Source organism: Vombatus ursinus, unplaced genomic scaffold (assembly GCF_900497805.2).
Source record: "Vombatus ursinus unplaced genomic scaffold, bare-nosed wombat genome assembly UNPS02009205.1, whole genome shotgun sequence".
Taxonomy (NCBI): Eukaryota; Metazoa; Chordata; class Mammalia; order Diprotodontia; family Vombatidae; genus Vombatus; species Vombatus ursinus.
The window spans coordinates 41977553-42079782 of record NW_020948983.1 but is presented as its reverse complement, the minus strand read 5'-3'; the positions used below and the strand labels follow the sequence as shown (position 1 = coordinate 42079782).

Below are 102230 nucleotides of genomic sequence, written 5' to 3'. Positions count from 1 at the left end.
CCCCCCCCGCCGCCCCTCACTCTGTGGCCCCTGGGAATTCTGGAGAAAACTGGCAGTGGTTAGAGCCAGAAGTACACGCTTCATACACAGTCAGCCGTAAGCCAAACTCCCCTCATCCCACCCCACCTCCTCATTCATATCTCTCCACCTCCCTGCCACCCCCAGGACACCAACCGGAAGGGATCTCCAGTGATGCAGCCTGCCCCCTCTTTACAGGTTTGCAAGGAAAGAAATTTAAACAAAACAACACAAATAAGAAGAAAAAGCAGTAAATGGATTCAAGCATATTAAGCTTTGTTGACATTTTCTCTGTTATTAAGACTTCTTAAAGGGTCTTACAGTTCTCTGTTAGACCGTGGATCATTTGCATACACATCGTCTTTAATGTCACTTTTATAACTTTTTTACGGTTCAGATACTCATCTATATGTCTGTACAGAAAAAAAAGCTGCTATTTTTTTTGTTCTTTATCTTTGTGGATTTAATCTATGAAAACCTTCAGGTCTACCCTTCTTCCCTTTTCCCCTTCCAACAAAGTTCTTATGCTTTGAACTATATAGTGTGCAACTTTCTTCTTCCTCTCCCAGTAATTGATACTTGTATAACATGATTTGCCATGAACTGTTTGATGCCTTTTTATAAATACATTTCCCTACCCTCCCTTCCCCTACCCTCCCCTTACCCCCATTAGCTGGTTGGTTTTTTTTTTGTTTTTTGTTTTTTAACACATTAGCTGTGTGGGCACAGGGCTCAAGAAGAAATTGGGAATTGGGGGTAAAGGAAGATGCGTGCCCCTGATCCTCATCAGTGTGGCCGAGGGGGTGTTTTTACTATACTCTCCCTCCCCTCCACCCACCTCCTTAACCCACACCCACAGAGCACTCGAGTCTGTTACAGTGCAAGGCATGATACAAACTCAGGTCAGAAAAAAAAAAATTAAGGTTAAATATTTAGTACATTCTTGTTCAGTGTTCATGTTCATCATTGTTGAAGAGTCTCACCGTCTCTCCTTTGCCTTTCTTTTCATTGTGACACACATATCTCTCTCTTTCTCTCTTCTCCCCCTCCCCCTTCCTCTCCCCACCTCTCTATATATACATATATATATATAAATAATATCTATTTTTTTAATTGTTGGGTACAACAGCGGTTTAACTGCAGACACTAGGCGTTTGGGTCACTATTTTTTAAGAAAAAAAGAATATTTTAACCCTTCCATCCCATGAACAACAGCTGCTTCATCCAAATCTTTCTCAGTAGATATATCACCATGTCACAAGTGGCCCTAAGAGCACTGATCTGATCAGACTTAACCATCTTTCTAATTGGAAAACTAACAAGGAACACTTTTTGAATTATACCTTGTCCTACCTCTCCTCCCCCTTTCACCACCCCTCCCCCACTGGCAATTACTTAGATAATTGCATCCGAGTGAGACTAGGCAAAAGGTGAGCTAGGTGGTTGACATCCCCAGTTTGGTGAAGAAGCTGAGCCTGTTCTGGCCTGCCGGTCTGGACATAGACCTGCCATCGGGATCAGATCCCAGGTAGTTTGTTTCATCCCGCGGAAGCCTTGGTAGCTGGGGCAAGGCATGAAAACTCAAGGCGCTATTTAAGTTCAGTACCTAAGTTCTCTTTTGACACTGCTCCCCTGAGGGATGGCAGCACTAGAGTTGTTCTGGGATGGAAATGTTTAAATTTTGGAATAAGAACAAAGAATTAAAATAGAATGATTGCTAGTTGTGACTGGAGATTTAAAAACAAAACAAAAAAAAAAAACAAATGTTTGTAGTGCTTTTTGCTTGTATAGTTTGAGTCCCACTTTCTTCTTTAGCCTCTGTCCCATAGTTATTTTCCCTTAAAAAAAAAGAAAAAAGGAAAAAAAGAAGAAAAAAGTTAATTAAGAAGGTATTCTATGTAGGATTTTTTAATTTATTTTTTTGTGATATCAGTTTAAATCACTGTAGAGATGCCCCATAATGAATTTAAATACTGAGATAAGGGTTTTTGTGTATGACGGGGACAGTTTTTGATTTTTTTCAAACATTTATCTACCTCACTCTTATTTTTTATATGTGTATATATATAAAAAAGAATACATCTCACATTTCTCAGCACCTGACAATATGCCGTTGATACTGGTAACCTCATTCACACTACAGACCACATACACTAGGTTATAGAGAGGAGTGGCCAGTACTTTATTCCAAGGGGTCAAAGCACCATTCTCACTCATTTATCTCCTAACATTTCCAAACAGCTTGCCTTTTTCTATTGTTTTTCCTTCTTGTTTTGTTTCTTTCTTTTTCTTTTTTTAAACTGTGGGATAGGAAGAAGACAGAGAGCCAGGAGAGGCCTCTGTGACTTAGCATAGTTGTGTTAGAGAACCTAGGGGTGTATTGGTTCTCTTGCTGCTGTCATAAACCAGGCAACCATTGCAGCCTCGGAAAGTGGCTACTTGTCCATCCATGTCTGATGATAACTGTCTCTGACTGCTCTATACGAATTGAATGATGAATAACTTATTCATTGCCAGAGCCAGTTGTTTACAAGGTTTCCAGGATTGGGGGTGGGACTGAGTGAAGCAAATAGCCTTTCTGTTAAAATTCCATAGACTGGCATAAGTTGTTTTTTGTTACCTCCTCTCAGATGCCACTTGCACCACTGGACTGTACCACGAATCACAAGTCCAGGAAAACTTTGGTAGGGAAGTGCAACTGTTGTTGAGTTGTATAGTGCTCTAAAGTTACCAATTAGGAAACTATAATTCTTAAATTTTGCCATTGCTTCTGACCAAGAGTTGCAGAGCTCTCAAGTATGGATGATCCAAAATAGAATATCCTGCATAGCAATTTTTCTCTTCTCTTTCTCCCTATTTCTTTCTTGGTCTCTCCTTCTTTCATAGAAAGAAAAGAAAAGGCAACACTATACCAAACTCTCTGTATTCTAAGTGACTATCGATCAATTTTAGTTTCCCTTTCAGAGTTTTTAACTGATTACTGTCTACTTGTCCTAATCTAATCCTGCCATTCATATGACCTGAGTCACCTGATTCTGGCAGCTGCCCTCATAGAGGGCACTGATGGCAGTATCTGAGAAACATACGGTTGACTCTTACAAGGTAGGGATGACTTCTTGAAAAATTCAGCTTTACCATTAAGCTCAGGAGCCTTCTCTGTCCTTAGGGAGAGCATTATTTTTCTTAGAGATCCTCCGAGCTCCCAAGATCATAAATATTTTGTCAGGTTTTTTTCCTTTCATAGGTGACCCCTTGGTGTAGTGACCTCTCCTCTTTTTTGCACATACTGGTTTCCACAACTGGAGATCTGCAGATCATTCAGCTGGCTATGAGGGTTTTGTTAAAACTGTCCAAGTTGTGTGTGCGTGTGTGTTTTATATTTTTTTTAACGTAGGTGGTTTAAAAAAAAAGTAGGAAAAAACACTAACAATGTAGCACCCATCATGAAAAACATTTCAGAAGCACTTAAATGAAGAGAACATAAGCATATGTGATGGTGCAGTCATATTTCCTGGACCAAGCCACCTTCACTATACCAAGGCATTTTATAGTCAGAGGTCTAGTCTGATTTCATGTTGATTTCCACCTCTCTTTGATTTTTCTTCTTTGTGTACTCCAAATAGCTTTACAAATCTTGAGTTGTGGCATTTTCCATGCGCTCTCCTCTTGACAGTAAATCACACTGCTTTAGTAATGTGAACCACTGAGAATCGACGTTGGCTTTTGTATCGGCATTATATAATTGTTATGTGCAGCCTATTCCTGAGACACCACCAGCTTGTCTGCTCTGAGAATTTCTCTGTCATCTGTTAGAACCAAATTGTAGCACTTCTCATTTGTATCATATGAGAAGATGATACCGAACTATGTATGACGCAAGATTGCCGCCATGGAGGGAACAAGGCAACTTTCATGTTTAGCACTAGGCCATTCTTCTAGCCTCTCTCTCATCATATTTGTAAGTGTTTCAGTGGTCAAGGAAGTGGTTTAGTTTTAGATAAACAAACACATAAAAAGAAGGTGGCTATTGTGGAACTACCAAAGCATGCCATACTTGGTATCAAATTTTGAGGTATTTTTGTTTGGGAAGATAGAAATATCAACCAAGTGTGATGCTAAATTTGAGGCCAGTTCACGTTCCACCAAAGCCTCTTTCTCACTGTGACAGCTCCGTTCCGTAAGCAGGTTGTGAGTAATTCATGCCTCTTGTCATGGTTTGTTCTCACTGAAACTCAAATTGGTGGGAAAGTCCAGGGTGCTGTGGTCAACTGGTCCCCAGATGTTGCTGTAAGATTCTCTGAGAGCAGTTTTGAATTGTTGAGGATAAGTCTAGTTCAAACTAATGACACTCCTCCATGAAATGCCCTACCCATTCCAGTAGCAAGTATACTAGTCATGTATTTAGGGTTTGGGTTTTGTTTTTTTGTTTTTTTTTTTTAATTAATGTTACTCTTTTGTTTGTCAACTGTCTATGATTTCCTGGGCTAAGCAACGATGGGAAAGTACCAGAGATCCACTCCTTAAGAACCAGTGATAAAGGTCAAACTTTATAACTCTACTCTGAAGTAGTTGGTGGTACAAATAAGATTTCAAAGAGAAGATATTGTTTAGATTAAACATTTATTGCCAGAGATGCTGAAGATACAGACCTGAGACAGGCCAGAAGGCTTTCATTTTGGCACTCAACTAAGAGGACTGGTTATTCTTTGTAAAAACACACAAATGACCCTTGCTGGTTCAGTAATGAGTCAGTCCATAGGAAGCCAAATCTATTAAACTAATATAATCGTAAGAAAAGACTATGGAATTGAGGACATAAGGGTACAGAGCTTAGAAGTTTGGGGGATTTTCTGAGCTTGATGGTTTCTAGAGGTCTCAGACCAAATCAAAGCTTAGAAATCTTACTTGATCACTTGGTTCCTATGAATAAACCATCTAATGTCCTGCTTTGGAAACTGTTACCAAGGAATTTGTTTCAGATTGGTCAATGATATGAATTTCTGATGCAGGTGTCATTTCTGGGGTATGTCTTTAGTTTTTACCTAATGGCATTACTTATTTGTGTGTGTGTTTCAGCATCTTTTTGGTAAACATTATGTTAATCAGTAATTCATTAGCATTTTCAATAGGGCTCTTAAGTCCAGTAGATTACGGGTAGTCAGTTGACGAAGATCTGGTTTACAAGAAATAATTAAATGTTTCATTGCATTTTTGTAAGTACATAGAATAATTTTATAAAATGTTTGTAGTTTATAAATGCCTAAAATAATTTAAAGGCACTTTTTTCTCTGTGTGTGCAAATGTGTGCATGTGATCAATTTTTTTGAGGGTACCAGTTTACTAGTTAGCTTTACAGTATGCCAAAAAGGATCTTTACCTTCCCCAAACCGTGGTCACCCCTTTGCCCCATCCCCACCCCTTAAGCTTTGTGCCCTGGTTTATAACAAAGGAATGGTGATATTGATGGAATTAGTAGTTCTGTATCTTCAGTATCTTGGTCTTCCAGAACCCTCCAGTTGGGGGTGGGGATCATCTCTAGCTGGTCATTGCGCTTTATAGTGTAGCTAACTCAGCAATTGAAAGAACCTCATTGGTTATGGAAACAGAACAAGTGTTGTGGCAAACTAAGCACCCAAGTCACATTATTTAATACCTGGTTTTGTTGTTTCGTGGTATGAAATGCCAGAGAAATTGAAGGATTTGACAACACAGCAGACAGCTTAACAGTTTTTATAGTGATCATAGCATACAGATTTATTCCTTTAAAATATGACAATTCTGTATGCAAAATATGCCATTTGGTTAGCTGCCTTGTATCCTGACTAAAGCTTTGTTTAAAGTTAACAAGGAAGAGTCCCTATTTATTTTTATTTAAGTCAGAACACCGAAGATACATTTTTCTGCTCCAAAAGAATATTTCCTGCCTCTGCTTCCCCCAGCTTCTGACACAGGATAGACTGTGTCTACACAACTCCACAACTATTCACGTCTTTGAAAATAGCTGGATGTTTTGCACTATGGCAACAAAAGGTCGAATCGGTTGGTTTTTTGTTCTTTTTTACTTTTCGTCCAGATGTTTGGTGTTGTGTAGACACAGCCATGGAGAAAACAGATGCCTTGAGAAAACACCTTTCTGTTTTCTAAGCCAGTGAGGTTTGAGGTGAAAGGATTGGCCAGAGTTTGTCTACCTCTGGGATGAAAACAAAACCAGAAAGCTCTATGGAACTGATGCATTGCAAATACTACATTTTCCAAGTTTTCTTGTTTAAAAAAAGTTTTTAAAAAAAAATAAAAAAAAGTAATAACATGGCCAATTTGTTACATAAAATGACTTTCTGTGTATAAATTATTCCTAAAGAAATTCCTGTGTTTATATAAAATGAATCAGTAGATGATGAAAAAATTTCAAAATGTTTTTGTATATTCTGTTGTAAGAATTTATTCCTGTTATTGCGATATACTCTGGATTCTTTACATTATGAAAAAAAAAAAGAAACTTTGTCTATTTTGAATGGCTGAAGCTAAGGCAACTTTAGTTTCTCTTACTCAGCTTTTTTCTAGTAGTTACAGTACTACATGATTTTAAGTTAAATAAAAGAATTCTGTATGCATTTACTGTTTCTGATTTTGTGGGAGGCTCATTGCATTTGGTAAAATGGAGGGAAAGCATTATGGCATGTATATTCCCACATGTCACTTGGAAATATTATGCATTAAGCTTTTGGCTGATTTCTGATGGCTAAATATTTACTACATATAAATTTCTAGAGGACAAGGAAAGCTATCTTACTCAACACCATTAAATAACCTTGAAGAAAACTGATCTACACAGAGAACAGCAGCTCCACCAATCTGACAAAACTGTGATTTGTAGAAAACTGAGGCACCCATTGCTGGTGTGGGCCCTAAGGTAAGTCATCCTGCCCTACTGTGGTTTGTGCTCAGGATTCCCAGGGTTGTACTCTGGGCCCAGCTGTTCTGACCAGATTGTGGTGGCAAGCATATAGTAGCTCAGAAAAAAAGGACAAAAATAATCTTATGCCATTATATATCATAAGCAGGCACATTCTTTGCAGATGGAAATGTCTCTGCCACTAAACATCATTAATTCAGTTTTCTGGGGAATGAGTCAAGGTTGACAGACAAAAAACATAGCCACTGAAAGATGTCAGGCGAATCTCACATTCTAGTCACAATTTTAAGCCTTTAGTGGAAGGGATAAATAGTAAATATAGATAGATACATAAGATGAATCAAGAGTAGTATGAATTTAAAGACACACAAAAATTCTGGCATAAAGATAAATGATTGTGCAAAAAAGATGATAGGATCAAGTCTGGTCTTGGGTATAATAGGGCTAGTTTTTTGATTTGGCCTAGCATGTAAATTCTGTTGGCCATGCTATTTTCTTGGATGATTATGTACTATGAGCTTTGTGTTCCATCAAGTTCCTTCCAGGCTGCAGTGGCCTCCTAATTTCTGGCCTCTTAAGCATTAAAACACACACACACACACACACACACACACACACACACACACACACACACCCCCAAAAAAAACTGAATCCTCTAAAAACTGAGGGACTGGGTCCTTTGAAATGTCAGGGTCCTTTGAAATGTCAGGCACCTAAACCAGTCTCAAAAAATTACAGAGCATTTTTAAAGCATCAAGTTGGTTACGACTATTTCTATATGTGACTGGCCAAAAAAAAAAAAAAAAGATTCACTTGTTTCATTAATGGGGAAGCTCATCTTCTAGAATTTGAATTGAAAGGGACCTCAGAAACCACGTGATCTAAACCATACCTGAATGGGGATCCTCTAGACAACGAACCTGACTAGTGGTCACCCCACCATTGTTTGAAGATTCCCAGTAAGAGAGGAGCCCTCTACTTCCCCAAAGTCATTTGTACTACTTCATTTTTTTACTTCTGAATTTAATAAACAACAAATAAATGACCACTTCCATATACATAGTAGAACAGAAAGAGGATTGTCCTTGAAGTCTCTTAGAATGTTCAACTTGCTTTTCTTTTTAGTAAATAATAAATTCAACACGTAACTTACAAAGCTGGCCCACTTGTTTGCAATGTCATCTGGCCTTCCTTTTGTTCTCTCCTGTGCATTTTTAAAAAAATGTGTCAATGACCTTCCCCCCCCGCTTTTTTTTTTAATAACCCTATCTTATCTCCTCTCACCCTAGGTAGATAGACAGACAGATAGACAGACAAATGGATAGATAGATAAACACGTAACAAATATACATGGTCAATGAAAACAAATTCATTCTGCTTATGGATAGCTTTTATCTTGGGAAGTTGTTTTTTTTTTTTTTTCCAGTAACTTCAAGCCTAAATTTGCCTCTGCAACATCTACCCATTACCCCCAATTCTGTTCTCCGAAGCCAAGCAGTATAAATTTAATCTCTTTTTCCACATAGTGGCCCTTCATATACTTAGAAGATTACTATCAAACCCCTTCCCCTCCACCCTCAATTTTCTTCCCCAAGCTAAATATCCCCAGTCTATTCACCCTTTGTTGCTACGACAAAATAGATTAAAGGAGATGGGCTTTTTTAAAAAAAGTGATTAGCTGCATTTCTGCCAAAGGATTTATAGAATTCAAAGCAGAAATCATTTCCTTCTCTATCATGCATCTTCTATCGCACCCTTTTCATTCTTTCCCTCCTTGTTCATAATAATTTTCAGCTCCTCCAAAATAGTTTTTTTAAAGCCTTCCCTCTGCCTCATCTTCCTGATTTTACTATCAATCCAATCCCTTTTAAGTACCAGATTTCTTGGGTTATTTACTCTCAGTGCCTCTACCTTACTTTTTGACCATCCATTTACTCCTTATAAGGTAACTTTCCAGCACCATCATTCTTAGATCAACCCAATCCAATCATCAAATCCAACTGACTCTTTCCAGTCTTCCAGCCCCTTGACCCCTGTAGTAATTGACACTGATGGCCACCTCACCAATCCTTAATACTTTTCTCTTCTCAGTCTTCAAGACAGGAAGTTCTTGCCTGGTTTGCCTCATATGCCTCTGACAGCTCATCCCCTTCCTTTGCTGGTCTTTCCTCCTGGCCAGTTAAAGTGAGTATTCAAGCGATCGTAGATGTGAGTTAGAAAGGACCTTAAAGATTAGTTAGTACAAACTTTTCTCTTACCAATGACCAGAAAGAAGGTTACTAATAGGTAGGAATCTGGATCTTAACTCCCAAACCAGGTCTGGTTCTACTACACCACAATGCCTCTCTTTACATAGGATCCTAGATTTATAGCTGAAAAAAGACCTTTAGTCACCTACTCTGGCTCTTTCAGTTTACACATGAGGAAGCTGAGGCTTAAAGGTTAAATAACTTGCCCAAGGTTACATGGATGAGGCAGAGACAAGAGATTAGAAAGCAAGTCCTCCTACTCCAAACCCAGTTCTTTTGCCACTGTGCAATTTTTTATCCTGCCTCTTTATGCCCTTCTCCATTGCCATTTTATTCATTCCCATAGTTTGAATGATTAAACATTTTCAGCAAAGCACTTAGTAAATTTTTGCCTTATGCAAGAGACTATACTAGGTGCTACGTACATATTTACAGATTAAAAAAAAGACCTAGTTTCTGCCCTCACGGAGTATACATTCCAATGGTGGTTGGGGGGCAGGCACAGTAGAGCGAGAGATGCAAAATGTTCACAAGTAAGTATGACACAAAATAGAAAGAGATAGGAACACAGAAGAGATCCAGACAAAGTGCTCTAGGAAAATTTGAGGAAAGTAAAGATCACTTCAGCTGGGATGACTAGTGAAAACTTCTTGGAGTTAGCTGGGTAGTACTTGCCCTATGTGCTGAAAGAACGGAAGAAGGGAATACATTCTACAAACAGTCCACTAGCTGTGGATTCTGGTTTGGTTGGGCTGGGATGTAGTACATGAAATAAGGAAAGTTGAGAGCCAGAGTCTGAAGAACATTACATTCCAAGCTAAGAAGCCTGTATTTTATATTCTATCAGCAACTGGAACTACTGAAAGCTTTTGAGTAGGGAAGTGACTGGGTCATACCTGTGCATTGGAAGAACTAGTCTGGCTGTCATGTAAGGGATAAATTGTCGAGGAGAGAAATGAGAGGAAGGGAGATTGGTTTTGGAGGCCATTACAATAAACTGGTGATAGAAAGGGTAGAGAAAAGGTGGGAGAGATTATAGATACCGAATCAACAGAAGCTGGGAAGTGATTTAGGCCTCCATTTCCTCACCTGTCAAATGTGGGAGTTGAGCCAGATGCTCTAAGAAGCCCTCCAGCTCAAACATTCAGCTTTTGAACACTGTGGGTATAGGATATGGGAAAGAGTCAATGATGACTGGGGTTTTGATCATGGAAAATAGGGAAGTTGAGAGTTTGCAATGCTCTCAGAAAGGAGAAAGAGGATGAGGACTGAGAATAGGCCTTTGAATTTAGCAACTGAAAAGTCATTGCTGACTTTTGAGAGACAAGTTTCAGTAGAGCAGCCATAGATTGACAAGCAAGTGGGTGGTGAACAGGTGCAGGCTATTCTTTCTAGAAACTTAGTGGTGAAGGAGACCAGAGAAATCCTGTTTCCGAACTGGCTACTGGACATTTCTATCTTGATGTCCTGGCATTACTTCACAGTCAATATGTCTTAAAACAATACTCATCATCTGAAAAAATTCCTTTGGATTTTCCCATTTCTGAAAAATAAAATCTCCTAGTCTTATGCTCAAAACCTCATTTTTACATTTGGCTCATCCATCTCCATCGCCTCCCACATTCCAATTGGTCGCCAAGCCCTGTCAACTCTAATGCAGAAATATTGCTCTAATCTATTGTTTTCTTTTTATTTCCACTCCCACCACCCTGGTTCAGATCCTTACCACTAACCTGAATTGCTACATTAACCTGCCGCCTGGTCTCCAACTACCAGTTCTTCCTCCTCATACAGGCTGCTGCCAATGTCCCGAAGCACAGAACTGGTTGTGCTACTACCCTGCTCGAAACCCTTAAACTATTTCTCATTGCCTGCTGAATACAATCCAAACTTTCTGGCTCATCATTCAGGATCATAGCATTAAGTAGAGCTAGGTTTTGTCCCTTAGTGAGCACTGACAGCACCTGTATTTTCCCAGCAGGGAGAAAGAGCTGAGTTTGGCAATTAAAGTGACAATAAGAAGCTTACAATAGGAAGAGCAAGATGGCTCTCTTGCCCAAGTGAGCTCTTCCTGGCCTGGCCCCACCCTGGGTTGTCCTATTGACAGCAGCCTCACTGTCACTGGGCATTGGACGATTCTTTGAGCCACCATCACTAAGGCATCCTCTACCACGGGGCTTTTTTGTGGTGCTTACCCTAGGCTCCAGAATTCTTTGTTATGGTTCTGTTTGATGTCTTTAACAATCTGTAGACTCCTTGTCTTCCTAGCCTTGTCCCTCATTACTCCTCTCCATCAACTAAATTAGAATACTTAATGTCTCCTGTTATCTAGCTGGTGTCTTCCCTTTTGCATACCTCTGCTTGTGCCCCCATTTCTACCTTCTGAAATACTAACCATCTTCCAAGTCCTAATTCAATAGCATTCCCTTCATAAAGCCTTTGCTGATACTCCAAGTCACAAAACTTTCCTTTCTCTTTTGCACTTACACTCTGTTCTGCAGGAGTTATATCTTTGTTGAGTCATATACTATTATATATTTGAACATGTCATATTCCCACAGGATCCCCTCCCCACCCCCCCACGCCCCCACACACACACTGGACCTTGGGCTCTCTGAGATCAGACACCTTGTCTTATTTTAGCTTTGTTGTTGTTCAGTCATGTATGATTTTTCGTAACCCCATTTGGGGTTTTCTTGGGAAAGATACTGGAATGGTTTGCCATTTCCTTTTCCAGTTTGTTTTACAGATGAGGGAACTGAGGCAAACAGGGCTAAGTGACTTGCCCAGGATCACACAGCTAGTTAGTATCTGAGGCCAGATTTGAACTCAGGTCTTCCTGACTCTAGGTCCGGCACTCTATCCACTGTGCCACCTAGCTGCCCCATTTTATCTTTATGTTTCCTAACAACTAATAAGAGAGTGGCTGTTGAGGCTATGTAGTGCAATAGGTAGAGTGCCGAGCCTAGAGTCAGGAAGACCTGAGTTCAAATCCAGTATCAGACACTTATTAGCTATATGACTCTGGGCAAGTCACTAATTTCAACATGCTTGTTTCTGCAATTGTAAAATAGTAGTGATGATAGCACTTACCTCCCACAGTTGTTGTGAGGGTCAAATGAGGTAATGTTAGTATAGTGCTTGGTACAATGCCTGGCACATAATAAGTGCTTAATAAATGCAGTTTCCTTCCTTTCCTTCCTTCCTGTTGAATGAATGGAAGAGATTGTGGGGACCACTTAGTGCAAAGATGAAGAAAAAACTGAGCCCCAAGAGAAGTGATATGCTCAAAGAAATATAGTTAAGTAATGGCAGAATTGAGACAAGAACCTAGGTCCTGTGACTAGGGGACCTAATCCTGTACTCTTTTCAAGAGATTCCTGATGATCCAGAAATCAAGTGAGTTCTCTCCTGGGGCTACAGTGGGAAGTGCAACATAACAGAAGAAAATGGAAATTACAACCATGTCTTTCCTTAATGACAAATACAACCATGTTCATCAAACCCATCACAATGGGTGTTACCATGAGTAGGCAAGAGCACATTCTTTAACCACTGCTTGGCTTTGCAGACTGTGCATTGCAGTCATCTGTGGTCAGGATGGTGTACTCTGTCATCTCTCAGAAAAGAAATTACTTGGATCTCACTTTATTATAAAAGAAATTGCACTTGAAGCTAGTTAATCCCTTGTAAAATTTTTGTCTTCTACTGTGTTCATCTTTTTCTTACAGGAACATAACCTCTTGTGTTTTCGTTGGGTTGATACATAATCTTTTCTTCTCTGTAAACACCATTTTACAAGTAATTTTTTAAAAAATCCCTCAAAAGTGCAGTCAAACTCTTAGCAGTATTTCAGCATTCAATTTTTTTCCCCTGAAGACTTCTTTCCTCCTCTGGTTTCCCTTGGCATATAACACAGTGATTATCTGAGTTTTCTGCAAGTCATGCTTTATTCTCTGGCCTTTCCAAACTGTTTTAACATCTCTTGGATAATGATTTGCAATGCTCTTCCTAGAAGGTCGGCTGTTAGCAAATTGGATAATGGAGGGACGTGAATGAAAGCAGCACAGCCATTTCCATAATGCAGAGACAAATAGTAGGTATAATCGCAGACATATCTGTAACCACACAGAAATGTCATGGTAAGAATAAAACTAATCTCAATTGTCATGAGCATCAGCTAGGGAAGAGGTTGTTTATCTGGAAATCAAGCTGTAAATGAAAAGAGTTTGTGGGAACCTCCCTTAAAAATTGTTTTCAGGAAACACAAATTTTGGTCCAAGGTTGGGGTGGGAGGAGAGGGGAACCCACCCACAATGGGGTGAACTAAAGGATCTTGTGTAACAGTCTCTAAAATGGGCTTCTAGTGACAGCGGTGAAGGGAACAGGTAGGAGTTGACTCCTAGGGGTACCAAGAGAGGTATATTTATCTGATACCAAGAGAATAGAGCCTTACTGACCTCGTTGTGTTCTGCCATTTTCTAGGTTCAGTAGATCCATAGAACAACTTGAATGGCAGAGTATTAGAGCAGATGGAACCTGAGAGATCATTTCATGGAAGAGGACCCCAAGACCCAAGAGGTGAAGTGACTTGTCCAATTAAAATGGCAAATGAGTTCATACTCATGGTTAATAGTACCTTACATTAACATGTGTTCTGTTTGTTCATTTAGTTTTTCCACTTATTTCATTTAATTCTTATAACAATCCTGTAAGGTAGCCAGGGCATGGGATGCTTTCTCCATTTTATACATGAAAGATCTGAAGTTCACAGATGTTCTAGATGAAGGGTGGGGAACCTTTGGCCTTGAGCCCACATATGGTCCTCTAGATCTTCAAGTGCGGCCCTTTGACTGAATCTCAACCTCACAGAATAGTGTCTGACTAGACACCCCTGTTCTAGATGGAAAAGTTATCAGGAAACAATGGAGCCTAGAAATTTCATCCCGATACCCAGTATCTTCAAAAGTTGTTTTTGTTAAATAATAAAAATGAGAATGCACTGATATGAGAATTTATATTAAGTCATGGATGATTGGGTGCTTACTGGACTCTGGCTCTCCTGCTTCTTTCTGCCCCTAGCTGACATCATTGTTTTTCCCTAGCTGCTTTGGGCTCTCATGGCCACTGGGACTAGAGGAGAGACAGGGAGAGAGGAAGGAAGTGTGTACTGGAGTGAAGAGGGACAGGGAAAGGAAGGGAAGGGAGTGTGTGCTTGTGTGTGTGTGGGAGGGAAAGGGAGAGGGAAGGTCTGCAGAGGGAGAGATGGCAAGCTGGTTTTTCCTCCAAAGGCCAATACAAACCATACCCTGCTATACAGAGATACTAATTCTCCCTTGTTCTAGCTTCTTCCTTGCCCTGTACTCCCAAGTCCATAGCAGCTCCATAGGAGCTTGGGGGCTAGAAGCGATATTCTAAGTATCCCATGGAGGTCAGGGTAGCTTTTCCTTAAACGATATTGAAATCATCATCAAGTCTTAATTGGCTGTAGTGGCTCTAGCTGTTGACTTAGTTTTCTGGTGGCCAAGGAACAGCTCCTCCCTCAAGGTTCGAGGTAGGTCCTCCATGGACAACACAGAAACTGGGAAGCTTTACCTAAATGAATTAGTGTTGTATCCTTGCTCCCTTTCCTTTCCCTACTATGCCTCAAGAAACTTTTTTTTTAAATTTTCAGATGTTTTCCTAGTGTCTCATTTGGTTTCAGTTTGGGTTGGGCTTGATCTCTTGCAGAGCCCTTGACCTACCCTAGTCTACTCTGCTTTGGTATTAGATGAGGAGGCTCAGTTCCCCTTCCCTAATCTCCTACCAGCCCCTATCCCCAAAATCAGCTTCCTCAGGAAGGGAAAGTGGGCAAACTCCTTTGGGTTTTTTTGTCCTCATAGACCTTCTAAAGCTCCCTAGTGTAGGTATAGCAAATGAAGAAATCTGTCGCACTGAGGGGAGAATCCCAGGCTTGTGAGGGTAGGTTTTAGATGGGCCGCAGTGTAGCTCTAAATCCTGCTTGTCTTCCTCTCAATTCTTTGGGTGTGCACGTGAGAAAACAACTAAACAGAAAGGACAAAAAATTTGCCATTTGAAACAAGTGAATGTAGGTTAAATAGTAAATTTCTTTTCCAGTTCCTAGATTCAAAACAAACTCATCTCATGAACTTAAGCGGCTTTGCCCATGGTGTCAGCCACATAGAAGACGGTGGTGGTGACAGGAGGTCCCAGGTTTTCTGACAGTTCAGTGAGCATCCCAATGTACCTGCTCATACTTGTCTAAAGATCTGACAACATTTTTCTGGGTCTTAGTTTTCTTATCAGCCTGAGGGAAAAGTTATTGATTCCTTGTTGCTTTACTACCAGGAAGCTAAGTCAACAGCTGGAGCCATTAGTTTCCTGAGCCAATTAAGTCTTGATGATGGTTTCAATACCTTTTAAGGAAAAACTTATCTAGCCTACGTGGCCTTAGAATATTGCTCCTAATAATGAGGGAGTGGCACAATTTGGTCTATAAGGTCCCTTTCTCCTCTAACAGTATAGGATTTATTGATATAATGTTTTACCCACCTTCTTGATGACAAGTTAAAGATAATAAACAAAATGAAAGTCTTTAGGGCTCATAACATGCCAACAAAATGTTCACCAATCCTTCCTTGCTTAATCATGTCAGAAGTACAATGAAAAAACTGGTAATACATTAGTATAATAGGAAAAGCACTGGTTTTGGAATCAGGAAGACCTAGGTTCAAATCCTTTTTCTAATACTCACCAGCAGTGTGACCCTGGGCAAGTCACTTTAGCCTTTCCTAAAAGGAATCTAATGATAACTCCTACCTCATAGAATTGTTGTAAGGCTCAAATAACCCATGTGCCCTCTGGGTTCAAGTCAGGGCCTTTTCTAAAGCACAGCACACAGGGGTTCATTGCCCACCTCCTTCTTTAGTAAGACCTTCCCCAAGACCATCTCTATTCCATTTCCTGCCCCCAGGGGCTTCTCTAGGGAAAATAAGACACCTTCACCTCTTGACCAAACTCCTATATCTCTTCCTACTCCTTCCTGACTGCTCTGAGATAGGGCAAAGCATCACCATCTACAACCAGGTCGAACTTCTAGGGAAGATCTTTGCAGTCTAGATCTCCTGCCTCCCTCAATGGACCTCTCTTCAATCATTAATACTCTTCCTGGACTTTCTCCTTATTGGTTAACATCCTCTCATCCCTTTATTTTCACCCCATCTCTGTGATTCTGAACCCACAGCTGTAGATGTACTCACCACTCCCTAAGGTCTATCTGTAACAAACTGGTCCTTCCTCCCTCATTCCTCTCCATCTACTTAGTATGTATCTTGTATCTACCTAGTGGTTTACATGTTGTCACCCCCACTATAACATAAACTCTTAGTAGGCAATGACACTGGCTTTTGCCATTTTCTGTACGCCCAGTGATTTTCCATAGTGATTGGCACATAGTGAGGATTTACTTAATAAATGCTTATTGACTGACTGTTGAGTAATTCAAAAAAGAGAGACAATGTTTGTAGTATATTTTACAAAGCTTAAAGCTCCTTGTAAAAGTTTTTTGGTTTTGGGGGGGTTTTTGGACCAAATTTGTGAACAGAAGCTTTTTTTTTTTTCCAGCAAAAACAAAAACTAAAAAAACTTCTATGGTCTTAGATCATTGCCTGAAGCACTTTGAGATTAAATGATTTGTCCAGGGTCACACAGCCAGTATGAGAGTCAAAGGCAGGATTTGAACTGAGGTCTTTGATTCCAAGTCTGATCTCTATTCCCAATGTCTGACATATAAATGTTAACTATTATTTTTATTATTACTGCCCTCAGTACTGTAGAGTCTCTCTTCCATTTTTATGATCACTTTAACTGATTTGAAATATTATTGCACTAACCAATACTAACTAGCAACATTGAGCATAGAGCTCTGAAAGTGGGAGAATGTGGTTGTTCAGTTCATTTTTAAATTTTTAGATGGGATAGAGTTCTCTAAGACTATACATTGCAGAGAAGGTGCTGGATCCGTATTGGAGGAAGAAGCTTCTTTAACAGAGATTTTCCTACGTCCAAAAAAGTATACCTGTCCAGCTCCTATCCTATTCTTCTCTATAGAATGGAAAAAATAAATCCTTGACAGATGAGTAAAGGAGAAATTCAGAGTTTTCTTCACTGATCCCCTATCTGATCAGGGAATGATCTACAAAGGATTTACCTTCCTGCATCTCTGGAAAAGAGAACCTGGATTCCATTGACAGAGATGTTTTTGCAAACTGCTTTCATGCTGATAGTAGATTCAATCACATCTGGGCCATCTGACAGGCAAACACCACCTTCCGGTGAAAAGCCACAAATATCTGCATCTTTATAACCTCGGTTTCTTCCACACTGTTCTAGGATGATTGCTTTGGAAGATGAAGCAACTCCAACATGGACAGTGAACTGCTTAGGCAGGAGGAGTGGGAAGAAAAGAGAGTCAATGATAAGAAATTAAAGGTCGGATGTATTTACAAAATATTGCAGGACTTCCACACTTGTAGGTGTGAGATCCAAGATCAAAGGTACAGAACACCTCAGCCACACATACTGACAGGAAGCTTTAGTTTTATTTTAAAATCCATAGGTTGTATGATGGTGTATTGTACTTCCCTCATCGCCATGCTCACTACAAACATAAAACACAATGACCTCATTCTGTTGTTGTTTTTTTAACTAAATAAGTAATTGCTCAAATTCTGGGCTTTAATTTTAAAAGCCATTCATATTTCAAGATTTTCTTAAATGGTAGCATTTGAGAATAAATCCCTTGGTAGACTACCACAGGAAAAGCTTAGCATTTCTGTGGAGTCTTAAGTCTTTTTTTTTTTAATGAAGTTTTATTTATAGAAGTTAGTGAAAACCCAATAAAATCTTGTTGAGAATTTATGAGTTGATTATTTCTCCTCCTTGAAAAATAGTTGTCATGTCTTTAAAAGTATCTGTATATGTGTTTTTTTCCCTTAATGTTTTAGGGTTTTTTTTAAAAAAAACAATAATTTCTTGCTCCTCATTTCGCTTTTTTTCATACTAACTTTCCAAATAATTACATCTAGAGGTTACGAAACTCAGTGAGCACAAATGAAGGAGGGACAACTCCCTAACCCACACATACATACTAATTTCAGCCCCAGTTGATGACAGCCTTCTCATCTCTTGCCCCAATCTTGTAGATCACCATCTTGATATTTGATGAATTGTATTCTAAGAGAACCTAACTGTTCACAAGCAGAACTATGACAGTGTGAAGTAAGGCAAGTGATGCACTTGCCTTGGGTGTTCAGTTATTAGGAGAATAGAAAAATATATAAAGAAGGCCATGCTATTAGCATGGGGGAACAATCATTTTATCTTCTTGCTTTAGATGCAAATTTGGCTTATAATGGTGATATTCACAAGAATAAAAATATTGTTTTGCCTCATGTTTTAAGTCACATTTTTTTTCCTTTTTGAAGGGAAGGTGATGACTTATTCCTATGATTTCATCTACGAGGGGAAATACATTCACTGATGCAGACTAGCAAATTATCTGTAATTTTGTATACTGAGTTGCTGAGGGAATTGAGGGGGTAAAAAAAAGTTATCCGTGATCACACAGCTAGTATGTGTCAGAGGCTGTAACTCAGCCAGTCCTGACCCCAAAGCCAGCTCGATAGCTTTCCTTATATGAGTATTCCTCTTGAACATATTAGATTGTCATCTGGACTCAAACAGGATGCCATTTTTCTTGGGTGCTAGACGGGACATACTTTGATTATCCCATCCTTTTTCTTCTTTTTCCCCTTCTTGCTCTGATATAAAAATATTCCTGAATAAATTTTTCACGTAAGTATTTCAGCTTATACTTAAAAGTTATACACTAGAGGATCATTATAATACTACCATTTGGCGAGTTCATGGTGTCACACTGTAATATAGTAGGTTGGGCTGCCTTAGATCTTTCTGAACTTTACATATGGTGATCAGCCTAAGATAGCCCCTACTCCTGCCCCACACATACCAAATTCCACAATATAGCTAACAGTGTTCTAAAAATTAAATTCCATAAGCATTTATGGAGCACTTACTATGTGCCAAGTATTATGCTAGCTGCTAGGGATAGAAAAACAGAGACGAAACAGTCCATGTCCTTAAGGAGCTTCTATTTTCTTCAAATGGTTCCATTCTACATCAAGGTTTCAACATACTGCCACCTCATTTTACGTTAGGGTGGAAAATTAGCTGTGACATAGAAAAAACAATGATTTACTTGGGGTTGAAGGGTTTCCCAAATTTTGGAGACTTGCTCCTTTGTTTTCTTGTAAGCCACGTGCAGTTGCAGAATCTGAACCACCACATCTTTGCCCAGACCCAAATTGGAGAGTTCCTGTAAGAAAGAAACAAATTAGGAGGCTGCTGAGATGATATGGGGTTTTGCAAATGACCATTTAAAGGGTTAACCCTTGTTTAAAAAATGTAAAAGTATGGACCCGTTCTCTTTCCTCATTCTTCTGAGCACTTCTCTGAAGATTTCGATGCTGTTGACCACCCCTCTCCTTTTGGATATCCTGTTCCTTTCTCTGTTACGCTGCTTTTTTTCTGGCTCTCTTCTTACTTGGCTTACCTTCCTTCTCAGTTTTCTTTGCTAGACTGTCACCATCTCTAGCCCCCGACGTACAGGCATTCATCTTCCAGTTTTGTCCTGAGTTCCCTTCTCTTCTCTTTCTCTTCTCTCTTGGTGACTTCATCAACTCCATGAGTTCACTCATCCTTAGGCAGATGAGTCCCAAATCTATATATCTAATTCTGATTTCTCTCCTGAGTTTCAGGCTCACATTGCCACTTCCATGTCCCAGAGGTATTTCAACATCACTATACTCAAAACAAAGCTTTCCTCAAGTTCCACCCCTTCCTTACACGTCCTCTTTTCCTGTTGAGGATTCCACTAAACCCCTACTCACTCAAGTTTGCAACTTCAGTAGTCGGTGACTTTTCCCTATTGTTCCCCACCCCCAATCTAATCAATTGCCAAGTCTTGTCGATTCAACCTTCATACCAGCACTTACATCCATCCTCTTCTCTCCACTCACAAGGACACTATCTTCATTCAAAAACTTTTGTTATTGTTTTTCAGTCATCTTTGACTCTTCATGACCCCATTTGGGGGATTTTTTGGCAAAGATACTGTAGTTCTTTGCCATTTCCTTCTCTGGCTCATTTTCCAGATGAGGAAACTGAGGCAAACAGGGTTAAGACTCTTGCCCAAGGTCACACAGCTAGTAAGAGTTGGATGCCAGATTTGAACACAGGAAGATGAGTCTTCCCTGACTCCAGGTCCAGCACTTTGTCTACTTTACCATGGAGCAGCAGCAAGAAAAACAACAACTTGACCTGGCCCTTAAAGCCCCCTACAGCCATGCCCCAGCCTACCTTTGTTGTCTAATTTCCCATTCTTTTCTTCCACATACTTTATGTTCTTGCTTAACGGCTTTGTTCCCTGAAATCAACCCTCCATTTCTTGCCCCTGTGAAGTGCCTCCTCTAGGAGATAGGCAATAGCCCTCTAATGAATCTCTGAAGGAAGCCAGAGATTCTCAGTGCTTAACAAATGATGGCTGAACACAACTGTATTGTTGTTGATTCCTGAATTAACTAGATACCATCTCTCAGAAGGACAATCCTCTCCCTATACCTAAGGACATTACTGCTTTTTAAACTGTTGCCACTGTGCTGTTTTTTTTTTTTCAGGTGACCATGCCTGGAATTTGAAGACCTCTATAACTATAGGGATTTGTTCATCTGAGTGCCTTGGCCAACTGGGAACATTTTATTCCTAGTGAGTACATTGATAATTTGCCTCTGTGTCATGGAACATAAGTCACAGGAATAGGAATCCAAGGGCTGAGATCCTTGTTCTCAGTGAAAAAGGAAGGGATTGCATCTAGGGTCCCTGATGGGTCATTTTATCATGATCTCAATCTAGGGCTGGAAGGGTCTTTAGAGATTATCTACTCCAATATTCTTATTGTCCATGTGAGGAAACTGGGTCCCAGAGACAGACACTTGCCTGAGGTCACAGAGAGCAACAGTATTAGTCGGTGCCCTCACCCTGGGCCCCTGAAGGGACTGTGCTTGTAAGAGGGGGCAGCTATTTCTCCTGTCCAAACCTGAGTTTCAACTTTTTCTGGAAATGGTGCTGGACCTTTGATAAGGGCTCTTTGCATCTCCTTTGGAATTCTGCTGAGCAATTTGGGAAAGAGATGATAAGGTCAAACTTTGTTTCCTTCAAGGAGGAATTGACACTATTTCAGTCCAAGGATGAGAAGTGGTAAACAAGGCGAAGGGAAGAAATGAGATATGGAAATACATTAAATAAATGCCATGGGAATGTGGAGTCCCAATGCATAGGAGGAAAATATAACCTACCGTGTCTTTTCTTCAATTTATGGTCTGCCTTGACCCCCAGAGCTTTCTCTCCCAACTTTTCTAGAGGCATGGATGGAAGGGGTCATCAAACTCAAACTCTAAAATGACAATCAACAGTATTTCTACAACCTGGAGTTTTAAATGAAGGATTTTTTTTTCCTTCCCTTTCCCATTTTGAACCATAAATCTTTTTTTTTTCTTTCAATGATTCTTCCCCCAGCCTCCTGAGGGTGTATTTTACTGCATGACATGGAAGAAAAAGTTCCAGGTTTCCATTATGTGGCAATAACTATTTGGGTTGGAATGATAGAGGGGGAAATTATTCTTCTGGTCCAATGTGGACTTAACTTTTTAAATGACCAGGTTCAGTTGGATAGAAGGTCCAAACTGACCTGGGCCCAGTGGATGGAAGGTCTAGGTCGTCTTGACATTCTATTATTGTATTGTTTGGATGGCCAGACTGGCAAATACTTGAAAAAAATATGGAGACAGGAAGAGGGGGAGCCTGACAAGAAGAGAGAGGCAGGGAGTATAGGGGGATTTGTGAGTATTAATATTTTAAATGTCTCCAATGTGTGACAGAATATACATAAGGTCTCTTTCAATACCAGTGCTTTGAGGTACAATGTATATCATCCTTTCAGGGATATTACCAAGGGCAAGTTGATCTATCCCTTGTGATATTTCTCATCAGGTAAGGACAATTTTAATTCTCTCCTGGGATGATGGGGTTGATACTTATGCTGAATTTTCCCTGTAATTTTTCTGCTTTATTATGGTATGTGCCTTTCACGTCACCAATTTAATTGTCCTAGAGAGGTCACATAGTTATGGGTAGAAAACTTACCTTGAAGCCAGGAAGACCTGGATTCAAATCATACCTATAAAACACACTGGCTGTGTGAAACTGGGTAAGTCATTTGACTTCTCAGTGCCCTAGGCAGCTCTCCAGTAATTTTAAATTTCAGAGAAGGTGCTGACCTGAACTGGGAAGGAGGTTTCCTTGCCTGGGGGCTTCCTACACCAATAAAACTGCAGGTCTTGTTTCTATCACTATTTATTCAAGACCTGAGGTGGCCCAAACTTGAAAGACAAAACTTTTTTCAAAGTTTTAACATTCCAGGGGTAGATTTCGCCATAGTGCCTCAAAAGATATCCCTAAAAGTCAGAGTTCTGCATTTTTTCTTTCCCCAACAGTTCCAGAATCTGAGGGAGAGGAGCCTGAAATCATATGGAAAGATTTGTTCCTAGCACCTGCCATGTCGAGATGGGCATAGTTTCCATGACCTGTTGCATTCCAGGTAGTTTCTGGCCATTTTCACATGGCTACTTTAAAGGGATGGGTCCCAGCACCAAACAGTACTTAACTGGGAAATCTGCCTTTGAACGAATGATGCTTCCTGAATAACGGTTCCAATTTTCTTGTCAGCGGAAACATTGATTAGCTGTGCTCAATAAGCTATCTGACACAAGCAAGAAAACAATGCCCATGGGAAGTAAACAAACCCAGAGAACAGGGCCAGTCTTTCTCCCCCGGAGCACAGGCCGGCTGTGATTGATCATTGCATCATCTTCACTTAAGAATGCAATTCTGTTTCTTGCTTTGACAAATAAATAAAGAACAGCTCTGGCTGGTTCACAATTAGCATTTTATTTCCCACCACAGCATCCCCCCCCCGCCTCCACTCCATCCCCACCACCACCACCACCCGCTGCTGCTGCTGCCACCGCCACCACCATCACATACTCTATATAAGAATCCTCCATTTAAAACTCCAGGTTGTAGAAATGCTGCTGATTGTCATTTTAGAGTTTGAGTTTGATAACCCCTTCCATCCATGCTTCTAGAAAAGTTTGGAGAGAAAGATCTGGGGGGTCAAGGCAGACCATAAATTGAAGAAAAGACATGGTAGGTTATTTCCCCCCTATACATTAGGACTCCACATTCCTGTGGCATTTACTTAATGTATTTCCATGTCTCATTTCTTCCCTTTGCCTTGTTTACCACTCACTTCTCATTCTTCCCCCTATCCCCACCCACTGAAATTTTCATCATAAAATGGCAGTAGGAGAGCTCTGGAGCATCTCTCTACTAGACAGACACTTGAATCAACAAAGCAACAGCATCATCAATAATTATGATACTACCGTAATGGCAGCAGAAACCCTAGGAGGGGTTTTCTGCTGCTTTGATTCCATTTGGTTTATTTGTCTATCTATCCATTTCTATGATACCTAACCTCCCCCAACCCCCAACATATCACCAACTTTTCCTCCCTATAGATTGTGTAAGGTCCTATCGAGTCCTGAGGTCAGTCAATATTTGTCAACAAACATTTATTAAGTCTTTGCAATGAGCCAGACTAAACACTGGGGTTACAAAGAAAGGCAAAACCAGCCCCAATCCTCAAGAGACTACATTCTAATGGAGAAGACACTATATAAACAACACATACATACAAAATAAATAAAGTTGATGGAAGGTAATCAGCGGGGAAAGGCATTAGCAGTTAGAGGGCCTGGGAAAGGCTTCCTACAGAAGGTGGGATTGGAGATGATACTTGAAGGAAGCCAGGAAAATTAAGAGATGGGATGAGGAAGGAGAGCACTGCAGGTACTGGGAGACTGCCAGTGCAAAAGCACAGGGTCAAGAGTTAGAGTTGTGTACGAGAAAAAACAAGTAGTCCAGTGTATCTGGATTGTTGAGTATGTAGAAAGGAGTGAAGGTAAAAAGGGGGCAGGGTATGAAAAGTTTTTCAAAAAATTTTAAGTGAAAAAAATATATATATATATATTACATGTTATAGTTTTTAACATTTAGTATTTTTAAATTTTGAGTTTCAAATTCTCTCTTTCCCTCCCTCTTTTCCCACCTTGGTGAGATGGCAAGCAATTGATATAGATTATACATGTGCAGTCATTCAAAACATATTTCCATATTATTAGCCTTGTTGCTAAAGAAAATACAGGCCAAAAAAGAAAAGAAAAGAAAACAAACAAAAAAATAAGAAAATTAAATAATTTTTTAAAAGTATGCTTTGATCTGCATTCAGATTCCATCATTTCTTTTTCTGGCGGTGGATAGCATTTTTCATCATAAGTCCTTGGAAACAGTTTTGGATTATTGTATTGCTGAGAATAGCTAAGTCATTCACATTGTATTGTTGATCATTGTACAGTATTGCTGTTACTATTTATAATGTTCTCCCGGTTCTGCTCACTTCACTTTGCATTAGTTCATATAAGTCGAGTCTTAAATGATAAACAGAGAGAAATTATATCCTAGAGGTTACAGGGAGTCATCAAAGTTTACTGAGGTGGAGAGTGATGTGATCAGACTCGCTCTTTAAGAAAACCACTTTAACAGATGAGGTAAATGGACTGAAGTGGGAAGAGACTTAAGGCATGGAAATCAATAGAAGACTACTGCAATAGCCCAAGCAAGAAGTGGAAAAAAAGACCTGTACAGGGGGATGGGAGAAGGGTAGAGAGAGAAAGTCCGTATGAGGGATGTTGTGAAGATAGCAATGATAAGATTTGGTGACAGATTGGATATGTTAGGTGAGTGAGAATGAGGAATCAAGGATGACAGTGAGGTTGCTGTCCTGTGACACTGGGGAGCTGGTGGTGTTATCAACAGTAGTAGAGACTTTGGGGAGAAAGAGGGCTTGTGAGGAACACATAAATGAGTTCTGTATTGGACATCTTAAGTTTGAGGTGCCTATAGGACAGCTAGTTCAAGATGTGCAATAGGCAACTGGAGATGAAGGATAGGACCTCTGGAAAGAAAGTAGGGCTAGATATATAGATCTCAGAATCACCTGCATAGAGATGGTAATTGAACCCACGGGAGCTGATGAGACATGGCATAGAGTAAAAAGAAAGGGGATCTCAGAACAGAATGTTGGGAGATATCCACAGCTATTGGGCTAGTGCCAGAACCATAACTAAAGTCAGAGTGGGAAATTTAATGGTCCCCCAAGAGTGTCTCATCTTGAGGGTGTTTCCTTCTTTGCTTGTCCCCTTTCTACAGGGTCATACTCCAGGTAAACCTAATCCTTCACAATTTGCTTCAATTGTAGAATATGCTGGTTATGGCTGTGAGTTGAAAGTTTAGAAGATTTTTTTTAGAGAGGGGAAAAAGAATAAGCAGGATAGTAGTACAGGGTTTTCTTTATGGAGTGGGAAAATGAATAAGTAACTTCACTCGTTCTGAAAAAAAAATACGATGACAAGGAGAGATTTATGTAGGCATCTAGGTGCCTAATCTGTCATTTTTCATTTATTCTGAAATCTTCATTAATCTTCAAGATTCTCATCCTATTTACTAAAAAATGGCAACAGAATCTATCAATGAAATTAATTGAAATCTGATTCTTCTAGAATTTTTCTGGTCTCTTAAGAATTTCTTCAGGGGCAGTGAGGTGGAGCAGTGGATAGAGCACCGGCTCTGGAGTCAGGAATACTTGAGTTCAAATCCAGCCTCAGACACTCAACACTTACTAGCTGTTTGACCCTGGGCAAGTCACCTAACCCCATTGCCTAGCCAAAAAAAAGAAAAAAGAAAAAGAAAGAAATGAAGAATTTCTTCACATTCTTGAAAAGTTCTGGTTAGACTGACACAATATAGTGAGTATTCTTCTGTATCCAGATATATTTCTTAGGAAAAGACAGGAAGAAAGAGGTGCTTCAATGGTGATTGAAAGTTGGTTACACTAAGAATATCCTTTATTTTCAAGGTGTACATTTGGAACCTTAGATTCCAGTAAAGAGAGACAGACTGTTGCTTTGCATCCCTCAACCCCCTTCAGTTTGGAGATACATTAGGGAACTAGATAGCTTTGAAAGACTAGCCTACAGAAAAGAGAAAAAAAAAAAAACATAAGACAGGAGGTTGTGAGGTGGATAGAATACAGTACTGGATTCTGACTAGTTCTATTCACTCCCATCCCAGACAGCAGCAAATAGCCAACAATTTGTTTTAACACTTGTTTCCAAATGCAAGGACAAAGGGCTTTCCATTTGGAGTAGCTTATGCCATCAGTATTATTGCTATTTTAAGAAAAAAAAGGGTTTTTTTGTGTGTATACACATGCTTATGTATGCTTGTGTACTGGGAGAAGATACAAAAGAAGGGAAAAAAATCTTTTCTAGATGTTCTCTTCTAACAATGGAGAAGAGAAATTGCAAGGAGAGAAACATACTGGTTAATACAGTATACCCACATTACTGTATTGATTTCCATTTGAGAGGAAAGAAGATCTGGGTTCAATGTTTGATGCTTCTTAGCTGTGGGACTATGGACAGGTTACTTAAATCTAATGAGCCTCAGTTTTCCATCAGTAGGAATAATAATAATCATACTTGTCCTATCTAACTCACAGGGTAGAAGTGAGGAAAATGTTTATAAATGCTTAAACCACTACAAAGATATAAACTCTTGTTATTATGTATTGCCTTTAACTAGTCTCTAATTGTTTCATTACACATTTTGTCTTCTAATTAGATCATATGATAGTATATTACAGCATCTATAAATACAAACCAGTACAGTGCTGGGTACATAACTCAACAGATGCCTGCCATTCAGATAGTGATGACATTAGTTCTATGTGGGTGGTCATCCTTTGACACTTTTCCTAACTATATCTTCTACCCCTGAGAATGAAATCCTGCCAATCTCAGAGGAGCTCTGCTTAGAATATGCCAACCTCAAATTTTACAGCATTCACTCTTGGCATTAGACCCATGGAAAATGTTCATGCTGTAGGTTCTGACTGTATTACTGCTTGATTCTTTAAGGAGTGAGGTAAATGAAAGCAGTGGATGATTGGGTGGCACAGTGACTAGAGCACCAGGCCTGGAGTCAGGAGGACTCATCTTCTTGAGTTCAAATATGGCCTCAATCACTTACTAGCTATGTGACCCTGGGCAAGTCACTTTACCCTGGTTGCCTCAGTTTCCTCATCTGTAAAATGACCTGGAGAAGGAAATGGCAAACCACTCCAGGATCTTTGTGAAGAAAACCCCAAATGGGGTCATGAAGAGTTGGACACAACTGAAAATGACTGAACAACAAAAACGAAAGAGGATTAACCTTTTAATCCTAACCCCAGGATTAACATGGATACTCAGTTAATACTCTTGGCTCTATTACTGACTAGCTGTATGTATACTGGGCAAATCACTGCATCTCTCCAGTTCTCAGTTTCTTCACTTGTAAAATGAGTGCATAGGCATCTTGAGCAAGAAACTGATGATCATTTGCCATCATTGCTGCCCACTGAAGACATGGGATGCAGAAGAAAAAAATAGAATTGGGATGTGAACAGCTGGCTAGGAGATGGTGTTTGGGAATGCTTTTAAATATAGGAATGACAGACTTCTGATCAGAGATGATCTTACAAGGGATAGCAAAAATAATTTATCTGGTATCTTTCACAGTTAAGGCTTTAAATTGAAAAGGAAAGGGGAGAGACAGAAGAAATCTATATCAGCCAAGGAATAGGGGTGTGGAACCTGTGGCTTTGAGGCTTTTGTGGCTTTCTAGGTCCTCGGGTGTGGCCTTTTGACTGAGTCCAAGTTTTACAGAACAAATCCTTTTATTAAGGGGATTTGTTCTGTGAAGTTTGGATTCAGTCAAAGGGCCACACTTGAGGACCTAGAGGGCCACATGTGGCCTTGAGGCTGAGAGTTCCCCACCCCTGTACAGTTACAGTGTAGTTCAAATCCTGGCCACTAAATGGCAGTGAAGACAGCATCGGGCGTGGAGGCAGGAAGACCTGGGTTCAGATTCAGCCTCAGACCTTACTAGCTTTGTGGCCCTGGTCAAGTCACTTAACTCTGTTTGCCACAGTTTTCTCATTTGTAAAATGAACTGGAGAAGGAAATAGCAAAATCACTCCAGTCTCTTTGCCAAGAAACCCCCAATGGGGTCACAAAGAGTCAGACACGACTGAAATGACTGAACAACAAAAAAATATGTAAAATGCTTTGCAAGCCATAAAGTACAATGTAAATGTTAACTATTATCTTTTTTTACACAAGCAGGAATGTTACTTGTATTTTGTTTTTTCCAATTATGTGTAAAGAGAGTTTTCAACATTCATTTTTGTAAAATTTTGAGTTCCAAATTTTTCTCCCTCCCTCCCCTGCCCCTCCCCAAGACAGCAAGCAATCTGATATAGGTTATACACATACAATCATGTTGAATATATTTCCACAGTAATCATGTTGTGAAAGAAGAATCAGAACAAAAGGGAAAAACACGAGAAAGAAAAAACAAAAAAAGTAAAAATGGTGTGCTTCTATCTGCATTCATACTCCATAGCTCTTTTTTTGGATGCGTATAGCATTTTCCATCGTGAGTCTTTGGAAATTGTCTTGGATCATTGTATTGCTAAGAACAGCTAAGTTTATCATTGTTAATCTTCGCACAATGTTCTCCTGGTCTGCTCACTTCACTTAGTATCAGTCCATGTGAGTCTGTCCATATTTTTCTGAAGTCCGCATGCTCACCATTTCATATAGAACAATAATATTCCATTACATTCATATATCCCAACTTGTTCAGCTATTCCCCAGTAGATGGGCATCTCCTCAGTTTCCAATTCTTTGCCACCACAAAAAGAGCTACTATAAATATTTTTGTACATGTGGGTCATTTCCCCTTTTTTATGATTTCTTTAGCATACAGACCTAGTAGTGGTATTGCTGCATCAAAGGGGATGCACAGTTTTATAGCCCTTTGGGCATATTAACTATTATTATTAATAAGACTAGCAGAAGTTCGTAGGAACCAATATCCATGAAAACAACCAGAAATAAAACCTATAACTTTGAATGCCTATACACAAATGCATAAAATATAAAAACTAAGCAAGATAAACTAGAGATCCTAATATAAGGAACCAATTTTGAATTCATGTAGATATCAATTTAAAGTATTGGAATGAAACCTTTGATTACAATATAGTTCTCCAACGAGTTTTATTCAAAAGAAAAAGTATAGGTAGGGAGTGGTGTAACTAGTAACATATATATGGATATATATTTATTAAGAGTCTATTAGGGATGTATCTCTCTCCATATATATGTATACACACACACACACACACACATATAATAATCATGTAAGGAAATCCAGGAGAGTTAGAGAGAGGAAGCATGGTGTACATATTTGGTAGAAGGACAATGAAGGCTGAAATGGAAGTGATAATATTATCAGAGATTACAGGCCAGGAAAAGGAAATAGATAGGGAGTTTGGGAAAGAGATCACAAGTCTAGTACAAGGCTAAGCTAGGGTAGCAGTGGATATTTAAAATATCCAAGCAGCTACTAAATCTCTCTGTCTCTTTGTCTCTTCCTCTCTGTGTCTCTGTCTCTCTGTCTTCTTCCCCCCACCCCTGTCTTGCCCTGCTGTGTCTCCCCCTTCAAAATTTGCCTCTATTATAATATCCTCCTTCAAAAGGTCAACAAACCAACAGAGGAAAAGCTACATCTGACTTTCACTAACATAGAGAAGCTGGTTATTGGGTTCACAAGGATTGGAATCTCAGGAGAAAGAGTAGTCTGTAGCCTGGAGTTTGTGATAGAAAAGGAAATTCAGGGAGAAAAGATTTTAGAGGGTACAGAGAAATACTAAGTAGGAGCCCATGGCCGATGTTTCTGAAGATGTGGTGTAAATTGAAACAAAGGCAGATAACGGTAATTATAAAACAGTACTCTAAGTATAGGCAGGATGGATAAATCTTTTATTTTTTTTTAAGGCAATCGGGGTTAAGTGACTTGCCCAAGGTCACACAGCTAGTGAGTACCATGTGTCTGAGGCTGGATTTGAACTCAGGTCCTCCTGATTCCAGGGGCAATGCTCTATCCTATGCTCTAGCTGCCCCCGGGATGGATAAATCTTAAAGTGAGCCAGGATTGGCAAGGATAGCTAAGAACAGCAAGGGGTGTTGTTGTTGTTGTTGGGTTTTTTTTTTGTTTGTTTGTTTTAAGCTACATTGGGGAAAAAGAAGAGGGTTCGATAAGGGGTAAGACTGCTGCTCAGGGTGAATGGGCAATAACTGATAACAAAGAGGAAGCAATGATATTCTCTTCTTTATTTACTTGTTTTTTTTTTCTATCAAGAAGAATGATTTTTCAGACTGGAAAAGGATATAGCAAAATGGCTAATAGAGAATTCATACAAAAGATAAATAAGGAGATTGTAATAAAACTTAAAGCTGCCTTCAGTAAGTGAAAACAATCTGGCCCAGATGAACTACATACTCAACTTCTGAAAGAACTGGTGGATGTAATTGCTAAGTGACTCTCAATGAGGTCAAAAAGTTTGTTGAGAATGGGAGGGATACCACAGGATGGCCGATGGGTAAAATGTCCTAATAAGAGAATGGAATCTCCCAGGGAACTTGACTTTTATTTCTGGCAAATTTCTAGAATGCATTATTATTAAAGAGGTGGCTAGTAATCATCTAGAAAAGGAAATGATGGTCATAAAAAGCCCAATACATAAAAATCAGGCCATACAGGTCTACTTTTTTTTTTCTTTTTTTTTGCTGGAGCTTATTATGGCTTATTCATGGTCATCCTTCCAAAGTTATATTCACAAGTCCATTTAGTTTTGACCCTGCAGGTGTTATGTCCCAATAAACAAATAACCTCTCTATAAAGTCTATCACCTGAAAATAGTGAAGTAAAATAATAATAACTAACAATTACATAGCACTTTAAGATTTGCAAAGAACTTTACCTGTGTAATATCATTTGATACCAAACCACCTAGATTAATGATTATTACTGATAGTACTAGTCAATTTTCACTTTTTAACTTGCTCTTTGCTAACAAAAAGAGTATTGTAAGTTAGCAGAATGATGCCATTGTTTTCCATTATACTTGATGAGTTTTATTGTGTTTTAATGTTATCATTATTTACATTTTTGTATTTATATATTTTATTTTTATTCTTTATTCATTTTTTCTTTATCTTTATTCTTTATTTCTATTCTTATTGTTCTATTTTCTTCAATTCTTTTCACTTTATACAAATCTTCAGATCGTTTTCTAAATTCTTCATATTTGTAATTTCTTATACTGTTATTCCATTCCATTCAAATATCATGGTTTGTTTAGCTGTATCCCAGTCATTAGGCACGTATTTTTTTTCCTAGCTTTTTGTTGTCACAGATAATGATGTTATAAATACTTTTGTTCATATGAGTCTTCTTTTCACTAACCTCCTTGGGGTATAATCCCAGTAGTGGGATTTCTGGGTCATTGAGTATGAACAGTTTAGTAATTTTTCTTATATAATTCCAAATTATGTTCAAGAACAATTGAACCATCAACTCTACCAGCAGTGAATGCCTTTTTTTCCCCACAGCCTCTCCAACACTGAATTTTCCCATATTTTATAATTTTTTTGTGCTAATTTCATGGGTGTGACTTATAAATAACCTCAGGGCTGTTTTTATTATAATTTGTATTTCTACTTCTTAGAGACTTTGAACAATTTTTCAAATGGTTGTTGAAAGTTATAATAAGAAGCACATTCTTATAGTACTTTAAGATTTGCAAAATTCTAAAATCAGCTAGGTGGTATAGCAGGTAAAACATTGGACCTGGAGTCAGGAAGACTCAAGTTCCAAATCTACTTCCAACATTTATTATCTATATGACCCTGGACATGACTCTTAACCTCTCAGTCTCAGTTTCTTCATCTGTAAAATTGGAATAGTACTTACTTCACAGGGTTATTGTGAAAACTACATGAAATAACATATGGTAATAACTTTGCAAACTTTAAAGTATATAAATGCTGGTTATTATTATTTTACATACATTATCTTATTTCATCCTCAGAAGAGCCTGAGGAGGTAGATGCTGTAATCTTCCCTACCATTTGACAGTCTCCTTTTGCATATCGTCCTCCCCTCCTTAGAGTGTAAACTCCTTCAGGTCAGGAACTGTCTTTTTCTTATTTGTATCCTCAGAGCTTAGCTCAGTGCCTGGCACAGAGTAGGTGCTTAATGCATGTTTATCTAATTGAATTAAAGACAACTAGGAAAGGTTTTGTTTTTTTTTTTTCAGAGCAAAGACTTTAGCTAAACTTGAAGGAAGCCAAGGGATCTAGGAGGCAGAGATGAGGAGGGAGAGGGTGCCCAAATTCCAGGAGTTGGGGACAGCTAATGAAAATTCAGGAAATGAGGATGAGCATCAAGTATGACGAACAGCAAGGAGGGTAATGTCACAGAGTACGTGGAAGTGAATGTGCAAGAGTATCAGTAAGAAATCTGGAAAGGCAGAGGGTGGCAGGGTAGAAAGGACTTTAGAAGCCACACAGAAGAATTTACATTTGATCCTGGAGGTAATAGCGAGTCACTGGAGTCAACTGAATGGAGAGGGGTGAAATAGTTGGACCTGCATTTTGGAAAGATGAATTTGACAGAAGAATGGAGGATGGATTGGAGTGGGGAGAGGCTTGAGGGAGGGAGACCAACCAGCAGGCTATTGTAATAGCACAGGTATAAGGGAAGTTTCACTATTAGAGGAGAGAAGGGGGCATATACAAGAGATCTTATGAAGGTAGAAATGACAGGATTTGACAACTGATTGGATATGGTATGATTGTGTGCATGTGTGAGATAGTGAGAGAAAGAGTTGATTATGACACTTAGATTTCTAATCTGGGTGTCTCTCTGTTCACTCATTATGTATCTTTTGGTGATTCATCTTCCATATCACAACTCTTAACTGTGCAAGTACCCCAAGGCTTTGTCCTGAATTCTTTTATCTTCTTTCTCTTCACTCTTATTTGGTGACTTCATCAACTCTCATGGTTCAATTATTATCTCTATGCAGATGAACCCCAAATTCATAAATCTAGCTTCAATATCTCTCCTCAACTCCAGTCATGAACTTACCACTGTTTATTGGATATTTCAAATTGGATGCCCATTAGACATCTTAAATTCAGTATGTCCAAAACTGTACTCGTTATCTTTCTTCCCAGATACACCTCTTTTCTAAACATGCCTATGTCTATCAAGGGAACCAATATCCTTCCAGTCATCAAGGTTCACAAACTTGTCATTACTCTTGATTTCTCAGGAACTATTTCATTCTTGTTTCTGTACCTCCTAGCACACAGCAAGCAATTACCTAGGTGGTCCTGGACATTACACTGAACCTCTCTCAGCCTTGATTGACTTCTTGATTGATTGAAAATCAAGATTAATTCTGCATTCTCATACCTAACATATCCAATTGTTTGTCAAATCTTGCCATTTCTACTTCCACAATACCTCTTGCAAGTATCCCTTTCTCTCTATTCACACAGCCTCAGCCCTAGGTCAAGCCTCATTTCTTTTGTCTGAACTACTTCAATAGTCTCCTAATTGGTCTTCCTCCATTTAGCTGCCAAAGTGATTTTCCTAAAGTGCAGATATGATCATGTCACTCTCCTGTCTGCTCAATAAATCCCAGTGGTTCTCTATTGCCTTAAGATCAAATAGAAGCTCCATTATTTTGCTTTCAAAGCCTTTCTAATCTGGCCCTGACTTACACTCTATAGTCTAACTAAACTGACTTTCCTGATGTTCCTCACATACAGCACTTCACCTCCCTTTGTATTGGTCCTTTGCTTTGAATGCACTCCCACCTCATCCCTACATGTTAGAATGCCTTGTTTCTTTAAAAAGCCTAAGGTTCACATTCAGAATGAAGCCTTTCCTGATACTCTCTATTTGTTTATGTAAACATTGTCTCCTCCACTAGAATATAAACTCCTTACTTACTAGCTGTGTGACCCTGGGCAAGTCACTTAACCCCAATTGCCTAAAAAAAAAAAAAAAGATGTAACTAGAATATCAGCTCCTTCAGAGAAAGAAATGTTTTTGGTCTTTGTATCCCCAAAACCTAGAAAAGAAATTTGGCATATGGTGTTGTTGTTGTTATTGTTGTGGGTTGTTTTAGTCATGTCTGACTCTTCATGAAGCCATTTGGGGTTTTCTTGGCAAAGATACTAGAATAGTTTTGCCATTTCCTTCTCCTGGTCATTTTTACAGATGAGGAAACTTAGGCAAATAGGGTCAGGTGACTTACCCAGGGCCACCCAGTTAATAAGCTTCTGAGGCTAGATTTGAACTCAGGTCTTCCTGACTCTAGGTCTGGTGCTCTATTCACTATGTCACTCAGCTAATATATGCTTCTTGGTCGACTAATTGAAAATTGATCATTTTGCTTCTTTTTTTTTCTTTTACTATGTTTAACTTCTTCTTGTCTTTTGCTTTAGAAATGCTAGCTCTAGCTAGTGTTTTTAGCACCACATGAAAAAGAAGAAGAAGAAGAAGAAGAAGAAGAAGAAGAAGAAGAAGAAGACAACTTAATGCATAATTTTATTTGGAAAGTTTCTAGTATTTTTCTGTTACAAATTATACTTGCTACTGAAGTTAAATAAATACTTTAAAAATGAAATTAAGGAACATTCTCTTATTTCTTTATTATTTTTTTTTGTTTAAGCCTTGTTCTGCACCTATTAATATAAACATGTGAATTTTCTTGATGAATTTGTTTGATGAATTGTAAGTTTTCCTATTGTTGAACCATCCTTGCAATCCTGATATAACTCCAGCCTGTAATAGTGAGTAATTTTTTCGATATGTTTCTTTATTCCCTTTGATTATATTTTATTCAAAATTTTAGCATCAATATTTATTAGTGATGTTGATCTATAGATTTCTTTCTTTGTCTTCTCTCTCCCTGGTTTTGGTATCAGGACCATGTATGTCTCATAGAAGAAGGTTGATAAGGAAGGTATTTCCTTTTCTTGTTCTTTGAAAAGCCAGTTTATGTAGCACAGGGATTTTTTTTTTTAATGAAAGAATTTACTTGTGAATCTACCTGAGTCTATTGAGGTTTGCTTTGCTTCATTTTCCTTTGAAAGTTCACTTTTGACTTACTCTGTTTTGCTCTTAAAGTACGAGTTGTTTAGATACTCTTTCCTGTTGTGCTTGACACATAGTAAATACTTAAACAATTCTTGTTTACTGACAGTTTGGGTAGTTTACATTTTGGCAGATATTTATTGATTTCACTTAAATTTTCCATTTTCTTGGTAGATAAAAAAATATAATATTTTGGGATGATTTTTTAAAAAGTCTATTTGTTATGAATTCTCCTCATTTTTTTAATACATAAATATTGACCTTCTTTTACCCCAGTTTTTTTTAAATCAAAATAGCTAATGGTTATCAAATTTGTTGGTCTTTCTAAAAGTGCTTTTTTGCTAATTAAATAGTTGCTTAGGATTTAATTTAATTTCAGCTTTTGTGATTATTTTATGTTGATTTTCTAGTTTTTATTTTGTTTCATGTCATATTCCTTAGTTTTTACTTTCTTTTATGTCTATGTGTTAGGATACTGAAATTTTGCTCTGCATCCTAGAAATTCTACTGTTTTCTGATTGTTATTTTCATATAATTATTATGGTTTCTATAATTTTTACTTTGACCAATATATTTTAGATTCCACTTTAGTCTGTTCTTTGATTCATATTTTCATTATTTATTATATTTTTTTACTGAGCCATGGTCTATAAATAGAGATATCATTTCATAGAGGATAGGGTGCTGGTCTTGCAGTTAGGAAAACTTGGCTTAAAATCCTGCCTTGGCCATTAACAATGTGACCCTGATCAATTTACATAATCCCCACCTTCCTTAGACATTTCCCTAAGATTGTCATTGACTTAATGTAATGTAATGTAATGTAATGTAATGTAATGTAATGTAATGTAGTGATAGAGAAAGTTTACTGGGAGTTTCCTATATTTGTGTGTGGCATGCAAATGGTTCGTTACATTTTTCTGCATTTATTTACAAATTTTCTATAGCCTGGCATGTGATATTTTATAAAGCTTCCATTGATGCTGAAATGTAAGGATATACTTTGAGATTCCCATTTAATAATCACTATAGGTCATTTTATCTAATTTTCCCAAAATTCTACTTAGATCCACAATTTTCTTCTTTATCTTTATTTAAACCTGAAAGAAGTAAATGAAAGTAACCTACAATTATTGCCTTGCTATCTATATCTTTTTTGCAACTCACTTAGCTTTTCTTTGATAGTTTTAATACCTATCATGCCTTTAACCACAAAGCATAATTCAGTTTTGGAAACTCTTCTTAACTCTGATTTTCTCAAAAGGAATGCTTGGAAGTCATTTGATATGTTAAACATCAGTGCTTTTTGTTGTATGGATGTGCTCAACTTTGCAGGATTAGTGCAAACTGATTTCCTTTTCTTTTAAAAGTATACAATATTGTAGCCTCTTCCATTTCTCCTTGTCAATGATTAATCTCATGATAAAATAGCATTTCTTGGTAAATGAACTATCTCTTGGTTGCTTGAAATACTTTCCTTTGAACATTAAGCTCCAGAACTTCCAGGAATTGAGGATAGCTAATGAAAAAGGAATAAGGAGGAGCATCAAGTATGAGGGATAGCAAGAAGGTCAATGTCACTAGATCACAGAGTTATGTGGAAGGGAATATGTAGATGTATCTGTAAAAAGTCTGAAAGGTAGGAGGGGGACAAGTTGTGAACGACTTTAGAAGCCAAATAGAAGATTTTAAATTTAATCCTGGAGATAAGAGGGAGTTACTGGAGCTGAATGAATAGAGACAGGTGATGTGGTCAGACCTGAATTTCTACATTTCTAGCAACTATATTTCTGGGTGAGTTAAACCAAGGGTTTCTTTCTGCTAGCATTTCATGATCTATCAAGCTACCCTTTACCCTCTGATTCTAATGCTTGCAGGCAATTTCTCATACACCTTCTGAAATTTCATAGTCAGGGATTTTGTTTGATCATGTTTATCTGTTAAGCCAATAATTCTTACATTACTTTACTGTGCTCCATCTTCAAGGTCTTTGAAACTTCACATCTTCTGACAATTCTGCCGACTCTGGGTTTTGTTCTAATATCTCTTAATACATTTATCTGGTTTTGAGTTCTTTGTCTTCCATTCATTTCTAAAGCTGTCCACTTCCTTGTTAAAATTTGTAAACTTCTGTTAAAAAACATCAACTTTCTTGTCTTCTTTTAAATATTATTTTATTTTTTCAATTATCAAATTCCTCCTTTTTTCAATTTTTTAAATGAACAAATTCTTTCTTTTTTTTCATCTCACATCCCTTCACCTACTAAAAAGAAAGAGAAAAAAAGAAAAGAAAGAAGGAAAAAGGAGCCATTATGTTACATAAGCACAGTCAAAGCATAGCAAAACATATTTCCACATTGGTCACATTTCATCTTCTTTAAGGACTTTACTTTCCCTTCTTTTTTTTTTCTCCCATTCTTTTCAACAATTGTGAGGGTTTTGTGATGGTTTCATTCTAATTTATGATGATCTATTTATAGTTGTTACAATGTTATTTCCTTCTTTTTCTTGAGTTTTTTTTCTCCTTTCATTCCTTTATCCCACCAAATTTCTTCATTGTATTAAGAACTCTTTTTGGTTTATTATTTCTTTGATCCCTTTGTTGTTTTTCCCCTGGGGTTTTCCTTGTGAAGATTTCTTTCCTTTTCATTTCCATATTTTTTCTGTTGTTATTTTGCTTTGTTTCATTTATTTCTTGATGTTTTAAAGTGATGAAGGGGAGCTAGGCTTAGACACATTCAGATATCTTGCAGAAGCCCATTTCCAATGTTCTTTCCATCACCTAATGCTAATTCTTAGACTATTTTTCAATAAATTTAGCACTATGGATTGAAGTAATGCACAAAGCAACTCATGCATACAGTCTATGTTTTGTAAAAACTCCTAGAGTAGATGCATGTTATGAGAGTCCAAGCAGGTGGGGAGAGGGGAGAAAGAATTAGAATAGGGGCAAAAGAGACAGATCAAGACATGCCTGAAATAAGAATACATTACTGTGCTAAGAATCAAGGCTAAATTATAGGTCATGCTCCAGTATATTTATGTAGTTTATGGTTTGTGACACCTTTATTGGACCAACAGTAGTGTGTTAGTATGCTTGTCATTCTACCATACTAGCAATATTGACTATGTCTATCTTGCATCATTCTTGCCAATATGATGTATTTAAAGTGAAACTCCAAAGTTGTTTTAATTTCCATTTCTTTTTTTCTCTCTGTATAGATTGACAACTTGTGTGTAATCTGAAATTGTAGGAATTTGTCTGAAATACTGAGAATTTATTGAAGATTTAAGTGACTTGATTCCAGAGCTGATATCTTAGACTTGAATTAAGGTCTACTTGACTCCAAGGCTAACTGCCCTGCTACTACACTAGACTACCTCATGCCTCTTATTAGTAGTATTGCTTTATATTATTTTTGGTAATTTACATTTATTCTTTCAATAATTGTTCATCAGTTTTGATCACTTAATAATTAGCAACTATATCTTGGTATTATATATTTATGTCAAGACCCTATGTATTTGAATATTAAAATTGATCAGAGTGATTTGATGTGAAGAAAGTTTATATTCTGCATTGTTTTTATTTATGCAAAATCTTTTACATTTTATCTAATTCTAGCACAATGATAAGGTTAGGTCACAGGGGTTGGGAATTTGCACCCATCCCTGTTTTTTACTTACCCTTGTGATTTGCCTATATTCAGCTCCAGTAGGCACTCCATTCTTACAGCTATGGGCACATGTCCCTACCCCAGACACTTTGGGGGCAATTCTATTTTTGGCTCTGGTAAAAGGTCCCTCCCAGAAAGGGGGGAAAGTAAAAAAAGGCAGCCAGAATACAAATATGAATCATGCATAGATTTGTATGGAACTCATGTATGGAATCATGTATGTTTTATTCCCACACAGAAAAAAGCATGCTAAGCAATAAATAATCATATAGTTACTGTAACAGAATCTAGTGACTTATTATTGCTCATATAGTCAATGAGAGGCTAATATTCATACTTCATTTGAGATATTTGCAAATAGTTTCTTTACAAGGATTATTTATTAGCCATTTTACACATTCACCCCCATTGCACAATGTATACAATGTCCTAGCAATACCCCATGGGCTCTTTATTTCCAGTGGCCTTTCTCTCTGTGGGCAACTCTTTCCCCATCAGCCTGTCTATTGATGCAATAGTTACTCTAGCTGACCTTGTCCTGATGCTTGGATGCCCAGGAAAAAGAAGGTGTCAGTTGTCTTTTGAGTTCTCATAAGGAGATTTGTATCACAGGAAAGAAGACACAAACAGGAACAGGTTTGCAATGAAGGAGAGGGACTGTAGACTCCACCCACCCCACCCATCCAACCTAACTCTGTACATAGCTCAGAGAGGCATTGTTACACTTTGAAAGCATCAGGAAGAAGAGAACTAAGGGGAAGGAATTGTGTGGCTCTAGTACATCCACAGCCTTTCTTGCTTGGTTGTCAGTTTAAAGACCTTTAATCACCACTCAGTATGACCCTTAGAATCGTCATGGCTGACATGCTCTGAAATAGGAGGGTAAGAAGGGTCCCTAGTACACATATCCGCTCTAGGCTTCCATGCGATTGCCTTAATGGGACTCTACATAATCAAAATCAGAATTACCTATTATACTATATACATTCATACATACACACTTATATGTATATATTTACATATTTATACACATACACAGAAGACATATTGAAGGAATGTTGATGTCATTTAACCTTTCCTGCCATTTATCACTTATCTCATACATTGAACAAATGTCAGAAAGAAGAAAAAAAGGTATTAAGACAAAAAGCCTAGAACAAGGACGTTCAACCTTCTAGGTTCTTACCCATTAGATAATTTTTACTTCCTCTATTTCTTGATTTTATTTATTTATTTATTTATTTATTTTTTTGACGAGGCAAAGGAGTTAAGTGACTTGCCCAAGGTCACACAGTTAGTGAATATCATGTGGCTGAGGCCGGATTTGAACTCAGGTCCTCCTGACTCCAGGGCTGGTACTCTATCCACTGCATCACTTAGCTGCCCCCTATTTCTTGATTTAAAAAATCTTGGCATTACCCTTTTAAATAGTTTTTTCCTTGGATGATGAGGAAGATAAGAATTTTAAGTTTTATTTTTCATTTGGGATTCTATCCCCCACATACTCTTACCATTTATCTAAATTGATAGCATGTAACTGTCTGTAGATGACATCCCAGCGCTCAGGGCTGAATATCACTAGTCTAGAAAGTTGACCAAATCCAACTAAAAATCTTTATTAAGTGCCTACTATTAGGTGCCTCTATTAGGAATGCCAGGAAATCCTCAAATTATTTTTGTCCTGGGTGTCTAGGGGATATTGGTAATAGATTATCAACTATATTGTCTCAAGCATTGGATCCTTTCCTTTCCTTTTCTTATTGGAAAGTATTGTTCTTATCATTCATTTGTTATATCTCTCCATTTTTTCTCCCCTAGATATCATCATCATCATCACCATTTTCATATTTATAAATCACTCTAAGGTTTGCAAGGCACTTTATATAGTTCTCTCAGTTGATAACTCCTAACAGTTCTATAGGTAGGTGCTATTATTATTACCCCTATTTTACAGATGAGGAAACTGAAACCAGAAGAGGGAGTATCTGAGGCAGAATTCAAGCTCAGGTCTTTGAGACTCCCATCTCTTTATTCATTGTGTTATCTAAATTTCGATTTCTTTGTAGCAAGACTGGAAGCTACTCTACAGTAGGATTCCTTAGTGGATTTTAATTTCCACATTTACACAACTTAATATCTTATTGGGGTTTGGTTAGAGGGCAGCTTTTGTCCTACTGTGAAAGGAGCTGTGGCACTTCTCAATTATTAATAGCAAGCTAGAGATTAAAACAAGTAATGAAGGAAGAAGCATCCCAAAATCAATAATGAAAGGAAATTAAATCTTTGGAATAATATAATGAAATCAAAGCAAATGTGAAAGACAGATTAAAATATTGGCTCCTTCAGTGCTTTCTTCAGACTAGGTTAAGGTGAAATAGCTGGGAAGACTAAAGGGTGACTCCCAGAAGACTCTCAGTGACACATCATTAGATGTACTTTTACATTAGGCAGTATGGATAAGGGAACACTGTGTCCTCTTCTGAACATTCCTCTACTCATTACAATCATGAGTCATCCACCACAACCTCACTTGGTACTAACAGTCTCCTCCAGCCTCCAGCTCTCAATGCATGGAGCAGACAGGAAGAGGAAACTGTGATTCCCAAACATGTTGATGAGAAAGCAGAGGAGTATGATGGGGCTGGCATTTCTCAGAAATGCACTGGTTCTTTATACTGCCTTGTGAAATATTGGAGTACAGAGTAAAGCTAGCATTTAACATTAATATTGTGAGTTAAGATTTACAAAGCACAAACATTATTTTATTTTATCCCTACAATAACCCTGGGAAATATGTACTATTACTATCCCTAGTTTATAAATAAGGAAACTAAGGTAGACAGAGGTTAAGTGACTTTTCCAGGATCACATAGCTAGTAAAGTATCTCAGGCTAGATTTGAACTCAGGTTTCCCTGACTCCAAGGCCAGCATTCCATCCACTGTCTCACCTCGCTGCCTCTGGCTCCAGAGTCAGAGGATCTGGGTTCAGGTTCATATCCTGCCTCTGATACATATTGTTTGTGTCACCTTGGGCACAAGTCACTTAACTCTCCTGGAGCTCAGTTTCTTCATCTCTAAAATGATGGTATTGGACTGGATGCTCCGGATGTGACTTCAGCTCTCAATCTATAACCCTCTGCTCTATTCACAATTTGTCTCACTTGCCCTAAGAGCATGAACGACTCTAGCATTTTAACATTCTCATTTTTCCAAGGCTGTCATCCATCCTCGCCTTCTTGGGTCCACAGGGAAATGCTAATGATGAGGAAAGAAGGGGGTTTCTTTTGTTTGTTCTGCATGTATTAGATATGGTTAATTCACATTAATAACAGAGTAAATACTCTCAGGTTAGATGAGAAGGACAAAACCATGGAGCAAATTGTAACATTTATATTAAAAATGCTAATCACATTATATTTAACTGATGTGTCACTTCAGCGAGTTAGTTAATTTACTTCAGTTCATGCTACAGTTAAAATGGTGATTTTTTTTTTTTAAATAAATGCATGAAGTGCAGCTGTTTGGAGGTGTAAGGAGAAAAATATCAGGTGCATATTAAATGGAGGGTCAATGTACATAGAAATAACAAAGAAGGATTTTTACTATTTCCCCGACCCTTCTCATAGTTTAAAAAAATCATTCCTGTGATTTCATTGGTGTAAGGAACTCCCAGTAAGGAAACTCTTTACCCAGGCAGACCGGCAACTAATCTGCAGTTTATCCTCTTACTGAGTTGCCTGGGGGCACTGAGAGGCTAAGTGACTTGGCCAAATACGTCAGTGTCGATCCCATCTTCCAGATTCTAAGGCTGACTCTTTGGACACTAGGACATGCTGCTTCTCTTGTGATCACAGAATTTCCAGCTTTACAGGGCTTTAGAGACTAACTTTTCCAACCCTCACTTTCTCCCAAGAGGCAGAATGATTTGATGACCCCATAGTTCCTGTAACTTGTAGTCATTCATTTCTGAAAAATGTGTAGTTGTAATGTAATTTCGATTAGATAAAATTTAAAGGCTTTTGCACAAACAAAATCTACAGTCTTTTGGTCCTCAAACCCTTTCAGCTATGGCCAGAGTCAGAACCAATAAATATTTATTAAGCACCTACTGCATGCCAGGCACTGTGCTAAGCTCTGGCCAGGAAGCAAAGTTAAGAAAGGATGCTTTAGGGACTGGTCACATAAAAAGGACTCATGGTTCTTTTCTTTTTCAACCGCCTTATTCTTCTTCTGGACTTTTACCCTATGAATTCTTCTATAGCTTTACAATCCTGAGCAAATATCTTTTCTTACTATCCTACCCCCAGCTTCAACCCTGTGAGATAGTACAGATCCTTATTTGCAAGCCAAGGGGACTGAGGTGTAGAGAAGTGAATAACTTCTTCAGCCCTGTCTCTGGATCAGGACTGGGGCCGAGTGCTAAATCCAGCCCTGCTGAATTCCCGGATTGTTACTCTAGCATGAGAAGAACAAGTTTCTTATGAATGATGATCCTTAATAAACAAATACATGCATTTGGGCAGACTTCTTATGGTCTAAGAACATTGGTCATGAGCCTAGTGGTGGCGGTAAAAATGCCTGGCTTGTCTAGCTTCAGAATTTCTTCTTGCAAAGGTGAAGCTTTAGAAAATATTAATTGCTTTCTGTGTATTAATTTCCCGCAGACTTTCTGAGTAACTGAGAATGTCTGTGGCCACTCTGTCTGTTCATTCAAGGGTCTATACTGTGCAAAGCAACTGAAATTAACCTTCATTCCATCACACACATCTGACTTTTCTCCAATTAATTACCAAGCAGAATAGGAAAACTGAAGCAAATCCAGTCCAGAAGGACTCCTCCCTCCTACAGGCCTGACTTTTAATAACATAGAGACATAAGAGTCAAGAAAGTTGGAATTTAGTTACATTTTGCATGGGGGGGGCAAGCATTTATTAAGTACCTACTATGTGCTATGGCAGCACTGCTGTATTACAAGATGCAGAATAAATTTATTAATGAATTCTTTCCCCTATCCTTATCAGTGCTTTTGAAAATGATCTATATGTGTACGAAGGATATTCTTGACAAAAATATAGGAACAGAACAGGAAGGTTCATAAAGATTTTTGTAATTGGTTTACTCATTAATGCTGATGAAAACAATCAAGATTTTAAAAAAAAGATTATTCATTCATATTTAAAGACTAAAAATTGTTCCTGTTTGTGCATTTCATACTTTAATTAGTTTTGTCTTATTTTTTTGTTGTTGTTGACCCTAACCCTCTATATTTTAATCCTTTCAATAATTTTTAAACAGTAGAAGGAATGGATTCTGGTTCTGCTCTTAGCTCTGCAATTTGCGGCAGGTTGCCTAAACTCTATTGGTTCCTGTTTTCTTATCTGTAAAATAAGAAGTTTGGACCAGATGACCCTTCAGAATTGTTTTTTCATTAGGGACTTGAGAAGTGGGGAAGGGGAACAGCAGAGAGGAGAAAGAATGATAACTGTATATAACAGAGACTCTCCAATTTTACTTTCTATTCTCATTTGTTAACAAATATATTAATGCTCATTTACTAGAGGATTAAATGTCTTTGATTACCATTGATTAAAGATTCATACAGCACTGAGTTTGTAGGCAGAGGGCCAGGGTTCAAATCTTGCCTCTGATACTGCCTGAAAAATCCTGGACAAATTACAACTCCTAAGGCCTGTTTCCTGATCTTTTGGATCAGATGATCTCTAAAAAACCTTCCAGCTCTAAATCTATAATTCTGTGATACCCTCTCCCAAGACTAATTTTTTTTTCATTTTGTATATATTCTGTATAAATTTATGTATATCCATGTTTTTTTTCCCCTGTTATAATATAAGCTCCCTAAGGGCAGAGACTGCTTCACTTTTTTCTTTGTATTCCTCATGCTTATCACAAAGACGGAAAGATAGTAGGTAATTGATAAATGCTTGTTGATTAATTGTTTATTTGAAGTGTGGTCTTCAGTGTTTGGATATTTTTGGGTCTGGGAGCTTAAAGTGAGAGAAACTTTAACCCTCAAAGCACATGAAAAGAAGCTAGGTGGTACAGTGGCTAGACTGCTAGCTGGCCTAGGAATCGGGAAGACCTGAGTCCAAATCCTGTTTCAGACCTTAACTATGTTACCTTAGGTAAGTCACTTAACCTATCTTAATAACATCTAAATGAAATAAGATGCATGTACAGACTTTCAAACCTTAAAGCACCATATAAATTCTAGCTATTATGATGATGATCATTCAGGTTTTGTCTCACATGTGAGATTAGTGTGTGTGAGAAATACTTTGAAAAGGAAAAAGTGTCAATCATCCAATGGTAAGGTGATATTGTTGTTAATACTTTACTAGAACTTAAAAGTAGATCAGACAGAAGATACAAAAAGATTTTAGTTAATGGCACTTTTCTTTCTAAATATCCCTTGTCTTGTTTTATTTGATACAAAGATTTTTTTCCCATTTGACCACTTCACTTCTTATCCTAAGTATATTAATTTTGTTTGTACAGAAACATTTCATTTAATCAACATTACCATTATATCATCTGTAATTGCCTCATTTGGTTAAGAATACATCTCCTGCCCAAAGCTGTGAGGATTATATGGTTTGCTTCTCTTCTAATTTTTAAAAATAATATGATCTTTAATATAAAGATCACATATTCATTTGGGATATATTGAGTAATATTGTGTAAGGTTCTCGACTAAGCCCAATTTCTTCTAGATTGCTTTCAATTTTTTCCTAGCAGTTTTTATCAAATATGGAGTTCTTTCAAAAGCAATTTACGTTTTTTGGTTTAATGAACACTGTGTTATTGAGTTCTATTGTCTCTTCTTTTCCATTGTCCAGTCTGTTCCATTAATCTGCCTTCTATTTTTCAGCTAATACCAGGTGACTTTGATGACTGCTGCTTTATCATATAGTTTTCATAATTTCTCTTGATATTCTAAATCTTTTGTTTTCCAAATTAATTGTTATTATTTTATCAAGTTCTATAAAGTATCCCCAGATAGTGTGATTACATTAAAAATGTAGATGAACTCTGCTAGTATTATCATTTTTTATTATATTGATCCAACCAAGCCATGAACACTGAATGTTGCTCTAGCTACTTAAGTTGTTTTATATTTCTTTAAAGAGCTTTTGTAATTGAATCTAGGCAACTTTTTGTGTTCTTTGGTAGACTGATCCTAAGATACTTTGTGCATTTTGTAGTTATTTGGAATAGGATTTCCCTTCCTATTATTACTGCCTTTTGATATAATTATGTAGAAATACAGTTGATTTTTTAGTTTATTTTGTAGCCTGCAACTTTGAAGCTATCAATTGCCTCAATTAGTCTTTGCTGATTACCTAGGGTTTTCCAAGTAAACCATCCTATCATCAACAAATAGGGATGGTTTTTATCTCTACTTTACCTATCTTTGTGCCTTTACTTTTTCTTTTTTTTTTTTTGAGTAGTTCTTTTTTTTTTTTTGGTGAGGCAATCAGGGTTAAGTGACTTGCTCATGGTTACACAGTTAATGAATATCATGTGTCTGAGGCTGGATTTGAACTCAGGTCCTCCTGACTCCAGGGCCAGTGCTCTACCCACTGTGCCAACTAGCTGCCCCTACTTTTTCTTTTGTTTTATTGCCATTGCTAGCATTTCCAGAACTGTATCAAAGAGGAATGGGTAAAGTGACTTTGCTTTACTCTTTTATTTACTGAAAAAAGTTCAAATATATCTCCATTGGATAGTATGCTTGTTTTTGGTTTCTTAGAGATAATTCTTTTTTTATATAAAAGACCCATCTATACTTTGTAATTTTTAAAAAGCATACATTAATGTTGTATTTTGTCAAAGTTTTTTTCTACATCTATGAAGATAATCATGTGGTTTGGGATGTTTTTAATATTATTAATTATGTTTATTATTTCTTAATGTTAAATCATCTTTGCATCCTTGGTATAAATCCAACTTGTTCATAATGAATGATTTCCTAGATAAATCTCTGTACTCTTCTTTCTTTGATGGAGTGTAATTTAAAATTTCTGAATTATTATTCACTAGTCATATTTGTCTATTGTTCTCCTGTGCTTTATCCTTCCTTCATTTGGATAATAAGACTATATTGTCTCATAAAAGGAATCTGGTAGGGTGCTTTCCTGCTCAATTTTGAGAATAATTTGTATAGTCTGGATATTAATTAGCCTTTAAAAGTTTGATAGAGTAGTTCTGATTAATCAGAACCAGGGATATTTTCATTCATAGTTCCTTTAGAGTGAGTTCTATTTCTTTTTCTGAGGCTGAGTTTTTTAAAATCTCTATTTGGTCTTCTGTTTGGACATTTTATATTTTTAAAGGTATACTTTAAGAAAGTCTATAGACTTCTTTAGTGTTTTTTTTTTTCACAATTTTGTTAGCATAGAACTGTGTATAACAGGTTCTGATCATTTTTTAAATTCCTTCGGTTTTTGCTGTGTATGTGATTTCAGCTTGCTCATTTGCTATTTTGATTTGATTTTTATCTTCTTCATTTCAGTTAGCTTTATAAATTTTACTAGTCTTTTCAAAGAACTAGCTTTTAGTTTTATTTTTCAGTTTGATAGTTTATTTTGGTTTCTAGTTTCTCTCATTACCTTTAGTTTTTAATATCTCCTCCTTCATGTTTATTTTAAGTTAATTTGTTTGCTTTCTAATTTTTAAAATGTATTTTCAGTTCATTAAGACTATCTTTTTCTATTTCGTTACTGTACATTTATTGGGATATGATTTTTCTCCTGATGACTTCCTTTAGCTGCATCTCAGAAATCTGGTATGTTGTTTCATCATCATTTTTTTCACATCATTATTTATTGTTTCTGTGATTTGTTCTTTGACCCACTCATTATTTAGGGCTTCATTAATAAGTCTCTATTTGGGTCTTCATCTTTTGTTTGTGTTCTCCAAACTGATTACTATTATTATTGTGTTATGGTTTACAAAATACATGTTTATCTATCTTTTTACATTTTTTCCAATGACTCTAATGTCCTATTGCATGGTCAGTTTTTGTAAAAGTTCCCTGTGGTGCTGAGAAATGCACATGTTCTTTAGCAGTCCTATATAGAAGACATCGTAAGTTTTTCTTTAAGCTCTAATTTCTCCATCAATTTGTTCAATTTCACATCTACCCTTTTGTTTCTATTTCTGTTAGACTTACTCCAAACTGAGGGAGGAACATTTATATCTCCTGTCATTATTGTGTTACTGTCTATGACTTCTTGTATTTCAGTTAATGTTTTTTTTTTAATGAATTTAAATTCTAAGGCATTTGGAGCATTTAAGTTTAATATTGATTTTGGTTTGTTGATCATGGTCCCTTTAAGCAGAATGTAGTTTTTAAAAAAAAAAACCTCTTTTTGTGTTTTGAATGTTTTTTCTTGTTTTATCTAATAGCATGATTGCAACTCTGGCTTTTTTTTTTAATTCATTAAATGTTGGTAGAACTACACGAACTGATCCAACCATTCTGAAGAACACTTTGGAATTGTGCCCAAAAGGTTATAAAATTGTGTACCCTCTGACCCAAAAATACTACTACTAGGTCAATATCCCAAAGAGATACGGGAAAAGGGAAAATAATACATATGTACAAAAATATTTATAGCAGCTCTTTTTGTGGTGGCAAAGAATTGGAAACTGAGGGGATGTCCATCAATTGAGGAATGGTTGAATAAGTTGTGATATATGATTGTGATGGAATATTTTTGTGCTGTAAGAAATGATGGAGATGGTTTCAGAAAAACCTAGGAAGAATTATATGAATTAATACAAAATGAAGTGAGTAAAACTAGGAGAACATTGTATACAATAATAATATTGTAACAATGCTCAACTATGAAACACTTGGCTACTCTTAATCAATATAATGATCCATGACAATTCCAAAGGACTCAGGGTGAAAAAAATGCTCTCTACCTCCAGAAAGAGAACTGATAATTCTCAATGTAGATTGAAACATTTTTTCCCTATATTTTTCTTGCTCCCTCCACTCCATTTTGTGACTAATGTGGAAATGTTTTGGATGACTTCGTGTATATAACTGGTATTGTATTTCTTGCCTTTTCAATGAGTGGGGGAAGGATGGAGGGATAAAGAGAATTTGGAACTGAAAATAAAAATTATTATTGTTTTTAAAAGAACACATTCCATTCTCTCATGTGGTTTCTGGTGGGTACAGAATAGTCTTGTGTTGTTTTAATTTTCTTTTCTTTGTATTAGTCATTTTTTCTCCTGGTTGCTTGCAAAATTTGTTGGTCATCATTGAGATTGTTAAATTTAACCACTATGGTTCTTGGAGTTTGCAGCATAGGTTCCTTTTTTTTTTCCTAGACATGATCTATGGATTCTTTCAATTAACACTGTTTACAACAGCAATGATATTAATAGTGGAAGGGAATATGACCTCCCAATCAGGTAGAAGAGTTTAGTCAATTATGAATATGTAGAAAAACAAAGGAACATTAATCAACACCTGATAAGAAAAAAGACAAAGTGTTCAGAATCTGGGGGAAATTTTCTTGCATTATTTCTTGCATTCAGGTTTTTTGACTTGTCATGTTCTTCTGGGTGTCTTATAATTCTTAAATTGTCTCTATGCATCCTGTCTTCAACATCATTATGCTTTGCTTATATAGAGATGATGCTTTCTTTTAATGTTATTATTTTTTGCTTTCTTCTTCTAGATTGTCCTTCCCTTCTGTGTATTTTCATTCCTAATCAGTTATCTTCCCTTTATTTTTTTGGTGAAATTTGCCACTGTGGATTCAAGTTTCTCTGTTCTGCCAGTTATTTCTGCTGTTCAGGCCATAAACTCTGCTTTTGCAATTTTTAATTCTCTTTTAAGTCGTGCACGAATAGAATAATGTGGTTCCATGCTTTCTTGGGAGTTTACAAGGTCCTTTGTCTTATCAGGTGTTGATTAATGTTCCTTTGTTTTTCTACATATTCATAATTGGCTAAACTCTTCTACCTGATTGGGAGGTCATATTCCCTTCCACTATTAATATCATTGCTGTTGTTTTATATGCTTATGCTCAAGGTCTTTAACAGAATAGTCTCCCTTCTGATTTCCTTGGCAATGTCAGTCTTCTTTCCTTATTTTCCTCTATTGCTGACTTTCTGACTCCTTTCCCTTTGATGGCAGTTTCCCTAGGGGAGGGGTGGGGAACCTATGGCCTTGAGACAACATGTGGCCTTCTAGGTCCTCAAGTGCAGCCTTTTGACTGAGTCCAAACTTCACAGAACAAATCCCATAGGTAGCCCCTTAATAAAAGGATTTGTTCTGTGAAGTCTGGATTCAGTCAAAGGGCTGCACTTGAGGACCTAAAGGACCACATGTGGCCTCAAGGTCATAGGTTTCCCAACCCTGCCCTAGGGGTTGGACCTTAAAGTAACTCAGTCTCTTTCCACACTGGACAACTTATGGTTCACTAATCTTTATCTTTGCTCCAAGTGGCTTCTGGGTGAATAGAACTTCTTCCAGCTGGATCCTGGGCTCTTGCCCTCAGGCTTAGTGGGATGTCACACGGCTACACATGTGTCTTGTCCTTCATTCTCTGCTTCATTTTTTTAAAGCACAGAGAATTGCCATGTTATTATGGCACTCTGAGCAATTTCCCTCTGTTTTGATCTCTGTAGGAGTTAGGGAGAATGGTCAGGATGTAGACTTGAGTTCTTCTGTAGGCAGTATGGTGAGCTGTGGGGTAAGGGTGTTAAGTGAGACCATTTGGGGTTAGGGATTCTCCTCATGTTATTTTTTTTTAACCTTGTTTTTACCTCATTTAGGTTCCTGGTGTCCCAGATTATGGAGACAATTGAAAATGCTTTATCTCTTGTCTGTAATTTCCATTTTAGAGAAGTTTGAGAGGTACTAAACATCAGAAAAAAAATGTTTAGTTCTCCATCTTGTTGATAACATGACCTAGAAGTTCCCTTTCCTTGTCATAGCAGGATTTATTTCTCTATATTTGCTTGACAAGTCTGTGCACATCTGCTGATTTTATACCTTAGTGACTTTGAACTAGTCACTTTACTCTTCTGGGACTCTACCAGACTCTATAAATTCCTTGGAGGTTTAATGAAAACAAGAATGGTATGGGTCAGGGTGGAGAAGAGTAAGTCTGCTGCCCCATAAATCTTAATGAGTTAATGAAGGCAATGTTGGTAAGAGGAATTTATAGCTGATCAGAATTTGGGCAAGTGAGAGAATGAACCCAGTTGGATAAGTAATAAAAATCATAATAACTAACATTTCTATATGGGCAGCTAGGTGGTACAGTGGAAAGAGTGCCAGTCCTGGGGTCAAGAAGACTCATCTTCTGAGTACAAATCTAGTCTCAGACTTTTACTAGCAGTGTGATTGTGAGTATGTCACTTCATCCTGTTTACCTCATCTGTAAATGAACTAGAGAAAGAAATGGCAAACTATGATAAGTCAGACACAATTGAAACAACTGAGTAACAACAACAAAACATTCCTATAGAACTTTAAGGTTTGCAAAGTACTTTACATGCTATTTTATTAACATTCACATATAGCCTACATACCTTTTGAGTAAAAGAAACTGAATCTCCATGCTTTGTCCAGTTAATCTAACTCTAATCTCCTGGCACTAACTGCTAAAACTAGGACTTTACCTCTCACCAGCCACCCTCTAGGACTTTATTTAGCACTTGTCTTGATCACTGTGTCCTGGTGCTAGCTCTTTTTTTTTGTATTTTTTATATAAATTTTGTATTTTTTTTATTTTTAATATGTGTTTTTAAAGCTTTGGGTTACAAATTTTCTCCCTTCCTCCCTCCCCACCCACCCTCATTGAAAAGGCAAGCATCTCAGTACAGGTTATAGATGTGTAGTCATGCAAAACACTTCCATAGCAGTCCTGTTTTGAAAAACTAAGTATATTTCCCTTTATCCTATCCTATCCCTCTTTTGATCCTGTCCCTCCTCAGGAGTGTTTGCTTCTGATTATCCCCTCCGCCAGTCTGCCTTCCCCTCTATCAACCCCCTGCTCTCTTGTCCCCTTCCCCCCCTTAATTTCCTGTAGGGTAAGATAGATTTCCATACCCCATTGTGTTTGTTATTCCCTCCTTAAGCCAAATCCTATGAGAATGAGATTCACTCATTCCCTCTCACCTTCCCCCATTTCCCCTCCACTGTAAAAGCCTTTTCTTGTCTGTCTCATGTGAGATATTTTACCTCATTCTACTTCTCCCTTTCTCCTTCTCCCAGCATAATCCTCTCTCACCCCTTAATTTTATTTTCCAGATATCACCCCTTCATCTTCAACTCACCCTGTGCCCTCTATCTATCTATCTATCTATCTATCTACACATACATATAATTTTTTTCCCTCCCACTACCCTAATACTGACAAAGGACTCATGAGTTACAAATATCATCTTTCCCTGCAGGAATGTAAACAGTTCAACCTTAATAAGTCTCTTATGATTTCTCTTTCCTGTTTACCTCTTCCACGTTTCACTTGAGTCTGGTATTTGAAGGTCAAATTTTATATTCAGCTCTGGTCTTTTCCACAGGAATGCTTGAAAGTCCCCTATTTCACTGAATGACCATTTTTTTACCCTGAAGGATTCTACTCAGTTTTGCTGGGTAGGTGATTCTAGGTTGTAGTCCCAACTCCATTGCCCTCCAGAATATCACATTCCATGCCCTCCAGACCCTTAATGTAGAAGCTGCTAAATCTTGTGTCATCCTAATTGTGTTTCCACAGTACATGAATTGTTTCCTTCTGGCTGCTTGCAATATCTTCTCCTTGACCTGGGAATTCTGGAATTTGGCTACAACCTTCCTAGGAGTTTTCCTTTGGGGATCTCTTTCAGCAGGTGATCGGTGGATTCTTTCAATTTCTATTTTGCCCTCTGTTTCTAAAATATCAGGGCAGTTTTCCTTGATAATTTCTTGAAAGATGATGTCTAGGCTCTTTTTTTGATCATGGCTTTCAGATAGTCCAATAATTTTTAAGTTCTCTCTCCTGGATCTATTTTCCAGGTCAGTTGTTTTTCCAATGAGATATTTCACATTCTCTTCTATTTTTTCATTCCTTTGGATTAGTGTTACAGTGCCTTGATTTCTCAAATTGTCCCTAGTTTCCAATTGCTCTATTCTAATTTTTAAGGAAGTATTTTCTTCAGTAAGCTTTTGGACTTGCTTTTCCATTTGGCCAATTTTGCTTTTTAGGGCATTCTTCTCCTCATTGGCTTTTTGGACCTCTTTTGCCATTTGGGTTAGGCTATTTTTTAAGGTGTTATTTTCTTCAGTATTTTTTGGGTCTCCTTTAGCATCACTCAGTTTTTCCTCTACTTCTCTTACTTGCTTCTCAAAATCCTTTTTGAGCTCTTCCATTGTTTGGGACCAATTCATATTTTTCTTGGAGGCTTTGGCTTCATTGTCTTCTTCTGGTTGTATGTTTTGATCTTCTTTGTCATCAAAGTAAGATAATATAGTCTGACTCTTTCTGCGCTGCTTGCTCATGATCTCAGCCAATTACTTGAGTTATAGACTCTTTGTTAAGGTAGGAGTCTGTTTCCAGTGTGGAGAATGTACTGTCCTAAGCTTCAGGGGTTTTGTGCAGCTGTTTTCAGAGATACTTCTAGGGACCTGTAAATTTTCAGTTCTTCCAAGGTGCTATGATCAAGGGTGAGGTGATTACTCCTTTCCTGGCCTGTGCTCTGGTCTATGAGCACTCTTTTCTGTCTTGGAACTGTGAGGAGGGTTTCTTCTCCACAGCCACTACAAGTTCCACCACGCCAGTGCTCCTCCTTGCCCCAGGACCGCCACCTAGAACTGTGACCCATATCCAAGCACGGGCAAAGCAAGAGAATCCTGTACCAACAGAAAGATTCCTGCAATCCCCTTCTGATCAGTCACTCGATTCCCCCTCAGTCTGTGCGCCGGAAGCTCAGGAAGCAGCCGCCACCCCAAGGAATAGGGCTGGGATCCCATGCTTCTCTCTCACCACCGCAGTCACAGACTTTTCCCACTGACCTTCTAAGTTGTCTCTGGCATTCATGGGTTGAGAAGTCTGGAAACCGCCACAGCTGCCCGAGATTCAGTCCTCTGAGGCCTGCTCCAGGGTTGCTGCGGCCTGCGTGCCCAAGCCGAACTGTGCTTCTCTCCCCACCAGGAGCAATATACCTTTCTGATCAATCATCCAGGCTGTCTTTGGCTGGAAATTTGTTTCACTCTGTCTTTTTGTGGGTTCTGCTGCTTTAGAATTTGTTCAGAGCCATTTTTTATAGGTATTTGGAGGGGTTTGGGGGAGAGCTCAAGCAAGTTACTGCTTTTACTCTGCCATCTTGGCTCCGCCGCCACTAGCTCTTTTGATTCTGTTGACCTTGTCTATGTGGTTCTGTTATTCTCCTATGGTCACAGTGCTTCTCTGCCATTTGCATTCCTCAGTTACCTTCCCCCACCATGCTCCCTGAATGCGATCAGCACCATGGACACCACCTATGCTCTCCTGTTAGACTCTACCCAGGAGCCAGTACATAGATAGCCTTGGTGTCCTCATCTGTTTAAGAAAAATGTGTGTGTGGGGGTGTAAAGACAGTGGAGTGGCAAGAAGCAATATGCAAGAAGACAAATATCTGATATCTGATCAACAGTGAAAAGATAGAAAGGAAAGTAAGAAACTAGAAGGAACTAGAAGATGGATTTCTGTAGAAGACCTTCTGATAATTGATGCCGCTACTGTTTGCACTAGGACATTGACAGAAACCTGCTAGTTTTAGAACAAACACACACGAAAGTAGCCTCAGATAATGGAGATGCTTCCTATTAAAAAAAGATGTCTTCAGGAGCACACAGTGACAGAGCCCCTGGTGCAGTAAATAGGCAAGGTAAGCAGATCACCTCGTCCAATAGTTATCAGGGAGATCTACAGAGAATTAAAGAAAAGATTTTAATTTCAGCAAGTATGCAGGATAAACGGAATCTTCCAAGGGCCTATGTAATTTAAAGAATGTCTCTTTTACCTTTTATAATCTTTTTTTCTTCTTCTGACTTTCCCTTGTCCCTCCATTGTTTGTGTCTTTTTCCCACCTAGTGACATTGTCACCATGCCCTCTACCTCAGAGTACATATTTTAGTGAGGGTTGGAGTAGGGCCTGACAATGCTTGTCACAGGTACAAAATGACTCTTTATGAGCAATCGAGGAATGCTGTCTTTCCTGGGCATATTTCAGGCATGTAATAGACAGCCTTCCAAGAATTCTCAAACTTTAAAAACCATTACTCGCTCCTGCTGATTCATGTGGAATGAATGATACTGTCAGAAAGGACTTATTCAGGATCACTAGGGTTAGGCTCTACCCAGGAGCCAGTACATAGATAGCCTCAGAGAGCCCTAAGGCTCTTCTATTTACTACCTAGGGCAAGTCTCTTAACTTCTGTGAGTCTTAGTTTCCTTATTTATAAGAAGGAAAGGTTAGGACCAGCTTTATAAAATCCCTTATCAGTCTAAACTGACTAGGAGTGGTGGAAGTACTATTATAAGGATGGTTAGTGCTGATCATACAAAGTCTTCCTACCTTCACCAAAAATAGATCTTGCCAATCTATCATTTCCTTCTATAAAGGAGCTCAAAGCCTAAAAAGGCTTTAAATTTTGCTGGTCACATATTCATAATAAAGTCAGAAATGTGGCTAGGCAAGAGTAAGATAACATTTCTGTGGTGGATGGGCTTTTTTGTTTGTTTCTTTTCCTATACCTTTTATCCTCAATTATATGTATGTAATTATATATGTAAGAGCAAGTGGGGAAGTGTTATTGATAAACTGGCAGTCAGTTTTTTAGGAACACAGCCTTTACAATAAGGCAGATTAGGTGTAGTCTAGCTATCAAAAACAAATAGAACGGCAGAAAAAATTCCTATCCCAAGTTAGAGGAAGGTGTCTGATTGGAGATACCCAAGCCCCAGTGACTAGGAAGTTTTGTTCAAAAAACAGATTAAGCCTGAGGTTACTGGAAGGGCTAGAGGGGAATACCCTGCTTGGCATTCTGAACAGCATGGTACTTGTGGTTATACACACACAAACACACACATAAATATACATATATGTGTATATATACATACGTGTGTGTGTGTGTGTGTGTGTGTGTGTGTGTGTAATCCTGTTGGAGAAGAAAAGCCTGATCTACACAAGACTCTGAAAGAATAGACAACACACTCCTTGAGGAAAAAAAGCCAGGAAGAATTTTCTTCCTAGAAAGCACTTTTGCAAGTATAATGGCTATGTGTTAAGGGCTGCTGTTTTTCTGAATGAGCTATAAAAAGCCTCAGCTTTAAATATAAATGAGCATAGCAGAGCCCACTCTCCTCAAAAGGAGATATCACTGTAGGCAAATATGCTTACTATAGCAGACAGAAGTATCTTGACTACATACTGTATGGATCCATACCATACCAGCCAGCAATGGCAGCATCTGGCAAGTGTTTACATGGTTGATAGATCAGTATTCTGAAAAATTACATGTCCCACAGAGCTCTGCCTCACAGTAATGGACTACATAGCATATGGAGATTTTGTCACTGATAGAGACCAGTGGGAAGTAGGCCTACAGAGAGCAACATCATAACATCAATAATTCAATCATTTATGAAGTACTTACTATATGCAAGGCACTGTGCTAGCTTCTGGGGATAAAGGTACAAAGAATGAAACAATCCATACCCTCAGCAACCCTATTGTATTAGAAGTGTTTCCCCTGAACTTTGTATGCATTCATATTTTCCCTACATCCTACACATTCTCCATCTGTGTGCACTAGCTATATATGTTTACTACTACACATGTGCATCTCCACACATATTCTCTATGTGTATCTAGTTTTCCCACTGATGGTACATGTCTTTATGGGAAAGGGTACTACAATTTTATGTAGAAAATGCTCTATTAATACTTTTCTTGCTACATAATTTCATTAGATGTCTTTGCTTTGAACTAATTCTCTCCTCTAGTTTACTCATAAAGGTAAACACATTGGCTGGCATTTTTGAGTGGATTTGAATGCAATGAGACCCTTGAATCTGGGGTAGTTTTGTCTGGGGGACCCACTGTATATTTAGAGGTATCCCAGGTGCCATGCTGTTATTAGACTGGTAGGTCCAGGGGATGCTGTAGCAATCAATCAACCAAACTAACAAACATTGATTAAGCACATTCTAAGAGCTAGGTGGTGCAGTGGATAGAGTGCTAGACTTGAAGTCAGAAATACTCTTCTTTCTGAGCTCAAATCTGGCCTCAGACATTTACTAGCTATATGACTTTGGACAAGACACTTAACCTCTGTCTGTCTCAGCTTCCTCATTAGTAAAATGGGGATAATAATAGCACCTATCTCCCAATATTGTTGTGAGAATCAAATGAGATAACATTTGTAAAATGCTTAGCACAGTGCCTGCCAAGTATTAGGTGCTTAGCAAAGGCTTATTTCCTTCCTTTCTTCCTTAAAATTATTGAGGACTCCTGAAAGATCTTTTGTTTGTGAGTTATATCTATTTTTACTTTATTGGAAATTAAAATAATCTTAGTATTATTATGCAAATAGTTTTGACCTCCTGGCCCCCTGCAAAGGTCATGGGTATCTCCAGGGGCATCCAGAACACACTTTGAGAACTACTGGGTTACATTATGCTATTGTCATTTGGTTTAGGACTAGGTCATTCCTTTAGTTTGAACTCTTTAAATATGCCCTTTTATAAAATTCAATTTTATTTTATCTTTAGTTCCCAAATTCTCTCACTCCCACCTTTGCCTCACCCACCCAATGAGAAAGGAAGAAATTCTTTTCCATTACAAAAATAAAGTCAAACAAACAATGCAAATTCCCACCTTAGTCATACAAAAAAAGGGGGGCGGACTTCAATCTGTACTCTGAGTCCATCACCTTTCTATCTGAATGTGGATACCATGTTTCATCATGAATCCTTTGGTCTTATGGTTGGTTATGATGTTGATTAGAGTCCCAAAGTCTTTCGAGGTTGTTTATCTTTACGATGTTGTTATTGTATAAATTGTTTTCCTAGTTCTGCTCACTTCACTTTGCATCAGTCCACACAAGTCTTTCTGGGTTTAAGCAAATAACACTAGCATGAGTAACATTAAATCATTGATAGCACAGGGTGTCTTAGTCATAAGATAATTTTCCTTTATGATCACAGAGACTTGGGCAGCATGAAGGCATTTTTTTAGGTCCATCTTAGGCAAAGAGAATAACTGAAAGAGGGGAAAGGTATACACAGTAGAAAGAGGGGAATTGCTCAAAGTGTGTCAACATTTTGTTGAGATATGGTGTTGGTTCACATTTGTAATTTCCTAGGATGATTTTCACCTGGAGGAAAGGGAGCAGGTTAAGTGGCCTCTTTTTCTAAAGAAAAATACTTTCTAAAGAAAGTATTTGATAAACCTCCTTTAATCTTTTGAGGTATGTATGATTTCATTTGTTTGGGAGTACCCCCTTTACTGATGTGAATCAACCTCTCCACTCCTGATTCTGTTTTCCCTTAATGTGACCATACTAGAAGGCAATTAGGGACTGCAGTAGATAATTCAGGAAGATTCATCTCCGAGTTCAAATCTGGCCTCAGCTACTCACTAGCTGGGTAGCCCTGACCAAGTTACTTGGTCCTGTTTGCTTTAGTTTCCTCACTGGAAAATAAGCTGAAGAAGGAAATAGCAAACCATTCCAGTATATTTGTCAAGAAAACCCCAAATGGGGTCATGAAGAGTTGGACATGACTGAATAAACACCATCATACTGGATCTGCCTAATGCCTTATTGACCATCCTGTTGTTCTTTCTGTATCTCAGAAGCACCAGTCTACCACTTAATTTTTTAATCTATTATCTTTTATTAGTATATGATTAGTTTATCTCCTTTTCTGGTTTTATATATATATATATATATATATAGATGCTGTCTTTCATTCTACTTATGTCATACATATCCCACATTTTTCATTGCCCTTTGAGCTGCTTGTTATTTTAATTACGACCTCCTGGTCTTTTCTGACTGTAGCTAAAAGGGAGGCTCAAGCAACTCAATTTACCACTAAAAGGATATTGGTATTAAAGAAATGTGCATTTTCAGCTTGGGATCTTTCAAGGCCCTGGACAGTCTCTCCATCTGATCTCCCTTTTCTTCTCAATTCCATATTAAGCTCTTTATCTATTTGTAGCATTTATCAAAGACACATTGATGAACTAATTTAATTGGCTGACCATCCATAGTATGCCACAATTGGGGCTTTACTAATTTGCTTTTCCAGCATTACTGATTTACCCCATTTATTTCTTTTTTATTACTCAGAATTTTTCTGAGGACATTTTGTGAAGTTCCTAGGCTAAATGCCATTAACATAATGACATTTATGAACAAGAGCATTTGAATAACCTTACCATCAATAGGAAATGCTTTATTTGTTAAGAGCAATATACCACAGTGCTAGAGAACACCTTTGACATATATGCTCTCTGAAGTCATCATGGAGAATTATATTAGAATTTTGGCACATGCCTAAGTCATTTTATTTGAGAAGAGTCTTTAGGATTTCATTTTGCTCTAAGTCTCAGTCTCCTATGCAATTTGAAAGATGCAGTCCATTGTTGAAAAATCAACTGTGAAAGCCATCCTATTTTCATTGATGATGACCTCAGTGTGTAGACTGTCCTTCATTTTCTAGAGATGAAAAAGCAGGCATCTGGATCATGTGTTGCTATTGTCTTCTCAATCAATAAATTTTTTTTGCAGAAAAATATATGATGTCCAAGATTTTCCTAGTTGGGGTATTTTAAAAACTGATCCCTGAGAGTTTTAGAGTCCTGTGGTGTCCATTGCAGATACCTTTTGGTGTACTAGGTCAGGTACAGACACTCTTCCTAAGATCTTCTTTTTTAGAAAGCTGTCCACTTCTAGAACATTGGGTCTAGAGGCAGCAAAGTCCAAATATGGTATTTCCACTATTATTGCTGATGAAAGTAAAGAACTAAAAATGCTAGCAGAGCTCTTCCCTCTAGTGGCTGCCTTGCCTAGGAATATGATGTCAGTTTGAAGGGCAACAGCAATATCAGGGAAACATTATATTCACGTAACAATAATAAATTGTAAAATTCCTAATACGTGGAGGGTCTATTAATATAACAGATTTGGTAGAAGCATCAATTGTAGAGGCAATTCTTATTTCTCAACCAAGAATTTCTATAATAGTATATATAAATCAGATACATGTAAAAAGAACTCTGAAGTATATTTAACCCCTATGAAATGTGGTAGGATCTTCTTAGAGCCTTGTAAGCACAAGGCTCTTCATCAGTGTCACAGTTCCTTATTGTTGGGAAAATCATAACCTACAATGATAATGGAAGCGAATAGGATAATACTCACATACCTTACTTAGAATCAGAGAATTCCTATTGGACAGAATTTCCATAAATGTAATGAACCTGTCAAGGTCTTCTTTTAGTCACTGCTCATTCTTTACTAAAATAACTGAGAATCCATGTTGAAAAGAAAAAGGTAATGAATAAATGTTGAAAAATCTTCAGACACTTATTCCTTATTAATCATTAGTGAATAAGAGGAACCCTATAAATGTAACACAGTTGGAAAACCTTTCAGAGACAGGTCTTTCCTTACTTGATATCAGAGAATTCACACTGGAGCTGAATCCCATAAATGTGATGAATATGGAAGAATCTTTGAGACAGAACACTTATTTGGCACCAGAGAATTCACACTGGAGAGGAAACTCCATAAATGTAACAAATGTGGAAGAATCTTTGTCTGGGACACACAATTTATTTGGCACTGGAGAATTCACCCTGGAGAGAAACCCTATCAATATAATTAATATGGGAAAGCTTTCAGCCTAAGCACATGCATTATTCAACATCAAAGACATCCCACTGGAGAGCATTCCCATAAGTATAATGAATGTGGGAAAGCCTTCAGCTGAAAGTTATTTTTTACTAAACAGTAATCCTCACTAGAGTGAAACTTTGTATGAGTAATGGATATAAGAAAACCATCAGAAATTACTCATCCCCTACTAAACATCAAAGAACATCTTAGCGATCATCTAGTTCAACCTGGGCCTGTAGAGAAATACCTTATCAGGAGAAATTATCCATTTTCCCTTTAAAGACCTTCAGTGAGTGGTCTCAAGTAATTCATTTTTGTACAACTCTAATTATCAGGAGGGTTTTTTTTCCTTTATATTAAGCCAGAATTTTCCTCTCTAACTTTCATCAGTTTCTCCCTCTGCCATTTGGGTCCAAGCAAAACAAGTCTAATCCCTCTTAAAACATGACAAGAATTAAAATGGTTGAAGACAGCTATTGTATCCCTCTTCTGAGGGATAAATATCCACAGTTCTATTGTCTGAACCTGGTACAGCGAGGTTTCAAGTTCCCTTATCCTCCTGGTCACTACGTTTCCTTTGGACATACTCCTGGTTGTTGACATCATATAATGTGGCACCTAGAACTAAATATGATATTACTGATATCTTGGCAGGGCAAAACATAGCAGGAGTATAACCTCTAGTTTGTAACAACTGGGCTTCCGTGAATTAAACTAAGAGCAAATTAACTTTTTTGGCTTCCAAAATTGACTCACAGGAAGTTTACCATCTACTAAAACTCCAAGGTAATTTTTACACTGAATATTCCTTGTCTAGTTACACCACTCTCATACTCTGTGTGTGTGTGTGTGTGTGTGTGTGTGGTGTGGTGTGTGTAGTTGATTTTGTGTACTTAGGTATAGAAATTTACTTTTATTTTTTATTAGCTTAAGATAATTGATTCTAGACAGCACAGACACACAGTAACAGATGTAAGCCTGTTATACTAGCCTCCTAACTGGTCTCTCTACCTCTAGGCTTTCTCCTCTCCCATTCATTCTTTACAGAGCAGCCAAATTTTTCTTCCTATGGAGTAGTTCTGTCCAAGTGACTTTCTTGCTTGAGAACCTTCAGCGGTTCCCTAATGACTCTAGGATAAAATGCAAACTTCTAAACTTGGCATTTAAGATCTTTGAAGTCAATAAGTCAAGTCAACAACTAGCATTTATTAAGTTCCTGCCATGGACCAGGCATAGTATTCTAAGTGCTGAAGAGATAAAGAAAAGGCAAATCAGTCCCTGCAAGGAGCTCCCAATATAAAGGGGAGGGAGGGAGGGAGGGAGGGAAGAGGTAACATGCAAACAATTATATATAAACAAATTGCATACAGGACAAAATGAAGAAAATCTCACTAATATTAAGAAGGACCAGGAAAGGCTTTTTGCAAAAGATGGAATTTTAGCTGAGACTTGAAGGAAGACTGGGAAGCCAGGAGGTAGAGATGTGGCAATAGTGAATTCCAGGCATCGAGGACAGTAAAAATGCACAGAGTCAAGAGATGGAGTGTCTTGCATGAGGAACAGCAAGGAAGTCAGTGTCACTGGATCCTGGAGTATTTGTGTTTTAAAAGCAAAAGAATCCTCTCATTTCTCACCAAGTTGCACTACTTTGAGACCTCTCTGATTTCTCCAACATGCCCTGGGAAGCTCATTATTAGGACAACCTCATTAGCCTGCAAGATCTCATCAATTTTGATCCTCAACCTCATCACCATCCCAAACCTCTCTGATGAGAGGGTGAAGCCATGAACTCTAAACCTCCATTTAATGAGAGAGCCCTGCTCAGACATCTCATTTCTCACTTGGCTACACCACTTTGGGGCTTCTGTGACTGACTTCTCCACCCCACTTCCCCTGCATGGAATACCACTTTCCCCTCCCTGCCCCAGCTTTTTAGCTTCTTTTTTTGTATTCTCTCCCCCTTAGACTGTAAGCTCCTTGAAAGCAGAAAACTGTCTCTTTTGTCTTTGTATCTCCAGTGCTTAGCACATAGTAGGAACTTAATAAATGTTTATTGACTATTATTGATCAGCCCTGGCTCCCACTTGCCTTCCAAGCTGTGTTTCACATTAATCTCCTTCATGTACTTTAGGTTCCGGGCAAATTGGAATTTAGTTTTATGCCAAACTTGAAAATGCCTTCTCCCAGAAGTTACATGCACCATCTCTCACTCTTGCAACGCACTTCCTTTTATCTGTCTACTCAAAACTTCTTCTAGACTTAGCTCAGTTGCCTCCTTCTCTATGAAGCCTTCCCTGATCTCAACTGAAAGTATTCTCTTTATGTTCAAATTTCATAGAACATTTTGTCATTTTGATGGAGTCTAGGGGTGCTAGGAACCCCAAAATGCAAGGGCATAGGGTGGGGGGTCTGCCTTGAAAGAATTTGACCACTCAAGCCTTCTTTCAGTCCAAACAGTGAGTTTATTAAGACACCAGTTAGGTGAGCGAGATTCTTAGTGAGTCTGTAGTATTTGTGACACCAATATAAGCAGTCCAGATTCTAAGAATCTGCACATTTGATGAGGATAAGATTGATATTTTTATACAGAAAGACTGGGAAGATCTGAAAGGGATTAAGAAGTGGCAAGTAGCCTGGAGTGGTCTGGAGGTAACAGAGAATGAAGGGCTGGGCTGGGTTTGGGGGCCACAATGAAAGGACAGTTGAAGGATTATACTGGGATGGGCCAGATGCCTCAGGGAACATCAGGGATCTAAGCTGCTGCAATTTGTGGGAAAGTTCAAGGACCCTTTTTTTAGGAGTCCCATTGCTCCATCAGCCCCATCATTTTGACCCTATTTCATTCTATTTTGTATTGTAAATATCTGTATACATGTTGTATCATGCTTCCCAAGCCCCTCCCTAAGTAGACTACAGGTACCTTGAGGGTAAGAACTGTCATTAAAAACAACAAAAACAACAACAACAAAATAACCACTGATGCCTCAGCACCCAACATAGCATATAATAGGCACTTAATATTTGTTCAATCAAGCTGAAAAAATCTGAGGGGTAGCTGTAGTGGATAGAGTTGGACTCAAATCCTTTCTCTGACACACTGTGTGATCCTGGGCAAAGCACTTTAACCTCTGAGTGCTTCAGGAAACCCTCTAAGATTTTGAGTTCCAAAGAAGGGTCTGATCTGCACCGGCAGAAGTTCTTCATTAGATCCCTGTATACTGATGAAACAAATAGAGACAGCATGGTATAGTGAACAGAGTGATGGAAAAGGAGTCAGGAATAACTGGGTTCAAATTCTGCCTCTGACACTTGTTAGCTGTCTATGATTCTATGAAATCTCAAGTCTGGTTTAAAAGAAAAAATCTGATTTAGCTGCCTCTCTTGCCAGTCCCTCTACAAGTTCATCTTCTCATCAACTGCTTTTTTCCATTTTGTGACACAACATCATTCACCATCTCTCATCATCATCTGTCTTGTTTTGTGAACAAGCTGTATTTAAATTGCCATCACAGTTGGTCAGCACGTCCCTACTTAACTAGGATATCATTTGTGGGTTTTTTTAATTCTTTTGGCCTCTTCATTGTGGCAACCTTTTGCATGACTTAAACATCTCATTTCTTAAGGAAATTCTTAGAGAATAAATGTCTTCATTTTTATGTATTTACTTTTTTTTTTTTACAGGTCCTTAAGAGTAGGCTGTGCTTCCACTCATTGAGGCCATGGGATCATAGACTTAGAACTATAAGAGATCAAATCCAACCTCCTCAGATGAAGAAACTGAGCCCCAGAAAGGTGAGATGAGTTACTCAGGGTCACACAGGTATAGTAAGTGGTAGAGGCGAGATCTGGACTGAGGTAGTCTGACTCCAAATCAAGCACTCTTTCCACTGTACTAGGCAATATTGTTCTCCTCAGATGAAGCCGACCACCAGGTAAATCACCCAGGACTGCTTGTGTTCAGCTTCCCAATGATGGGGTTGGGATCTGGGCCCCAGAAAGGAAAAACCCTGGACTTTCCCACATGGTCCAATCTCTGGCGTTAGCCTGAGGCTATCATCCCATCAACTGGCCTTTCATTGTGGCTATACCCAATCTCCCCTCCATTGTCTTACCTCCCTATGGCCCTTGGCCATTTCCCACCCTTGGTCCTATCTAGGCTCCATTTCCCTGGAATTCTATTACTACTTGGCCACTCAGATCCTCCATTTCCCTGGAATTCTATTACCTCATAGGCTACTTGGCCACTCCTAGATCCCTCCCATAGTCTTTCTGTATATAAGGTACATTTTGTCTCCCTTAAGATGCTGGGGTTCTTATAATCTAGTCAATAGCCTACAGATGCTCAGATTCCTTAAGAGTCTGGCTAATGTGGCAAATCTTCAATAAACCTTGTTTTTGGCTGAAAGAAGGCTTGGGTCGAATTCCTTTGGGCCAGACCCACGGGTTGTGATTTTTGGGATTCCAGGACCCCTAATCTCTAGACTTCATCACCAATACCTCAGCTATTTTTATAGTTTTGATTCATCTACATTTTATTTATTTTTTCCCCAACAATTCTTAAGAAAGATACAAAGATATGCCATCTTTCATATATACTACATGACAAAACAGGGAGAAAAAAGCCTTGATCTTTTAGGTACTTGAAAAAACTATAACAGAGTTTTGGTATTATTACATGAGGTCTTGGCACAACAAGCTGATGGCATGGCTTTACAAAAGCCCTGTTCCATAGGTGCCTTCTAGCCTGAGGTTTTTCTCTAATAGTTAGGAACCCTTTCATTTGAACTAATATGAGAAGATACCGGATCTAAAATTAACCTACTGAAACTACGCGATAATGATCAGGGTCACTGAATAAGTCACTAGAAGAGACTTGTGATTTGGGAGGTCACCAACATGAGCTGGGGGTATTTTAAAGTCTTCAGGACACTCCATGGATTAAAAAGTATTATATCATTAAGGTGAAACATTTGTACCTATCAGTTGCTGAAGGCCTCCACATTCCTTCCTCTATTTTATTTCATTCATACACAGAGATGACCAAATAATCCTAGACAGAGCTGGAAAGGAAGGGGGAAGAGAGGAGGGAGGGATAAGCATTTATTAAGTACCTAGTAAGGCACTGTGCTAAATGCTTTACAAATATTATCTCATCTCATCTCAAAAACTATCTAGTCCACCCCCCTCATTTTACAGATGAGAAAACTGAAATCCAGGATGATTAAGTGATTAGCCCAAGGCTTTACAGGTAACAAGCACTAGACTCCATAATCTCTTAGAAATTGATCACTTCCAATATCTAGAACTTTCAAATTCCACTCACTGACCAAAACCTCCTATCCTACCTCTATCAACTAGGTGGTGCAATGGATAGAAGACCAGGCCTAGAGTCAGGAAGATCTGAGTTCAAATTTGGCCTCAGATGTTGTGTGACCCTGGGCAAGTCAGTTAATCCCTATTTGCCTTAGTTCCTTATGTATAAAATGGAGACACACTGGAGAAGGAAGTGGCAAACCACTCCAGTCATATTTTCCAAGAAAACCTCATGAACTTTGTCCATGGGGCAGTGCATCTTAAACGGCGGTAGGGGGTTGTGAAAAATTTGGCAACAGTAAAAGGTCTCTGAACACACAACTAAAAATCAAATTAAAAATCAAATGTGTAATGAATCTGAGGTGTTTCTGGCAGTGCTTGCCCATGTTGCATTGCACAACTTCATTGCAGCCTTGGTTCTGAACACAAAGTATGTGCACTTTTACTGGGCATGCCCTCAGGCCACGCAACTCCAACAAACATTGCCAAAATGGGAAAAGGGGTCAGAGTAGAAAGTTTGAGAAGCCCTGATGTAGAGTCAGACATGACTGAAAACAACACCTCTACCACATTGCTTCATCCATTCTCTAACTCATACTAAAATTACTCTTTGGACTTACTGTGACCTTCAGTTACTCCTTCACCTTCCTAATCTCTTAGTTCATCTCATCCTTTCTAACTTTGGTTGCTTATAAATGTCATCTGGCAATTCACTGTCTCAGTAATGATTAAACAAGAATCCCTTGCTCCACCCTTACCAATTAATAGACATTATCCTTTGATAATGAGAGAAATGATTATTAATAACCAATGATCTGGGGAAATCCATAGTTCCTCCTTTTTCTAAAGTCCTGATTTCAAAAGTTCAGTCTTTTGAAGGGCATTACTCATAATGAGATGGTACTTTCTTAACATTATTGTTCAGACCCTACCCAGGTGGGGAAGCCATTGGACTCTACAGGTTTGGGTGGGGATAAATTCTTTGAATAGATTGCCCAAGATAGTGTGTGTGTGGGGGGGGGGGGACTTAGAAGTAAATGGCATAATCAAAGTTCATTTGAATAGATTCAACCCCTCATTATACTATTCATTCTCTCATTAACTGTTAATCAATCAGAGTTAATTGCCACCCTTGGGAGCATCCCTCTTCCAATAAGCATACAAGTCTTAAGCCTGCCCATGATGGTCTTTGGTCTAAGAGAGAGAAGGCCAAATGACCATCCTTTAATTAATAAACATGCTGGCATAATTAATAAAATGATTAAAATGCCCAGAAATTATGTCTCTCAAACTTTTTAAATATCACAGTAACTTTCGCCATCTTATTTTTTTATTCCTGTTCCATGATTCTTGTGGACCAATGGAGAATCACAAAATTGAGGTGTCCCATTGCATTTTTTTTAAACCAACCTCAGTTGGACCCTTGCTGCTTCTTGGGAATTCTTCCAAGTGCCCTTATTCCAATATAGTATGCAATTTTTATATACTTCTATGTATAAGTCATTGTGCTAGTTCCTGGGGATAAAAAGACAAAGAAAAATGATCTTCAATAAGCTTGCATTCTAACTGGGGAATACAATATATAAACACATAAATGTGTAATATGTACATGTACAAAATATACTCATGTACAATAATTTACTAAGTAAGAGGACACTAACAAGGGGTTTGGGAAGGACTTCCCACAGGAGGTACAAGCTGAGTTGAGTTGTAAAGGAAGCCAGGGATTCAAAGAGGGGTAAATGAGGAGAATGTACGTTTCTGGCTTGGGGGAATCATAAAGGCAGAACATATGTGGGTGAGAATGACTGATATCCTTTTTGCCTCTTCTCCTATACAGTTCTTCTTTGTTTATCAGCTGCAGCCTGCTCACACCCAAAATGTGCCACTATGCTGCTCTTCAAATGACTCTCAATTTTAATTCTTTGGAATCTGTGGCATTTTATAATTTTCAGCCACACACTATCATCAGAAGAATATTGGTGTTAAGAAGATGGGCCTTTAAAGAAAATTAACTATGATGGACTTAGTAATTTTAATCAATTCAATGACCCACCTCAATTCTAAAGGAATAGATAGAGACAGAGAACTGATGTACTCAGAATACAGATTGAAGCTTACTTATTTCTTTTTCTTTTTCTTGCATTCTTCTTCTTCTTTCTGGAGTAAGGGTAATGTGGAAATTTGTTTTGCATGATTTCATATTTGTAATGAGTTCTGCATTTCTTGCCTTCTCAATGGCTGGGAGAGGGAGAGAATTTCAAACTGAAAATAAAACTGAGTCATTTTAAAAAAACCTAACAAGATGGGCCTTTGTTTGAAGGAGAATTGTGGGGTTATTGAAAGCATTGAATGATTTCTTAAAGGTAATTCAACTTTCTCTCCTCCTGGTGCTCAGTTCTAGGCTCAATTCGCTGTCTATTCCCAGTGCTTGCTCAAAATATTTGTACTGTTGAGACAGCTCTATGGACTCTCCAGTCACATTAATATCACAGTCTAAATAACAGCCTTTTTTCATTTGTATGTTACAGTCTGGACAATAGGAACTTTGATTTTTCCCATGGGGATAGTTAGGTCAAATTCTGTTGTGATTATTGACCTCATTAAGTGCTCAACAAATGCTTGTTGACTGACTGACTCATTTAGGAGTCTCTGCTCTGTTTCCTGGGCCCAGCCCCATCACTGATCATCATGAGGTCTTTGACAGGCTCCATTTCTGAGATGGGCTGATTTGCTCCTCCTTTAGGGCAGTCTCCTACCCCACCTTCTCTTCCTTGCCACCCTACCACTCCCCTCCTCCCAAGGTCTCACCATATTGGTACCAGATTTAATATGACTATTCTGTTGGTTTTCACCCTACAGCAGGTCAGAATACCCAACTCCAGCTTCCTCAGTAGCAGGAACACTGATACATATTGTAACATCTCTTGTGTGATTTTTACTACATGCATGAAAAACACCTTGTTGGAGGTAAATCTTTAAGGTAAGATTTTGCTCTATTGAATCAAACACTTAGAAATTCAAACAATAAGCATCGATGACTTTGTGTTTTCTGTATCTTTCAATCCACTGTATGGCTATAACGATGCAGTCTACCGCAGAACTGCATCTGCTAAATTCTGCCTGTTCCCTTTTCATGTTTTCATCAAGGATGTCCTTAATGTATATGTCAATCGTTGTCATAAAGATTACATAGTGATAAAAAAAAGAAAAACAACAACAACAGAATTTCTCTATGACTTCACCTTCTGTGACAGATATTGGCACATCAGTTTTAATTATCTTCAGCATGGTCATTTTATAGATGTCTGCCATGATTAACGCGATAAGAAATGACTGAGCTTCCCATAAAATGATATTTCTTGGTGCCTTTGGATACGTGATAAAATCAACTATATCAGATCCATTATTGCATCTACAGGAGAACCTATGAATGATCCTTCCATTTAGCTGTAACTTCCTTCTGTTTTCTAGTTTCTGTTATAGAGAAGGTGTCAGGAATTGATACGATTCATTTCCTTCAGTGGTACGTCCGTTTGTTGGTAAAGCCCCCTCTTTAATTTGTCAAAGAGTTGAATTTATGTGGGTTTTTTCCTCTTTATACTCCGGGGCAATTGGTCTCACAGGTTCACTTTTTCCTTTCTCCCTTCTATTTCAGAGAACTTGTTAGTGCCAAATATTCATGAAGATCAGTAAGCTCAAAGCCCCCAGAAAGGGAAGAAATCTCCTTTCCTTAACCATTGAGCAGAGACTGATCTCTCTGTTCTACAGAATACTGTTAAAAACAAAACAAAACAAACTCAGTCACAAACTGAATTTTCCCTTCTTACCTTTTACCTTGGGCAGCTAGGTGGCACAGTGGATAGAGTGCTGGGCCTGGAGTCAGGAAGACTCATCTTCCAGAGTTCAAATCTAGCCTTAGACACTTATTAGCTGTGTGATCCTCAGCAAGTCACTTAACCCTGTTTCCTCAGTTTCCTCATCTGTAAAATGATCTGTAGAAGGAAATGGCAAACAATGCCAAGAAAACCCCAAATCGGGTCACGGAGAGTCGGACATGACTAAAAAAAGACTGAACAACTGAAAATTCTTTACCTTATAGCAAACTCACATTTGGAACTATAATAAAAGCCATCTTATCTTTATTTTGAGACAAAATCAATTATAAAGGTACAAATAGCAAATAAACAAGATTTTAAAAGAACAGGAAACTCCAAAAAAGTAAGTGGTTCTGGTTTACCAAGCACCAGTGACTGGGGGGCAGGAGGGAGGGAGGGAGGATAAAGACACTAATGTCCCAATAACACTACGAGGCAGGCACATTCAGACATAAGGGCAAGTTCTCTCCAGCCATTTTACTCCTTACTCAGGTCAGCAAGAAAGATGAGGCTCCAAATGCTCATAATTATAACTGGTCTTGAGTAGCAGTGCCCATCACTTTTAATCGGTTCTTATAGCTAGAATGAATCTCCATCCCAGTGCCTCTCTGTGAAGCTCCAAAGCTCCCTGTTTCCCCTTTCCTATAAGGCTCCTACCTATTGTTATCCTTCAGGCTCTCTTTTCTGAATGGGAAAACTATACTTCCTAGCAGCCCCTCTACTGATAATGGTATATATTGCTCATTGGACAAAGATCTGGATGCCCAACAGTTAAGTCAAAGTTTATGGTTGGTCTCAAACTGTACAATTCTTAACACCATCTGTTCTTCTTTATATCATTCTCCCATTATCAGTGAAGAAACAGAAGGAGGCCGCACAAAAATGGGGACCTCTTTGTACATTTCTTCATTTTATGTTTTTTGCATGTGTCATCTAGTGTCCAGCTTACTTGTGATGAGCCTGTCTATACTTAGCTAGGCTGGCCTTTTGGAAAGTGGACTCAGTCTGTGTTTCCAAGACCATTACTCACAATCTTTCCCATATGCTAGAGTTTATGTTCTGTTGGCCTAGTCTTCAATAACTCAGGATCCCCTCCATGATGAAACAGATAAATGAGGTCTCTGATAAGCTAAACAAACAAACAAGCAAACAAACCAAAAAAGCCCTCTTCCTTAAACCCGTCATTCATCACTCTGTTGAAACTACTCTCTTAAGAGTCTGGTGGGGGTCAGAGTCAATATAATGGAAAAAAGACAAGGACTCCCTGAGTTCTCCCAAATTCCCCTCCAACAACTTAATGTTCCAGAACAAATTCCGGAGTGTCAGAATCCGTACAAGAAAAGGGTGCTTTTTCAGCCCAATACAATTTAGAAGGTTGGCATGAAAGGTCTGCTGTATCAGGGTGAGAGTACAGCGTAGTCTAGTTCAAGCTAGTCCAGCTATGCCATAGGAAGCCAGCAACAGGCCTGGAGGTGACTGAATCAGTTGCAACAGTGGCTGCTCCTGGAGCTCTCAGCCCACAAACTGGGGGTTGGACAACTGGTCAGAAGGAGACTATAGAAAACCCTGTGTTGGCACTGGGTGCAGTTGCATTACTCATAGTCATATCCTGGTCACAGTCCCAGGGCAAAGAAAAGCACTAGCCCACTACAGATTATGGCCACAGGGGATCTGGGATCCTGGTCACAGTTTCAGGGCAGAAAAGAGTGCTTTTGGTTGCTCACAGACCAGAGCATAGGCCAGAAGTATATTAAACACACTTCTCCTTAGATCATACCACCTTTGAAGAACTGACAACTTAGAGACATCCCCCCAGAACTAGCTCTGAAAACAGCTGCATAAAAAGTCTGAAGCTTGGGATAGCACCCTCTCCAGCCTGGGAGCAGAGGCCAAGTTTAACGTAAAGTTAAAAGTCTAGAAATAGGCTGGGAAAATGACCAAACAACAAAAAAAAGGAAATGACAGAAAATTACTTTGGTGACAATGAAGATCAAAATACAAACTCAGAAGACAACAAAGTCAAAACTACTCTATCCAAAGCCTCAAGAAAAATGTGAATTGGTCTGAGGCCCCAAAAGAATTCCTTAAATAGCTCAAAAAATATTTTAAAATCAAATAAGAGAGTTAGAGGAAAATTGGAAAAAAGAAATGACATTGATGCAAAAAATCATGAAAAAAAAAGAAAGGGGGCAAAAAAATGGAAGAAAATAATACCTTAAAAACAGAATAAATCAAATGCTAAAAGAGGCATAAAAATCCAATGAAGAGAAGAATGCCTTAAAAAGCAAAATTGACCAAATGGAAAAAGATGCACAAGAATTCATTTAAAAAAAAACCCCAAAACTCCTTAAAATGTAGAAGTGACCAAATGGAAAGGAGGTACAAAAGCTCAACAAAGAAAACGATCCTTTAAAAATTAGAATTCGGCAAGTGGAAGCTAATGACTCCATAAGACATCAAGAGGTAATGAAATAAAGTCAAAAGAATGAAAAAAAAATAGAAGAAAATGTGAAATATTTAACTGGAAAAATAACTGACCTGGAAAATAGATCCAGGAGAGATAATTTAAAAATTATTGGACCACCTTAAAGCTATGATCAAAAAAAGATCCTAGACGTCATCTTTCAAGAAATTATCAAAGAAAACTGCCCTGATATTCTAGAACCAGAAGGTAAAATAGAAATTGAAAGAATCCACCAAACACTTCCTGAAAGAGATCTCAAAATGAAAACTCTCTGGAATATTATAGCCAAATTTCAGAGCTCCCAGGTCAAGAAGAAAATATTGCAAACAGCCAGAAAGAAACAATTCAAATATCATCGAACCACAGTCTGGATAGCATAAGACTTAGTATTTTCTACATTAAAGGACTGGAAGGTTTGGAATACATTATTCCAGAGGGCAAAGCAAGAATCATCTACCCAGCAAAACTGAGTATTATCTTTTGGGCGGGGGCAGATGCACATTCATTCCTGATGAAAAGACCAGAGCTGAATAGAAAATTTGACTTTCCAGTTGAAGAGAAGCATAAAAAGGTCAACAGGAAAGAGAAATCACAAGGAATTCACAAGATTAAAGTGTTTATATTCCTACATTGGAAGATGTCACTCCTAAGAATCTTCTCATTATTAGGATAGTTAGGAGTATACATGGACAGAAGGCATGGGTTTGAGTTGAATATGATGGAATGATACCTAAAAAAAAAAAGGGATGAGATTGAGGAATACACTGGGAGAAAAGGGAAAAGAAGGGTAGAATGGGGGTAAATTATCTCACATAAAAGAGGCATGAAAGAGCTTTTACAATGCAGGGGAAGATGGAGGAGGTGGGCAGGAGAACATTGAGTATTACTCTCATTGGAACTAGCTAAAAGAGGGAATAACATATATACTCAGTTGGGTATAGAAATCTATCTTACCCTACAGGAAAGCAGGAGGGGAAAGGGAGTGGGGGGGGGGAGGTTAAGGCTGATAGAAGGGAGGGCAGATTGGAGGAGGTGGTAGTCAGAAGAAAAATACTTTTGAGGATGGACAGGATGAAAGGGAAAAAAATGTAGGATAAACAGGAGGAAAATAGGATGAAGGGAAATACAGTTAGTAATCACAAGTATGAAAAAAATTTATAGCAAGCATCTCTGATAAATACCCCAATAGAAAACCAAGACAAATTTATAAAAATTAAAACCAGTCCCTAATTAATGAATGATCAAAGGATATGAACAGGCAGTACTCAAAGTAATCAAAGTTATCTATAATCATGAAAAAATGCTCTAAATCACTAATGATCAGAGAAATGCAAATTAAAACAACTCTCAAGTGCCAGCCCATACCTATAAGATTGGCTAATATGACAGAAAATTGTGATAGAATACTATTTTGCTATAAGAAATGATGAGCAGGAGACCTTCAAAAACACCTGTAAATATTTACATGAACTGATACAAAGTGAAGTGAGCAGAACTGGGAGAACAGTGTACACAGTATAAGCAATATTGTACTATGATCAGCTGCAAATGACTTAGCTATTTTCATCAATACAATGATTCCAAGACAACTCTGATGAAAAATGCTAACTATCTCCAAAGAAAGAACTGGTGGAGTTTAAATGCAGATCAAAGCATACTTTTTTTTTTAAAAAACCTTTCTTTATTTTTCTTGTTTTTGTGTATGTTTTCTTGCACAACATGACTGGTATAGAAATAAATTTTCTGTGACTACATGTGTAAAACCTATGTTAAATTGCTTGCCTTCTCACTGAAGGAAAAGTGAAGGGAAGGAGGGAGAGAATTTAGAACTCAAAGTTTTAAGAGACATTTGTTAAAAATTGTTTTTGTTTTGTTTTGTGAGGCAATTGGGATTAAGTGACTTCCCCAGAGTAAGAGTTATGTGTCTGAGGTCACATTTGAACTCAGGTCCTCCTGACTCCAGGGCCATTGCTCTATCCACTGCACCACCTAGCTGCCCCTAAAAATTGTTTTTACATATAATTGGGTGGAAATAAAATATTAAATAATTTTTAAAAAGAGTCTCAGTTACCAAGAATCATTCACTCACGATCTCTCTGCTGCATTTGACCCTAATCCCTAAGTCATCAATATGGAAATTCTCTCCTCTCTAAATTCTCACAAAGTTCCTAGAACTGACTATGCACAGATATACAGTGAAAAAACTGAGAACATGACAGAAACAGAGGAATATGTTTAAAAAATACTCAAACTAATAGAAAATCAAATAGAGATCTTAAATAACCCAATCTCAGAAAAAGAAATAGAACTAACTGTAAAGGATCTACCAAAGGAAACACTACCAGTGCTAATGTACTCAAAGGAGAATTCTATCAAAATTGAAAAGGATAACTAGTACCTATACAACATAAATTATTTTGAAAAGTTGCAAAAGAAAGCACCCTAACATTCCTTTTATTGGACAATATGGTCTTAATATATTAAGACTATATTAAACATGTATAGCCTATATCAGATTACATGCTGTCTTGGGGAGGGGGGAGGGAAGGAAGGGGGAAAATTTAGAACTCAAAATCTTATAAAAGTGAATGTTGAAAACTAAAAATAAATTTTAAAAAATTAAAATAAAAGACTGTATTAAGCTAGGTGGCCCAATGGATAAAGCTCTGGCTTGGAATCAGGAAAATTCATCTTCTTGAGTTCAAATCTGGCTCCAGACACTTACTAGCTGTGTGATCCTAGACAAGTCACTTAACCCTGTTTGCCTTAGTTCTTCATCTGTAAAATAAGCTGGAGAAACAAACGGCAAACCACTCCAGAACCCTTGCCAAGAAAACCCCAAATGGAGTCATAAAGAGTCAGATATGACTGAAACAACTGAACATCAACACCACAACACTCTTAATACCTAAATGAAGAAAGGATAAAACACAGAATTGTAGACCAATATTATTAATAAATATTGATTCAAAAATTTTAAGTAAAACCCCAACAAACAGATGACAATGATTTATCCAAGAAATCATACATCATGACCAAGTTGGATTAATACCAGAGATGCAAGGATTGTTCAACATTAGGAAGCTAATATAATTAATCATATTAAAAATAACAGCATTTCAAACCACATGATTATCTCAAGATATGCAGAAAAAGCCTTTGATAAAATATAACACTTCATTTATCCTAAAAAAAACCTTACAAAGTATAGGAATAGAGGGACCTTTAAAAATCATAAAAAGTATCTATCTAAAACCAAAAGCAAGCATCATATGCAATAATGATACATCAGAACCTTTTCCAATAAATAGAACAGTAAAGCAAGGATACCTATTCTTTCCTATATTATTTAATATTGTTCTATAGATGGTAGCAACAGCAATAAGATAAGAGAAAAAAAATTAAAGGAATAAAGATAGGTAAAAAATAGATGAAACTATTTCTATTTGCTGATGATATGATAGTATAGTTGGAAAATTCTAGGATATCAGCAGAGATAATGAGGCAGCTAACTAATAGCTTCAGCAAAGTTGTGTGCTATAAATTAAACCCTAAAAAAATCAACTGCATTTTTATTTAATAGTAGCAAAATTTTTAAAATAGAGAAATTTCACTTCAAATAACTACAAAATACGTAAGATATCTGGGGATCCATCTACCAAAGCACACAAATATGTGCATAGATTCAATTACAAAGTTCTCCCTAACGAAATAAAGACCTAAATAGTTGAAGAGATATTCAGTGCTCATGACTAGGTCATGCCAATATAATAAAAATTACAATACTACCAAAATGAATTTTCAGTTTTAATGCTATACCAATCAAATTATCAAAGGGATAACTTACAGAACCTGATAAAATAATAAAATTCATTTAAAACAATAAAAGATTTAGAATATCAAGAGAAATAATAAAGAGAAGTAGGAATCAATCTGGAATAGCACTCCCAGCCCTCAAACTACATTATAAAGCAGCAGTCATCAAAGTTATCTGGTATTGGTTAAAAATGGAGAAACATTCAATGGAACAGACTAGACAAGGGAAAATAAAAAACAATGGAACCCTATGACCCAGTGTTTAATAAAACATAAATGACTTATGAAAGAACTCCGTATTTGGTTAAAAAAGAAAAAACAACTAGGAAAACTGGAAACCAGTCTGGCAGAAACTAGGCTTAAACTAAAACCTCAAACCATATTCCATAATACAATATCATTGGATACATGACCTTAATATTAAAGATCATATGATAAAAAATTAGAAGAGAATCAAATCATACACCTCACAAAGCTCTGGGGGGGACATGTATTCTTCACCAAACAAAGAGCAGAGGCAATTACACAAGATAAAATAGGTAACTTGATTATATGAAACTAAAAAACTTCTGCACAAGTAAAATTAATGTACTTAGGATAAGAAGGAAAGTGGTCTAATGAGGAAAAATATTTGTATCAAATTTCTCTGATAATTAGTACCCAAGATTTATAAAATATATACTGTTGTTGTTTAGTCATCTTTCAGTTGTGTTCGACTCTTTGTGATCCCTTTTTGGGGTTTTCTTGGCAAAGATCCTGAAGTGGTTTGCCATCTTCTTCACCAATTCATTCAACAGATAATGAAACTGAGGCAAACCCTTGCCCAGGGTCACACAGCTAGTAAGTGTCTGAGGTTAGATTTGAACTCAGGTCTTCTTGACTCCAGGTCTGGCATTCCATCCACTGTGCCACCTAGCTCCTATAAAAAATATTTGTGTATATATAAAGATATATACATATATAAAGGTATTATACTAATGTGTATATATATATGTATTATATATATATGCATATGTATTTGGTTTATATAAAGCAAAAAGCTATTCCACAATAGATTAGTGGTCAAAGGTTAAGAACAAACATTTCTCAAAAGAAAAATTACAAACTAGCTATATGAATGAAGGTCCAATCTCTAATAGTAAGAGAAATACAAATCAAAATAACTGAGGTTGTACCTTATACCTTGAAAATTGGCAAAGGTGACAAAAAAGGGTAACAGTCAGGGGTCTGCTAGTAAGTGTTTAATAACTGGTTCTCCAAAAAAAATGTTCACAGGACATACTTTTAAGTTTAATTTGCATTATTAACATTTTCTCCATTATTTTTTTAAGTCTAGAAATCAACAAAGCAAAATTTCTGAGGAGTATATGCTCACAATTAAATTTTAAATAGGTTCTCACCAGCCAATTTGAGCTGGTTCTAGTACATCCCTGGAATAGTTCATTATCCAGAACCCAGGCAAGAAATTGATGTACAATGCTAATGAACTTCTCCAGGCAACCAAATTTTGGCATAGTTTTCCATAAACCTTCATGACTGACAGTATCAAAGGCCTTGGTCAGATTGATGAACATTATGTACAGACCTCTATCCTGCTCCTGGCATTTTACCTGGAGTTGTCAGGCAGCAAACACCGTATCGACTGTTCTTTGGCCCTTTCTGAAGCCACACTGGCTCTCAGGTAGATAACTATCTTCCAGGTGAAGGATTAGCCTATTAAGATGGACTCTAGCAAGAATCTTGCCAGCAATGACTAAGAGAGACCTCCTCTATGAATGTTGCAGGACAGTCTATTTCCTTTACCTTCATAGTGATGGACAATGGAGGCATCCTTGAACTCCTGGGGGAATAACCTCTTTTTGCCATATAACCTGGAAAATTTCAGTCAGCTTGCATGTGCAATGGACCCCCCTACCTTGTAAATCTCAGCTAGAATAGAATCAGCATTCAAAACCTCTTCTTCTGTTGGAAACTTGGCTAGAGAGGGATTGACTTCAGCCTGAGGTAAAAAGTCAATGGCTTCAGCATTGATTGATGACAGTCTGTTGTGAACACTTATAGAAGTGTTCAGCTCATCTTTCTAGGATCATGTCCTTATCACTAATCAATGTGGCTCCATCTGCACCGTGTGGCTGAGATGCACCATACATCTCTGGCCCATAAATAGCTTTCAGGGCATCATAAAAGTGCTTTGGATGGTTTCTATCACCATAAAACTGAATTCCATCTACCTTCTTACTGAGCCAAGAGTCTTGCATCTCTCTAAGCTTCACTTGTACTTTATTTTTGATGGAGTTAAATGCTGTTTTCTTCGATATAGATGAACTATTCTGCTGGCAAACCCTGTGGAGGTCTCACTTTTCCTTTAGTAGCTTCTAAATTTCTCCATCATTTTCATCAAACCAGTCTTGATGTTTGCGAGTGTTCTGACCTAGGTGAGTAAATATGGTACTGTATACCAAACCTCTGTAAGATGCCCACTCCTTTTCTGCTCCACTATTGTCAACTGTGTGTTGGATCAGCTTTCCCTCCAAGTTAGCAAAAACTGTTGACACTAAGAGAAGCACTCCAATTTGTTGACATTAAGTCATCTTGCCTTGGGGCCACTGCTTTTGTTGAATGTAAATTTTTTTTTTTTTGATAAATAGTATTTTATTTTTTCCAATTACATGTAAAGAAAGTTTTCAACATTCATTTTTATAAGATTTTAAGTTCCAAATTTTTCTCTATCCCCACTCCGCCTCCTCAAGACAGCAAGCAATCTCATATAGGTTATACATGTGCAATCATTTAAATTCCATTACTCATGTTGTGAAGAAACAGAACAAAAGGGAAAAAAACACGAAAAACAAAAAAAAGTGAAAACAGTATGCTTCAATCTGCATTCATACTCCATAGTTCTTTCTCTGGATTTGGATAGCATTTTCCATCATGAGGCTTTTGGAATTGTCTTGGATCATTGTATTGCTGAGAAGAGCTAAGTCTATTATAGTCTATTATAATGTTGCTGTTACTATGAACTGTGTTCTCCTGGTTCTACTCACTTCACTCAGCATCCATTCATGTAAGTCTTTCAGGGTTTTTCTGAAATTTGCCCGCTCATTGCTTCTTATAGCACAATTGTATTCCATTCCATTCATATATCACAACTTGCTCAGCCATTCCCCAATTGATGGGCTTTACCTCAATTTCCAATTGAATACAAATATTTAGCTTGGAGAGGCTAAGTTTGTGATCAGTCCAGCACTCTGCACCACCCACTGGCTTCATTACTTTCACATCCTGCCTGTCTCTTCTCTTTACAATGACATAGTCTATTAAATGCCAATGTTTGCTTCGAAGGTGCATCCATGAAGTTTTATTGTTTAAGTACAATAGACAGTGTTGGTGATGAAAAGGTAATGAGATGCGCAAGTCTTCAGTAGTAAGTGACCACTGTGGTTGCTGTTTCCAACTCCACTCTTTTCAAGGACTCCCTATCTTGTCTGGTATATCCTGTATTATTCAAAAGCTTTTGTCGTAATATTTGAATGTCTTTCTCCTGTATTCTTGCAGAATTCGTTATCTGTTATTAGAATTAACTTTAACCATAATGTTTGAAGTGTAGGGATTTTTTTTCTCCTAGAAGTGATCAATGTATTATTTCAATTAGTGTTGTTTTCTGTATTCAGTTCTGTGTAACTTTCTTATTATATTTCTTGCCCTGTGTTGTTCAGATTATTTTTAAATTTATTATGTTCTTCTGGAAGACTTATGAGTATTAAACTCTACACATCTTTTCTTCAAGGTCAGTACCAATAGTTTGAATAAAGATTATGTATCCTTTTAATGTTACTTTTTGCTTCTCTTCAGCTAGATTTTTCTCTACTTCTTCTCCTTCCTCTTTTTTTTTTTTTTTTTTTTGGTTTCCCATATCAATTACACTCTTTTTTGTTTCATTGAAGGAACTCTCAACCATGGCTTCATCCCCCTCCTCCCTCTGCCAACTTATTCATTGAGGCTTTTTATTTCTGCATTGAGAACAACATTCCCATTTCCTTTTATGATAAATTTCATTTCTATTATGAACCGAATTTCATTTCTATTATGAACCGTTCTAGCATTTCATGTTGTTGTTTTCTGTTCTCTTAAGAGTTCACAGGATTCTGTGTTTCATCAGGCTTGGTTCATTTTCCTTTGTCAGTGTAATATTCATTCATTCATTCATTCATTTATTTATTTATTTATTTTTGCTTTTTGGTGAGGCAATTGGGGTTAAGTGACCTGCCTAGGATCACATAGCTAGGAAGTGTCAAATGTCTGAGGTCAGATTTGAACTTAGGTCCTCCTGACTCCAAGACCAGAGCCTTATGCACTGCGCCACCTAGCTTCCCCAAGTGTAATATTTATTAGAGTAACCACTGGAGTAGGGTGACCTCAAAGACCTCTGGGATTTGTAGTACTTCCCAGTTCGGAGAGAGAGGAAATTAATAAGATCAGCCTTCCAAGAAGGGTATAGTTTTTGATGGACAGTGATGGTGGAGTACGGGGACATGAGGAGAGGGGAAGAGAGAAGGGAAGATGATGGCAGCAGCACAATTATGGAACCCAGTGACTGTGAGGGTGTTGTCCACACTTATTGCAGTAGCAAGAGTGCTGAGGGAAAACCTCATAGGAAGGAAGTGTGGTCCCAATTCTGTTCCTGCCTTACTTAGACTCTTTTTTTTAATTGATAGAGGGCATTTGCCAGAAATTTTATAAACACCTGTGACTGATCTTGTCTTTAAGTTGCCTGGTTGCCTTTGTTGCTACACAAGGGTGTGAGAGACCAATGGGAACCACTCAATGAAGGGGGTGGAGGTGGGGCTTTCTTAATACAGTGCTAGAAGATGAAACCCCAGTCCACTGTCAGGGAGTTCTGCTCTCTAATTGGGGACATATGCACAAGTCATTTCATAAGTACAGAATGGACACAGAACTGGGCTCCACTGCATAAACTTACTTTATAGATGTGAAGCAAGGTTATATTAAGAAAGCTTTGTAATCTCTTTGAGGGTTTAGTACTCATGTTTCTAATTTAAGACTCCTCTGTTGATTTATCTCTTTATGCTCTGGATTTTTATTGAGTTTTTCTCCCTCTTAAAATCTTTATTTTTCAGCTTTCTTTCCTTTAGATTCTCCTGTCACTTGCTTTCTAATTCTCCTTCCTTTTGTGATAGGTATACTTCCAGGACTGAACTGCAAAGCTGCCTCAGCCTCCTTGTATGTTAGGGGATTTATGTTTCATTAACTTTGGTCCCTGCTGTGAGTATCATCTGGGGACGATTGGATTGGCCCCAGATGGATTTCAGTGCCCTTTCATTCAGTTCTGGTATAGCCATTCCTGCTGGTCCACTGCCCAACCTCTTCTCTTGGCTCTCATTCTTTTCCTTTTTGGCTGGGCTGAATGTCAAGTCAAGTTGACAAGCATTTATTAAGCACTTATTATGTGCCAGGAACTGTACTCTGCCACTTTTTTCAGGGTTGGAATAGGACAGAGAGGGCTTCCCAGACATAATCTCTGAAGCCTTGAAAGCCTCTAATTTAAGGCTATCCCAAACAGGGGGCAACATACTTTTCTCTCCTGACACATATGGCAGAGTAGAATCAAAGTCTGTTGTAAGGGGTGAGGTGTGTTGGAATAGTCTCTACAGCAGTAAGAGACTCTAATATTTGCCCCAGGCACAAGTTCATAGTTGGCCTTACATGGAGGATTATGGAGGAAGGGTGCTGAGTGAGTAGTTTAAAAATAACTCCAGTATTTGTTAATTCATAAGGATTTTACTTTGTAGGGGTTCCTTTTTTTTAATCCTGTGAATTCAGCTTTAATTGGTCTATATCTGCCACTTAATTCCTCTTTTGGGGTTTTTTGTTTTGTTTTGTTTTCATTTATTTCAGATTTAGTAAGAATTAGAGAAAGTGTCTAATTAGCCATCTTATTGGCCATATCATGTAGAAAATCCTTTCACATAAAAAAACTGTTTCATTTTTCTTGATTTCAATCATACCCAATCCCCTGTGTATCTCATTAGTTTTGTTTGTTTGTGACAAAAGCAAAAGCTATTACGTGAAACAGGTTCAAAGAAGCAATATGAATCAGAAGAGCAATGGATGTAGAGTCTGGATGGAGATGATATCCAAGCTCTGTTACTTAAAAACCATGTGACTTTGGGCTAGTCATTTACCTTCCCTATGCCTCAGTTGCCTGCTCTGTAAAATGAGGATAATAACACCAGCACTGTTATGGGAATCAAATTAGATAATGCACGTAGCTCATCTGCAAACTGTCAAGTGCTGAATCAACATGAGCTATGCTATTAACTTATAAGAAGTGTGGGAGAATTGCTTTGAAAGAGTAAGGCATTTCTCACTTTTCACTCAGTCAGTAAGGCACAAGCTTGTGTTTTCCTTCCTTCCCCCTTTGGATTACGTTACAAAAGCAAGTGCGCTCAGCCAAGGGCCGCAGAGAGCTGTTTCTCAGGAGAACCGGAAGGCATCGGCTCTGCCCCAAGCATGTGACTCTGGGTGTTTTGTATTTAGATTGTTCTTACCTTCACTGCTTCCCAGCTAGAATTAACAGGGTGGCGTCCAAATGGCCCAAAACCTGAAACCAAAGAAAACCCCAGCATGATTACACTCTGTTTGCACTTGAGTCGTGAGGGATTGGATTCTCTGCCTGACCTATATGCTTTCATTCATTCGGTTTTAATTCTTATAAACCTTTTCTCAGTGGTTATCCACTCTCCTGAACGGGCTGTGTTTCTCTCTGATACTTTTCTGTGCTATAATCATTCTTATGGGAAGTCTACATTTTCTTCTTTCCCACTGCAGGTTTTTTCACTGCTGATCCAGAAATGTTGCCCAAGTGCATGCTGTTATGTACCTGGCACTGTGGGGGAAACCAAAGGAAGCACACAGCATGTGAAACAAGTAAACAATGATACAAGATACTCTTTTTTGTAATCAAGTCCTAAATTAGAGGGTTAGGACTCCTAAGTGACTGAGCATTCTAGAGATTTTGTTGTTGTTGCTCAGTTGTGTCCAACTCTTCATGACCCCTTGGACCATTCTGTGTGTGGGGTTTTCTTGGCAAAGATACTAGAGTGGTTTGCCATTTCCTTCTCCCGGGGGTTAAGGCAAATAGAAATTAAGTGACTTGCCCAGGTTCACACAGCTAGTAAATATCTGAGGCCACATTTGAACTCAGGTCTTCCTGACTCCAGGCCCAGTGCTCCATCCACTGAGCCACCTAGCTCTCTGCATTCTGGAGAAGAGGTAGATTAGTGTGGGCTGGAGTAGTAAGGGAATTCTTCCCAGAGGAGGTGCAGGATAAGCTAAGCCCTAACAGAACCAGTCAATCAATCAATCAGTAAGTATTTAATAAACTTGTACTATGTGCCAGGTCCAAGTACAAAGAAGGAAAAAATTCTTCCCTACAAAAGTTTACATTCTAATGGGAGAACAAGTATATATAAATATATGTATGACATAAATATAAAGCTAATAAATACAAAAATATACAAAGTAGCTAAACACCAGGTAGTTTTGGAGGAAGCAGTTGGGAGGATTAGGAAAGACTTTATAAAGAAAACGGTGCTTGAGGTGTATTTTAAAGGAAGAAAAAAACTCCATTAGGCACAGAGAGGTAAGGAAGAAGTGCCTGCCAGACATTTAAGATGGCCAAAGGGGATTTGGATAGGGAGAAAGAGGAAGGAAGAGAGAAGGCATTCTCAACCGGGTTTCAGATGACTGTGAAGACACCAGACTGATAGAAGCAAAGAGTAAATAACAGTGAGTAAAGAGAGACGTAGTTGACAAGGTAAAAGGTGCCAGTTGATGTGTGATCTGGTTCTTTGTATTTGTAGGGTAATACAATCATAGATTTAGGAATGAAGGGACGTTAGAGGTCATCTAGTTCAACCCTGTCATCTTAACCATTGAGGAAACTGAGGTCCCCAAATATGAAGTCTTACTTAAGATAGTACATGGCAGAGTCAGTATCAGAACCCAAGTCCCATGATTTCAAATACAATGCTCTTTAATCCAGTGAAAACTGGGTTGCAAGTGCAGTTATATACATAGCACCCATCTTCTGTTGTCTGGAAAACACCCTCTCTGGGTCTCAGTTACATCATCTATGAAATAAGGGGGTTGTAATAGATGATCTCTGATGGCCCTTCCAACTTAAAACTTCAAAAGTCTACTTAGTACTTTTATTCTAAACAAAATCTGTTATCACAGTGATTTATCAGAACTTTGCTTTGGAAAACAAGGCAAAACACTGTTAGCACTAAATTAGTAAATGGCCCCTAGTGGCCTGAGATAGTTAAACTCATCTCTAAGCCTTTGGAAATTGCTTTGAAAACGACTCCTGGCCAAAGAATGGCTCGTTGATGTTTGCTACATCTCATTTTGGAGCTTCCAATCAATCAATCAATCAATCAATCAACATTTAAGAAGTACCTTCTGTGTGCCAGGTACTCTGCTGGGTACTTCAAAATAATATGATGCATGCTGTGGTATGTGGCTATGGATATCCCAGAACTGTACTTGGTGTCTCAGTTATTTTATCACCCAAACCAACTGTAGCACAAAATAGCCATTGACTTCTTCAACTCAGACCACTGTGCACTGTGATTTGTAGTTTCAGGTATGTTTAGGAGGGGCAGGGTACAACTGAGAATATAGTCATCCACATGTAGTAGTGTCTTCAGTGGTTTCCCCCTTTCTAGTGAATAATATCCAAAGTCAATAGCAGGGAATTTAAAGCCCTTCACAATCTGGTTCCCACCTGTCTTTGTACCTTGAACTACTACGTCTGTTCAAGTATGCGACACTTGAGTTAAACTGGACCGTTTACTTTTCCACTAAGACATCCCTTACTTTTCTACCACTGAACCTTTGTTTATAAATTTTTTTTTTGAGACAATCAGTGTTAAGTGACTTGCCCAAGTTCACACAGCTAGTAAGTGTCTGAGGCCACATTTAAACTCAGATCTACCATGCCACCTAGCTGCCCCTAAAACTTTGTTTATCCTGCTCACTATGACACCTTTCTTTACCCTGTCTCTCCCTTATATCCTTCTGTTGAAATCCCACCCATTCTTCAAAGCATGGTAGACTGAGAGCTGGAAGAAACTCTAGAGCACATATAATACAATCTTCTAATTTTGCAGATGAGGAAACAGATCCTGAGAGGTTAGGTGACTTATAAGGTTATACAGCTACAAGTAGAAGAACTGGAGTGTGAACTTAGATTCTCTGTATCTCTTAGATACATCATGGAGCATCTTCCAGATCTTCCTCAAGTAGTTTTCTCCTTGATTCTCTTCCCCCCTTTTCCCAAATGGATAGGATCTCTCATTCTTTGCAACTCTCATAGTTCTTGGTACTTCTCTTATGCACTTATGTTGTTGATTTACTTTGTTTTGTTTTCTGATCTGGAACTGATTTTATCAACGTTATAGAACTCTCAGTGTGGAAAACCCTTTGTCATCTTTATCATCTCATCTCAGACTCTGATGCAGACAGGTCAGGACTGAGCCCATGAGCCCTGAGAACAGCACTAACCTCCAAACCACTGGACCTGTTTCTCACCCAGCTCTTGCAGCCATTTATGGAAGGAAAAATCCTTGTGAAGAAGTGGCATACCTTCTTCATCACCACCAGCAGCAATTGTGGACCAACTGCCAGCAACAGACAGATGAGCACAAGAGTGCTGAGAGCGTCAGTACTCCCAAGACCACCTGTCCTGCTTCCAGCAGAATCCTCACAGTCATCATCCAGGGAAGCAACTCCTGCGAAGAACGGGCCAACTATTCCCACTACCTGCCAACCAACTGCCAACAGGGTAGTCAGCCCAGATTAGCTGAAGCAGTGGGGCATCCTGAGGGACAGACAGGAGGCAGCATGTGCCAGGCGAGCCACCATCACCACCTTGACCACTATCTCCCCTTAGCACCTGAGGAAGATAGCCCAGAACCCTGCAGCCAAGAGCCTTGAGAATAACAACCCAGAGCCCTTACCCATAATTCTAGAGGGATTTATCTAAGAATTTATCCTCCTACCCCCTTGCGTAGATGCAGCCTAGCAACTGCTCCCGTAGAGGCTGCAAACATGTCTTTTGAAGACCTAGAAAAGAAAGTTCTTGTCATTGTCAAATGGTTGACATCAGAAACTGATATAATTTAATTAGTGAAAATGACATTATAAAAGAAGCATTACCATCTGCTTTGCCACTATATTCTAAGTACCACAGAACTTTTCCATCTGACTTGCTGCTAAAATCTTCCATATGTATTGTTTCCCCCATTAAAATATGAGCTCCTTGAGAGCTGGGACCATCTTACTTTTCTATGTGAATTTCCAATGCTTAGCACAGTGCTTTGCACATTGTAAGCACTTATTTATTAAGCCTTAATAAATACTTTATTCAATCTTTCATTTGTTCCATCCATGCAGATTAGTAATCATCTCTATCTTATGAGATCATAGGATGATAGATTTAAAACTGGAAATGTCCTTAGCAATCATATTGTCCAACCCCCTCACTTTACAGAGGGGAAAACTGAGTCCAGAGAGGTTTAAATGATTTGGCCGAAGTAATACAGACATTAAATATCATAACTAGGATAGGATTCCAGTTCAAGGTCTGTGACTCCAATTTCAGTGCTCTTGGCAGTACATCATGCTGGCTAGATAAATTTATAAAAAGTATCATTTTTGCATGATGTTTTAATGCAAATACTATAAAGGGATAATGTAATATAGTGCAAAATCTGGGAACCAGATTCCTGGATTCAAATTCTGGCTTTGATATTAACTGTGTGAACTTAGCTACATCATTTCAACTATCTCAGACTCAGTTTTCTCACCTGCAAAAGGGAGTTAAAAATATTTTCATTACCTACTGCACTTGGTTAGCTGGTTCTGAAGAAAACACCTTAAAGTGTTACATGAATATGAATTGCTATTTTATCAGCTCCCTTACAAGATCTTATACTCCTTGAAGATAGGAGTAATCTTAAAAAAAAATCCTTGTGCTTCATTAACCTTTTGGTAGCATTCATTGTGTGTGTGTGTGTGTGTGTGGGTATCACAGTTACTTGATAAATGTTTGATGAATGAATGAGGCTGCTCCCAGATGACTATATACAAGATTACTTATGATTACAACTTGTTTCTACTAGTTTCCCAGTGGAATACAAATACAAAAAGTATTCGTCCACAAGCTTTTCAGATTACCTAATTGTGTCCTCAGGCATTGGCTTAATAACATAGATTGGATAAGACTCAGGCCCACAAAGATGATCTACTAAGCCAGGGAAGAACTCTGATCTTTGTGGAAGGAGTGCCCATAGCAATGACGCCCATAGCAATGACATCATTAATCCATAAAGTATTGAAAAAAGACAAGCTCTCATACAACTCTCACTTTAATCTTGGTGGTGTCTGAAAATGGGTCCAGGCACCATTTGGGCTGACAGAAACATCAGCAAGTTGCACACTAAGACGTAAGCAGATTTCAGCATACTGTCAATGATGATGTGCATACAGACAGTGGTATAAAATGTATTATCAAGGATACTGATGATAGAAGGAAGTGAGCTGGTCATGTAGCAAGAGTGAACGATAATAAGAGCTCATGTGTTACATTGTGATTTAAGGTGTGCAAGACTCTTTTCTAACAAAAACCTTGTGAGGTAGCAAGCATAAGTAGTATTACTCCCATTTTATTGATGTGGATACAGGCCCAAAGATCTTAAGTGACTTGACTGCTACAGAGCTACTCAGGTCAGAGCTGGGATTCCAACTTAGGTCTCCAAACTTTACCTCTAGCATTCTGTCCACTAAACCATGCTTCCTTTATTACAGATAGACAGCGGGAATACTGCACTAGTACCCTCAAAATATTAAAATCCAGTTCAGTACAACAAACCTTTATTAATCACCAGCCATGTGCAAGGTTCTGTGCTAAGTCCTGAGGATAAAAGATAAAAGTGAAAAACTGTCCCTGTTCTCAAGATTACATCCAGGGGAAGGGGTGGTGGTGGTGAGGAAGGAATGCAACACATAACAGATAAATATATAATTTGAGGAAGGAATGGAAACAGGAAAGACTCCATGGAGGAGGGAGCACATGAGTTGATCCCAAAATAAAAGTTGAGGATTCTAAGAGGCCAGAAGTGAGGAGAGATCACATTCCATGCATTGGATCAATGGAATGCCATTGAGAAATAGTAATTGCGCCAGTTTACCTGGAAGTAGAATGCATAAAGGGGAATAATATGCAATAAGCCTGCAAAGGCAGGCAGGGCCTAGATTGTGAAGGACTTCAAATGTCATGCTGAAGAGTCTGTATGTTATCCTTTATGCAGAGGGAGTCATTGATGGCTTTTGAACATGGGAGTAGTAACATGCTCAGGCTTAGAGGCAGGTACCAGGGCACAATAGACAGATTGCTAAGCCTAAAGTCAGAAAGACCTGAGTCCAATCTCAGACATTTGCCAGCTGTGTTACCCTGAGCAAGTTACTTAACTTCGGTTTGCCTCAGTTTTCTCAACCATAAAATGGGAATAATAATAGCTCTTATCTTATAGGGTTGTTGTAAGGATCAAATGAGATATTTGTAAAAAAAAAAATCACTTAGCACACTTGATATATGGTAGCTGCTATATAAATGCTTACTCTTTTCCTTTCCCTTTCCTTATTTTCTTTTCCCTTCTCTTCTCTTCCCTTCTTTTCCTTTCCCTTCCCTTTCCCTTTTGTGCTTTAGAAAGATTATTTTGGCAGCTTGAAAAGGGTCAATTGGAATAGACAATGACTGGAAGCCAGGAATACAATTAAGATGCCATTGTATTAGTTCAGGTAATTGGGTATAAACTGGGGCAGGAGGAGGTAGTCATGTGGATGAGAATGGGATAGAATCAAGAGAGGTTTTAAAGGTAGAATTAATGTGTTGGCAGCTGATTGCCTATGTCAGATAAGGGAGAGGGAAGAGTCGAGCATGATAATGAGGTAGGAAATCTGGGTATCTGATAGGATGGTGATGTCCTCAACAGAAATACAGAAATTTGCAAGAGGGGTAGTTTTAAAAGGGAAGATAGAGTTTTGTTTCGTACGTGTCAAGGACAAGATGCCTAAGGGGACATCCAATTGGAGCTGTCCACCAGACAGTTGGTGTAGAAGGCTGGAGGTGAGGAGAGAGATTAGCACTCATTTAAAAGAACTAGAAGAAGGTCTCAAATGCTTTGGTTAGATCCTGTGTGAAGGGCTCATTGAGAATCATGGAGAAGAATCAAACATGGTGAGGAAGAGTTGGTGGGGTTGATACCTGTGCCAGTGAAGAGAAAATCTAGATGGATGAGATCATAGATCTGACCAAGAAAGTGTATGAAGATGGAGGAAATGAATGTTTATAAAAAACCTTGTACTCATAGGGTGGTGATGGGGATAAAACATTATAAGAGTTCTACCATTTAAGCTATAATACAAGCATTTATTGTTTCACATTGGGAGTATTATTTTGCAGCCTTAGGTTTAAACTGACCTTTTTAAGCAAGAAAGAACATTAGAAACCTTCCATTTCATTCCTCTGATTCTACAGACAAGGAAACTGAGGCTCATAGGGATGAAGTAGCTTGTGTGAGGTCATATAGTAAGTTGTATGGTTGTGATGTGAAACCCATTCTCCTGATTCCCTAGTCTATATCTTATTTGATAGTGCCTCCCTAGCAGAAATCACTGCTTATTTTTTAAAATATAGCCTATATTTATTCATGAACATGTTGTGTCCCTCTAGTAGAATGTAAGCTCCTTGAAGGTAGGAACTGTTTCACTTGAGTATTTGTATCCCTAGCACTTAGCACAGTGCCTGGCATATAGCAGGCACTTAGTAAATGCTTAGTTGATTTGTTGATTATGCCACGCTGAACCCCTATAAAGAACATCACCTTCTTTTGAGTTAGAATCAAATCTGAAATATTGCTAAGGTTTTCCTCACTTATAGAACAATATAGTAACTGTTATTGGCCAGACAAGCCCTGTAATCTCCCATCACTGTGCCTCTGCTCTTGCCATTCCTTCCACCTGAAATATCTTTCCTCTCCATTTGCCTATTTCTTATCTTTCTTTCAATGTTACCTCCTCCATGCTTTCCCTGGCCACAAGTAACTTCTCCATCATCTGAATTAACACAGTATTTTGTACCCCCACTGATTTCACATATTACTTTGTATAGTAAACATTTGTATCCATGTCTCATTTAATCTACTCAATTTTAAGTTCCATGAAGGTTAGGACTTTCTTATTCTTTTTTATATTTCTCAAAGCCCTCACACGTGGTATCTTGTACATAGCAGGAAATTGGTAAATGCTTATTCGTTTTAACAAACTGGCCGAAAAGACAGTGAGGACCTCCCATGTGTAACAAGCATCTACACTGGATGCTGGAGTTGCAAAGGCAAAATGAAAGTTTTTCCCATTAAGGAGCTTACATTCTACTGGGGGAAATGCAGCATGTACTCAAATAGTACAAAGGGAATTGAGGAGCAAGAGAAAAGCAACAACTGGAAGAGAGGAATTATCATGAAGGAGACAGCATCAGAGCTGAGGCCTCGAAGATTGTGAATGACAGGAATGAGGAAGGGGTACATTTCATGGGGTATGGCTTAACTAATCACATAAAGATGGGATAAGGAGGAACAAACCAGCAGTCCAAATCTAAGTACTAGTCAAACTCTTCTCAGTGAGTAGAATGAAATAAGGCTGGAAATGTAGGTGAGAGTTAAATTGTGGGTGGAGGGCCTTCTATGACAGACTGAGGAGTTTATATTTCATTCAATAGGCAATGGGGAGCCATTGACATTTTTTGAGCAGAGAAATAACATGGTACAACCACTGCCTTGGAAGGTTTTTTTTGGCAAGCTGTGTGGAGGGTGTACTGGAGACAGGAGAAAACAGAACCAAGGAGACCAATTAGGAGCCTATTACAGTACTGTGGCAGGGCCAAAAACCCTTTATTTTCTTTAATGCTCTCCATGTCTGGTCTTTATAGTTACGTGACCTCTTTATTACTTGTGTATGGGTGTGGCTTTACTTCTTAGAATTTTATAACTGCAAGTACTATTATTCTTCCTGACACTAAGCAATGAAAATGAATATTGCTTGCTATAGAATATATACATGCATACATCTATCTCTACATAGCCCTAATAATAACAATAATAATAATGATAATGATAATGATAATAAGTTAGGCTCTTTGTATGAGTGTTGAAAGTATATTTCCCCTCACTCCTGGAATCTGATTTAGCATTTCACATGCAAAATCCCAAGGGAGTGGAAGGAGTGGTAAGGCATAAGCACTTCTAATGAGGCTTTGAATTCTTCACATGAGAGAAGAATCCAAGGCTATCCTCCCGGTTCTTACCAGATAATTGGCATATATCCTCTAAGTTTTAACTGTCCCATTGCTTATTCTGATTTTACTCCTAAAACCATCTAAAAAAGTCCCCCTTTTGCCCAATAATAACTTTTTTGATAAAAAACCCATTTGGGCCCTGATGGCCCCATAGAAGTTGGCTTCATAAATAAGATACTCCATGACCCTCTCGGTCTTAACTAAGTCAGAGAACATTTCCTTCCTATGTTCTGCTCCCTCTTGAAGGATTACTAAACTCAAAGATCCCAAAACATAGACCTGGATTAGAAAGTAGCAGACTACACCTTGCTTTCCAACAACCACCATTCTGGATTACCTCAAAAGAAACATGTATCAGAGATGGGACTTTTTCCTACATAAAAAGGAAAAGCTGGGAAGCCATCTTTGGAACTGCCATACCTCTAGTCTGAAAAATACTGAAAGAGGTGACTCCCATCGAATCCTTTAAAAGGAGAGCTTAAAACAAGTCATTACTCAAAAATTCCGGGTTAAAATTAAATTTGAGCATGACATACATGCCTCAATTCAATAAGCAGTCGTTAACTGCCTGTTATGTGCAAGGATTTTTGTCTTAGGTGCTGGGATACAAAAACAAAACAAAACAAAACAAAAAGAACGAAAACATGCCTACCTTCAAAGAATTTATGTAATACATAAATGAATAAATAATATAATTTGAGGAGGGGGAGAGCCCATTAAAGAGGGTTAAAGAAGGATTTTCCATACGAGACAGCAAATGAGTTGGGTCTTTTGCAGAAGCAAAGTATTCTAAGAGGGAAAAATGAGGAGTGAGTGAATTCCAAATAGTCAGGATGTGTCATACATCTAACCTGAAGCTTGGGACTACAAAAATTTACAATTAGAATTAAGACACCCTGGTGATAGAATTTGGAGAAGAAAATGGTAAACCACTTCAGTATTTTTGCCAAGAAAACCCCAAATGAGGCCACAGTCAGACATGACTGAAACGACTAAGCAACAACAACAATTAATAAGATTAAAAGTTTTCTCAGGTTTTGTTTTGTTTTTTTTCCTAAGTGTTATTCAATGGTCATTGAGCTACCTTGTTCCTAGATATGTTTTTTCAGCTCTTTTGTTTTACCCTCATCTGTCTTTGTGCCAGTTATTTCGGCAAAATGTAAAGGGATCACAAAGACAATCCAATGCTTGGTTCCTGGCAGCTGCCAGATATTTTAAATAAAAGACTTCTGGGATAGCAAAGCCAATATTCACACCTAAGTGACTAAATCTTATTAGGTGCTTTATCATACAGATATGAGCACTTGACAGCAAGTCACAGGTTAACATTGCCAGGGCAGGTGTAAGTCTGATGATGGTTTAATATTAATAAATCATTCATGCCAAGGATAACATGCATCTGGTAGGTAGATGCTTGTCATCCTTATGTGTTCTAAACTTATGTGAATTATGGAGTCTGTGTACTTAAGAGTTCATAACTAGGAAAAAGTTAAGATACAGAGTTTGTTTAGGACTTTCACGTGAATGTTGTTTAAAAGGAAATAAACAGACAATTACTTATGTTTTGAAAACTACTAAAACAAGCAACTTTCCATTTAATTTTCCAATTTTTTTCCTTTTAATTAATTGATGTTACAACACAAAAATAGACACTTCATCCTACCAACCCACCCACAACTTTCAACTGACTCCCTCATCTGGTCACTATGCAAAAAATTTAAAGCCCACAAATTTGTATTCAAGTCAACATAGCTCTTTAAGATAAGTTAGATTTCATTGGTACATCCAACTCACATATCCTCAGAATTGACTTCAGATGTGTTGGTGACAGAGTACTCAGTACCTCACATTCTTTTAAGAGTTAACTTTTAGAAGAAAGGATCTCCAACTGGTAGGTCTCACTTGGAGTGTGATTCAGCACTCCGCGAATAGCTCAAAAGTCTCCCGATGTGTATGCAGAGGCTGCTTGTTTGGGCATGCTTCTTTGGAGTATGTATCATTTTAAAGGTCTGGTATAGCAATGTGGCCACTGCACATACTGCTCTCTCTGTGATTTTCCTTTTTCTTGCTGTGAAATTGAGACCCCAAGGTTGGGCATGTGTGGCTCTAATTATGGAGCCTGACTATATATTATGATGCAATCTTATCTTCCTGATAGAGAGATCCACTCACTAACCTTTATTTACCTTTAATCTTATTGGTGTAATAATTACACGGGCCTAGGTAGAAATAAAACTATTGATTTTGAGAGAGGAAAAGAGTGAGAGACAGAGAGAGAGAGACAGACAAAGAGAGAGAGACAGAGGGAGAGAATTGTTTTAACATTCTAGAGTTTAAGAAGACCTTTTTTAACTCCTGATTTTTTTTTATAAGGAAGAGTGTGGCCAATTATTTTCCACTGGGAATTATGAGTATGACCAGTTGCCACTCTTCCTTCCCCTTTAGGGAACTGTTTATGATAAAGATCAGGCAAGTGTGCATTCCTTGCCTGTCTAAAAGCAGCAGCAAATTGGAAGCAAACAAACAAAAATTCTTACCAGTCACAACCACGGTATTAGAATTGGAATCCATGAAATTTAGTTGCAGAATGCAAAATCTGCTCTTTTTTTTTCCATTCCAAACAAGAGCACAGGCATTCCTGCATCTGTGTCACCAAGGCTGTGCTGAACTTTTTTTTTTTTTAATTTCATTCCAAAAGGTCTTGGTTCCTATTGGACAGAGTGAAGTACCTCATCAAAGAGAGACCATTTTGGACTCTGTTCAATTTCAACTTAAATCACTGAGTTGGGGACGGTACATCGTGTTTGCTGTTGAGAGATAAAACTTTAATTTAATTCTCCTTTTCTGTAGTTTTCAGTAAAGTTCCAAAATGGTGCCAAAGAAAAATAGAAATGTCTATAAAGCAAAATGATCACTTGCTATTAGAAATATTAACACCAAAATGCAAAGTTGAAGCTTTACTTAACAGAATGTGATTGCAATGAAATACTTTTGTTACTTTTTGCCATTGTTAATCGACTATTTGGCCATTTCTGCCATATTAAGCATTTTTAAAAAATATGGAACTCTTTTAATATCTTTTTTAAGGTAGATGTTAGCTGTAATATTACTGTTTAATTTTATTTTGTTGGTCTTAATATATCAGGGAAAAAACATGTCAGTAATGATACAGTTGAAGCTGTTCCCTGTGAGATAAGGTAGTTTATTTTAGCTATGTAAGCAATTATTTTCTGCCTTTTTTTTTTATTAGTAAGGATTATATTAAATACCTTACCATATGGGCTAATTTCCTTTACTGAAGAAAGATTATATACTGTACTATCCTTTCAGATATCACAAAATTTTAAAGAAATTCACTTACTAATGCAAATAGTTGTCTTAATTTTTCCATCCAGTTGCAAAGAGAAAGGATGTAGTTCGCTGAAAGATATATGTAAAAGAAGTACGTTGGTTCTAATACACTATATGCTTCATATTGGACAATATGATCACCCAGTACAATCTACTTAATTGGCCCCCTGATAAAAAGTACACCCATTTAATTGGGATCATTGCCAAGGAACAGAATTGCAGTGCTTCTCAGTGACTTTAAAACAATGGGCAAATGACATGGCTAGTTCATTTAATTGGTCCCTCGGTATGGTCTTCGAGCTTATTTACAGTAGTGAACAGGTGGGAATTGGCATTTGCCAGCATAGACTTCCCACAGCCTGGCCTTGTCAGCATAGAGCTTCCTTGTTCTTCAGATGGGAGCAAAAGGATTTAAATTTCATGCACCAGTACTGCATCTGAGGTGAAAAATATAATAGAAAGAGATCTACATGTGAAAGTAGTTGGTTGCCTAGTTTTACTGTTTTCTCCAGACATTTGTTAGGATTATCTGGATCCCATCAAGAGGAAGAAGTGCTTTTGAGTTGTGTCTAGGATTATGTCAAGCCACATGGAACTATGATCTGAACTGTATTCCTTACCCCAAGAATAAAAGTTAAAGACCCAAGCCTAGTAGGATATATGTTTTGAAGAAAATAAAAAAATTCATTGTCTGAGACCCCAACTTGATCTACCGTCAACTTCATCTAGAACGATCTGGCTAATGTTATTTTGTGTAGAACAATCTGAAAATGTTTGCTGCTCAAATAAGCTTAAAGGCAGATCAGTGATAAACTTGAAGTGCTAAAATTCCCCTCTAATTATGCCAATTTTGTGATCGTGTTGCAAATTTGTTAGTTCTTGAGAATGTAACATCAGATTTATTTTGATTTAAGCTCTAGTTTGTACTTCCCCCACAATATTTTCTCTTTTCCATGATTCAGTTTTCCTTGTTTCCTACAGTTATTATCTGATAAAATGGTTGATTATTTATCATTAAACATTTCCATTTACCTACATCTACCATTTCTTTTAGCCTTCTCCTTTACCATACCTCGGCCCCCACCTCCACCCCCACCCCTGCCCGCCCCCATGCTTGTTCTGTGAAAATCAAAGAATGACCTATTACTCAGTGAAACATAGACTTTAGGATCTAAAATCTTCACCTTTTGTTTTCTTTTCCATTGTAAAAATAAACGATCCTTAACAAACCTTAATGGTGAAGACAATCTTTATGCAGATGAAACATAATAAGCCTGAGAATAAAGAAGGCAGCTGAGAGGAGATGTTGTATTTAACTGAAATTATAGTGATTATTACTACAGTTTAGACACCAAAGAAGAAAATGTTTGTAATCATATTTGACTTCAGGATTAAGTGGGCAAGGTGAAACCTTCTAATTGAACCAGAAAGTAAGCAGAATTAACGAGCTTTCATGCCAGGGATGGGAAAATGTGCATTGCCAAGATTTTAACAGCACCCTGAAACCTCAAATATTTCAAGTTTTGAACCAAACACAAAACTTTGAGGGATTTGATTTGAATTTTTTATTGGCAAACTGATGTTTCCTGCTTTAGAGGGAGAAAAAAAAGATTTAAAAAGGTTGTATCATTTCTTTCACATGAAACAGCTCTTGCAAAACAAAACCGTGTGCACCATACATGCGGCACATGAAACTAAAACGCATTAGTTAAATTGTTTTCTGGGAGATATGAGGGTGGGTGATTGATGAAAAAATGGTGTTGGGAGAAAATAATTCTAGGGAAACTCAAAATGTTTGCTGTTCTTTTCATAGAATCACTGAGTTTCCAGTTTCAATTACTTAATTCCACTGTGTCATGAAGTTGGCTAATGCTTCTTCAACCATTTCCATCTCTCAACCAAATTACAATTTGTCTGAATGTCAACCAATTCTCAGAAAACAGCTCCATGATTGTGGCAATATCAGTCATTCACACATTCTCTTTTTGTGGGTCCTCACCTGTGAAAATCTTGTGCCTCAAACTATGATTTTTCCCTTATACTAAAAGATAATATAAAAATAACAGTATGGTATACATCAGCAGTTTCCTCAAGAAAATTAAGAAATTGGCTGATAAGAGTATAAAATAACGCTTAGAAATGCAGAAAGGAAGCACTATGTAATGGAGTACTTACTGAGTATCAGATTATTCAAGTCATTTTACCTCTCTGGGCCTCAATTTTCTTATCTGTAAAATGACAATGTTTGATGAGATGTACTCAAAGGTCCTTCACAACTCTCAATCTATGATCCTATGGGTTTGTCTCTGATAGTAGTAACTACCTTATCCTCCAAGGCATACTAACATTCTGATTGAAATGCCACAGATAATTTTCAAATTCAGTGAACTGCTGTAATTCTGATTTTTACTACCTACTTAACTAATTTTTTTCTCCTATAAATGGCTTTCACAAAAAGCTAATAAAATAGTCCATCTTGGAAATGCTGCCTTCATTTTTCATCACCAACAGATATAGGTTGATTTGGGAAACAGACCAAGTCAGTATCTCGGAGCTATGATTCATAATTTTTGTAGAAAGTGACAGCCTAACATTGTTTGATTTCATAACAGAATCTTCCATTTTTTATGAAATAACTAGAGGGCACAAAACTACTTTTCAATTTAAAGTGATTTCCAAATAATTCTATTTTGAGAATGTAATGATTCTTTGAAATAAATGGAGGAACTCAAAACTATTAAAAAAAACAACACGGTGGGATATTTCTATCTTATGGGCACCTAGGTGGCACAGTGGATAGGTCATTGGACTTGTAATCAGGAAGATTTATCTTTCTAAGTTCAAATCTGGCCTCAGACACTTAGTAGCTGAGTGACCCTAAGCAAGTCACTTAACCCTGTTTGCCTCAGTTTACTCATGTGTAAAATGAGCTGGAGAAAGAAATGACAAACCACTCCAGTATCTTTGCCAAGAAAACCCCAAAATGCAGTCAGGAAGAGTCAGACACAATTGAACAACAGCACAGAACAACTTTGGGAATGATCCTCAAATCTTCACATGAAATTTGTTAAGTAAAGTTTGGTTATAGATATAGATCTTTAGAACAAGGGACCTTACATACAGTACAATTCAGCCTGTTGGATTCAATGATCAATCATGGAAGACATAGTGGAGTGAATAATGTTGAACTTGGAATGACAAAGATATGGTCTAAAATTTTTATCACAGGCACTTACTAGTTGTGTGATACTGGACAAATTACTTCATTTCTCAGCCTCAGTTTTCTGCTCTGTAAAATGATGATAAATAACTGTAGCACTTCTCTTATGGGGTGGTCGTGAGAATAAAGGGAGAGAATACAGATAAAGCATTTTTGAAATCTTAAAGTGATATATAAATGCCAATTGTTATTATTAACAAGTAGCACAAAGATAAATATTTGAAAATGTTCAAATGTTTTTCTTCATAGTTTCATGTCTCTAATTTTTTAGAAAGGAACTCAGCCTTGTTATATTTTATTGAGACTTTGTTTTCTTCAGTTTCTGATAAACACATGCCATTTCTATTGCCAGAATTACACCCAAACCACTAACAGAACATTATTCATTTTTATTTCCTATACTGTAACAACTTTAGCAAAAGGACTCAATTTACTTATCAAGCAGACACTATGACTGACTACTACTTTTTGCTTAGGAAATTCACAAATACTTGGGACATTCCTAGAACAGCTGTGTTCTTCTTAACACTGAAGAAATTCCCAGAAAAGTAGATGAAGTCAGCTGAAGAAGTTTTTTTTTTCCAAAGCAAAAACTGAACTTTTTGTCACTCCCTTTGTATAATGGCCTATGAAATAGGAGTAGAGGAGTTCTTGACTGTTAAAATATTCCAGTCTTTGTTATCTCAGTTAAATTTTTCTTGGGGGTGGGTTGGGGTGGGGGTGAAAGATGGAATGGTGAGGCTAGGACAATTTTGGATGTGACATGAGTAAATAAATGGATGAGTTACATTAAGAGGTTTCGTAAAGGAACAACAAAGGTGCCTGGAGTTTAGTTTTGAATCAAGGATCCACAGCTTCCTTTAATGTAAGTATAGAGACAAAAGAAATCCATTGAGGAGGAAAAGGAGTTATCACAAGAGAGTGATGTGGATGCATAGGGCACTCATCCACTTAGTTAGATTTTAAAAGGACAAATTCAGAAGAAAGAAGCAAGAACAGGTAATGGAAAATGAAAACAAAAGCATCTTGGGATCTACAAGAATAGACTCTTGGGTACCAATGGTCAAAATGACTGGTGGGTGATTATAACAGTAAAGGACAAGGAAAAAGGTTTGTTTGTTTTTATTGCTACAACTCAGAGGAAAGAAGAGACAGATCAAAGACAGGCTAAGGGTAATGTGACTACAATGATTGCTATCAAAGAAAAGGTGAAGATGCTCAGCTTTAATATTCCTATGTGTTTCATGCATGGACTGCTTTCCCAGGTTCCTTCAAGTCCCAGATAAAATCCCACCTCTTATGGGAAACCTTTCTAATTCGTATTAATTCTAGTAACTTCCTTCCATTGATTATTTTCTATTTACCTTGCATACAACTTGGTTGTACATAATTATTTGCATGTTGTCTCCCTCATTAGATTGTTAGCTCCTTGAGGGCAAGGTCTGTCTTTTGCCTTTCTTTGTATCCCCAGCACTTAGCACTGTGTCTGGCATATCGTAGGAGCTTAATAAATGTTTACCAATTAATTGTTTTCTCTGCTAAGGAAAGTGACTTTTGCATAGGAGAGGGCCAGAAAATATGACTAATAAGGGTAAGTACGGAAATATTACAAGAACAAGCACCTAGCTACCTTTGATGAGCTCAAGTTATCAGGTTCAGATGAACTATTTCCAATGCCACTGAAAGAACTGATAGATGTGATTACTTAGCTAACTTTCGTGATCTCTGAAAGACAGTAAAGAACAAGGGAGGTGCAGCAGAACTAGTGAAGGTCAAATTTTGTCTTGTTTTCTAAAAAAGTGAAGGGAATGGAAAACTATGGACCAGTGAAATTGACTTTGATTCTTGACAAAATTCTGATATGTATTATTAAAAGAATCATTGAAAAAATAGAAAAAGAAGGAATAGTTGATCACAAAAAGGGACATTTGACAGCAATGCTAACTAGTCAGTCAGGGAATACCTGGATTTTGGATCCAGGTCTCCAACCTAGAGATTGGATTCTGGCAAATCATTGGACAAAGTCTCTCGAATACTATGGAAAACATGAAGATGTGGACTAAACAATAGTACTGTTAGAAAGATTCAGACCTGGCTGAATGACTAAATCCAAAGAATGACTATTCATCTATTTATTTTATTTTTTCTTAATTACATATTAACTTTTTTTTAACTTTTTTTTTTAAATTTTGAGTTCCACATTCTCTTCTTCCTTCCCTTTCCTTCCCCCTCCTTGAGAAGGCAAGCAATTCAAAGAGTGACTAATTTGATGTCCGCTGGGAAGAAGTCTTAACTTTAGTTCCTCAGGAATATGTGGTGGACCCTATACTGATTAAAATTTTATCAGATTTTTTTAGATGAAGGCTTAAATGGCATGTTTTCATGCCATTTATTTCAGGTTATATAAATCTGAAGGGGTGGAATAGTTAACATACTAGGTGGAGAGAATCACTATTTTTAAAGCTCTTTACAAGCTACAATATTGTATTACATAAATATAAGGTCTTACTCTGGGTCAAAAAAATAATCAGTTATAAGCATAAAATAGGAGAACTATGGCTACACCTAAGTTTTTTTCTGAAAAATATTTAGGAACTTTAATGGATTGTAAGCTTAATATGAATCAACAGGGCAGCCAGAGAAGGTGATGTGAATTTACTCTGTTTGAAGAGAGGCATGGTTATGTAGGGACAGTGTCCCGCTGGGTGATAGGTCCCTCATACTCTTCCAAAATCTGGAGTCTTTAGTTCTGGGCAACACATTTTAATAAGGGTACTGATAAGCTGGAAAAGATCCAAAAAGGATGACCAGATTTGTAAAGAGAATCAAAAATATGCCATTGGAGGATGAGTTGAAAGTATTGGGAAATTTAGCCTTGTTTAGCTTGGGCAGGGAAAGAGACAGAATGACCATCTTCAAGTATGAAGGGTTGTCCTGTGGGAGAGGGATTTGCCTTGTTTTGCTTAGTTCCACAGGGCAGAACTAGAAATACTGAGTAGAAATTGTGAAGAGCTGAATTTAGGCTTGTAAAAAGGAAAAAAAAATTCCCGATAATGAAAGTTATATAAAATCGGAATAGGCTAAGAGGAGTGGATTCCTCTTTACTCAAGGTCTTTAAGTAGAGCTTAGATGACCATTATTTGGTATGTTGTACAGGAAACTCTTGATGAAGTTCGGGTTGCAGTAGAAAACCTTGGAGATCCTTTCCAATTCTGAGATTTTATGAAGGACCAGACCAAGTAATATTTGCTAATGGAAGCAGTTACTGCCAGCCCTCAGGCATAAAGGAAGAAAAAAAGGAACACAAGGAGAGGGAAAGTGAGAGAGAAAAGGGAGTAGGAGAGTGGCAGGAGAAAAAGTCAGTCAGTTAAACATGTATTAGGTGCCTACTAAGATACAAAGAAAGGTAAATGATAGGCCCTGTTCTCAATTTAGGTCTAGTGCTTAGTACAATGTGTGGCATACAGTAGGTACTTAATAAATGTTTATTGAATGATGGGATTTAGTTTTATTTTCTACTTACTGACTACATTTCCATTTTGTCCTGGATATGATTCTTTAAGAAACTCTAAATTCAACAGGCTATCTCC

General features: G+C 37.8%; 1 protein-coding gene across 1 annotated transcript; it reads right to left on the bottom strand.

Moving 5' to 3' along the window:
- Positions 1-13129: 13129 nt before the first annotated feature.
- PGPEP1L (pyroglutamyl-peptidase I like) lies at positions 13130-94688 on the bottom strand. The gene is made up of 5 exons (XM_027852224.1): positions 94607-94688; positions 83200-83252; positions 19460-19576; positions 17390-17619; positions 13130-13298 (listed from the first exon to the last, which is right to left on the bottom strand). Exons 1-5 carry the CDS (start codon positions 94638-94640, stop codon positions 13130-13132), a joined length of 603 nt encoding a protein of 200 aa, XP_027708025.1. The 5' UTR covers positions 94641-94688.
- Between the last annotated feature and the right edge of the window lie 7542 nt (positions 94689-102230).

Excerpts from the sequence above, each read along its gene's own strand:
- PGPEP1L (XM_027852224.1), bottom strand. The coding sequence starts at position 94,640 with ATGGATTCCAATTCTAATACCGTGGTTGTGACTG. Across the intron at positions 83,253-94,606 it reads TAATACCGTGGTTGTGACTG|GTTTTGGGCCATTTGGACGC; the intron begins GTAAGAATTTTT and ends CTTTGGTTTCAG. Across the intron at positions 17,620-19,459 it reads GGGAAACCCTTCAACCCCAA|CAGTTCACTGTCCATGTTGG; the intron begins GTAAATCATTGT and ends CTCCTGCCTAAG.